This window comes from Saccopteryx leptura, chromosome 2 (genome assembly GCF_036850995.1).
Source record: "Saccopteryx leptura isolate mSacLep1 chromosome 2, mSacLep1_pri_phased_curated, whole genome shotgun sequence".
Taxonomy (NCBI): Eukaryota; Metazoa; Chordata; class Mammalia; order Chiroptera; family Emballonuridae; genus Saccopteryx; species Saccopteryx leptura.
The window spans coordinates 124,744,065-124,888,243 of record NC_089504.1 but is presented as its reverse complement, the minus strand read 5'-3'; the positions used below and the strand labels follow the sequence as shown (position 1 = coordinate 124,888,243).

The following is a 144,179-nucleotide window of genomic DNA, read 5'->3' as shown; positions in this document are numbered from 1 at the left end:
CCTTAGAAACCAAATCATGAATTTTGTCTTAGAATTTTGAAGGGATAATTCTGACACAATTAATACTGCCTCACAGGAAGAAAGAAGTTGCAAATGATATGGGGGAAACTATGCTAAAGGGAAAGAGGTAACGGTAAGCCCAAGATTTTTCGATAGAAAGGTCTTACTACAGATTAATTAAATTCAATCTCTGGTAGTGGGCCCTGGGTACCCATAGTTTTTAAACAGATACTGAGTGATTTATTTTATGTTCCATGTTGAGAAACATTGTCTAGAAAAAAAATAATAAAGCGCATAATCAATTACCACAGCATGTAGGCAACAGCATCACTGGGCTATTGGGAAGTTTCCAAAAAGATGAGTCTGAGTAAGCTCTTCTCTCTCTTGCTTATAAAACAAAGCTGATAAATGGATCCAGAAGTATCTCCGTGCTCTGGTTAGGGACAAGTGGGTGCTGAGAGGGCTAAAAGGTAAGGCAAGGTTTGGGGTAAGGTCTAAAAGAACTCTTTTGGGGGAGGGGAAGTTGTAAGTGAGAAAAATGACCAGGACCATAAACAATAGCAACAGGTGCTGGAAAATCTCTCTGAAAAGCTGAAGAGGACAAGTCTCCTCCCAAATTCCCCAGTCCAGGCCCAAGAGTGAGCGAGCAAGTTGACAACAAATATCTAGAACACCAACTGCCTCTAAAATACAGCACAATCTTGAAAGTAACAAAGAATCTTTTTATTCTCCCTGCACTTTTCCATTTTTCCCCTCCCATTCAAGCAGTTAGCAGTTTCTCTGCTTCCTTGACTGTGGATAGGTTTGTGAGGGGAAAGAAAGCATAGTCACCAACAAAACATCTATTTCTCAGCTATTATATCCTGAAGTCTAAACCCACTGAGGAAATTTTACAAAGTGCCTCTAAGGAAACAGTAAAGAGAGAGAAACTCCTTTGAAAGAAACGGCAAGAGAAAGAGAATTTATCTAATAGATGGAGGGAAGTCCAATGTCCTGGCTGGGAAAGAGAGTGGACTGTGAATCCAGAGTCAAGGAAAAGGGAGAAAAAAATGAGAAACATGCATGGAGAGATGAGCTAGTAAACAGTAGTCTTTATTGCAGAATAAGCTGCTGTTCTGGATTGCATCAGAAAAGAGTTCATCTCCTAGTGCACCTACATAAGCATACTCCTGTTCTATCCACATAAATATGTGTTACCCCTAAAATATCTGTGTTTAATTCAAGTCATTGACAGGATATTAGGCTCCCAACTTTAAAATATTTTGAGCAAATACAGGGACTTATACAAAATACTAAATGTTTATACCTTTTAGAACAATTTTTGAAATAAACACTTTCTTTTGCCTAAAATTTAATTGTCCATAAAATCTAATTAATATGGTTATTCAAAACATTTTTTTTCCTCCAATTCAGGTCTTACAACATCCCGTTATTTTACCTGATAGAAAATAGTAGCATCCCATATTTGTCTTCAAACTTTGGAATCTGACATATCTAATTGCCTAGAGAATTTTGGAGTTAATGAACACTTGGTTTAAAAACAGTTATATAGAGGTCCGTTCTTTAGTTTATCTTGCTCAGTCCTATCTAAAGATGTTACTGCTATTAAGAAGACTGCCTCATTACTTAAAAAGAAATTGATTTACTGAGTAATTAAAGCAAACTAAATCTTCACCAACTCAGTGCAAATTATAAGTGAATTTTAACTTTAAACTTTGCACTTGTTTTCAAATGTAAAATACTGTTGCCATTTATATGTTTAATACAGTTGGGTCTTAGTAATACTTTTTTTCCTTTCTTTTTTAAATTAAGTTTATTGGGATGACATTCATGAATAACATTATGTAAGTTTCAGGCGTACAAGTCTATACTACAACATCTGTATATTTCATTGTATGTCCACCACCCAGAGTCTAATTTCATTCTGTCACCATATATGTGATGTTCTTTACCCTCTTCATCCCCTCCCCAATTTCTCCTCTGGTAACCACCACACTGTTGTCTGTGTTTATGAGTTTAAGGTTTGTTTGTTTGTTTTTTCTATTTGCTTATTTCTTGCTTTCTGTTTTATATCCCACATATGGATGAGATTATATGGTGTTTGTCCATTGCCATCTGATTTATTTTGTTTGGCATGATATTCTTAAGGTTCATCCATGTTTTCACAGATGGCAATATTTTCTATTTAGTTTTAATTTTTTAAAATTTTAATTTAATTTTATTTATTTATTTATTTATTTGTATTTTTCTGAAGCTGGAAAAGGGGAGGTAGTCAGACAGACTCCCGCATGCTCCTGACTGGGATCCACCCAGCATGCCCACCAGGGGGCGATGCTATGCCCATCTGCGGCATTGCTCTGTTGCAACAGAGCCATTCTAGCGCCTGAGGTAGAGGCCATAGAGCTATCCTAAGTGCCCGGGCCATCTTTGCTCCAATGGAGCCTTGGCTGCGGGAAGGGAAGAGAGAGAGACAGAGAGGAAGGAGAAGGGGAAGGGTGGAGAAGCAGATGGGAGATTCTCCTGTGTGCCCTGGCTGGAAATCGAACCCGGGACTCCTGCACGCCAGGCTGATGCTCTACGACTGAGCCAACTGGCCAGGGCTTAGTTTTAATTTTACGTTTGTTTTCTCAGAGAAAGTAAAAGATACTAATAATGGGCATTGTTATTGAAATTAGCCATAGTGACAGAAGAAAGCTTGAAAGATCATAAAACTATGAATAAAATAATAGTTTAAAATCACATACAGACATATTTACTATCAGATCATAGGTTCTGTGTAAATTTTTAAGTACCTGGCAATGAAGATATGCAACAGTGATCTAATAGTAAATTTGTTTTGATATGGCACATAAATATATTCTCATACTTTTATTAATTCCTTTTATATATTCATTAAATTATGAACAGTGTAAGTAATCATTGAATCCCCTTTCACCTGCTGTGATCTGCAGCTCTTAGATGGTGTCATTTTTTAAACATATTAAGTTAAATTGAAAAGCAGAACATGAATATAGTTAAATGTTGCAAGAAAATAAAATCTCTTCCAGCCTGACCAGGCAGTGGTGTAGTGGATAGAGCATCAGACCGGGATGCAGAGGACCGAGGTTCGAAACCCTGAGGTCTCTGGCTTGAGCCCAAGGTCACTGGTTTCAGCAAGGGGTCCCTCCATCTACTGTAACCCTCTGGCCAAGGCACATATAAGGAAGCAATCAATGAACAAGTAAGGAGCCGCAAGGAAGAATTGATACGTCTCATCTCTCTCCCTTCCTGTCTGTCCCTATCCCTCTCTCTGTCTCTCTTTGTCTCTGTCACACACAAAAAAAACCCTCTTTCATAGATCACTATGAAATTAAAAACATAAAAAATTAAATTAATGAGCCAAGAATTTGAGAAAGTAAGAGATGCATAAATGTTTGTGTTCATATGTTCATATATTGTACATAAAACACCCCAAAATTCAAAAATATTAAAGGACAGATATATATTTATACATATAAATAACTATAGTAATTATTCCATTATAGTGGTATAACAAAGTAAATATATTTGCAACCACAATAAATATTTATTTGGAAAGTATTATAATTTTGTGAAAACACAGTATGCACAAATATCAAAACACTTAACTGTTTATGTTGAGTGTGATAGGTCTGAATGCTCTTTTTGACATTTTATATAGAAATTGACACTTTAAATATGCTCTGAAAAGTTTATACAAAGTAGGAATAATTTTATGTATTCATTTATATCAGAAATTTCAATAAAATTAAGTTTAAAAAATATTTTACACAATGTTTATTTTCGTGAGAACTTAAAGTGATTAGTTTTTTCCCACAACTTGCTTCATTGTTCAGTATAATTTACTTTCTAAAAATAGAAATTTGATTCACTTTTAATATTTAGTAAGCATTTAATATCTAAAATACATTACTATAATACTGACAATTTTGATTTAAAATACTACTTGTTTAATAATGGCTAATGTTAAGAATATATTCTATTTTTTTAATTTACAGAATCATTCTAATTATAGTAGAGAGAGTTCTTATATACCCCACAACTAGTTTCAGCTACTATTTAACATTAGTAAGGTCTATCTGAGCACAATTCATAAACTAATATTGATATATAGTCATTGATTAAAATCCAGACTTAATTCAAATTTCCTCAATTGTTATTTATCTGTTTCTTAGAAAGTCACACCAAAGAAATTCATATTCATAGTTAAAAGAGTTCTCTTAAATGTGTGCTTACAAGACTCCCCTGAGGTAACTCTGAAGTGGTCTTTCTTTATTCTAACATCTAATAAATTAAACTGAGTAATTTAAGGCAAAAAAAAAAACAAAAAAACCTGAGCACTAAAATAAAAAAGAATATGTTTAGTTTGATGTGATAAAATGTAGCTTCATATTTATAAAGCTTTGTTACAGTTGAAGTTATGCTTTGGTGATAGAGAAGCATACACCATTGTGAAAATTTTAAATAGTCATTAGAATTGACCCATTCCTCCCAATGCTGCTGAAAACCTTGGCTTCAAGAATATACATGACCTATGGAACCAAATTCATAAAATCTTCCCTAAGACCAAGTTTCCTCAATTTAGCACCTATGTTTCCTTCTATGTGATTTATTGTTTCAGGTCTTATATTTAAGTCATTGATTTGTTCTGAGTTAATTTTTGTATATGGGGACAAAAAGTCTAGTTTCAGTCTTTTGTATCTGGCTTTCCAGTTCTCCAAGGACCGTTTCTTAAAGAGGCTTTCTTTTCTCCATTGATGTTTTTGGCTTTTTTGTCAAAATTTATTTTTAAGGGAAGTAGAGGCAAAATAAATGAATGGTAGTTTAACAAACTAAAATATTTCTGCATAGCAGAAGAAACCAACAACAAAACTAAAAGGTAACCAACTGAATGGAACAAGATATTTGCAAACAACAGCTTTGACAAGGGCTTAACATGCAAAATATATAAAGGACTCATACAACTCAAAATCAAAAAAACAATCCAAATAAAAAATGGGCAAACAGGCCCTGGCCGGTTGGCTCAGTGGTAGAGTGTCGGCCTGGCATGTAGAAGTCCCGGGTTCAATTCCTGGCCAGGGCACACAGGAGAAGTGCCCATTTGCTTTTCCACCCCTCCCCCTCTCCTTCCTCTCTGTCTCTCTCTTCCCCTCCTGCAGCCGAGGCTTCATTGGAGCAAAAATGGCCCGGGCGCTGGGGATGGCTCCTTGGCCTCTGCCCCAGGTACTAGAGTGGCTCTGGTCGTGGCAGAGCGACTCCCCGGAGGGGCAGAGCATCGCCCCCTGGTGGGCGTGCCGGGTGGATCCCGGTCGGGCGCATGCGGGAGTCTGTCTGACTGTCTCTCCCGGTTTCTAGCTTCGGAAAGATACAAAAAAAAAAAAAAATGGGCAAACAAACTGAACAGACCCTTCTGCCAAGAAGACATAGAAATGGCCAACAGATGTATGCAAGTATGCTCAACTTCACTACTTACAGTGGTACCTTGAGATACAAATTTAATTTTTTCTGTAACCGAGCTCGTAAGTCAGTCAACTCGTATATCAAACTGCCAATACTGGACCCGTGAGCCAATGTGCCAACTAGCGGCAGCTTCCAGAATCACGACTCGTATCTCAGAATTTCACTCGGATCTCGAACAAATATACGGACCGAGTTGCAGCTCGTATCTTAAAAAAATTCGGCCCTGGCCGGTTGGCTCCATGGTAGAGCGTCGGCCTGGCGTGCAGGAGAAGTGCCCGTCTGCTTCTCCACCCTTCCCCCTCTCCTTCCTCTCTGTCTCTCTCTTCCCCTCCCGCAGCGAGGCTCCATTGGAGCAAAGATGGCCTGGGCGCTGGGGATGGCTCTGTGGCCTCTGCCTCAGGCACTAGGATGGCTCTGGATGCAACAGAGTGATGCCCCAGATGGGCAGAGCATTGCCCCCTGGTGTGCATGTCGGGTAGATCCCAGTCAGGCACATGCGGGAGTCTGTCTGACTGCCTCCCTGTTTCCAGCTTCGGAAAAATGCAAAAAAAAAAAAAATTTGTATGTTGGTCTGTCTGTATTTCAAGGTACCACTGTGTTAGCAAAATGCAAATCAAAAATACAGTGATATATCACCTCCTCATACCTGTTAGAATGGCTGTTATCAACTTGACAAGAAATAAAAAGTGTTGGAGGGGTTGAGAAGAAAAAGGAACCCTCATTTACTATTAGTGGAAATACAAACTGGTACAGCCACTATGAAAACAGTATGGAGGTTCTTCAAAAAATTAAAATACAGTTATCATGTGACTCAGCAACTCCTCTTCTAGGTATCTACCCCCAAAATTGAAAACATTTATCTGCCAAGATATATGCACCTCTGTGTTCATTACAGCAATATACACAGTGGCCAAGACATTATAGCTACTGAAGTGTCCTTTGATAGATGACTGGATAAAAAAGTTGTTGTACATGTATACAATGGAATACTACTCAATCACAAAAAAAAAAAAAATGAAATGCTGCAATTTGGGATAACATGCTTGGATCTTGAGAATATCATGGTAAGTCAAATAAGTCAGACAGAAAATGTCAGGAACCACATTATTTCACTGCCAGAGGAAAGAGTGCTGTAGGAATGTATGGCCAGTATCCATAGCCACCATCACAGACACCTGGCCTGTGCAAGTTCCCATTTAATTCAGAAAGATCATAATCAAACAACGGAGCCAAGAACTGGTGGGCCATTACCTTTTATTCTAGACTCATACCGGCCAACAAGTAAAAAACAAATACACAGGGCACCAAAATGCACTCACATGTTCTTCCAGTTCCACAACAGGGGAATCTTTCTGGTTCTCCTAGAATCAAAGGCCCTACCAGCCTTATTCACCTTTGTTCCCCATCTCCTTCTCTCTGCAGGCCTCCATCTTGGCTGCCTGCCTCCTCTGCTACTACATGGTCTCTCTACCCTGCAACAACTTGGTCTCCAATCCCTTCTCTGCAACAATGTGTCTCTTTTCTCAAAATGGCCTCCTAGCTCTACCTTTTAAAACCTTTTGGCACAAAAGCTCCTCCTCAAGCACACATTAGAATAACTAAGCCCTTTCCCAAGCGTGAAGGTAATCAGCACTACCACAAAACAGCAGCAGCACATGAACAGCAGCCATTTTTAACAAACTGAGCATAAAAATCACAATTTACAGACTTATTTGCCCAACAAGGAGTTAGTAAAAAGTAAAGGTGATTAAATACATGGAGAAAAAAATTTGACTGTGAGTTGTGGGCACAAAATGTAATATAAATATACATGCATTATCATGTTTCTTAGAAATGTGCATTTTGAAACCTATATAATCTTATTAAACAATGTCACCAAGTTAAATTGAATTTAAAAATTTACTCAGCTTAATGTTATTGATTCCAGAGGAATAATAAAAAAATATTTAAAGTAAATCTGTTATAAGTAGGATGCTCAATTTAAAAACTTGTTTATAACTATAATTTTTGAAAATATATAAACAACTTTATTTTGTAATGTGTGTCTCCACCATTATTAGGAAATTGTTTTCTATCAGAAATGCCACATTAATTAATTTCTAATTATTATTGTATTGTTCTGATTCCTACAATTATGAGAACAGTAAATTAGGTCTGTGCCATAATTGAGAAAAGATGAATGAGAAATAAACTGCATGCCACTGAACAGTTAAACTTTTACTATAGTTAAATTTATGAAATTCAGATATCATAGTATCCAATCCAGTTCTTCCTCCACACAATAGCTCTAGTAATATATACACTATTAGATATATTGTAAGAAAACTTCTTTCATGTATGCTTTAGCATTGTGCTAATTCCCACAACTGATGTCAGATTTATTAAGTCAACTTTATTTTTTTAAATCTGTAGACCTATGCTTAAATACAGCAATGAGTCAATGGATCTAGGAATTCAGGATGTGAGAGATAGATAGGGATGGAAGTAGAGAGAGAGAGAGAATAAATATAATGAAGGCATCCCTGATTATTTTCAATTATTGTTTGATATAAGCTGACTTCTCTCCCTCATATCCCGGCAAGCTTTCCCCAGAAATTTCTGGATTTGCCTATAAAAAAATTAGTGCCACTAGTTCTTAATCTTTTGGCCATACAGAATGGTACAAGGTGTTCTTGGTTTAGCAAATTTTAAATCCCACCATCTGTTCGAAATTTTTATATGAAGCCTCCCTAGCATCTCAAAATCAGGATAGTGAGCAGAGTTATATAATGCCATATGGAAAATATAAAAAGATCTAAAAAGAATCATGGCAGCATGGCAGACCTTGTGATTTTTAAAAGCACTGAAAAATACAAAAAATACATTTTTATGTGAACTTCTTTAAAAATTTACAGGCTGGCTCAGGTATTTTTTGCTTACCTTGATCATTGAAAATAAAAGTAAACGTGCAAGTTGAATTATATGGTCATGAGTACAATTATTCTGATATAGCAAAATAGCCTCAGCTACCTAACCTGACCTTTAAGAAGCTTGCATAACTTGCATTTTCTCCATTTCTGCAGTCTCACATTTGGTGCACTAACAGCCACACTAAATTACTGCTGCACCTGCTAGTAACTCTGCCATCCTGTGCTTTAACTATCTTCTCCTTTCTTTTCCCTTTCTTTGCTAAGGCTTATTGAGCACCGACTAAGTGTCAGACCTGGTGTTCAGGAGAATGAAAAATGGACATGCGACAGGCTCTCATCATGATTTTAGAAGCAGGAGTCATGGCCTAACCATAAAGAATATGGTAAAGAAATGATAGGGTCCTGCGGTTCTGGGCAGGTTTTTGACCAATAAAGTGAATGTAAACTCTAGTCGTGAATCTGTATCATTACCTGGTTTTCCTCTCCTGTGAAGGGAATAATGTGCAGTTTGGGAAAATCCTTGCTTTTGAAATTCTCGCTTCCCTTTCTTCACCATTCATCTAATTTCTGCTCTGCCTTTATCTACTCTCCTCTGTGTATTTTGTTCCTTCTGACCTATTAGTTTCACCTCCATAGGACCTGAGCATTCTCAAGTACCCCCCCACCAATAATGAGAAAAACAAAATACAAATGAAAAGCCATCTCTGTGATCCTACAACCACTACATCTATTAATTACACAATCTTTTCTTCTATTATTCTCATAAATTTTTTGTTTCTTACTATTGCCACTTACGTATGCCCAACTCACTTCTCATTTTACTACCTATGGCTCCAATACTAACCACATAATTCATGTGTACACATATGAAAGTCAACAATTGCCAACTGTGACAGATCATTTTTCAGTTGAATTTATTAAATAACCCAGATGCATTTGCTATGTTTTCTACAATCTTTTGTAACCCACTGCACCTACCGATACTATCGGCTCTCATCACTTTCTATTCTATCTGCTTATATTTGAACATTTGTTATCTTTAATTTATATAGCATGCAAATATGTCCTATAATTTTATTTTAACTTTTCATAATTAAAACTGTTCTAGATTTCAACTTTAAAACAAGACTTTAATGTATCTTTAAGTAACATAAAATATTTTGTTGACAAAATGTTCAAAACTGATGACTTTGTTCCTTATAAAATCCTTCTCTAACATTCTTTACTGTAGTTACTGACACCAAGTCATCCAAGCTAACCTCTTGGGGAACCAAGATGCCCCCTCTGTTGAAGACTTTCTTTCTTCACTTTTACAACTTACTGGTTGCTAAGCTGCCATACATTTATTTTCTATATTCTCTTAAATATATTTCCTTATGTTTGTTACCATGTTATTTATTTATATTCTATTTATCATCTGACCATCTATTTATCATCTTTCTATACATAACTATATATAAATATTTTTCCAATTACTGCCGAGTATAAATAACATCACATCTGCCCTAGTCCATTTGGGCTGCTATAATAAAATACGATAGACTAGGTGGCTTGCAAACAACATAAATTTATTTCTTTGATTTCTGGAGGCTGGAAGTTTGACATCAGGATGGGTGCCAGCATGGTCAGGTGACAGCACTCTTTTTATATTAGACGTTTCTATATATCTTAACATAACGGAAAGGGCAAAGGATCTCTGTGGGGTCTCACTTGTAACAACACTGATTGTACTCTCATCACTTAGGATCCTCTCAACAGCTCTTCTCAATCCTTATACACTTATATTGGGTATAAGAATTTCAACATATGAATTTTGAGAAATATAAACATTCAGATCATAATGATTTTTTTTCCTTATATAACAACAAATTAGTGCTTCCTATAGCTGTCAGAATAACTCACTAGATAGAGCCTTTCCATGACATTAACAACATGCTCCTGAATCTGTCTTACCAATATATTATGAACAATACACAAAAGTGCTTGTATTAATCCTAATTCACACATTATGCTAAATCTTTTTAATTCTTATCCATAACCCTTAGTGTACTCCATCTCTTCCTTATTTTGTATTGTTTTCTCTGCCAGGATTTTCCTTCCCATGTTTCTTGATGAGCATAATTCTTACTTAATACTTTTGATTCATATCTGGTTAGATGTCATTGCCTGAGGAACCATTCCATGCCTCAACCCTCCCCCGACCCCGACACAATAAGACTGAATAAACCTAGATACTGCTCAGGCTTAATTATAAACACTTCTCTTTTTTTATTCACTTCTAAATTTTATAACAATTTTATATGTTACTCTGTACAATTTTATATAGTATACTCTGAATTCCTTTGGGAATTGTGATTTAATATTACTTATTATTTTTTTCTCTGTATAGCAATTTACAGGTGCTCAATACATACATAGATCTTAAATTTAAGCAATATGTGTATGAGAATTTTTTTAAATAAATGAAACATGGTATTGTAATAAAGGTAGAGTGGTGGGAGCTTAGGACCCTGGTTATTGGGATTTAAAAACTGTAGAGGTGTTACTGGGGTTATGACACAGTTCCATTCAAATGACAGTGATGTTAACACAAATTTTGGTGTAAGTCAAAACACACCCTAGTCTAAGCCACTTACTTATCTGAACACATCTGTAAAATCATAATCTAGGACATAAAGACACAACTAAACCACAGAGAAAGAAAAAAATACATAAATATACTGTACTGTACACTGTATTATATTAACAGAAAAAAATGAGTATAAAAATATCCCTTACCTTTATTCCTGTGGTTGGCTTGCACACTGGAAGATGGGAGAGAATGACCTATTGGGAAGAGGAAGCTGGAGAGGCAGGAGAACCTGCAGAAGGTGCTGGAGATACTGGGTCAGGTGAATCAGGATTCCTAAGGAACATGCAGGAGATGCTGAAGTTGATTCTACCTGTGTTACAGGTGTTTCATCTCAAGAAGCAGCTGATGTAGAGAGTACAGGATCCGTGTAGGCCTCTCTACCTCCATACAGAATTATTCTAGGCTAGTCTGGAAGGTTAATGACTTCTTCTATTCCAATATCTGCCTATAGCATTGCAAGGCATCCATAACAGCTCTGTAGACCTTACTGACTCTGTCATCACTGGGGTCCTCAGCCTGAGATTTTGCCACCCCATCCTCTACCATATAAAAAGCTCTGTCAAACCCTTGGTAGTACATCTCTTGGGTTCTGGGGTTTCTATCTATTCCTTTAATCAAGTGCTTCTCCAGCTGAATGAGCTCCTCAGCAGACAGCTACTCTCCCTGTGATGTCAGTAACTCTGTGACATCCATTATGATGGCTTTCCTCTTTTTCAAAGCATTACCATCTGAAGACTCTGACTTTCATTTAGGAGCCATGATAAAGGCCAAAAAGTCAAAAAACAAAGCAACGCAAACTGAACACTTGCACGTTTAATAGTCCAAAAATGGCATAGGTAAATGTATTGAGGGTCACCAACTCCCTCGTTCTTATGCCACATTACTGCATATTCCTCCACTGCACACAACCAAACTATTGTATTTCTCCATGTATAAGACACACCTTAATTTTGGGGCTTGAAATTTGAAAAAAAAAATGTATTACATAAAGTTATTGAACTCAAGTTTTTTTTATCATAAATTTACACAACTCCTCATCACTGTCAAAACTCTCATCCATTAACTTGTTGTCATCTGTGTCTGATGACGAATCACTGTCTTCATAAACTGCTTTGTCCTCAGTGCCATCTATGGCACTTGAAATGCCACAACCACTGTATAAGATGTTTTTTGAAACAGAGTATGTCTTATACATGGAGAAATACAGTAGTTTGCCCACATAGTCTGTAAGTACAACACTAATGGCATGAGCTGAAACACTCATGTCTCAATTTTTTTAGGTTTTTATGGGATTAAGCATGGCAAACTCAAAATGTCATATGTTGAGACTGATATAACCCAAGGACACCCTGTATTCATTATTTCTACTTCAACTAGTCATCAGGTTATTACACATTAACAGTCTTGAAAAAATAGCAAAGTGATTTAAATAAATTATTTTGTAAAAGACAAGTTATTTTATTAACTTAACTATAGCAATGTTTTATTTTTTTATGTATATAAACCAAGTGATCTAACCATTTTTTTTTTCTGAAGTTGGAAATGGGGAGGCAGTCAGACAGACTCTCTCATGCGCCTGACCAGGATCCACCAGGCATGCCCAGCAAGGGGCGATGCTCTGCCCATTTGGGGCTTTGCTCTGTTGCAACCAGAGCCATTCTAGCGCCTGAGGCAGAGGCCACAGAGCCATCCTCAGCGCCCGGGCCAACTTTGCTCCACTGGAGCCTTGGCTGCGGGAGGGAAGAGAGAGACAGAGAGGAAGGAGAGGGGGAGGGGTGGAGAAGCAGATGGGCGCTTCTCCTGTGTGCCCTGGCCGGGAATCGAACCCAGGACTTCTACATGCGAGGCCAATGCTCTACCACTGAGCCAAGTGGCCAGGGCTATGATTGATTGCTACAGATTAAAAACAAATTTCATTCAGGATTAGCACAGGCTATACTAAACCAGAGTCACTTTTATTAGAGAATTTTGCAGCAGAATTTGCCCACCAATAAAAGAAGCAGTGACAAACTAATTAACAAAGTCAGAAGTATATTAAAAAGAAGTTCAGAATATAAAATAAATAAGGACAGAATGATTTAATTTGGTTTTCATAAATGTAGCTTAGATATTTGGGATAAGTATTTATCACAAGGATACCTCCTTATCTTCTTTTGTCCTCACAAGAATACAAGAATAACCACTCTTGTTTTTTTACATATTCTTCTGGAGATTTCTGCTTGTTATAATCTGCATATAATCATCACATCATGTAAATTATCTAACTTCAATTTATAAATTATATTAGCAATGATTTGGGAAATATCTGTTACATTGTTTGAGAGCAACTATGTAAAAGATTGCTTTGTTCAGGCTCTGTGTAATGAGATTATTTAAGGTAAAAGAGATCATGCTGATAATTCAATTTAAATATAGTTATTTTGATTATATCCTTAACACATGTGCTCGCATTATGGGCAAACATAAAAAGCCATAGGAAAGACCCCTTAGTACAAAATATGGTACATGCTTCACACTTATGTAGATTTGTTTTGTTTCTGCACCTGAGCTGAGCTACTCCTGAAATTATAAAAGTTATACCTGCCCCCACAAATGATAGTTTAAAAGGCCACTGACAGAATGAGAGCTTAAAGGATAGTTTTGAGGTGACATTTTTAGCTAAAATTTCTGAAGTATCTAATAGAAAATTAATTTCAAGAAATAGTCTTTCTAAGATTGAAGTTTGTAAAGTACTACTTAAAAATAAAGAACTTTTTTTACTACTTACTGTTTAAAACATTTTTTAAAATGAGAACCTGGAAAAACGAGTGTCCCCACCTGCGTATTTCCTGAATTAATTACTAAATTTTATTGTACTTCATTTACACTTGGTTTACACTGAAACATTTCATTGGAAGTAAATATGTACCATAAGGGTTCCATTTCACTTTTTCTTTCTCTTGGATTATTATATTTAAATTATCAGCATGATGCTTTTCATTTTAGATTACCTCATTTTTGAGGAGAGTCAACAAAGAAATCTTCAAAACATTGTATCAAACTGCTGCTTTGATATTCAAATTTTGATTCAGATAACTTCATAATGAAAGAAATATATGCAGATTATTACTATTCTTTCTGTAGTATACAAAGAGAGAGAATTCAAACAGTCAATATGAGGAGGAGGAATAGAAAATGGACCATGTACTTACTCAATGAATGGTCACTGAACGTATATGGTAATATCTTTCACTGTTTCAGACTCAATGTGTATTCCTTTGTTTTACTTAAGCATGTGTGTTATATAGTACATGATCCACCCTGTTACATATATATATACACACACACACACACACACAGGCATATATGTGTGTGTGTGTGTGAGTATATACACATACACACACACACACACATATATGGGCAAGATCCTTTATTCTTTGGAAGGAAAGTGGTGTGTGTATAAGCTATTAGAGAAAAACTTCAGCTTTAGCTCTGGGGAACCTACCACACAAGGTGATAAGCTCAGCACAGGCAATGAAGATAATTTTTCTCTTGGTAAGAAAGTAATCCTGGCCCTAGGCTCTTACTCTTATATGGTCAAGAGAGGGTGAAAAGACTGTATATACAATACTATCTTCCCCAAAATTATATATAGAATCTTGCTGATGTAGAGTTAGAAGGTATAGCCTAATAAGTGGATGTTGCAATATCTATTTCAGCTGTAGTCCCATCCTTTCCTAACATGACTCACAAAAATTTAGATAGAGAACCTGCATGAACTATACAACATGGACTTGTCTTTAGACTCATCTGATTATACCTGCAGTGCTGAATCTGCAAACAGTAGAGGTCAATGGAGAGCGCCCACTGAGGCAGCATTCACCAGGACCAAGAACCATCCTTTCATAAGCCAGCAGGTTGAGACCTTTTTGTGGTTTTTGTTTGTTTGTTTGTTTTGTTGTTGTTGTTTTTATTGTCTTGAGATTTTATTTATTGGTTTTAAAGAAAGGAGAAAATGAAAGAGAGAGAGAGAAGGGGTATCGGAGCAGGAAGCATCAACTATAGTAGTTGTTTTTCATTTGTGCCTTGATCAGGCAAGCCCGGGTTTTTGAACCAGTGACCTCAGCACTCCAGGTTGACTCTCCATCCACTGCAGCACCGCAGGTCAGGAGTGGCCCTATGGTTTTGAGGAGGCAGTGGATTGTACTCACCAGAACGGAAGTTTGTTTTGGGTTTGGATTTGCCTTCCTTTCCTGCTACACTTCAGGTAGCCCAACCTTGTCTGAACTTGCAAAATGGCTTATTCACAACATTGTTTCATTAAGAGAGAGCTGGGGAAATGTAGTCACACAAAGGGCATTCACTAAACTTATCACAAACCCCACCCTCCAGAAACAGCTGACCTCATGCACCATGAATGACTTATTCAATCTTCAATTACTGCGCTAGCTGAAAGTCAACTCTCAATTACTTTAGAGTTATTCTATACAAGTTATATAATATGCTGTGATTGATAAACAACATATGAAACTGTTTTTGTTTATATCCAGAAACAATCTCCAAGATCAGGGTGAGGCAAGTGAGATAGGGTTGTTCAAGTGTAGGATTTGATACAGTTTTTTATTAATATATATATATTTTTAATGTTTATTTTATTGAATTTGGATAAGAAGGGAGAGAGAGAGAGAGAGAGAAACATCACTCTTTTCCTGTTGTATGTGCCGTAGCCAGTAACCAAACTTGCAACCTCTGTGCTACAGGATGATGCTCTAACCAACCAAGCTATCCAGCCATGGTAGTTTGATAGTTTTTATTTAAATCTTTGATATTTTTTCCATCATATTTTACTCTGTTACTTTTAAAAATATTTACTTAAAAATTTATGTCTTAATTACTGAGTGTTTCAATTCTTTTTAAATTCTTCACTCCAGCAAAGTGTTTCACTTACATCTTTATTCAAAATTGATTTAATTAAGGTGACACTGGTTAATTAAATATACAGGTTTCAGGTGCCCAATTCTACAGATTTACCCCTTTCTTATCCCAGATCTGACAGAAGCTGAGACGTATAAGGGGACTAGTCTCTCAGTATAACAAAAATCTACTTGCAGAGTTTTTCTTTCTATTCTCACAACCTTGGCCTCTGCTCATCAAGTGATCTTACTTACCAAGGAAAAAATTTCTTACATCAGAAAACTTATCAATTATACTAATAAAGTAGCTTTTTTTGCCATCTCAAAGTGTTGTATATAAGTAACCCTATATAGAGAAGTATATAGTAAGGCAAGCTGAGAACATTGTCACTAATTACTATATGGATATTAAGTAGCTACTACAAAAGGGCTGCATGAAAGATTGTCTGGAGTTCATAGGATTCATCTGAACTCATCCTAGGATGTTCATATTCTACAGCAGAGATTATAGGCAACAATACCAAATCAATGAAGGGAGGATTGGTAAGAATTGATAACTTTTAAAAAACAGTGTAGGCAATCAACCAGAAAAAAAAATATAACCAAAATAACAAGTGAAGGCATGTATAATATGTAATGAATCTTGAAAAGGGAAATGCTCTAGAAATGTAGTATGTATGTGTATATATGTGTATATGCTTTTACCTTTTATTTTTTATTTGGGTTATTTACTGTTTATTTATATAATTTGGATCAAAGGTTATCTGACTATGAAGAACCAAGTTCTGGATCTAATGGGGAGGACATGATTCTTTAGTCCAATGCCCATTTGCTTTCAGGTATAGATATTGCCACCCACCCACTCCTACTATTTTTTGCAGGATAGTTGACCTTAGAGGATGTGTTTCATAGACTCCCATGTCAAATGACTTATAGCTAGCTATATTCAACCAATTAGAAACTGATAGAAAAGAAACCAGGGACACCCTCTTTTTCTTTCTTGATACGTGAAACCAGTTTATCAGATTTCATTTCTGATAGAGCGAGTTTGCATCTATGGCTCCAGCCCTCACTATACAGACCTGCCATGATGCAGCTTCCATAGGCTGATTCTTGCTACTGATCTCTAGTAACATATCCTTTTTCAATTTTCCCTTCAGCGGGATAGTATCTCCTTCTTTTGGTTATCTCTTGCTTGTTTAATGATATCACGGCTGGATTTATCCATCACTTTACAACCAATGTCATGCATTAAATTGCATATGATATAAATACCCAAAGTATACTCTGTTGAATTCTCATAAATAAAGGAAGAAACAAGAAGATACTAGGATGAATGAATGTAGGTCTTAGTGGTGCAGAAGAATTATTGGAATCATATCAGAGGGTGTAATCCAGAAGAGAGGAAGATGACAGTGAAATGTTTAAAACTGAGATTAGGGAAATTTTTAAATTATTGATAATATCTATCAAGTTTAAGAATGGAAATTAGTGTCAGAGATACCTGGAAGAAAGTGTTATTTGTGGGAAAAGAGGAATTGGAACTGAATGTCAGAATACTTTGGATGGATAGTGAAATCACTGAGAACTTGAACAGGACTAGTGTTGTTGAAATTGCATAAGAATAAGATCCTCAAGGACTGATAGTACCTACTGAGGACATGGAGACCTCAACCTAAATGTGTAAGTAGTATGAAGGCACTGGATTTAAAGCTAGGGGTGGGGTTGTTTGGGGAAAGAGAAGAATGTTCTAAAAGCAGCAATAAAGCGTATTGAAGATAGATCTTCACTTTTAAACTCCTAAGTTACAAAAATATGAGAAAAAAATAGCACTTTAGAAATCTGCAAGGAAAGAAGTATCTTTAGGGGAGACCAAGGTTTAATTAGAATAAGACGTTGAGAAGAATATCAGAGAGCATGTTGAGAATATGTGAGAATTCACTGATGTATTGGCGACAAATAGCAAAAAAACTCAGTGGAAGGATTTCAGAATTAAGAGAGTGGAAATGTGGGTCAGTAAAGCAGATGTATAGACACTTATAGAAAAAAAATAGTAGTCCAAGGAATAAGAGATGACCTGACATTTTTTGTGTCTTAAAAAAAAATTAATTAGATGGGGTAAAAGGGTTTTTATTTATTGGTCACAAAGCAGATGGTAGAGTTGTGGCTGTGAGTACTGATGGTGGATAGGGTGAGAGGGAATAGAGATGAGTAGTTGATATAGAGAACAGAAGTTCCCTCTTCAGTTCTCCTCATGAAAGTATGGAATCTGGGAGACAGATGATTCTAATCAGAGTGTCTGATTAGTTCTAATAGAACTCCTGGCCCTGGCCAGTGACTCAGTAAATAGACATTGGCCCAGCATATGTACATACAGGGTTTGATTCCAGTCAGGGAACACAGAAGCAACCATCTGCTTATCTGCCTTCCCTCCCCCTTCTTTCCTTCTTCTCCTCCAGCAGCCAATGGATCAATTGGTTTCAGCATGGACCAGATACCTCTGTTGAAGGCGTCAGCCCCAGGCTCTAAAAATAGCTTGGTACTAGAGCATCATCCCTAGGTGGGGTTGCTAGGTGGATCCCAGTTGGGGTACATGCAGGAGTCGGCCTCACTATCTCCCTTCCTTTCACCTAAAAAAAAAAAAAGGTCTTGGCCAGTGTGCTCAGTGGTAGAGCATCAGGCCCAACAAGTAGAAGTTCCAGGTTTGATTCCTAGTCAGGGCACACAGGAGAAAAGACCAACTGTTTCTCCATCCCTTCCCCTCCCCCTTCTATCTCTTTTTCTTTTCTCTTTCCCTTTTGCAGCCATGACTCGATTGATTCAGCGAGTTGGCCCTGAGCAATGAGGATGGCTCTGTGGAGCCCTAGCCTCAGGTGCTAAAAAAAAATAGTACAGTTGCTGAGCATCATCCCAGGTAGGGGGCTTGCCAGGTGGATCTCAGTCAGGGCACATGTAGGAGTTTGTCTCTGTCTCCCCTAGTCACATTTTTTTTTTTAAAAAAGAAGAGTGTATAAAACTCCTTTACTCTGCCATTACTCCTGTTTGTGGCATTGCAGTGAGTCACTTCAGTTTCTCCCAATTTCCTGGTATTACCTTTGCTGTGATCTGACATATATTACTTAACTCTTCTCACACATAATCAATTTTTTAGTACTTAAGAGTTATTCATAAAAACTGCAAATATCGGTCATACTTAACCTGATACTTTCAAAAATAAGTAATGCAAAATATTGAAAGAATATTTTTTTTTAAATTTTACCATCTAATAGTGTCTGCTTTTAGTGGTTTACAATTGAAATTGTTAAAAAAAAAAAAAAGATCAGGTCATTATCAAACTGGTTCATTTTTTTTTACCATTTACAAACTTTAATTTTGTTTTCCTGATCTTTTTTTACTATTAGATACTTCCAGCTACACATAGGGATTTGTCATCTAGAAATCCATGTGGCACCAGGGCAATAAGCCATTCATCAAAATATGGTTGACACTTCTGTAAACCTGTAATTAGCCTCATTCCTGCCAAGATGACTTCCCAATATACACTTAGAATTGTTATAAGATTAGGATTTTATAAAATCCCTACTGTAATTTTATAAAATTATATTGTCCAGCCTCTGTCAGTACTTGAATAAGCAGAGTATCTGTATTTGCTATCATGTTATGATTTTGTTTAATTTGTTTTGTTTAATCTGATTATTAATTACATATTGTGCTAAATATATGGGATGCAAAGATAAATTAAAAACTCTCTTGAACATGAGGTATTTTAATAATGGCTTTTAAGATGCTACCCATATTATTAAGCCCATAGACTTCTCTGAAGAAAAGCATTTATTAATTCATTCACTAATATCTTCAAACACCTATGTGTTTAGTAATGTGCCCGGCTATATAAATACACCAGAAATAATAATATGTTATTCTATGTCTTTAAAATCTATTCTTATATTTATAACTTTTATTTGTCTCATTTTATTCTTTTTGGATTGTTCTCATTATATAGTGCTACACTATAATTGAAATGAAATTCGATATGAATGACCAACCAAATATAATACCTTCTATCCAAAAATACATTCTTAATTTATCGGCTTAACACCTAGAATAATACATGAGTGTTTTTATTGAATAGACTGTGTTGCTTTTACCTACACACATTTATTATAATTTCTGGGTCAAGTAGTTAAACAAATGATAAGTTTCTAAATCATGCAAGCTTTCAGAGAAATTTGCACATTCCCCAACAGTTCAGCTGCTTCAAATGTATAAAAAGACATAACTTATTGCATAATTTTAAAGAATAATTTTGTGAATACATTTTCCATTTTAACTTTAAGAAAATTCATGTTTGCAGAACTTTGGTAAGTAATCCAGGAGCTGCCATCCTGGGATTTTTAGATATGATAAAAACTTTAGTCCAGAATTTAATTAGTTGGATGTGAATCAAAATGACTTTTTTAGAAGGGAGATAATCAACCCTTGTGATACATACATTTAAGCACTCTGCAGAGTTGCCAAATGTTCCTGCTCCGTGATTGCTACCAATTATATTATTTTTAGAAATGCATATTTTTTATTTTACTCTATCCATATTAATAATCTTATTGAATATTTTTTTCTAATAGTAAGGTTGGACAACTTTTTCTATGTTTATTAAAAATCCTGATTTCTCCCACTTGAATTATCTCTAAAAATAATTTTGTAAAATTTATTATCCTCAAATTTTCCTATTAGATTTTTGTTCTTTTTCTTACCAATTTATAAGAGTTTTATATATATTCTCTCCACTAATTCTTTGGTAGTTATATGAGTTGCAAATATTATGCCTAGATTATGGAATATACTTTTTTCTTTATATATTCTATATCTAACTGAAAATTTTATTAAGAAACATATAGCTTTAATTAAGTTATAAGAAATAATACAGAGAAGCCCTGTGTACCCTTTTCTTAGTTTCTCACAATGGTAATATTTTGTGAAATAATAGGATAGAACAACCAAAATATTGACATTGATACAATTCACCGGCCTTTTTCAATATTCTCTCATTTTACTTGTACTTACCATGCCTGTGTTTACATAGCTTTCTATAATTTTATCACATGTGCAAATTCTTATATTATTAACATGGTCAATATAGTACAGTGAATGACAGCAATGACCTTTTCTGTTACTGTGAAATCGCCATACCCATCTTCCTCATGCCAGTCTTCCCTCACCTTTTTCCTCCACTCCACTTCCAAACCTAACAACTGGCAAGCACTACGCCTTTCTCCAGTTCTGTAATTTAATAATTTTACAAAGGTTTCAATGGAATTGTACAGTTGGTCATCTTTTGGAGTTGGTTATTTTATACAATAGAGTTCCTTGGAGATTCACTCATGTTGTTTCATGTGTAAATAGTTTGTTCCCTTTTATTCTGAGTGGTATTCCATGATATGTATGTTTCACAGTTTGTTTAAACACTCATTTGTCAGATGTTTTGAAGGCATGTTACCAAAACAGAGACTAAATGAAATTTGCAATGGAGAAAATGTACCACTGCATATTTAGTCTTTATAGAAAATTGCACAAGACAAGAAAAACATTCCACCATGAATTACATTCAAAAGCATGAAAGAAGAGAATCAGAATTCCCAAGACTATTAATCATCAAGACCATAGAATCGTAATCAGAAAATGTGTTTTATGACTAAGCAAATATATAATATTACAAATCAAATAAACAACAACTGCTTAAGTATTATAAGGAAATAAAAATGCAGATTTTAAAAATTAGTAAACAGGTAAAATCACAATTTAGCACAGTTTAATAAGATAGTAAATTAAATAATTATGAAAAAGCATAGGTAGTTTAAAAATGAGAGGGCTTAACAAAATATGTATAAGAGAAAATGGAGTGGGTTAATTTTAATGTAGGTAATAATTGTGGATATGCCAGAATTTATTAAATTCTTATTTTTTCAAGTTCAAGAAACATAACATCTCTGAGTAGAATAAATCTATATTTTGACACGTGATAGAAAAAAAAAAAACTCTGACAAATAAGAAAACCCTTAAAGCTTCTGAAGAGAAAAACAACATACTATACATAAAAAAGGCAAAAATTGAATTTTTAGAAGTCATATCACTAGCTTGAAAACAGATGAAAAAATATCTTAGAGTTTAATGAAGCTAAGACCCAATCTGAAATTTAAAAGCAAAGTTATCATTGAAGAATAAAAGCAAACTATAACTGAGAAAAAATATTAGCAAAACCTATATCTAATAAAAGACTTGAAGTTAGAATATATAATGAAGTTCTACAACATAATTATAAGAGTATAAATTCATTTATTCATTTTTTTTAGAGGGGGGAGAGAGAGAGAGAGAGAGAGAAGGGGGGGAGGAGCAGGAAGCTTCAACTCCCATATGTGCCTTGACTAGGCAAGCCCAGGGTTTTGAACCAGCAACCTCAGCATTCCAGGTCGATGCTTTATCCACTGCGCCACCAAGGAGTATAAATTCAAACAATACCCTTAAAAGTAGACAAAATATTTAAAGAGATACTTTACCAATATAAGTGTATGAATGGGAAATGGAGATATAAATAAATGCTCACTGAGGAAATGCAAATTAACACCACAATTGGACCCCAACCCACACCTACTGGAATGCCTAAAGTTAAAAAGTCACAAATCTCATACATAGCTTGTGCAAATGACAAAAGGTACAAATGTTTTGGAAAATAGCAAACTGAGATTGAAATAATTATCTTTTTTTAATATATGATTAAAATGTATATTTTGTATTTCAGACTCACAAGACAGTGAGACAGGAGATTTACACAGAAGACCTCAAATATTTATTATCTCATATATTAGTATCTTATTACTACCAGAAACTCCTACTAAAAAGAGAAAACAAAGAACTACAGCTAAAATAATTTGCCCAGGAACTCACAGCTGGGTAAGTAGTGCAGACATGATATGAACTACAGTTTCTTTCTAAACTGTAGTGTGGTATACATTGTTATATTCAAGCAAATTCTCAAGAGTTAAAAATATTCTTTTTAGCCTTAAAAGAACTCAAATACATAAACCCGCTATACTACAAATTATATATAATTTGTACTTTTTCTATAAACTTATAATACTAGATGTTTCCAAATTGTCCAGGGGAAAATACTAGCTTCTTAGGCTGTCAATAGGTTGTGTGTGTGTGTAGGGGGGAAATACTATGATCAGAAATATTTGGGAAAAGCCAAGGTAAACAGCATAAAAGATAATTCTTTATTAAATGTTTTTAAAACTTTTCTTGTATCAATTAATGGACATTACTAAACCAACATATATAGGAAGCAATACCTATTGGTATTTTTCCAGAAATACATTTTTTGTGAAGCACCATGGAGGGCTAACTTAGAGTTTATTTAAAGTATTGTATAGATTTTTCTAAAAAATATAATTATAATAAAAATAAGTTAAATTCTCATTTATAAAGTTTAGGATTGAAGAAGTTTTTTAACAAAAATTTTTTAGTTCTCTAATATGGAGAACAGTGTTTAATAACAGTGAGTCTTTAAGAAATATAATAATCAAGTAAAATTCTCTACATTTAAAACACACATACAAACACATACAAAGCATTGTTTGAGCATTTTCTTTGTGTTGTGAAGATTAAAATACACTGAGATAATTTGGCATGTGCTATAAGATCCACTTGAAAGATATTTTTTCATGTGTTCCTTTTCATTTTCTTTTTACAACTTAGAAAAGCAATTAGTAGGGAATAGAAAGAAACTTTTAATCAGAGCTTCATCTAGCAAGATGTTAAATTTAAACTGTAGGTAGAAACTTTGCATTCTTCATGATCTCTTTCTAATTCAATATAAAAATATATATCGCTTCCTTTTCCTACTGCATTATAGCAGGCAAGGTTATCATTCCATAAAAAAAAACCCCATAAAATTTAGCCCCCCGTTTCAAATGTTATTTCTTGCTTTTGCCATATGTCCACTGGAGGTTGGCAGAAGGACCGCATATATGAGACTTCTTTACATCTGATTTCATTGGTCAGAACAAATCTAGTGTCCATGACTGTCTTTAAGTAATAGGAAATTGCAACCTATTTGTCTGGAAGAAGGAGAACCACAAGATATGTGAACATCTCCAACGACCGTGATCAATAGCTCTTTAAATCTATATAATATATTTTAAATATTTCTTTTAAGTTTAGGTTTTCAAAGAATTCAATAATAAAATTATGTATATACTTTTCAAAATTTTGCTACCAATTGGTTCATGAAGACATAATATCTTCAATTTAAAAAGATATATTATCTTAAATTTAATAAGATTTGTTTCTGGTTCGTAAATGTAAGATGTACCTAAAAACATACATAGCATTGAAAATTTCAATTTTAGGTCACAATAGAATACTTTTTTTCTTTTCTTTTTTTTTTTTTTTTTGTATTTTTCCGAAGTTGGAAACGGGGAGAGACAGTCAGACAGACTCCCGCATGCACCCGACCGGGATCCACCCGGCACGCCCACCAGGGAGCGACGCTCTCTGCCCACCAGAGGGCGATGCTCTGGCCCTCCGGGGCGTTGCTCTATTGCGACCAGAGCCACTCGAGCGCCTGGGGCAGAGGCCAAGGAGCCATCCCCAGCGCCCGGGCCATCTTTGCTCCAATGGAGCCTCGCTGCCGGAGGGGAAGAGAGAGACAGAGAGGAAGGAGAGGGGTAGGGGTGGAGAAGCAGATGGGCGCTTCTTCTGTGTGCCCTGGCCGGGAATCGAACCCGGGACCCCTTACACACCAGGGCGACGCTCTACCACTGAGCCAACCGGCCAGGGGGATGGAATTCTTTTGGTGATCACTTTTACTTTCTTTTTTTTTTTTATCACACATGACACACACAGAGAGAAGGACTTACAGGAAGGGAGAGAGATGAGAACCATCAATTCTTTGTTGTGGATACTTATTTATTTATTGATTTCTTTCTCATATGTGCTTTGACTGTGGAACTGCAGTCAAGCCAGTGACCTCTTGCTCAAGCCAGCAACGTTGGACTTAACAGTGGCCTTGGACTTCAAACCAGCGACCTTTGGGCTCAAGCCAGTGACCACAAAGTCATGTCTATTATACTACACTCAAGCCAGTGACCCCACACTCAAGCTGGTGAGCCTGCACTCAAACTGGTGACTTTGATGTTTCAAACCTGGGTCTTCAGCATTCTAGGTTGATGCTCTATCCACCTTGCCACCACCTGGTCAGGCCACTTTTACCACTTTTAAGTAATTATTATAAATTACCCACCAATTTTTATGCATGCCACATTAAATAGAACTCCAACATATTTAGTGCAATGCATAAAAATATTAAACGTATCCAATGCTGGAATATGCTGAAATATGTTAGTTAGAGCATTATATGAGATAAGAAACAAGAATATTTTGAAAATCTTTATTTAGCCAAGTATTCCCTTTGGCAAATTTTAACTAAAATTAAAAATAAATAAGACATTTCAGAAAGATATTACTTTTTAACTTAGTCATAAAAGAATGAGTATGTATGTAATATATGAAGAGGAATTTTGTATGGTAGGAGAAGTTAAAAAAATGTATCATCCCTCAGAGTTTGAAATTTGCCCTTACGCAGTAATGTAGTTTCAGCCAGTATAAAAGTGCCCTGTTAGGCACTTTCTTTTCTTCCTCTTTTTCTTTTTAATTTTTATTTATTGATTTTAGTGAAGAGGAAGGGAGAAAGAGACAGGAACACAGATCTGCTCCTGTATGTGCCCAACTGAGGAACGGACCCACAACCTCTGGGCTTTTAGATGGTGCTCTAACCAACCGAGCTATCTGAGCTATTCAGCCAGGGCTTTTTTTTTTTTTTTAAGATTTTATTTATTGATTTGAGTGGGGATGAGGAGCAAGAAGCATCAAGTTGTAGCAGCTGCCTCTTATATGTGCTTTGAACAGGCACCCTGGGATTTCAAACTGGTGACCTTGGCATTCCAGGTTGACACTTTATCCACTGTGCCACCACAGGTCAGGCAGTCCTATTGATTTTTTTATACCACAGCCCAAATCAAGTAGAATGGAAACAATTTTTATTTTATAAATAAATCAAATAACTAGATGTCCATCTCTTACATCTTGTTTTCTATTTGTAAAATGAGGAAAGTATAGTTTGTATAAACCTAATAAGAAGCCTTTAAGAGTAATAAAATTAGCCTGACCAGGCGGTGGCGCAGTGGATAGAGCGTCGGATGGGATGCGGAGGACCCAGGTTCAAGATCCCGAGGTCATCTGGTTTGAGCAAAGCACACCAGTTTGGACCCAAGGTCGCTGGCTCGAGAAAGGGGTTACTCGGTCTGCTAAAGGCCCACGGTCAAGGCACATATGAGAAAGCAATCAATGAACAACTAAGGTGTTGCAACAAAATACTGATGATTGATGCTTCTCATCTCTCTTCGTTTCTGTCTGTCTGTCCCTATCTATCCCTCTCTTTGACTCTGTCTCTGTAAAAAAAAAAAAAAAGAGTAATAAAATTAGAATCTCTTAGTGTAAGTAAAAGGAATACCCTATTTCAACCTTAGCTTAGTATATATAAATTTTTAGTTATGAATCTTAACTGATAGAAATCATAATGCTTTTAGTATAGCCATATTTTAAATTTATATTTGCCTTGGCCCTGGCTGGTTGGCTCAGCGGTAGAGCGTCGGCCTGGCGTGCAGGGGACCTGGGTTCGATTCCTGGCCAGGGCACATAGGAGAAGCGCCCATTTGCTTCTCCACCCCCCCCCCCACCTTCCTCTCTGTCTCTCTCTTCCCCTCCCGCAGCCAAGGCTCCATTGGAGCAAAGATGGCCCGAGGGCTGGGGATGGCTCCTTGGCCTCTGCCCCAGGCACTAGAGTGGCTCTGGTCGCAGCAGAGCGACACCCTGCAGGGGCAGAGCATTGCCCCCTGGTGGGCAGAGCGTAGCCCCTGGTGGGCGTGCCTGGTGGATCCTGGTCGGGCGCATGCGGGAGTCTGTCTGACTGTCTCTCCCCATTTCCAGCTTCAGAAAAATACAAAAAAAAAAAAATTTATATTTGCCTTAAATGATCTTTGATCAAACTTACCACAAAGTGAATTGCTACACTTTTTAGTCTTAGTTGTTTTAATACTAATGGAATAATTTCTAAAATACTATTGAACTACAATTTACTATGATCTGTTAACTATTAACCTTTGCACAACTGCAAAATAATGTAAAGATGAAAACATAGATATGAATGATATTCATATTCTGAAAATAGATTAAGTAAAAAAATTTCAAGAATGAGAAAATCAAATCATTTATTTGTAACAAAGTATTAGAACTTGACTGTTTAATTCTTTAAATATTTATTGCTTTAGATTATTCTGTCAGGTTAATGCCGGTTCTAGCAGTGTTGGAAATGAAATTCTGTGTTTACAGAATCGTAATTATAATTATTTTTCATATACAAATTAACAGACATGAAAATACTTTCAAAAGGTTTTCTTTATTGAATTGAGCTGCAATAATTAGCAAGGAATTTAAAGGTCATTAAAATACTACTTTAAGTTATTCAAGAAGGGGTTAAATAATACTATAAATGTTTTTTTTAAAGAAATATTATTCTTACTCATTTCAAATAACTCTTTTGGATTTGGGGAAATTAATACAACCTGAACCTTGGAAATACAACAAAACCAGAAGCAGAAAGCAATCAAAGGTAGGTATTTTATTGTTATTCCATTTTATATAAACATGTATTCTGTAATCTGCTTTTTCCCCCAACCATATCATGGAAAGTGTTGCTTTTTAATTAATATAGGCTTATATTATCATTTTTAGTGACTGTATATTCCTCAAGATATGTGAACACTTAGATTGATTCCAAAGTTTTGTTAAAATATAACATTGAAACTATTGGAACTCATATATTTTCATATTTGTGTACCTCCTTAGAATAAAACCTTGGAAGTGGAGTTGATATTTCCAATTAAGCTACTTAAACACAGCCATCATTTACATAAGAAAACTTCCCTGCTTCATTCCTTCATGGACTAAATTATTTGTCCCTCTTATATGTTCCTTTGTGTCTATATCTCTGTACTACTATGTGATGTGTCTGACTACTAATAGACCTCCAGAGGGCAAGGGCTACACACTCTTTTATGTCCTTAATAACTTAGTATTTAATAAATATTTGTTGATTTGAATCACTGATGCTGACAGAATAAAAAAGTAATTAAATGTTAAAATCATTACAAATATGCTTTGATCATGAAATGATTGTGAGATACTATCATATAAGGCTCCAGTGATTCTGTGGAATATACCTTAGGTGAGGCTATCCTATCGTGGGGATATTTTAACTGCCTTATCTACAGACAAGAAGAAATAATAAATAAGTAGTAATGATATGAATGTCAGTAGATTACAATAGGCAGAATTTCTCTTTCTTTAATTTCTAGTATAAATCCTGGCTGGTTGGCTCAATGGTAGAATTTCAGCCTGCCATGTGGAAGTTCTGGGTTCAATTCCTGATCAGGGCACTCAGGAGAACTGATTATCTGCTTTTCCACTCGACTCCTCCAACTCTCTTTATCTTCCCCTCCTGCATCCATGGTTCCAGCAATTTGGCCCTGGATGCTGAGGATGGCTCCATGTCCTTGCCTCAGGTGCTAAAATAGCTCAGTTGCCAAGTAACAGAGCAGCAGCTCCAGATGGGCAGAGCATTGCCTGGTAGGGAAGTTGCCAGTTGGATTCCAGTCAGGGCACATGCGGAAGTCTGGTTTTTTTTTTGCCTCCCTGACTCTCACTTAATGATAATAATAAAATTCTAGTATGGAATTCTTACCCTACTTATAGAAATATAAATACTATTTAATCTCTTGTGATATATTCATAAGAGCTTTTACTATTTTGATTGCCTTTCAGAAATTCTATATCTGGGCCAAAGTACGGACTAAATTTGGTCCCCCAAAATGTATATGTTGAAACCCTAAGCCCAAGTATAATGGTATTGGAAGATGGGGCTTGGGAAGAAATTAGGTTTAAATGAGTCATAAGGATGGTGTCCTCATCATGTGATTTGTCCCTTTATAAAAAGAAACTTTATTAGAGACTCACTCTCTCTTTCTTTCTCTTTCTTTCTCTTCCTCCAGTGTAAGTGCCCAGTGAGAATACAGCCATCACAAGCTAGTGAGGGAGTTTTCACCACAGCTCAGCCATACTGGCATTCTGATCTTAGAATTTCAAGCCACCAAACTGAGAGAAATATGTTTGTTATTTAAGCTTCTTGGTTTACAGTGTTTTGTTTTGGAATCCCAGGCTAAGACACTAAGGAAAATAGAAAATAGATTATTAATATAAACCTTTTCACTGATGGAAGTACCTAAGCCAACACAATGTTTTTGGGTGCCTGTTTAATAATTACAGATAAGAGTAAGTATGCAGGACATGGAATTTCTATTCCAGAAGTAGGTTAGTAATATCTTATTGTCTTGATATTTGAGTTAAAATTTTAATTTCAGCACTGGCCAGTTGGCTTAGAGAGTAGAATGTTGGCCCCAGGTGCTGAGGATGGCTTAGTTGGTCCAGCATGTCAGTCTCAGGTGCTAAAAATAGATCAGTTGATTTAAGCATCAGACCCAGACGGAGGTTGACAGGTGGATCCCAGTTGGGTCACTTGTGGTAGTCTGTCTCTCTATATTCCTTCCCCTCGCTTAAAAAATTAATTTCATAAATATTTATAGAGAACTAATGTTTGCCAGATACAATAGCAGTTACAAAGAAGTATCAATAAAGCACACTTTCTCTAAAATAGATTTAAATATACTGAGTTAAATTTTTCCATTTAACTAACAAAAATGTTTATTGTTTGGGATGTATAATATCCTGGGCAAAATATACTCCCTAGCCATTTATACTTAATAATTTAATAGGAAGATATGCTTAATTACAAAAACAATTCATAATTATAAATTATAAAAAGTGTAATGAAGAAAATATATAACATACTGGGCCTAATGTAAATTGAGAAATTATGGGAGAGCTTCCTGATGAAGAAGATAAGAATAAGATGAATAGCACTGACAAAAATATAATTAAATGACATAAATAGCAAAGAAGAGGCAAAAAAGTATACTATTTTAAAGGAGGAAAATATCAAACTTGGTAAGGTTTTATGCTGTAAAGAAACATTTATGAAAATTTGATGAAAACTGTCATATTTGACAACAATCTTGAAGTATGCATATCATTTTAGTAAATGGAATGAAAGTATTTAACAGACAATGAGTTTGCATAGACAAAACAACTTAATTTGAAAAAGGTGGGATCAGTTTAAAAACAAAATACAGTTGAAATACATTTTGTAGAGGAATAATGAAATCTTAGCTCCAAAGTAGATTGGTTAGAACATGGTACATTATGATACAGTTTTGTAATACAATGTAATAAAAGATCATTTAAAGTTAGTTAATGAATGCAGTCATATTGGCATGAAAATAAAATAAAATTTGTGACAGAGAAGAATCAGACATGACTTATGGGAGAAGTATTGATGACTATCACTTTGAAAGATAGGATCTTTGTAGATATGTGATAAAACCAAACAAAATAAATCGACTAAACCAAAACATTCTAGATGGTCCCAAAAAAGTAAAATATAAAAAGAGCTGGATATTTTAAGTCATAAATGATACATATATAAAATCAAACTAGTAAAAAGTCACAACACTGAATCAAATCATTCTCCATCAGTTATAAGAAGTACTTAACTTCTCTGTCCCTAATTTCTTAATCTGCAAAACAACCATATAAAATTTTACCCACAGTTTTGTTTGAAAATTTATAATTTCATACCCAATAAGCCAAGTGAAATAAGTCAGACAGAAGAAGTTAAATTTCATATGGTTTCATTTATATGTGGATTCTAAAAAAAAACAAAAACAAAAATAAAAACAAAATAAATTAACAAATAAAATAGAAACAGACTCATAGAAGAGACCATATTAGTGGTTACCGAAGGGAAGGCGGTGGGGAATTGGTAGAAAATGGTGAATGGATTAAAAAGTACAGATTAGTAGTTGCAAAACAGTCACAGGGATGTATAGGGAATATAGTCAGTAACATTGAAATAATTATGTGTAGTGTTAGGTGGGTACTGAAAATAATGTTGAACATTTTGTAAAGTATATGACTGTGAAACCACTATGCTATACACCTGAAACTAATCCAAAATAAAATTGGATGTAAACAGTAACTGAAAAATAAAATTTAAATTAAAAAAAAAGAATAAAACAAAACCCTTAATACTCCTAGAAGAGTACCTAGAAAAGAGTAAATGATTCTGGAATGGAATATTTGTTACTTATGACATCCCCCCCAAAAAAAACATTTTCAGCAACAGAAAACATTAAGGAAGAGTTCTGCACTATTTCTTCATTTCAGCATGTATGGCATGCATATATGTCAGACACTGCTGTAGAAATGGAGATTAAACCGTTACAAGAATAAGATTACTGTTCTCATAGAGCTTATATTGAAGTAACAGTGACAGTATGATATTAAAACAAACATTTAATATCACAGTTTCAAATTATATTTTAAAATGCAATAGACTAACAAGGACATATTAAAAATAAAGTTATCTGTGAATAAATCTCTGAGAAAGGGATTTTTAATTAGGGACCTAAAGAAAGCACTGTCTGTGCAAGCATTTTGGGGATAAAGCATTATAGACACAAGAAACAAAATGTACAAATGTCTAGTGGGAAAAGCAAAAAAGTAAGATTGACATAGTTAATTGAGCGTGAGAAGGCCTGCATCACTAGAGTGCTCTGGTGAAGAAAAAGAGAGGTAGAAGGTGAAAGAAGAGAGGAGGCCTGGATCCAGATTATTATATGATATTGTGGGCCACTTTAAGGTCTTTTTAGTTTGCTAATGGTTATCGAAAATTATGATATCACCTGTTTTGAGAAGAAGTGGATCAGGATCTGATTTACAGTTCTAAAATAGGTCTTAGAGAATTTCAGTTTGAATACAAAAGAATTAGGTTGGCATTTTTCTATTTCCCTTATTTTAAATAGAATTTGTTCTAAATTAACAAGAGGGACAATAATTCAAGGAAAAAATTTAATTTTAGTGAGATTAAGCTAAAGCCACAAACTCCAAAACAGTAGGAAGGCTTCCAAAACATAGTGAATATAAAAAAAATCAGTGTATGAAGCAGAAGGCAAAAAGAACACTACAAAACTAGACCTTTTATGAAGAGTCAGTAAAATAATTTCAAACATGAGCACAAATATTGAGGTGTTAAAATTATGTCACATTTACAAAAGCAGAGATTGTGGAGGGGGCACACATATGTCATAGGAATGAGATATTCTGGAACCACATTAATTTTTAGAAATAAAAGAGGTATTTCTAGATAAAAATCACATTAAAAAGTCATAAATACAATGATCAGTTTTATGGCTAGGTGAAAACAAAAGTTTGTTACAAAAGAAATCTTACAGATACCCATCTCTATTAACTGAGGACAAGTAAGGACTAAATATGCTCACACTCAAAATCCTGAGTCATAAGTAAATTTACTCCAAGCATGGGACATGATTTTGGCCATATTCCTACATAACATTTTTTCATATTAATGGTTCAGGGCAGTTAAACTTCTATTAAAAATTCCATTGTAAAAATAAATAAACAATAATCAACACACATACAACCTATAAAAAATTTTAAAAGGGAAACTAAAGAAAAAATGAGAAAATAATGATGAATATACCATCCTGTAAAATTGCTACATCAGAGTAGACAATCATTTTCCATGAATTAAAAAATTCAACAGGTGTCTATAGATCACATATACAAATCAGAATTCCAACATCTCAGAGAAAAGATAGAAGGTGGTGTAATGATATCCTGTAAAGCTTAGAAAAGGAGTAGAATGAAATAATAAATGTATCTAAAAGAATATGTAGAAAAGAAAATGGATAAAAAAATTTTAAAATTTAAAGACAGTTAAAAATAATTATGAATAAATGATAGACATAAATAACAAAGAGAAAAACAAAAGGAATATAAAGAACAGAAAAAGGGAAAAGGGTAAATTTTTTGAAAGCTTAAAAAAGATTGTAGAGAAAGTAGTAAATGAAAAAACAGATATGGAGATCCAATATTTATATAAATGGATTTCCATTGGACATATTAAATATAATGGAATAAAGCCAATACTTTTATAATGAAAAAAAGGGGCTAGAATAATCACACTGAAAAGAAAGTATCATATCCTAGGAAAAAATCATCTCAAACTGTCAACAATGGTGTATCACAGTAAATTTAATCATCATTAACATGAAATTCTGTAAAAAGACAATATAGGCCAGTGATTTTCAACATTTTTAATTTCATGGCTAATTACAAAAATTCTGTAGCACACCAAAAATATATATATTTTTGCCAATCTGACAATAAAATAGGTATAATTCTGATTGACTTACAAAAATATAATAATAGTATTTACCAATCTTTTTTACTCTAAAAATGACTTTTTAAAAAAATCCAGTGAGACCCTGGCCGCTGGCTCAATGGTATAGCATAGGCCTGGCATGTGAAAGTCCTGGGTTTGATTCCTGGCCAGGGTACACAGAGAAGCGCCCATCTGCTTCTCCACCCTTCCTCCTCTCTTTTCTCTCTGTCTCTCTTTCCCTCCCGCAGGCAAGGCTCCAACTTTGTTAGCAAATCTGGCCCACTCACTGAGGATGGCTCCACAGTCTCCACCTCAGTTGCAAGAATGGTTTCAGTTGTAACAGAGCATCGCCCCCCTGGTGGGAATGCTGGGTGAATCCCAGTCAGGCACATGCGGGAGTTTGTCTCTCTGCCTCCTCGCTTCTCATCTCAGAAAAATACAAAAAAATCAGGTACTTATAATTGTATATAAAAATTTCTTGTACCCAGAATTAACCAATTAGACCCATCCTTGTGTGACATGACCAACAAGATGCAAGTTTATTATATGATCTATATATACAAATAGTCCAAGACAGGACCATAATGGCTATTGTTGTGCTAATTGCTGTTATTTTTTTTATATATAACTTATAGGAAAAGAAGTCAGTGTTCCTGACTAAATAGTCAGGTATTGCTTGTTTTAAAAATTCTTGCAACATTCTACTTGAAAATTGCTGTCATAGGCAATCAGGCAGAAAATAAATAATGATATTTCATTTAAATTGAGATTAAAGGGGAAAGAAAGGTTAATTTTTGGAAGACTCTTGCTTGTGACAATAAAATGGAAAAATTAAAATGCTCCAAAGAAGGAATTGTGATTCAAGGAGTTTATACTGTGTCAAACAATCTTTCCAGAATAAAATCCATAAATTATTTAAATTTTCTAAAATATTTTTTGCTGTGAGTACTAAACTATGAACACCAGCTAAACAAAAGACTATTAGAAAAATATCTGGGGAGGAATATTTATAATATTTTATAAATGGAAGCATTTTATACATTTATCTACAGATAAAAGATCAAGATAACTATGAGGCTTTGCGTAAAGAAATAGAAGGTATGTGCTTTATGCTTTAATGTGGAAATGTTTTAAACACCAAAGATAGAGAGAAAAGAGTACAGAAAACAGGAAGTAGGTACTTTCCTCACCTTTTTGATCATAGCTAAAGTAAAAAAAAATAGAATTTATAAACATTTCTCAAATCAGTACATTTATACTGGTTAAACTAAATTTACAAAAGAGATTTTCACATTGAATTTCAAAGTACCCTAACTCTTTGCTATATAAGAGATAAACCTAAAGCCAAGTGATTAATAAAGATTGTTTTTAACTGTGCGGAGTTATAAGTAATTCAAATATAAAGAAGCAGAGTTCACTACATCAATGCCAAACAGATGATTTCAGGTAAAAAGCATTAACAGCAACGAGTCAGTGCTCTTTATAACATTACAATGTACAAATAACACTACAGAAAAACAGTTATGAAAGTCTACCTATAAAATAGGTCTTCAACATATACAAACAAGTCTACGGGAAACATAAGGAGAAAAAGAAGCATATTAGAGGATATTTAATTTCACCTCTCTGAACACTTAACATATCAAGGAGACACAGCATACTTAAAGATATAAAGTGTATGTAATTCTAGTAAATGGTGGAGCAGGGTCTGATACTCATCATCACTGACTCCATGGACAAAGCTCTTTACCAGCTTTCTATATGGTGATACCAGAGAGCCTCATGACTGAGGCATGTGAATATATATATTTATGCCTTTTGAGAGGAAATGAAAAAAATATCTCTTCTGATTAAAACAAAAACAAAAAAGGTAAAATGAGGGTTGGTGGAGGATTAAGAAAAAACGACTATTAATTTTCTGACACAGTATCAGGGGTTAGTATGATAAACAATACGGCTAAAGCCAACTTTAGGTCGATTGGATTGACACAAAGGTACTGGATAGTTTCCGGAATAAAAGATCAGAAGGTGAGTGTAGCCAGGACCCAGTGAATGCAGATGAGAGAGTATCACCTCTCTGCCTCCTTCCTCTGTGACTACAGGTGGCCCATCTCTCCTTCTCTGGGCTTCATTCCACCTCACTACTCTCTGCAGACTTCCTTGCTCTGCCCCATTTCACATAGGACAGAGATGACTGCTGAATTCAGGCTGGACTGTACTACCCAGTTTAGGTACCAACTTAAGACTAACTGGAGTGCCTATCACCGTACTCCAGATTCCAGAAAAAAAAAAAAAAGCCAATTGTTGTAGTTTAGGTCATGAAGTAATAGTTATCCCGTGCTAATCTGGTAGGATGCAAGGCAAGATCAAGTAAAAATAAAAAATTGGCCTCAATTAAAGAAAGCCAAAAATCTACTATAAGTGAGTCCCATTTTATACACATGATAATTTACTTACTCAAGTTCAGTTAAAAAATTATACTCAGAGTTTTCTTGATATGCCCAATGCCTCTAGTGATGTCATCACAATCTTGTTTAAATAACACCTACGAAGGAAAAGCTTAGAGAAAATGTCTATTTTTCACAAACCAGTTCATTGAATTTTTCATCCACAGATATGTAAGAATTACAATGAATAGAAGCTCAAAGAAATAGTGTTTGCAAATGATGGGCATATGTCAGAATGGGATAGTTCATGTGAGAAAGTGTGGGAGTCTCCTTAGGCTGATGTATCATATAGCCCTTTGAGATTGCTTCTGGGGGTCAGCTACTAATTAATTTGAAACACAGGGGTGATGGAGAATGTTTTGTCAAATCTAGTAAATTTTTTTTTTTTTGTATTTCTCTGAAGCTGGAAACGGTGAGAGACAGTCAGACTCCTGCATGTGCCCGACCGGGATCCACCGGGCATGCCCACCAGGGGGCAACGCTCTGCCCCTCCGGGCGTCGCTCTGTCGCAACCAGAGCCACTCTAGCGCCTGGGGCAGAGGCCAAGGAGCCATCCCCAGCCCTCGGGCCATCTTTGCTCCAATGGAGCCTTGGCTGCGGGAGGGGAAGAGAGAGACAGAGAGGAAGGAGAGGGGGAGGGGTGGAGAAGCAGATGGGCGCTTCTCCTGTGTACCCTGGCCAGGAATCAAACCCCGGACTTCTGCACGCCAGGCCAACGCTCTACCACTGAGCCAACCGGCCAGGGCCTCTTTAGTAAGTTTTTAACGTTTTAGTTTTATAATATTAGCTGATGTCTATTTTTTAACATATAAAACCCAATAAAATTACTATTTCAGTTCAATATGAAAAACTTCAAAGCCAAATAAACTTTAGTTTTTTGTTACTAATCCTCTATATCTTTAAGATAATAGAGAGAATATGCTACTTCTTTTTCAGAAAAACATTTCAAGTTTAGAAGATGGCAAAATTAAATGATATTAATTTGAAATTAAAACAAAAACTATTTTGCTGCTATAAATTAAAAGACATTTATTTCTGTTTATTAGAAAACTGCTTCAATAAGAAAATCTCTTCCCAAAATAATTTCTATTGAACCAAGTAAAGATTGGACCATGCTAGCAGCAGAAAGAGACTAGGCTGGTTTTATAGACCTATGAGAATGATGGTGGAAGATAACATTTAATTAGATTCAAATATTTGTTTCTGGTGTAATGAAGGACATTGTCCAAAACATTCTAAAATGAGAAAATACTTGTATTGTCTTAAAAATGTAGCCACCATTTTTTCTTTTATATTTTTACAATACATATCTATAGTGTTTTATTTCTAAACAGAAGTTTTTATTGGATGTTGAATATTAAACTAGAAGGTCAGAATCAAAGGACCTCAGTTGTAGATTAAATAAAGGTGAAGATGCAGTAATGGATAAAACCACCAGGCTAAGTAAATATAGAACAAAACTAGAAAAGAAGGAAAAACAATAATAAAATATAGAGGGATTTATACTTGAGATAAACAAAAAAAAATTGTCTTAAAGATGTGCATTCCCCACACTTAAAATAATAGAAAGATAGAGTTGCAGTAAATCACATATTTGGTTTTCTAACACATAGCTTGTTTCAGGAAAAGAATCCATTTAAGTCAAATAAACTTTGCTTCATGTTCAAGTTACCTATTTTAAAATAAAAATATGTAAAAAGTCACTCATGTCAATTAATCATAAATACATGAAGGAGAAAGATTATCGTGGAATATATATCTTGTAAAAAGCTTTGCAAGCTACCTTGTATCTCCATTATATTAGAGGGGGATAGGAACTATAGAAATAAATGGGCTAATACATAAGTGTCCTCAGTCATCCATACTGTTTAAAAGTTGATAACTGCACTGTTTTCATTAACTTAACAAGCTCTGAAGATCAAAGCTCTCACATAATAATTCATTGTCACAGAAAATTTCTAGATTTTAAGTAGAAAATCTGTTATATACGAAAGGGTTCAATAAAGCAAATTTTTGGTAGATTCTATATTTCTATAATTAATTCAATCAAAAAATATCAAAACTTTTACAAGCACTTTCATATATCTTGAACAGGAATTTGACAATCAAAATAATTAAGAATTTTAATTAGTTTGTATAGTTGTCATTTATATTTCTTTTCTGAAATATATTTTATGTAAAGCAAGTAAATATGATTACTTATATTTAAAACAAGTAACCTAAGCATATCAGGCTATAATACATCATTATTCATCACCTTAATGCTTCCATATACAAACTCTTTTTTGCTTTTAGTTACCTTTGCTTCATTTTTAGCTTTTAAAAAAGGAGTGTTGCAAACTTCAACACAGAATAAATTAAATTGACTATTAAAGTTCCAAACACACATTCATGCTGTGAATTGACTCTAGAAAAATAAACACAATCATCATTCCCTGGGAGTGAACAACTATGAAAAGTAATTTCAAAACAATATGTCTGAACATTAACTGATTAATAGATATACAAAATTTGTTACGTTTAAAGAATGAGACACTATTTGACAATCAAAAACACTATTTGCTACAACACAGAAAATCTAAAAGCAGTAAGCTAAATGAATAAAGCCAGACACAACAGACCACATATTGCATTATTTTATTTATATGAAATGTCCCAAAAAAGGCAAATATTTAGAAACAAAAAGTAAGTAAGTGTCTGCCTTGGGTTGGAGTGAGAAATTACTGACTCTAAATTGACACAGACTTTCTCTTTGGATGGAAATGTTCTAAAACTGGATTGTAGTGGTAGTTTCACAAACAGTAATTGTGCTAAAAGTCACTGAACTGTAAAACTATTGATTGTTAAGATATGTAAATTATACCTCTTAAATAGCTGTTTAAAAAGGGGATTCATCAGATAACCATGTATGCCTTTCAGAGATTAAATTAAAAGGGAAATATTCTTCCTCCCCACCCCGTCAAAAAAAGTAACCTCATAAGAAAACAGATATCTATTCTCAGGTTGTGTTAATTAGTAAAATTATCAGATATGATGCAAAAGACTAGGTTTAAAATAATATGAACAATGGAATACTACTCAGCCAGAAGAAATGATGACATATTGCCATTTATGACAACATGGACGAATCTTGAGAACATTATACTGAGTGAAATAAGTAAATGAGAAAAAGCTAAGAAGTATATGATTTCATACATAGGTCTGATATAAAACTGAGACTCATGGACATAGACAAAAGTGAAATGGTTATTGGGGAGGGAGACGTGAGGGAGGAATGGGGGGAAGAGAGTAAAGAGGGACAAATATATGGTGACAGAAAATGAGTTGACTTTGGTTGATGGGTATACATTCAAATGCTATAGAAATGTTTACCTGAAACCTATGTACCATTTTTGATCAATGTCACCCTGTTAAATTTAAATTTCTAAATACAAATTTTAAAAAATAATAATATGAAAAGATTGTTTTAAACTTTCAAGCTGGTTGATTATGCCTACCTACCATTACAAGTGAAGGATGGTTACAAGTACCAGCAAGATACTACATACAAAGTATTTATCTAATGATAATAACTTAGAGAAATGCAAATCAAAACTACAATGAGATACCACCTCACCCCTGTTAGATTAGCTATTATCAACAAGTTGGGTAATAACAAATGTTGGAGAGGCTGTGGAGAAAAAGGAACCCTCATACACTGTTGGTGGGAATGTAAAGTAGTACAACCACTATGGAGGAAAGTATGGTGGTTCCTCAAAAAACTGCATAGAACTACCTTATGACCCAGCAATCCCCCTACTGGGTATATACCCCAAAACCTCAGAATCATTGATACGTAAAGACACATGTAGCCCCATGTTCATAGCAGCATTGTTCACAGTGGCCAAGACATGGAAACAACCAAAAAGCCCTTCAATAGAAGACTGGATAAAGAAGATGTGGCACATATACACTATGGAATACTACTCAGCCATAAGAAATGATGACATTAGATCATTTATAGCAAAATGGTGGGATCTTGATAACATTATATGGAGTGAAATAAGTAAATCAGAAAAAAACAAGAACTACATGATTCCATACATTGGTGGAACATAAAAACGAGACTAAGAGACATGGACAAGAGTGTGGTGGTTACCAGGGGTGGGGGGAGGGAGGACGCAGGAGGGAGGGAGGGAGAGATTTAGGGGGAGGGGGAGGGGCACAGAGAAAACTAGATAGAGGGTGACGGAGGACAATCTGACTCTGGGCGAGGGGTATGCAACATAATTTAATGACAAGATAACCTAGACATGTTTTTCTTTGAATATATGTACCCTGAATTATTAATGTCATCCCATTAACATTAATAAAAATTTATAAAAAAAAAAAAAAAGACATATTGTAACCACAGGAGAAAAAAAAAAAATAATGATAATAACTGAACATAAGCATTTAATTAAATACAGTGTGTCCATAAAGTTATGGTGCACTTTTGACCAGTCACAGGAAAGCAACAAAAGACAATAGAAATGTGAAATCAGCACCAAATAAAAGGAAAACCCTCCCAGTTTCTGTACGATGATGTGGCACCATGTGCCCATGTGCGTATGCACAGATGATGACGTTAACACCATGTATACAGCGGAGCAGCCCACCTCCATGCCAGTCTAAATGTGGACGGTACAGAGGAAAGTTCAGTGTGTTCTGTGGCTCGCTAAATTCGAATCCGTGACCAAAGTGCAATGTGAATATCGGCACATTTATAATGAAGTGCCACCACATAGGAATAACATTACTTGTTGGGATAAGCAGTTGAAGGAAACCGGCAGTTCGGTGGAGAAACTCCGTTCTGGTAGGCCATCAGTCAGTGACGAGTCTGTAGAGGCTATACGGGATAGCTACCTAAGGAGCCCTAAAAAATCTGTGCATGAGCCTACATCGAACTGCACTGAATAGGTATGAAACTGGGAGAGTTTTCCTTTTATTTGGTGCAGATTTCACATTTCTATAGTCTTTTGTTGCTTTCCTGTGACGGGTCAAAAGTGCACCATGACTTTACAGTCACACTGTAGTCTATTTATCCTTCTAAGCCTCTTTTAAAAAAGCTTGTAAGCTGGTAAATAACTACTAGATTTTGCCATCCTTTAAATATTTTTATTATTTTAAAACATTTTAAAGGACTGTGTAACTAACTCAGATAAATCAACAGTTAAATATGTAATGGTTAAAACTTTCTATCAAATTTTAAGTTTGATATATGTCTTCTAAGCTGTTAAACATACATTCAATCACAAGAGCAATTTATTTCCCTGCTTTTCTCATTTTATTGCATGCACAAAAAAAAAATAGGTTCATTTATAACTCAGAAATTTTTTCAGTGACCCACAGCAAAAGACTAAGGACTGCAATAATTGTTTTGACATTAATAATGTTTTCGAGCCACAAGTGTTTTGTTCTTATGTTTGTTTTATAATTGCTGTTGCTTCTCCTGAAGACAGAAAATTGATCATTTTCTTCTCTGAATTCAGCCTTGTCTATTACATTACAGAGCTTGAAAAGACCTTAAGGTACATTTCAACAACAACCTCACAATAACTTGACTATTTTTATTTATTTCTCTCACCCAAAGGCAAAAGCGCCAGATAAAATTAAAGGGAATGACAAAGCATGTTTACATATATATCCATGGATCTTTTGACTGCATTGATATAATAAAAAATGCATAGATAAATATACCTTACAAGTAATCCTTTAAAAAGTAATAAAAATGGTTCATTACTAAATTTTGCCTCTTGAATGAATTAGCAAACTTCTGGTGCTTAATGCATGTACACAAAGATCTGTGTTTTTATCTGTGCTCACCTGCTGATCCGTGGCTAGATCTGCTTGTCTTTGGTAGAGTAGGTCTGAACCTTATTATTTCTGCATCTGCTTGTCTATACTTATTTGTCTATTCTTCCATATCTCTCTGCGGTATGTTTCTGGCTGGCTGTCAATTTGCCTTTCCATTTCTTTTTATTTTTTTAAGTGAAAGGAAGGGAGATAAACAGACTTCTGCATGCACCCTGACCAGAATCCACCCAGCAAACTCAACTAGGGCAGCTGCTGAATTAACCGAGCTACTTTTAGCACCTTAAGCTGATGCTCAGACCAACTGAGCCACTGGCTGTGGGATGAAAAGAAAGAGAGAAGGGGGAGAGGGAGAGAAATAAATGGTCACTTCTCATGTGCTCTGACCCATGATCAAACCCAGAACATCCATATCCCTGGCTATACTATCCAGTGAGCCAACTGGCAGGGCCCAGTTTTCCTTTCCTTGTACCTTGGACTGACCATTCCTGTCTCATTGTTAGTTGCTACCTGTCAATCTGTCTCCATAGGCGCCTGTCTCTCAACCTGTTTATAGTTGCATAGCTATATAATAGGCTATATGTATTGGTTTGTCAGTGTTTGTCTAGCCATGACTCTGTCTGTGTGTGTATATATGTGCAAGTTAAGGTTTTTCCTTTAGTGTAGACTGTCTATAACACTACCCTCATGGTCTATGTGGTATTTACCAAAGGTTTGAAGATAGTAAGAAGTGGTTACAAAATGAAAACAAATATAAAATTAATGTCAAATACGATTGTTTTCAGAGTCAAAGGAGAATATAAATGATGCTTTAGGAAATTTTTAATGGGAAGTTCTCTATTCCTAGCATTATTCGCAAGATCCAGCTCACTTATACCCCACTGGCCACGGAGCAATAATTATCTTTGCAGTGCTAATCTTTATTCCTTTATGTGGATTCCGCCAAATCTCACAGAGATTTTCTTTTCCTTAGAATATTCCAATTTTGACCCCACAAGGATAATTCAAAGGAGAAAAAGTAATAAAATGGAGAACATATTCTAAAGCTTGAGTTATTTCATCAGAAATAACAATAAGTAAAAGAAGGGTGGGAGAGAGTTCCATAACCCAGGGTGGAATGGAATGCTCCAGTTTCTCTATATATCAGGGTCTACTTGCTAGTGAGATAAGATGTTTCTCAGTATTCTGGCTGTGAACTAAAGGTCTCCCCCTTTATTTTAAGTTTTAGAAAATTAAACTTAATGGGGTGAGTTTGATCAATAAGAGGACATAGGTTCTAGGTAAACTCTACAGCGTTTGAACAATTAAAGTCTCTTTTTCAAACTTCTGTGGGTGATACCTGGAACAAAAACAACCCCACATGACAGTCACAGACATGCACACAAACAATACACATATTCCAGTACATACTTCTTAAAGACAAGTAAAATCTCTCTTTTAGAGAGACTGCACCAATGAAAATAGACAAAGAAATTATATTTTGATTGTACTGTACAATGTCCAGGAACCTACTAGAACCTAAAATAACAAGGCCAATTGCAATACTTTTCTAAAAAATAATAGTGTTTTCTTAATGTTCTACATATATACAAACATATACAGTGTGTCCGTAAAGTCATGTTGCACTTTGACCGGTCACGGGAAAGCAACAAAAGATGATAGAAATGTGAAATCTGCACCAAATAAAAGGAAAACTCTCCCAGTTTCATACCTATTCAGTGCAGTTCGATGTGAACTCATGCACAGATTTTTAGGGCTCCTTAGGTAGCTATCCCGTATAGCCTCTACAGACTCGTCACGGACTGATGGCCTACCAGAATGGAGTTTCTCCACCAAACTGCTGGTTTCCTTCAACCCCTTATCCCACCAAGTAATATTATTCCTCTGTGGTGGCGCTTCGTTATAAATGTGCCGATATTCACATTGCACTTTGGTCACGGATTCGAATTTAGCGAGCCACAGAACACACTAAACTTTCCTCTGTACCGTCCACATCTCGACTGGCATGGCGGTGGGCTGCTCCACTGTATACATGGTGTTACATCATCATCTGTTCAGGTGCACATGCTGCCACATTATCGTACAGAAACTGGGAGGGTTTTCTTTTTATTTGGTGCTAATTTCACATTTCTATTATCTTTTGTTGCTTTCCTGTGACCGGTCAAAAGTGCACCATCACTTTACAGACACACTGTATTTTTCATGACTACAAATCATAACTAAAAGTTGAAACTATTAAAACTGGTTATTTATATGGTTTAATTTTCGCACTGACTGACAACCTTCCACTTCATGATTATTTTTCTTATAAATGGACATCTGACAATATCACAGGATTCAATTTTGCAAATGAGGTAAAAGAAGAATAATTTATGAAGGAGGTCAATGGTAGTAGTATCAAATGAGACTGCTGGCCTATTTTTCTTTCCAAAGATACGTTCCACCAAATTCAAATTTGACTAGAAAGTATGATCACTATGATAATACTGAAGGCATATCAGATGTATTGATAAAATAAAAAGGACAGCCTAGGAATTCACACAATTCACAATTCTGCTTAAATTCTATTTAAATTGCCACCTGGCAAAGTTTAATTCAAACAGGTCCTTCTACAAACACATTCAAATCTTCTACTTGTTGATCCTGTTAAGATGACTAGGAATACCAGAGTATTTGGACCCAGTTGCTAGTTGGGTTATTTATTTTTTCCTCCATATAACCTGAATTATTAAATTAAGCATGAATTTACATACAAAATTATGAAACCCTGTGAGCTTCAAATTTATACTATTTTGTTCTTTAGGTTTTCTAGGATAATTCTATCTTTTTAATTCAAACTCATTTCCTAAATATTTTGAAGAGATAAGTGGTTCTGAAAGGATAAATGATGTCCTCTGTAAGACAAATTGAAATGACATAATTAACTAGAAAATTATCATACATTCACATAAAAATGTGGGATTACAATAAGCATAAGGTCATTTTTCTCTCTTGTACCCTATTTGATATTGTTATGTATTTTTCAACACTTTCACAACTGTCCTTACAATAAACTTAAAACTCCACCATGATGTGAGAGCAATAATATAGTGGTTAAATGCCAGACTGTGGGCCAAAGATTCTCTATCCAAACCTTGGTGAATCACCTAAGCTATTTATGCTAAATGAGCATGGGCAGCCTGACCAGGTGGTGACGCAGTGGATAGAGCGTCAGATTGGGATGCGGACGACCCTGTTTCAAAACCCCAAGGTTGCCATCTTAAGTGTGGGTCATCTGGTTTGAGCAAGGCTCACCAGATTGAGCCCAAGGTTGCTGGCTAAAGCTAGGGGTCACTCAGTCTGCTGTAGCCCCCAGGTCAAGGCACATATGAGAAAACAATCAACAAACAACTAAGGTGAGCAATGAAAAATTGATACTTCTCATCTCTCTCCCTTCCTGTCTGTCTCTCCATATCTGTGCCTCTTTCTGTCTCTGTCACACACACACACACACATACACACACACACACACACACACACACACACACACAGCATGGGCAGTTGTTCCCTCTGTGCCTGGACTTCCATATCAGTAAAATAATTATAATCTTCTTAAAAGCTAACTTGCAAAGCTGTTGAGAGTATAAAATAGGAAAATGAATGTTAAGTGTTTAGTATCGTCTTCAGCCCACAGAATGCATTCAATATCTGCAAACTGCTATTATATATTTTTCAAGATGTCACTCTAAGATGAGAACTTTAAAGTATCCATTAAGAGTGAATATAGGCCCTGGCCAGTGGGCTCAGTAGTAGAGCTTCAGCCTGGCATGTGGATGTCTCAGGTTCAATTTCTTGTCAGGGCACACAGGAGAGGCAACCATCTGCTTCTCCACCCTTTCACTCTCCCTTCTCTCTTTTTCTCTCTATCTTTACCTCCTTCACTCCTGGCTCAGTTGGAACAAATTGGCCCCTGAAGCTGTGAATGGCTCCATGGCCTTGCCTCAGGTACTAAAATAGCTGGGTTGTAGAGCAACAGAGCAATGGCCCCAGATGGACAGATCATTGCTGGTAGGGGGCTTGCCGGGTGGATTCCAATTGGGTCGCATGCAGGAGTCTGTCTCTGCCTCCCTGCTTCTCACTTAAGAAAAAAAAAAGAGTGAAGATAAAATAATAAATATCCACATTAAACTGAGCTATTTATCAGAAAAAAAATGGGTCAAATTACAGTTTTAGGCTAAAAATTAGTGGTGTCATTTGCAATATAGACTATCTGATACAGGAAGATGGAAGTTTAGGACTATCTTTTGTCCTAACTTTGGAAGGCTTAGAATATTGTTTATGTTCTTATACAAGAGTTGTTACACTATGTTTGTGGCCAAATATGAGCCCCAAAACATTTGTTTTCTTGCGTGTTTGTATGTTTCTTCATTTTTGGTTTTACCTTTTTAATGGGTGAATATGGAGAAGGGGAGGAAGAAGAGGTGGAGGAGGAAGAACACATGACCTTCAGAGAAATAGTTCCAACCTCTTTTCTAGAAGCCTGAAGTTATAAGTCAGACAAGTGAACCAGCATTTTCTTTGTGCATCTTTTTCTCCTTTACTATCATTTGTTAGTATACATAAATTGAGACATCAGGAGAGAATCACTAAGTTTGGAGATATCTGCTTTCCTATTAAGAGTTCACCGAGGGAAAAACACCTCAGGGCATTGGTAGCTGAAGTCTTTAAGATTTGGTCAAAGGAACCGGGATTACTAAATGGAAATATGTACCTGGAGGAAGCCATAGACAAAAGAAGATTGTAGGTGAGCACAAATCTGCCTTTCCCTCACCCCAAAGGAGATCTGATAGCCAAACAGAGTAACAGACAAAGCAGTCTCAGGGCTGGGTCAGGAGATGGCAATGTCTTCATAGAAGCAATACTCATCACCATTTTTTAATACTACAGTCGTCTCTTCATTCATTGTGGGGGTTAGGTTCTAGAACCCCCCCTCCTGCAATAGGCAGAAATCTGCAAAGTTGTGACCTTATATTTATTTTATTATTTATATATATTTTAAGGCTTTATAAAACCTCCCCACACTCATAAACTTTTCCCACACTGTTATTAACCTTTCCCATACTTGCTTATTTTACCACAAAAATAATTAAAATAATAAATATATAAAAATACCTATATACTGCAAAATCCAACCATATAGCAAAAAATCTGTGATACAAAATTAGCTCTATTATATACAATTTAAAAATCCGCAATACAGTGAGACCGCAAAAAGTGAACCATGATACTGCGAGGGACGACTGTGTTAGGAAAAATCTCTTGTAATGATATTTACATTTTTTCATTTATTCTACACGCTCTTATAAATATTATTATTAATCCCTTCACACACACACACATGCACACACACATGCATGCACACACACACACACACACACACACACATGCTCACCCTTTTACAAATAGAAAACTGAATTGGAATTAAAGCATAAATTCTAATCTTCTTAAGAACTGTGTCAAAATCCAAAGTTGGAAATTAAAAAATCAATAAAATAAGAACTTTAAGGATATTTTAGAAATGAATTTAGGTGCCTAAACCTTCTTACTAGTGAGTAGGTAGTTTCATAAATTTAGATAAGATTGACACTAACAAGAGACACTAGTTCACACACACACACACACACACACACACACACAAAATAGAATGGCTTTTCTGCAGATACTTGCTTTTGTGTCCAATTTTTGAATTAGAATATGCTAGATACTTTTTCTGTAGCACACTTTCAAAATAATTATTTGGTGGTTCTCTTTTATAGAGGGCTTTTGTATATCTCCTTCCAAATTTCAATACATAAAACATAAAACAGATTTGTGCTATGCTTTATCTCCCCACATAACTCAGAATATTAAGATACTTTTCTGTATATGTTTACTCAATATGAGATGTATCTGAAACATTCAGACTTAGAATTTTTCAGGAGTTTTATGACCTAAAGAAAGCAGTTTCTAGCTTGGATTTGCATACTATTTTTGTAAAGATTCAAACTCACAGTTAAGGTGAACATCTGGCTGGATTTAACATTCATGTTTGACAGTTTCAGTCTCATTACAAAATGTTTAGAATTTTTAACAAAGCAAAAGCTATCTTTTAGTTTAAAAAATATTTTTATATATTTGCTTTGTCCCTTTAGGGTTGGATTTATATGCTTGAACTACTCTGTGCAGTGGGAATTTGAGGAAATCTCACTAGACAAGCCACTGTGGCAAAATAAAATGCAAATGCAAAGGTCAAAGAACATAGTTAAATGAGCAAAAAGGTTTACTATTTCATCTTTTATTCCTATGTCATTTGGGAGAGGGAAAAAGTGAGAAAATGAAATATAGTTCTATCTGCTTTCCCACTTAGATTATGACCGATAATTTAGCTATTTGAAAGCAATGGAGAACATGTCAACTAATTTTCACACTAATATTAATTTCCAATTTTATTATTACAAAAATAATGCTATTTCTATAGATTATTTTGGTGCCAAACAATAACTACATGTTTGAAACATTATTCATATTACTAAAACTATTAAATAAGTATGAAAGTGATAATACATTCACACACATGAAGAAATCAAGGTAGTTTCAATTAAAACATTCTTTATATAAAATTATGTAAAATGCATATTAAAATAGGTAGTGTTTATTGAGCATATGTTGTGCACAAACTATATGTTTGTTATTCAATGTACCAAAGCAGGTAACATTATCATCATTTATGTATCTGATAGAATAGAGGCATGTAGATCAAATTAACTTACACAAACTTGCTTAACAGATTTAAACCTAGTTTGTCTTACCCCAATCCAATATTCTATCTACAATGACACTTTGACATGGCAAACAGAGTTAAGGAAGAATTTAAGAACCACTGGATAATTAGTCTGGGATGCTTAGTAAAGTTAAATGCAAATCATTGGTTGAATATAGGACATTTCATGCCTTACTTGCATAAATAGCTACTAAAGAATCAGCATTAATTGCCTTCCTCTGTGGGCACCAATTAGAAGTCCTGAAATATTAATAAACTAGGTGATTTAAGAAAAAATACTATTATGTTGTTTTCTTCCTGCATATTACTTTGAAGCACCAAACATATCAGAGCACTCAATAAATATTAAATATTTAACAGTAACTAATAAAATAAAATTATGATAATATATTTTGCCATGAAGTCACCACAAGATGAAGTAAAACAAGTTTTAGTACTAGGCTTGGATGCTGAGCAGAGGTAGAGAGCTGGATAAGTGAATAAACACTAACAGTTGTCAAAAAGGTTAATTGGAGATCAAACTGATAAAAATTTTTATTGCAATTTGGCAACTGAAACTTCCCCTCCTAATTTACATATTTGTTCTATTCCTCTAACTTCCTAAATGCAAATTAAAAGATATATAACTAAGCTGCTGTGATATATTCTCCATGTCCAAACATGAAGCTACTATATTTCAACATCTATTGGGATTATCTTTTTCGGAAAGAACATCAAATTATGTTCCTTGAAGTTATCCTCTTTTTCCCCCTACTTTTGAACATTGAGATTTTTGGAAGAGCTAGTTAAAATAATAATTTTTTAAAAATGGATATTAAATTTCTTTATCCTTCGGCATTTGTAAGTCATTGAATTGTTGGACTCAGGGACACTCAGGAGTGTATGCCATCTCAGAGAGCAGACTTCTGTAGATTTAAATTAGAGCTGCAAGTTATTGGGGGAGAACCCAGGCTGGGAGCAAGCTCAGTGTTTCTTCCCTTAAGTAAGTAAAGTAAAATGTTTTATAAAGGAGAGCAAAAGCTTGCCAAATGAAGTAATCCATAGGGAAACCTTAATTTAAGCTTCCGTCCCTCAATTCGTGTAAGATTCATGAAAAAAGAGCTACTTCAAAGTACTCTTAGAAAACTCTGTTCTCCCTCCCCTTTTCTATTTTTTGCCGTTAGCATCCCTCTGAGGATAAGAGAGAATGCACTTAAAGTTACTATTTGGGTGACTCAATCCTTCTTTTTCCTCTCCTTTTTTCTTCTAATGGTCTCTCAAATGCTCCAAAGAAATAACACATTTAACAAGTGCTCTCCTGAAAGCTCAGCCACCATTTCCTCGCCCATGCTTGTGATTAACCCACTGATGGATCTACAAACTCTATGATCCAGTTAAAATACGGCAGCAGTACACCTTGCTCCAGGTCAAACAAACCTCTTATTCTACCCATTCCAATCATCATTTTTACATGAAAAAAAAATATCAACACCATGGTTGGTTTCACTGAACCTATTTACACAACCATAAAACACTTAAAAGCCTCAAAAGTCCTAATATATTTCAAAGTACTTCTTTAGTTTTCATACACTCATTGCACTCTGTTTTCTATCCTATACCCTCACACACTCTGACACAGAACAGCACTCTTCACGCACACATTTAATTTGTAGGAAGCAGGCACAGAAGTCACCCTTCCTGTTCTAATATACTGTAGGTATAATAAGTTAACTTTTACCTTAGGATAAGGCTGTCTCCACTTTTATTGGCTTAGGTAATACTCAGAAGTTTTCAGTTTTTAACATTTGACTTTGCTAAACAGTTTGTGTACTTCTATAGCTGTATTAAGGCTTTTGCTTCACAGAACAAATTTGAAGAATAAATTATTAAAGTCAGTATATTTAACTAAATCATCAGAAATTTTAGTAAAGCTCCTTCTGAATTCAAAAATAAAAATCTGTATAGCCAAAAAAGTACAGAGACATAATATTCTCAAGACGACTCTGACTGGAGTTTCTTTATATTAAATGCATTTATCATTCATACATTTATCTCTCATAAATATCAATGACACCAAAATTAATAAAGCATTAAGACAAAGTTTGGATTTGAGACTATCTGCAGAAAAAATATCACGGTTTATGTAAAAAAAAATTAAAACGAGACATAGGATGAAGTGAGTTCTAAAAGTAGGCATTTCTCTTCATTATCCATTGCAGCTACAAAAGAAAATCCCCCAGAGAATTAATATGAACTTATGTTAATGCAGCCTGCAGCACGGTTTTGTTTGGGTCTTGTCTGACTTTGCTGACAATGCAATTCAAACTCTACCCTACTAATTTTTAGTAAAGGGATCAAATAATTCATCTATAAACATGCAGCAATCAAGTGTCGTTCTTTCGGCAATACCGACTACTTAACATCCTTCTCTTTTTTACAGGTTTGCATCCCCAGCTCATTAGATCATTACCTGATAAATAGGAGAGGGTAATGAATTGAGAAAATAACTACGTACCTTCAGAGAAAACCTGCCCGACAACAATAATCCATTAGAAAACTGGCATTATCCTCTGATCTATTGCCCGCAAAGCTATGACTTGATGAAGAGTTTCATTCCCTGGGCTCAGTTCTCCAGAAGAAAATCAGCACAATTTAAATATTTCTTGGAATGTGACAGCCCTCTAGGTCCCCGGCTGCATTCTGTTCCCCAGGGATGGCAATCGGGTGTTCCTGTGTGCACAGAGCAGTGAAGATGAATTGAAAATGCTTGAGATAAATTAGGAATGGCTAAGTTAAAATTGTCTCTGCTCCAGACTCTCTCATCTGCAGTCTGTAAGCCTGTTTTTCTGTGAAAAAGCTAGATGGCAGGCTGCCTCAGTAAGTTCTTCTTAAGCGACACAGAGCATTTTCAATGAAGAAAAATTCTCCCATTATCTAAGCTAATGTGACTGCTGCTAAATCTAGTTTTTAAAGTAGCTACTGGCATGAAATTTATTTTCACGATTGGTTTCTTTCAAACTGAAGTCTAGAATACATACTATCTATGCTATATACATTTTTATCTGTGAGAAATATTTAAAGTTTTCAGCTAACATTAAAGATCCTCCTTTTTGCAGTTTTAACAATTGGTTGTGTATAAAAAAATTTCTACTTAGGTCCTAAAGCCATTACATTGCTTTTTATAATATTTAGAAGTTTTGTTTTAATTACAGTACATTGATATGAAGAACTATATTTTGTTAACAATCATTTATTTTAATGAAGTTTCACAAAGAAATGCCCCATTTTTAAATATCAGTTAAAATGCAGAAGTTATATAAAAATAAAAAGAGATGTAGAGACCCACTATGTGACCACAAAAGTAAATATTGACTCTGAATATCCTCCTAAAGAAAATTAGATGTTCCAAATAAAACCAAGTTTCATAAATTATTCCTTATCTAAATAACAAGCTATTTTTTAATTCTGTTTATTTCAATTGAATGATACATTGTGATTATGAGAGCTGTTACTGCTAAATTAGAAAATTATTTTAGAATACACTCTATTTGGTATATTGGCCACACATGACGCTCAGAAAGTGTTATTAAATTTTTTAGTTCCATTTCTTTACTTGGATTTTTTTTGTGAAACCATTTTTACATTATTAGAAAGTACACTTAAAAGCATCATAATCCATAAATATATGTATATACTTTTTAAAATGCTGGTTAAAAAAAATAATAAAACAAGTTTTCTCTTCTTTAACTTTTCAAATGACATTCTGCTCTATGTCTGTCTATTTGATATGCAAACAAACTGTTGCTTCCATGACAAAAACTGGGTGCATACACTGAGAAAGAAGCAAAGACAATATAATCACCTGGGAACCAACAGAAAAAGTAAATCAATTTTTCTGTTTTCTCCATCTCTCCTGCAGCTGATCACTGGCAGGTTTGCTCAGTGGTAGAGCATCGGCCTGGCGTGCAGAAGTCCCGGCTTCGATTCCCAGCCAGGGCACACAGGAGAAGCGCCCATCTGCTTCTCCATCCCTCCCCCTCTCCTTCCTCTCTGTCTCTCTCTTCCCCTTCTGCAGCTGAGGCTCCATTGGAGCAAAGATGGCCCGGGAGCTGGGGATGGCTCCTTGGCCTCTGCCTCAGGCGCTGGGGTGGCTCTGGTCGCAACAGAGCAACACCCCGGAGGGGCAGAGCATCGCCCCCTGGTGGGCGTGCCCGGTGGATCCCGGTCAGGCTCATGCGGGAGTCTGTCTGACTGTCTCTCCCTGTTTCCAGCTTCAGAAGAAAAAAAAAAAGTGAGAGCAGAAGAAATAGCAAAGACAAAATGAAACATCAGAGCAAATGCCTGCAACTCCTCTCCGTCCTCAGAACGTGGCAATGTTGTAGTTATTGCTAGGGAAGAAACACAATGGAACTGGAAAGAAGTGAATTCAGTATCTCAGTTGGCAACTGTAGCTAACTTAGCAAAATTTCAAAGACCTCAAAGGAAAAAGAAAAAAAGAAAAGAGGTAAGGGAAGAGGCTTTTTATCTATCTCAATTGCCATTTTTTATTTTACACTAACCATGGTATTTAGCATTGAAGATGCATGAAGCAAATGAAAACAGATAAAAGTTAACAGATCTAATTAATAACTGACGATTGGCTATCCAGTGGCATTGCAAAAATCTGCAGAGTACCCCAGCTAATTTAACAGGTAATTATAGTAGTGAACAAGGTAGTACATACTTCCTTTAAAGATCTCTGATGTCTCTCTCTACTTTGAAACTGCCAACTTTACTAACACCAGATTGCAATGGTAAATCCAGGGCCCATGCCATTACATGCAAGCGATACCTAAACAATTCTGGGAGAACCTAGAAATTGTTTCTTGTAGGATGTAACATTTAAGAAAAGGCCAAGTAAGCCTTGGTTAAAACCTTGTAGTATACTTTAAGCAGTGGGATCAAAGCCCCATGGGAAATCTGCACATTTCATTTGGGTAAGTGAAAGTAGTTCAGTACCGCTGGAGTAGAGAATGAGGGATGCAGGGCATGAATGAGTCTAAAGAGATAATGAGTCATTTACACTAAATAAAGGGATCTGGCTTTACCTTTGAATGGGGAATCATTGTAGACTTATGTAGAGAAGACAATCAGATTTGCATTTTAGAAAGATCACTCCTCATGTCATGCTAGTCAGGTAAAAAGTATCACCACATACCTTGTTGAGTAAGCAGACACTTAGTCATACTACTTAGGAATTGTTCCTTTACTTCTAGTAACCAGTTTATTTATTGGTCCCACCTTCTTTTGATATCTTCCATTATTTCTAGCTTTCACCGCGTTATTTCTAGCCTCGTCATCCCCTGCCCGTATGGAAGCAAAAATCTTTATTTAATATCCCTGTTTCAAGGTAATTTTCTCCATCAATACATATTACATAGCTGACAGAACTCTTTCTAAAGTATACATAATCATATCACTCTCCCGCATAGAATAATTTATTTATGATTACCTGAAGATAAATGCCCCAAATTTAAAAAATGATCTGCAATTGTTAGTTTCAGGAGCTTTTGGTTGAAATCTGAAACTGGTCCCATACTCAGAGGACAAGGAGAGACTAAAGAAAGAGGCAGGCCACTCCATACAGGCAGGTGGCAGGTGCAATAAGCAAGGGAACTTCCACACGAGGCTTGTCTCTGGCTCACTCGCCTGCCAGAATCTTAAAAGTTTAGATGGAGGCTTTAACGGAAGATGTACACATACACTGTCACATTATTCTCACTGCTGTGTTCTTGAAAATGACTCTGGCTGTGGGAATGAAGAACAGAACATACATTCCAAGGACAAAGGAGGGTATAGGGAATCCGATTGCCCGGGTCTAGCTCTCGGTTCAACCAGCAGTTATGTCCTCTCAGGGACCTCTTCTCACAGCAAGATGTGACTGCATAGCTTTCTCAGTTGACACCTATCCTGCCCAAACTGTGTTGTCAAGAAAACAAGACGAATCAAGCACATTTTTTGGATAAACTGCTAAAACCTCTGCACACACTCCCCCTTCTACCTGAAATTCTTCCCTTAAACTATGTGACTAGATAATTTCTTTATCCCATGGAATATTTTTGTCAAATATTGTTTTCTCTTTGAACCCATCTCTTTTCCTCAAATAGAGTCAATGTTATCCTCTGTACTAATGCTCGTTTCTTGTGTGATGGTTTGGTTCTCAAGTAAGACATAGATTTCCCTTTGGCATCTGCCCCCACACCATCTCCCTTTCCACTCCTCTCTCATCTCCTTACTCCCCCTTTTCACTCTCTCCATTCCTTAATAATTTACTCCAGGTTTTAATTTTCCATATATATGGATACCCATGTCACTGGTTTATTTTGGATATTGTATGACTTAATTCTTTTCTTGTCATCTATTTTTTGTCTAATAGTTTCATTTATACCATTCTACTTTCCTTTTTTATTGCTTATTCTTCTATTTCTTCTTTTCTTTCTCATTTATTCTTCTGTTTGTTTATTTATCCTGCTTCATTTTGTTCTCCAGCCTTGATCCATCTCTTCTTCTCCTCTATTCTCCTTCTTTCTAGTCCCTCCTTATAAAAAAAATAAAAAAATAAAAAAGAACCCTTAAGACTATATTGCCAACTTTTGAAGAAAATTCCAAAAATTTCTGCAGTCAATGGACATTCTCATTTTCATATTCTCATCAATTAATATGATGCAAAAACATGGAAAGGGACTACATGTGGTTGGTATTGCATAGTTGCAATATAGGTTTACACAGAAAGTGGCTTTTAAACTTTTTGTTAAAATCACAGTTCTCTGTAAGCTTTATAATAAAATACTGTTTTTTAAATTTATAATTATAAGGAAAATATTAAAGAGGCTAAATGTACAGCAAAATTAATTTCATTACTTAAAATGTACTTTAATAGCAATAATCAAAATGGAATTTTACTTTTTTGGCCACTAAATATTTTGAATTACTTATTTTCTTTTAGTTTGATTTTATACTAGCTCTAACAGTACAAGAATGTGGCATAATTCATAACAAAATAAGCTGAGCAATTATAATTATTTTTATTTTAATAACTTATTTATTCTTTAGAAGTTATGATTATGGTGACTGACTTTATGAAACTGACAGTCCTTATAACTGATTAAATTTAGCTTTAAATCCTAGTTCTATAAATCATCTTTCTAACTCTGTGTGTCTGTCTGTCTCTACATATACACACATATATACATAACCCTCAGAAACCTAGCTTTTCCCCTAGATAACCCAAGGCAAAAGAAGACAGTAGCCTGGAATCTAATGTTCACAAGGTCTGTACCTCTAGTAAGTTAAAAATAACACCTTGACTTAAGTTATGTTTCAGTGTTTGAGCCCTAAGAAAGAACAATCCCCCCTGGCTATTCTCTCATGAGACCAGACACAGGGATTCTGAAAAACACCTCAGAACTGACCTCAAGACCTGAAGGAAAGATTCAACATCTTTACCTCACCTCTGGCAAATAATCTCCCAGCAAGACCCAAACACTTAATCCATAGTGCCTTGTAATTTTACCTCATAAGATCTGTAACCTACACCCCATCAGGGAGTTTAAGCTTTTGACCATTAGCTTCCTATTCTTCTGGATGGCACCATTCATAATAAAATAGCCAATATTATTCTACTGCAGTCCTCGGTATTTTGTGTTTGTCTCTGCTAGTGTTGGTGGACAATATTTATGTTCTGTAACAATTTCAAGATGATGAATGGTTGTAACATAATAAAATTAAGAAATAATACATTAAAGACATATCATTTTTCTTATAAACAGAAAAGATATAAGCCTAGTAGATAGAAATATTTACTAGACATTTAATAAAAGCAGTTTTTTAATATTTTATATATGTGTTTTATTTATTTGGTCACATAACTATTGAGTGTGTAGTATCTGTCAGGTACCCTACGAGGGGCTGGGCATAAAATGGAAAGCAAAGTGCAGAGCCTGTGCATGCTGTCATGTGGCTGAGTCGGGACCAGCACTATCTAATAGAACTTTCTGTGATCATAGAAATGTTCATACTTGTGCTGTCTAATATAACAGTCACCAGCCACATGTGACTACTGAGCACTTGAAATATGGCTAGTGTCAGGAGGTGACAAATAAAGTGAAATTAATTTTAATGGATTTAAATTTAAATAGCCCTACCTTACAAGGACTACTCTATTAAGGCAGGTCTAGAAGATACATGTGAAAATGTTTAGCAATGTCCTGACATAAAATAGCACATTTTTTTTCCTTCCCCCACAGTGTGGCACCTGGTACTTTGTACGTAGCTTCTCTGCTGCTGTCACTCTTCTCTGAAATGAGTGAGATCATCCAAATAGATTCTAGAAAGACAGGCACTAGTTCGAATTACTTTATGCGTGTATGCCTCAGAGGATTTTGCACTTTTAGGTGCTTTTCAAATGCCTATTAAGTTAAAGAGACAATGTGATATAGGGAAGGGAAACTACTTTGGAACCAAGCAAAACTGAATTTAAAATCTTGGTTTGATCACTTACCAGTTATAAGATTGGAACAAGTTACTTAATCTCTCTGGTCTCAGCTTTCTCTTCTATGAACTGGGGTGATTGTAGCTACTTCATGGGGTGGTTGTAAAGACAGATGAGATCATGCAGGAAAGAAACCCAGCACAGGTCATACACAGATCATCAGAAATTCAACAGAAAGCCAGATATAGTTAACCCATGACAATGCTTTTTCTCTATACATTTGCCTCACAGACCTGCTCCTAGTGGTGTGACCCTGTATTTTGGCCTTGGTAACCTGGGATTGAACACCTAATTCCATATAGCCAATCATGTCCTTACCTGGGTTTTAAAAAATACTAGATGTCAGAGAGCTGATGGTTTATCTCTTCTCTGATGATAGGCCTGCGAGAAGTGAGATCGTGAAGCCATCAGCAGAATCCACCTCCTGTGTAAGAAACTGGTGTGCAGCAGGAATACATCAAGGAAAAACATGAAAAAAAAAATAATGAAATAAAATGTGGAGAAAAGAGGATGAATGTATTTATAAGATACTTTCTGTAGAAGATGTTTCAAAAATCACTGCAAAAATATGTGAGAATATATTTACAAATGAGTCAATGATAAACCTTGAAATTCATATTAATATTACAAATTAAAATCTATTTTAAAGAGGTCTTAGCCAGGTGGCTCAGTGGATTCAGGCCACGGGTTCTATCCCTAGTCAGGGCTCATATAGAAGCAACCAATGAATGTACAACTAAATGAAACAATAAGTTGTACAATGAGTTGATGCCTCTATCTCTCTATTTCTGCCTCCGCATCTTTTCCTTCTTCTCATATCAATGGAAAAAAAATTTTTTTAAAAGATCTATTTGAAAGAAATTACATTCAGTTACAGCCTAAAAGTATTTTTATTTTGTTAACTTGTAAATTAAAAGTAATTTTACCGAGTAAAAAATAGTTACTTTTTTTGTTTGTTTGTTTGTTTGATTGGTTTTACTCAAGGTGAAATATTCAGGATAATGATGCAGAAAACGGAAAATGTGTAATGTATCATGTTATACATTGTAACCTGACTAAAAAACACACAGACAAATATCTGATGAATTAAAAAATCTGAACTATTGGCCCTGGCCGGTTGGCTCAGCGGTAGAGCGTCGGCCTGGCGTGCGGGGGACCCGGGTTCGATTCCCGGCCAGGGCACATAGGAGAAGCACCCATTTGCTTCTCCACCCCCCCCCCTTCCTCTCTGTCTCTCTCTTCCCCTCCTGCAGCCAAGGCTCCATTGGAGCAAAGATGGCCCGGGCGCTGGGGATGGCTCCTTGGCCTCTGCCCCAGGCGCTAGAGTGGCTCTGGTCACGGCAGAGCGATGCCCCGTAGGGGCAGAGCATCGCCCCCTGGTGGGCAGAGCGTCGCCCCTGGTGGGCGTGCCGGGTGGATCCTGGTTGGGCGCATGCAGAAGTCTGTCTGACTGTCTCTCCCTGTTTCCTGCTTCAGAAAAATACAAAAAAAAAAAAAAAATACAAAAAAAAAAATCTGAACTATTAATATGTCCAATACTTTAAAGGTGTTTTGCTTGCTTTTCTTTCTCTCTTTCTTTCTTTCTTTCTTTCTTTCCTTCTCTCTTTCTTTCCTTCCTTCCTTTTTTTTTTTTTTTGGAGAGAGGCAAAGAGAGAGAGAAGAGAGAGTGAAAGAGAGAAACAGAAACTTTGAGCTGTTCCTGTATGTGCCCTGACCAGGTAATAGTAATGTTTATTTTATTTTTTACGTTTCTTTAAACATCTTTAACCTTGAAGAAAACGTTTATAAGAATCATCAAACTATATTTTACTCTTACAAAATAAAGGTTTCTTATTTATGCCTAGTATTAATATTCTAAAAATAAGAGCTCCAGCCCAGGTATTGATTACTGCTTTCCATAAAAATAAAGTACATACTTAAAAATTGCTTGAAAAGAAATTAATACTAATGCTTTAGAATTAATATATTTGATTTAATATAGTTTGATTTTGTTATAAACAACTAACTTTTATCTGGAAATATTATTTTAAAAATACTTAAATTGGTAAAAGGCAATTGTTAAGAATTATATGAGGTAGGTAAACATAACCCTAAGAGATCACTTAAACTCCACTGCAGGTATAATACTATTGCATATGCATGACCTACTAAAGCAATACATAAAAATAAATGAGGTACTGCCTTAATTAAAATAAATAAATATGGTCCTGGCTGGTTGGCTCAGTGGATAGAGTGTGGACTTGACGTATGGATATTCCAGGTTTGATTTCCATTCAGGGCACACAAAAGAAGCAACCATCTGCTTCTGTCTGAGGATAGCTTTGTCAGTCCCAGCATCAGCCTCAAGCACAAAAAGTAGCTCAGTTGATTCAAGCATTGGCCCCAGATAGGGTTGCTGAGGGGATCTTGTTTGGGGTGCATGTGGATGTCTGTTTCACTATCTCCCTGCCTCTCACTTAAAAATAAATCAATAATAAATAAATAATTGTGACAACAAATTTTCAATCCAAAGTTTCAGTCCAAATGTTCTGAGTTGCTCCTGGTTTTTAGAATTGCTATCTACTAGATATATAATATGTGAACATTTTAATACCTTACTAGGTACAAAAAGCTGGTTTCAAGTTTATGTATAGTAAGACTTATGGTAAATGTAAACATTTAAGTCAGTTATAAAAGATATTAAAGTAAACAATATTTTTTAACTTTACAGTGACAATTATAGCAAATACAGGATGAGACAAAAGCAGGTTTATAGTTGTTCATTTGGAAAATTTAGAAAATTAAAAATTTTTAATTATATAAATTTAAATTTATTAAAGAACTTTAGAGATCATGTACTGCAATCTTCTTTATTTCCTTATTTGTTGTCTTTCCCAACATCAGTAATAGAAGATCTAGAACCAACATTTTTACATTAGTACAGATTTAATCGTATCATACTATGCTTTCATCTATGGAAAAAGCCTTCAAAATACCTCTATCTTTACATAGTACTAACTAGCCACTCAAATATTTTAATAATTACATTAAATCACAGTGTGAGTCACTCCAGGTGATAAACTAATAAAAATATAGTAAAATCCCTATAAAGTCTTAGAAGCAATTCTGTAAGAAATCTTAAAAATCAATTGAGAAAATAATTGTACACATGTCAAAACATGATTTGACATAGAGTTATAAACAGAGTACAATTAAGAATTTAAAGCATGGATTTGGTAGTCACTAAATCTATTGTGGAGTAGCAAATTTCATAAGACAATAAATTACTTCATAATAACAGCTAGCTGTATCCTGCTTAGGAGAGCCAGGTTAAACCTAGTCTTCAGCAGCAGTGCGGTGAAGAAGCATTGTATGTTAGAAAAAGTCAAATTCAATTTCTTGAAAATAGTCATGAAAAACACATGAGGGACACAGAAACTTTAAAAATGCTTCTAGTTCTCTAGTTTATTCCAGATTTCCATCATATATAATCAACATATATCCAACATATATCTGCTAAACATATAAGATGCAAAAAAGCATGGTCATTTAAGGAAATAAGATGGAAATATCAGATATGCACATTTTCCATCAGAGATGCCTTGAAATAGCCATATTTTGAAAGCTTGAAACCAAGAATTGTCAACAGCAAAATATAATGAAATAATAGATTTGCACTAAATAAAACAAAATTCAAAATGACCAAAATGAAAAGATTGGATTAAAGTGGAGAGAGGAGTTTCTTTCCAGGAGAAGATGGGCTAGCCTGCAGCAATTTTTTCTTATCCTCCTTCTTGCCACCTTCAGCTTCAACGCATGTAAGTTTAAAGGACTTAAAAAGGAGTAAACAGTAACTAATCCTCACTCATTTTCCACACTCATTCTGAAGCAGCTGCATAATAATCTTTAAATCCTTGACATTACTTGATTATGCAGTTTAATTAGCACAACACTCATGGCTGAATATTAGAGGTTTTTCATTTCATATTTTATACCACTTTTCAAATCTCATTTCTGAATGTCCTATTTTAATAACAATCTACTAAGCATAATGTTCATAATTTGCATCAAAAATATTATCTATGCATCAATCTAAGAAAATAACTCTGAAGACTGTGTATGTGTACACATTCATTCTCATGCTCAATAATTTTTACAATAAAGTGACAACATCATATCCAGAAGGATTTCTTAGCACTTATAGAATAATTTTATTGGTAAAACATCTAATATTCTGAAAATTGTTTTGCTACCCATTTCACAACATTCACTCACAAAGCCCAGATCACTTCTTTCATTAAAATCAATATGAAATATATTTTTGGGGATGTTCATATGGCCATTTCCTCTAACAATGAAAATCTAGCCAATTTATCCTGCCACCAATTTTAGTAATGTCCTTGCAATGCACGTCAGATTTCTACTCCTTATTCAATTCATTTTTATAGAGCACTTTTAGCTAAACTTACATAATTCAAACTATATCACTAAAGAAAATCAAGTTTACAGCTATCACAAACAAATATATGCTGACATTTACATTTAACAGGTTCACTGGGTTGGACACTTTGGAGTGGAATCCCCAGGTTTTAAAGTGTACCTAGTTTTTCAAAGTAGTTTTTACCAACTAACACTACACCTGCACCGATTAAGAGTGTTTACAACTCCACGTCTAGTCATAACCAACCTCTCTTTTCTACATAAAAGAAGCTCACTTCATGTGTAGAAAATATAGCCCACTTTTAGTCAGGTGTCACTCTATATTACCCTGATTATTTTTAATTAATTTTAATGGGGTGACATTGATAAATCAGGGTACACAGGTTCAGAGAAAACATCTCCAGGTTATTTTGACATTTGATTATGTTGCATACCCATCACTCAAAGTCAAATTGTCTTTTGTCACCTTCTATCTGGTTTTCTTTGTACCTCTCCCTGCTCCCTCCTCCCCGCACCCCGTAACCACCGCACTCTTGTCCATGTCGCTGAGTCTCATTTTTATGTCCCACCTATGTATAGAATCATATAGTTCTTAATTTTTTCTGATTTACTTATTTCACTCAGTATAATGTTATCAAGGTCCATCCATTTTGTTGTAAATGATCCAGTGTCATCATTTTTTATGGCTGAGTAGTATTCCATAGTGTATATGTGCCACATCTTCTTTATCCAGTGATCTATTGAAGGGCTTTTTGGTTGTTTCCATGTCTTGGCCACTGTGAACAATGTTGCAATGAACATGGGCTGCATGTGTCTTCACGTACCAGTGTTTTGAGTTTTGTGGATTTATACCCAGTAGAGGGATTGCTGAGTTATATGGTAGTTCTATATTTAATTTTTTGAGGAACTACCATACTTTTTTCCATAATGGTTGTATTACTTTACATTCCCAACAGTGGATGAGGGTTCCTTTTTCTCCACAGCCTCTCCAACATTTGCTATTACCTGTCTTGTTGATAATAGCTAGTCTAACAGGTGTGAGGTGGTATCTTATTGTAGTTTTGATTTGCATTTCTCTAATAGCTAATGAAGATGAGCATCTTTTCATATATCTGTTGGCCATTTGTGAAGGGCCTAATATCCAAAATATACAAGGAACTCATAAAATTCAACAACAAACAAGCAAGCAATCCAATAAAAAATGAGAAGAGAACATGAACAGACACTTCTACCCTGATTATTGATGTATGTATCTTGATACCTCTGTCTATCTATCAACCTATCTACCTATCAAAATTTATAGATAATTTGTGCTTTTTTCCTTTGAAATTTTTCTTTTTTCTTTTTATAGTGTTTCTTCTTTCCATTTTGATTAAATATTATTTTTATATTCAGTAATAAATCTTTCACAGTTAAATGTCTTCCACGACAGTTTATGATGTTTCTTATATCTCTTTACATAATTTTTTAATATATAGAAGTTTCTGATGTTAATGTTGGATAACTTATGAATACTTTCCTCTGTTTATTTTTTCTCTGGTCTAAAATGTCCTATAATCATCCTGAATATGTTTTCTTCTATTTTATTTTAAACATTTAGTATACTATATATTTACACATGTTTTTTGAAATTTTAACTGTATATTGTATGAAGTAAGGATTCAATTCTTTTTTGCTCCTGCAATTATCAGATAATTACATCAACAACAATAACAGAGCAATGCGATACTTTATCTGCCAGTTGCATCTATGTCTTGTCAAGTACCCATCAAGGCAATATTTTAAGTGTCACTTGGCTATCGTTCGACATTTGCATTTGTATTAAAATTTTAGAAATGCTATATCAAATACTATAAAATACATTTGTGATTTTAATATAATTGCTTTCAATCTATACATCAATTTGAGGATAATTAAGATCCTCTATAATGTTAAACTTTTAACTTAACTAAATGGTATGTATCTATATTTAAGAATATCCTCTTTAAAATATATATATATATAAAGTCTCAACCCCAGCCCAGTAGCTCAGTTGGTTAGGCGTGTCCCGAAATGCCAAGGTTCTAGTTCTATCCCCGGTCAGGGCACATACAGGGATCAGCCAATGAATGAATGAAGAAGTGAAACAACAAGTCACTGTTTCTCTCTCTCTCTCTTCCTCTCTCTATAAAAAGCAATAAATAAAAATTTAAAAATATATATATTTATAAAGTCTTAAAATTTTATCCATAAAGGTTTTGCACCTTCTTATTTTTTTCCCCTTTTCTCTACATGTTACTATAATATTGTATCATATGAGGGAAAGAGAATTTGTGCTTGAAAATGAGTATGTCTCCTGTTGGGAGAAAATTACTAAGATGAATTTGGGTTTCACTATTGGTTTAGGTTATTTAGTGCACCACCGACTTCACATTCTTTTACAACTGGCTAAGTTTTTAGTGCTTTACGTTGGACTGGATTGGTAGAAAAATGTTTTCAGTGTTTCTGCTCTATTTTCAGCAGTCCCTGTATGAAGGGGTCCATCCCCATTATTTTACTACTGTTGCAGATAGACAGGAATTCTCAATGCTCCTGTTCTAACTTCAGTTGTGGTAGGCTCTGTACACAGGGACTTCGACAGATTAACATGGTTGTGATGATATTTAATCTTGTATTCTTAACAAGAACAGTAGGCTGTTCATAACAGAAAGTCAGTAATTTCTCACTAAAAATATAAAACTATTTAGACCAGTTTTATAAAGTTAGTATAAAGTAAAATGTTCCAGGGAAAAAATATTTTTGGAACAATTATGATATAAAACTGCTATTATTTCTTTCTTATTTTGAATGAAGAAATATTAAAATATAATAAAAGATTCCAAACTTCAATTTATATATGAGCTTAATGTTTTCAAGTCATTTAATCTAATATCATCTTTGTGAGTACAGAAAATAGAGGTATAGAACTTTCGACAAAGAAGAGAATGGCACCCTTAAACACATTTTTTGGATATAAAATTATATATTCCCATTTCAAGACAGCAGTCTCAAGTACAGAAAACATCAACTGCAGAGGACATAACATTTAGATGGGAAAAAGTGCTATGTCTAATTTATTTATAAATGACTATTCTACATATAATAAAATTTGATTTGAATACTTAGGAAATAGAATCAAATATTCATATTCTGTATTCATATAAGCTTTTGAAGGGTAATTATCTGCACTATTGTCTAATTAGAAATTTAAAGATATTCCACTTTCATAATATAGTTGAATGTAGTACAGTCAAATAAACCCTCATTAAATTCAAGAGTGATCAAAGTATTTTAAGTTCTGAACATAGTTATGTGAATTTTGAATTAATTATTTCTTTAAAATCCCAAAGGATCTATAAAACACTCTAAATGTCTTCTCTTTCTCTATTATCTAATTGAAACTTGAAAAGTGTTTCACATTTAGTCATATAGACTCAAGTTATAAGCTACTCTCTGAAGTTCAATGATATAAACAATTGTATTTGAGAGGATTTAATTAATTAAATGTGATTGATTAATAAATTACCTATAGAACTAAGATATACGACTTTCTAAAGTTCCAAAGAAGGTCATTTTGAAGTCTACAGTGTTTTGTTCTTTAAAAATTTTAATAGTTACAGCAACAACAAAATAAACACCAACAGGTAAGGCTAAACTAATTGACTCCTCTATGACATTGTTTAAACTCTATACATATTTGTTAAACATATCACATCGTGCTTTTATATATTACAATATGAGTCATGCGGTAATTTGTCCAAGGTTACAAAGTGTGTTATTGGTAAAGCAGCATTTAAAATCAGACAGCTTGATTCTTGACTCTTATGTATTAACCATTATATTCTCTAGGATCCGAACTAATTCTGTGCTTTTGAAACAGGAACACGTACATACTATATCCTAAATGTTTTTAAAAAAATGTTTTTTTATGGAGGTCAGGGAACTTCCAATTAATAAGGTCCATTATTATGGCAATAGAAGTGATTCACCAACCATAACCATCCACTGCATGTCTATTCCCATATAAGAAGAAAATAGTTTCTGAGGACCTTTTTTATGGGTATTTAACAGAGAAATTGCTTTTTCATTTTTATAGCCTTGAAGTGTAACACCCTTTACGCTTCACTATAATCTTGATTATTACATTTCCTTTATCACACTACTGTGAAAATCAATATATACTATGACTTGTCCAAACTCATAAAGCTAATAAGTAAGAAATCTGGAACAAAAAATAATGATATACAACCATGAATCCCATGGTTTCTCTATCCCTCCACACTGCATCCTGCATGTGTGCAAATTTGTGACAGTATTTTTATCTTATATTCATTATCAACATTAGTCACAATCATAGTTCATTCAGTCCAAAAACATTTAAGTCACCAAGTAAAAAGAAAAGGTGGGGAAAGATCACAAAAAATAATGTGTAATTAATAGTATCATAGAACTAACTTAAGAAATATTCATATCGAAAAGAGACTGAGGAAGAAGGCATGATGTAAAATGACTTCAAAGCATTATCTTGGACTATAGTGACATTGTGATAATGATAAGGAACTAGAGCAGAAAATTCAGTTTGGTGAGTCTAACTACATCTTCCTAAATAGTCAAACATAACAGGCAAAACAGTCTCACTGAGTTAGACCACATTTGAGCGGGTAGTATGTTTGTGTGTTCTTGTGTGTATATGCAATTAGAATCCATTTATTCTACATTAAAGAAAGTATCCAATTGTAAAGATATCATATGGTGCAAAATTTCTTTCAAAAACAAATAAGAATTATAAACTACTCTACATTTTATTATATCTAGAAATTTAACTCACAACTGTTTAATTTTTCATAATTACAAAGGCCTTCTGAGTCAAATTTCAAAATGTTATATGAGTAGTTTTTTTGTATATTATATGAGTAGTTTTTCATATATTATATTTAGTAGTATTTTTGTACATGATATGAGTAGTTTTTGGTATATTACATTAAATGAGTAGTTTTTTGGTATATTAAACTGACATAAACTCAGAGAGTATAGCAAAAATTATATGTCTGCCTTTAGTAATAAGAGGGTATTATCATAGGGTATTAAAAGATTTAAATAATAAGAGAACATCAGAATTCAAATAATTTTAAATCCAAAGTTATGTTTGTTTGGGTACCATACTCTTTCAAATATAAAGAAAACCGATACATGCAGAATTAGATATAGTTGACCCTTGAACGACATGAATTTGAAATGCATGAGTCCACTTATATGTAGTTTCTAAATAAATGTGCAAACATATTTTCTCTTTCTTGTGATTTTTAAATAACACTTTCTTTTCTCAAATTTATTGTAAGAATATAGTATGTAATATATTTTATATATAACACACAAAATATGTGTTAATTGACTTTTATGTTACTGATAAGGCTTCTTCTAGTCAACAGTAGGCTACTAGTAGTTTAGGTTTTGGGGAGACAAAAGTCTCAGATCTTCAACTGTGCAAGAGTTGGCACGTTTAAGCACCTCAGCATTCAAAGGTTTAACTATAGCTTTTCCCAATTTTCCTTTCTGATAATTGCTATAACTACAAAATTAATAAGAGCCATAAATTCTTTCTTTCCTTTTTACCTTGTGATTCTCAATTTCACTTCCACTCTTGTATCCGTTATGAAATAGCTCTTATTAAAAATTTTAACTGCTACAAATAATCATTCACTTGATATGTTTTCCAATTTAGAAAAAAGCAAAGTAGTGCTTATTAATATTTAAATATACCTAATATAAAGTAAATGTTAACAAATATGAATTTATATAATATTTCTATTCATCTGTCAAAGATTATATAGGAAGGTAGTAAAGTGTAGCAGATGGTCAGGCCTTGAAAGAGTTTGTGATACTTTAAAAAAATGTGAGTGGGAAAAGCAACCAAACAACTAGCAGAAACCTCAGATTGCCTTTACTATAGACAGGACAACACCATGATAGTTAAGCATTTTTTCCATACTAATATAGGTAACCATTATTCCCTGTGTTAATGGGAACATGGTTAAAATATACAGGAAGAATGTCAGACAGATAGCTTAAGTCTCCTGATGTCCTAGTGAAAACTAATTAGGTCTTGGAAACAAAAACTCAACTAATACTATTAGTTTCTTCCAATGATTAAAGTCAATTTTAAAAACAGATGACTGATGAACTGACTTTTAGCGATATTAACCTTAAGAAAAACTATAATTACTTTAATCCAGAATAGTACAGTTTTTATTATTAAAACTAAATTTCTTTAAAACAATTAATTGAGACTTCCAGTCAAGATGGCAGAGTATGGAAACACGGTGCTCACCTCCCACCATGACCATATCAACATTACAACTAAATTATAGAAAAATCACTTTTGAGAACCACCTGAAAACTAGCTAAACAAAAGTTCTATAACTAAGATCTAAAGCAGAAGCTACATCAAGACTGGTAGAAGGGGTAGAGAAATGAAATAGGTTAGTCTCACACACATGTGTGGCAGTTAAGAATTGGGAGGCATATTTCAGTTGTGGACGTTCCTCTCAGTAGCAAGGGATCACAGCCTCAAACTGTGCCAGGAAGAGGAGTCTTACAACATCTGGCTGTGAAAATCAGGGGGGATTCTGTGACAGGAGCCACTGTTCCCTTGTTGACCTCTCCCTCCACAGAGCCCACAAGTGGATATGATTATTTATTTATTCACCTCTCTCTCCACCACCCTGTAGGAGAAGCTTGGGGTCGTACCTCGGATTCCATCAAGATAGCTAACAGTTCTCACTCCACCCTTGTGATTCCGAGACCCTGCCCTATAAAACAGTGCAGCAGCCTGAACCTCATTCAGCAGTTATTCCTCACAAACTTCTGGACTCATACTGTTGGGGACCGAATAAATAAACAGGGTATTTTTGCAATCTGGACAGAGGTGCTGGGCCCAAACCCCACCTCATTTGCCTAGTTAACAAAGAGCTACACCTAATTCTTATATGTCTCACCCATGTTCTCCAGAGGAGGCTGGAAGCTAATTTCTTATTAGTGTAAAGTAGTTTTGGATGGTATGGTGGGGGTCGTCTTTGAGTTGCCTTGGAAACTTAATTGAATTGCTGATGGGCCACATATTTTCTATGAATAAAAGTGGATATGTTTCTGGGAGCAGGCACATTATGGCTAAGGAACAGTAAAGACTGTTTGCCATGGTGTCCTCCTGAACCCATCTGTGTGTGCGTGTGTGTGTGTGTGTGTGTGTGTGTGTGTATTTAAGTCTCTGTCTATCATTTATTTCAATTCCATACCTTTTCCCTTTTGAAGACCTCATAATAGACTTATCGTGGCTGGACCACAACATCATACCATGCTGAGAACTTTCCGAAAATCTCTCAAAATTCCACAAACCCTAAACAAGCAGCAGTTGGCTTCTGTATGCTTTGTACTTATTGCTATGTGGCCTACAGCACTAGTGGCAAACAGCCTCAATTTTCAGCATACCATTTCCTGGTGCTTCCAAGCCCACCTAGCACAAACAGTTACCAACTTCAGATCACTTTATAGATCCTACCAGGTGGCCCTGGGTTGGGCACAGTCAGTGACTGACTTGAACCTACACTGGAACCCCTCCTAAAAGGCCCGAGAACCAACATACCTAGTGGTGAGTTTCAGACCACACCAGGACACTAATCAATTAGCTCTACATATGATAACCCCAAAGTGTGGATTCCACAGGCACCATGAGCCTTGCTAAAGTGAATCCTGCACTGTGAGATCAGCCCTAACTCAACAGCTCATTCATAGTCATGGGCAGTTCTCATAGCCAGTCAACCTGAGGGTAAATCCCACTCACTGACTTGCCAACAAAAAACAAGGATCAACTATAAAAGGAGGGCACATAAACCCATATAAGATAAGGCCTGGAGGCCCTGGCCGGTTGGCTCAGTGGTTGAGCGTCAGCCTGGCATGCAGAAGTCCCGGGTTTGATTCCTGGCCAGGACACACAGGAGAAGCGCCCATCTGCTTCTCCACCTCTCCCCCTCTCCTTCCTCTCTGTCTCTCTCTTCCCCTCCCACAGCCAAGGCTCCATTGGAGCAAAGATGGCCTGGGTGCTGGGGATGGCTCCTCGGCCTCTGCCCCAGGTGCTAGAGTGGCTCTGGTCGCAACAGAGCAATGCCCCTGAGGGGCAGAGCGCCGCCCCCTGGTGGGCGTGCTGGGTGGATCCCGGTTGGGTGGATGCAGGAGTCTGTCTGACTGTCTCTCCCTGTTTCCAGCTTCAGAAAAATACAGGAAAAAAAAAAAAAAGATAAGCCCTGGAGAACTTGACTCAGAAGACCTGGGAGTCTGTATCACTGAGCCCAACACCTACTACACAAAGTCACCCTGTCAATATGGAGAAACCTTTTAAGTCTACCAATACATAGAACAAACAGAGGGAGTCAGAAAAAATAAAAATAATAGGACAAACCTCCAGAAAAAGAAATTTAAAAAATGGAGGCAATCAACCAGATACAGAATTCAAAACACTGATTATAAAGCTGCTTCATAAACTTTGGAAAAGTGTAAATACACACAGTGAAAACTTCAATAAAGTGACTGGAAACATAAAAAAGAGATAGAAAACATAAAGAACCAGTCATAAATGGAGAATACAATAACTAAAATGAAGAATACATGAGATGGAATCAATGGCAGATTAAATGAAGCAGAGAATCAAATCAACAATTTGGAAGACAAGGTAGCAGGAAACACCTAACTAGAACAGCAAAAAGAAAAATAATTTAAAAAGGGGATAGTTTGTGGGACCTCTCAGACAATATCAGGTATAACACCATTTACTTCATAAGGGGACCAGAAATAAAAGAGAGGGCAAGGGATTGAGAATCTATTTGAATAAATAATGACTAAAAACTTCCCTACCCGCCTGACCTGTGGTGGCTCAGTGGATAAAGTGTCGACCTGGAACACTGAGGTCACCAGTTCAAAACCTGGGCTTGCCTCGTCAAGGTACATATAGGAGCTGATGCTTCCTCCTCCTTCCCCTTCTCTCTCTCTCTCTCTTTCTCTTTCTCTCTCTGCCTTCTCCAAAATGGATAAAAATAAAATCTTAAAACAAACAAACAAAAAACTTCCCTACCCTGGTGAAGAAAATGAACATACAAGTCCAGGAAGTGCAGGGAGTCTCACATAAGATGAATCTAAAGAGGCTCACAACAAGGCATATATATGATAATAATTAAAATGCCAAATGTTAGAAACATTTAATTATGTTCAAGTGAGCTGCCATATGACTATCAGCTGATTTCTTAACAAAAATTTTGCAGGCCAGGAGGGCTTAGCTCAAAATATTCCAAATGATTAAAAGCAAGGACCTATAAGAAAGATTACTCTAGCCAGAAAGGCTATTATTTAGAATCAAAGAACTGAGAAAGAGCTTCCTAGCCAAGAAAAAGATAAAGAGTTTATCACCATAAAAACCAGTGTTATCTCAATGTTAAAGGGACTTCTTAATGAAGAATGGGAAAAAAAGATAAAAAACATGAATAATAAAATGGCAATAATTACATATCTTCAATAATTACTTTAAGTATAAATGGATTGAATGCTCCAATCAAAAAGCACAAGGTGGCTGAGTAGATAAGAAAACAAGACCCATACATATGCTGCCCACAAAAGATCCACTTCAAATTACAAGACACACACAGGCTGAAAGTGAAGGGGTGGAAAAGATAGTTCATGGAAATGGAAATTTTAAAAATAGGGGTAACAATACTTATATCAGACAAAGTAGACTTTAAAACAAAAACCAATAAGATATTACTTCACACCTGCCTAAATGGCTTTCATCAACAAGTCAACAAACAACAAGTACTGGGGAGACTGTGAAGAAGGGAACCCCTGTGCACTGTTGGTGAGAATGCAGACTGGTGCAGCTATTGTGGAAACCAGTTTGGAGCATTCTCAAAAATTTTAAAATGAAACTTCCTTTTGAACCAGGAATCCCACTCCTGAGAATATATTTTAAGAAAATAAAATACTAATTCAAAATCATATAAGCACATTTATGTTCATTGCAGCATTATTTACAATAGCTAAGATCTGGAAACTACCCAAGTAACCATCAGTACATGAGTGGATAAAAAGTTGTAGCACAGTTAACAATGGAATACTACACAGTCATTAAAAGAAGGGAATCTCACCTTTTGTAAGAGCATAGATGGACTTGTAAATCATCATGCCAAGCAAAATAAGCCAATCAGAGAAAGGCAAATACAATATTATCTCTCTGATAGGTGGAATTTAATGAACAAAATAAACTGATAAATAAAATAGAAATGGAGACATGGATATATGGAACAGATTGACATTTGTTGGTGGGAGGAGGGTTTAGCCAAAATACATATATACAACACATATATACCCAGACAACAATGTGGTGATAGAGAAAAAGGGGCTTGGCAGCTAGGTGGAGGTGGGTAGAGGAGGCATGGGTGGGAAGGCATCAGATTTTATTTGGTGTGATTGGCACATGATGCAGTGTGCAGATGAGGTTTTATTGAGCTGTACACTTGAAATCTGTATGGCTTTGTGAACCAATGTCACCTCAATAAATTTAATTTTTTTTAATAATTTTATTTTTTTAATGGGGAGACATCAATAAATCAGGATACATATATTCAAAGATAACAAGTCCAGGTTATCTTGTCGTTCAATTATGTTGCATACCCATCACCCAAAGTCAGATTGTCCTCTGTCACCTTCTATCTAGTTTTCTTTGTGCCCCTCCCCCTCCCCCTTTCCCTCTCCCTCTCCCCCCTCCCCCCCCTAACCACCACACTCTTATCAATGTCTCTTAGTTTCACTTTTATGTCCCACCTACATATGGAATAATGCAGTTCCTGGTTTTTTCTGATTTACTTATTTCACTTCGTATAATGTTATCAAGATCCCACCATTTTGCTGTAAACTGGATAAAGAAGATGTGGCACATATACACTATGGAATACTACTCAGCCATAATAAATTTAATTTTTAAAAAAGGTATGACAAGAGACAAAGACAGACATTTCATGTATAACAGCGAATATAAGGGAGCAAACTAAGTGTTCACTGATAGCTCATTAAATAAAAAAAGGTGTGGTACATATATAACATGCAACAACATGGATGGACCTACAGAGTATTTTTTTTTTTTTTCTGAAACTGGAAACGGGGAGAGACAGTCAGGCAGACTCCCGCATGCGCCCAACCGGGATCCACCCGGCACGCCCACCAGGGGCGATGCTCTGCCCACCAGGGGGCGATGCTCTGCCCTTCTGGGGTGTCGCTCTGCCATGACCAGAGCCACTCCAGCACCTGGGGCAGAGGACAAGGAGCCATCCCCAGCGCCCGGGCCATCTTAGCTCCAATGGAGCCTCGGCTGCAGGAGGGGAAGAGAGAGACAGAGAGGAAGGAGGGTGGGGGTGGAGAAGCAAATGGGCGCTTCTCCTATGCGCCATGGCCGGGAATCGAACCCGGGTCCCCCACACGCCAGGCCAACGCTCTACCGCTGAGCCAACCGGCCAGGGCTACAGAGTATTATGTTAAGTGAAATGTCAGAATAAGACAGAAAATACCATATGATTTTACTTATATGTAGAATCTAAAGAACAAAATAAATGAATAAATAAAATTAAGAGACTCATAATTACAAAGAACAGACTAATGGTCACCAGAGAGGTGAGGGGTAGGGGAACTCGATGAAAAGGTTAAGGGATTAATAACTACCAATTGGTAGTTATGAAATAGTCATGGGGATATAAAGTACAGTATAGGGAATATAGTCAATAATATTGCAATAACTATGTACAGTATTAGACTTATCAAGGGGACCACTGTGTAAGTTATTTAAATGTCAAACCATTATGCTGTATAACAGAAACTAATATTTATATAATATTGAACATCAACTCCTACTAAAAATTAAAATAAAATTAAAAAAAATAATTTAATGATTATTAAATTATTAATAATTCAATAATTCAATGGTTAATGATTCAAAAAATGTAATCACCATTAAAGTTAATTTAAATAAAATATTTTAGTGACTTGAAAATATATGGTGTGTAATTAGCAGTCCATTTATTCTGTGATTATTACCTGTCTCAGTCTATTTTTTCAAACAAGAAAAGAACAGAACTAGGTATATAAATACTAAAAACAAAATTTTTCATGAATTCTGCAAAGTTGTGCCCATGCCTTTTTTTTTTTATTAAGTGACTGGTGGGGAGGCAAAGAGACAGACTCCTGCATGTGCCCCTGCCGAGGTCCACCCAGGAAGCTTCCTTAACAGGAAAGCAATGCTCTGCCTATCTGAGGCTGATACTCCATTGCTTGGCAACCAAGCTATTTTAGCACCTGAGGCAAAGCCATGGAGGAGCCATTCTCAGCAACCAGGAGCAACTTGCTCAAACCATTTGAGCCATGGTTGCAGGAGGAAAAGACAGAGAGAAAGAGAAGGGGTGGAGAAGCAAATGGTCATTTCTCCTGTGTGCCCTGACTCAGAATTGAACCCTGGATTTCTACACACTGGGCTGACGTTTTATTCCTGAGCCAAGTGGCCAAGTACCCATGCCTTTTTTTACAACAGTTGCAGAAAAAAAGTTGAGATGAGCCTAATATTGGACCCTTTGTAAATAACATCTGTTTTCTGCCTAGATACTCTTACCAAATTTTCTGTATTTTTAAATAAAAGGAAAAAATAACTATGTACAAATATTAATTATTTTCATTATTTTTTTCTGTAAAATGAAACAGAGTTATAGTAGTTAAATGATCGTAACTTAGGTATATAAGCAAATGACTTGTAACAATGTGCGCCATGTACAAAACATATTTCAACTAAAGGATAATAAGGTGAAAACTATTTGATTCTCTTTAAGGTTGTGATTCCTCCTGAAATTACTATCTTTAAATAGTATATTAAGTCACTAGCTTTTAAGAAGAGTATTTATGAAATTCTTCTACATATTTTCTTTGCAGTGAAGAATGCAGGAGCAGAAAATAAGAAATACCTTTAGTGACCTCTTTCTCCAGATCTGTATTGTTTTCTATTTCCTCTTTCTGAAAGAAGTTAGAGATTTAAAGGAACACATTAGCTTAATTGTTATTAGCTTTCTTCATTTAGAGGAATGCTGTTATTTCTCTACTTCTCTCATATCTGCACTGTCCATCTACTACAGAAATGAGTTATCTTAATCTGAAAATTTCTGGAAGTATAATCAGCAAGTGAGATTTAAATGGGTCCTTAAAATCTAGGTGTTTTTCCTGTTGCAATGCAAGCCATGTAGCATTGCTATTTTTCTATTTTAATATACCACAAAGGAATACCTTTGTAATTTGCTGACAAACTTTTCATTGAAGTCCAACATCACTTATAAAATTCATTAAGGCTTAATTTAAGAGAGAATAAATGCTCTGGCCATAGCATACAAATAAAGATATTGATTTATTTATAGCACCATATATATCTTCTCAGCTATAAAAGTCAAGCTGTTGTGATTCATTATTCATTGGTAGAGATCTTGCTCTTTAGAGATGTAAATGAGAACAAATGAGTTACAATTCTGGAGCAAGTTTTATGTACCTGAATTACTAAAGTCAGTAAAAATGAACATAGATGTGAACCCCAAAGTGGATTTTAAAGAAACAATTTAATAAATCACTCTCTTTTGCTTTTGGTTTACTATAACTTACATAATCAGAGGATCATGAATAATTAAGGCAGTACTATATACTGTGGTAGAGTTAGAATTAGACTAAAAATGAGAAAACTTATTTTCTTATGGCTTCATTTACACTATTATTAGTTTTATGAGCTTTGTCTCCTTCCATATCCTACCTGTACACCATGCATGAGGCCCTTGTCATCACATTCAACATGTTCACGCTCTTGTTATTTATTTATTAAAATGCTTTTTCAATGATATTGACACAATACCATCATATGCTGTTCTTGTCAGTATAGGAAAAAATGTGCAGAGGTAAGGAGAAAATGCCCTAGGCTTTATAGTGCTTATAAGTTCTCAAAAGTGAAATAAACAATTAAAACACACACACACACACACATACATTGAAGAAATATAGAAATCTGCAGGGTAAAATAAAAGCACACACAAAAATAGTAGGCAGTAATGTAAGAGGTTTGGAAACTTTCAAGAAGAAGTTATTTTTAATGTACGAGGGGTCCTCAGGTTATGACACTGTTCCATTCCTACAACAGTGACATAACCCGAATTTTGATGTAAGTCAAAACACATCATAGCCTAAGACAAACAAAATATTTGTGCTTTTAACAGTCCAAAATGGTGTAGGTAAGCATACTGAAGGATGCCAACTCCCTCACTCATATGTCGCGTTACTGCTTATTCTTCCGCTGCACTCAACCAAATTAGTTTGCCCATGTAGTCCCTAAGTATGACTCTAAAGGCGTAAGCCAAAAGACTCACCTCTCATTTTTTAAAAGTATTTATGGAGTGAGTGTCGTAAACTCAAAACTTCATATGTTGAGACTGTCATAACTCAAGGACCCCCTGTACTTTAAAACCAAGAATGGGGAAGAAGGGTCTAGAGAAGGGAAGAGACCACAAATTCAGAACTCCAATTGAAAAAGAGAATGGTTCATACGTTGAATTAAAATAAGTGTTATTAAGTCTACAGTATAGAAATCTTCAACTGTGAACTTAACTAAAACTTTAACTTTTCCCTTATAAACTCAGGCTACTAGAGATACTAAAATACTCTTGGGTTCACATAGTTCAGAAGTATGCTGTTTTATACTATAATTGAAGTTTATCATGGACAATTTTACATGTTTTTATTTTCTTAAGACTCAAAGCTCTGGCCAGTTGGCTCAGTGCAAGAGCGTTGGCTGACATGTGGCTGTCCTGAGTTTGATTCCCAGTCAGGGCACACAGGAGAAGCACCCATCTGCCTCTCTACCCCTCCCCCTCTCACTTCTTTCTCTCTGTCTCTCTCTTTCCCTCCAGCAGCCATGGTTCTATTGGAGCAAGCTGGCCCAGGGTGCTGAGGATGGCTCCATGGCCTCCCCTGTAGGCACTAAGAAGAGCTTAGTTGCTGAGCAACAAAGCAAGGACTCAGATGAGCAGAGCATTGCCCCCTAGTGAGTTAGGAGTGAATCCTGCTCTGAGGGCATGCCAGAGTTGGTCTCTGTTTCCCCTCCTTTCCTTGAATAAAAAAAGAAAAATAAATAAAATTCAAAGGCAAATTCTAAAAAGAACAGAAGAGAAAAAAATGTATTAAATGGAAGAAGCTTTGGGCTTATTAACACAATATTATTGCCAATATTTGTAAAATAATAGGGATTCACTTTTTCCTCTGAACACTTTTTTCTCTAAATACCATCTATTTGGAAGCAATAATCTTGTAGCAGGTTATAAAATATACTATTACACAGTATTTCTTCTCAGCAATGGCTCTTTGAAATGTTTCTCTTGATGCAAGATAAACAAAATTATTTATGCAAAATTAGAAAATGACAACTGTCACCATGACATTTTACCATGGCGTTGCTTATGTTTCCTGTATACTAGACTGGATAATGATTACCTAAAATTATATTCATAATGAGTATCTCTGCCCTATCATCACAAAGCATTGTTTCTTTCATTGATTTTTGAAATTTCTAGGGGAACTACAACATATATTGGTTCTGTTATTACTGCAATGAAAAAAACTACTCCCAAGTGTTTCCTTTCTTTCTTTACCTCCTCCTGATTTTATGAGAATATTGGCTCATTTCACAACACTTAAAATGCTTCTTAAATTAGTTTACTTAAATTGCTAATGTTAGATGAAACTCAATACTATCTGTCCTTTCTTGTTCTCATTACCTCCTAACCCAGACAATTTTCTTTTTTTACTTTCTCTAAAATCAGTCTTCTAGGCTTCCTATAGTGAAAGATAATAAGTCCATGAGTACTAGGTTTTCCAAAGCATTGATTATTTAAGAAAACAATACTCAAGGTCACTTCCCATATACCATATTATGGGCAGTGCACAGGCTGCATTTTACCTTAGAGCAGACACTAAGGCACTAAGGGAGTCTGTGCCTTACTGTACCAAATTTAACTATAAAATAACAAAATAATATTGAAATAAAAGCTGTTATATATATATATATATAGTTTTATTACCACCATGGTCCAGCGATTTTAAACAATGTAAATAAATACTCTTCCCTGAGAAAATCTTTTGTTAGTTTAAGTTGACAAATTTTTGTAGATACCTGACCATGCAGTGGCATGATGGTTAGAGCATTGAACTGGGACCCAAAAGACCCAGGTTCAAATTCCCAAGGTCTCCGGCTTGAGCATGGGCTTACCTGTTTGAATGAGGGGTCGCTGGCTTGAGCATGAGATCATAGACACGACCCCATGGTCACTGGTTTAAGCCCAAAGGTTGTTGGCTTGAAGTCTGAGGTCGCTGGCTTGAGTTCAAGGTTGCTGGCTTGAGCAAGGGGTCACTTGCTCTGCTATACCCCCCCCCCCCGTCAAGGCACATATGAGAAAGCAATCAATGAACAACTAAGGAGTCGCAATGAAGAATTGATGTTTCTCATCTCTCTCCCTGCCTGTCTGTATGTCCCTAACTGTCCTCTCTGTCTCTCTGTCTTTGTCACAAAAAAAAATGTTATAGATAATATGTGCTTCCAATTGATATATTTTATTATATGTCCTTTATTAAATATTATATAATACATGGCACTTAGTTCAGAGGACTCCCAGCTATAGAGTAAGCTCTCAATACAATTAAACTCAGATATAGTCATTGTTTTCCAAATAAAGTTTCTAATGATTTATATAATCATTTGAATTTCTTTTGATACAGTATATTTTTCCAACAAATGTAGCACTACTATATTCAAAGTTTCATGTAAATAAACACTAATAGCACAATAAATGTATCAATGAAAAATAAAATTATTTCAATTCTGTCTTTCTACATAACTGCTGAAATATTTGAATTTTATATTTGAACTTACAGAGTAAAATGATAAGTGAACTCAGAAGGGTACATTTTTATGTTTGATAAATTTAAATTAGTTCATATATATTTCATTGATTTTAATAATATGTTTAAAATTGGGTTTTATTTTTCTAACTGTTAAGTTTATTTTGTTTTAAAACAGAACACAAATTATAAAAATTAAATGTCACATTAAAGGAGCAATTCTGTATTCACCTAAATTAAACATTTTATGTTTTGGTTTTAGTAAAATATACTTATTAACTTATGATAACTTAAATAAATTATTGTATAATACAGTAACCAAAGGGTCAAAATTTATAATGATCACTTAATATTAAACAGTTGATTACATTTGATCTTCTCAATCTTTTTTTCTGAAGAAATTTGAAAGAACATGAAGTCATTTGCTAATTTTCTATGGTACTGCATAGCCAATAACTGGTTCATAATTAGTCCAAGTTTTATAATAAATTTTAAGGGCGGTACTCTTATCAACATAAAGCAATTCCATTATAGAGTACAACAACAACAAAAAGGAATACAGAAAGTAATTAAAGCATTTTTGAAAAGTATAATACATGACATATTGTATATAGTTTATGAAAATATGTAGAAAATTCAGGCTTGCATTTCCAAAGTACCCATATGGTAAACAAGATAATTTTTAAATGATACAGGTAAAAGATGACTTTAATAATGTTAAAGAAAAAAGAAGTGCTATTAAATGTCAACCTAATAATGATAACAATAATAATAATAAAGAGATGCTTGCAAAAATCAAGACTTAAACTTTCACTGACCAGTGATAGTGCACTGAATCAAGAATTAACCTGGGATACTGAGGTCCCAGGTTCCAAACTCCAAGGTCACTGGCTTGAGCTTCAACTCATCCTGCTTGAGCACAGGTTCATCTGGCTAGAGCACGAGGTCGCAGGCATGAGTGTGGATCATTAGTATAATCCCAAGGTTCCTGTCTTGAGCCCAAGGTTAATAGCTTAAGCAAGGGGGTCACTGGCTAGGCTTTAGTACCCCCTTTCTTCATCAAGGAATGTACCGACACATCAATGAACAACTAAAATGACACAACTATGAGTTAGTGCTTCTCATCTCTTTTCCTTCTTGTCTCTCTCTCTCTCAAGAAAAAAAAAAAGACTCAAGCTTCAATGAGGAGAAATGATAAATAAAATTTTAGTGTATTACAATATCACCATTTGATGAATAATGGTTTAAGGTGATTGAGAGATAACTTGGTTAAAAAAGGAACCACATAACCTGACCAGGCGGTGGCGCAGGGGATAGAGCATCAAACTGGGATATGAAGGACCCAGGTTCGAGACCCCGAGATCGCCAGCTTGAGTGTGAGCTCATCTGGTTTGAGCAAGGCTCACCAGCTTAAGCCCAAGGTCATTGGCTTGAGCAAGGGGTCACCTGATCTGCCCCCCTCCATCAACGCACATATGAGAAATCATTCAAAAAACAACTAAGGAACTGCAACAGAGGAATTGATGTTTCTCATCTCTCTCCCTTCCTGTCTGTCTGTCCGTATCTGTCCCTCTCTCTGACTCTCTCTGTTTCTCCCACACACAAAAAAAGGAACCATATCATAATAAACATTGTTGTGCAGTTGTGTGAAAATTAGAAAAGTAAAAAGAGAAATCAACTCTTACCAAATTCATGTTGTTGTTTTTTAAAGTTTATTTTATTTTAGTGAGAGGAGGGAGGTAGACATGTCCAAGGGAGTGGAAAAGAGAGAGTAAGACGAAGAAAGAGAGAGACAGAGAGAAGGGAGGGGTGGAGAAGCAGATAGTTGCTTCTCCTCTGTGCCCTGACTGGGAATCGAACCTGGGACATCCACACGCCAGGCCAACATTCTACCACTGAGCCAACTGGTCAGGGCTCCGACATTGTGTTTTTTAAATGGAAGAAATTGAGAGTTTCTGTAAATTATTTGAAATAAAAAAATAAAAAATATTCTCTTATTTGTTTGTTGGTAATGAGACAAAAGATGAAATGTCCAGCATAATAAATCAGTTCAAATTTGATGAAAAGTATACTCCCAAATTGCTGATCTTGAGATATCTAAACAATATGTATCTTATAAAAGAAAAGATTTAGCAATAGAAGTAAAAATCAATGTATAGTTATATACAAATGATAGACACTTTTTAGATCTTATTGAGATTTAATTATATTTTCAGCCAAACCAAATATTTCTTCTTCTGATCACAAAATTATTTGTCATCAGCAAATAAAGGACAATGTGTTGAAAGGAAAGGAATTACTCTCAAATTATGACCCAAAGTTGAAAGAACATTTTGTAAGATTACTATGTTATTCTCTTCTGAAGAGAGACTGATTCAAATAATTGAATTTATCTTCTGGGAAATACATCATAAAACACATAGTTACAGATATTAAAAATGAAAAGCTACTTGAAATTCTTGACAGCATCCCCAAAGCTTTACACTTTGATCATTTATTCAAATTGATCAGACACATCAATCTTGAAGTCAGTAAAGATGAAATATACAAATTTTGAGCTTCTGTTCTGCTTCCCAGAAAATTGCCAAGAACAATTGCACAATTCACTTTTATAAAAAGATTTCCTCAGTGTGATGTATTTTTGGAATTTTTAAGAAATAAATACATCCTTTTTGGTTTCATCTCATCAATGGAAAGATAGAACAGAACAATATGTAATTGCCAAAGACTTTCTTAAAAGGTGAAGTACTCATTTGAAGCTATATGTACAGAAAAGACAAAATTTAAACGTTAATTCAAGCTATCAAGTCCTGGGTGATCCACAGAAAAATGTGAGCACATGTAGATAGGTTCTGATGTTATTTTATGCTATATGTATATTTTCTGTGTTATCTTTCATTTGAAGGTTAAATTTGAGATAATAAAATGTCACAAATATTGCAAACAACTATAATGAAACTTGAAATACTGACAGGTAAACACCAAGTTTTGAAATTAATCTTTGAAGATTGCCTCACAGAAGAAAGTGAAGACTACTAACTTCACAACAATAAAATGTAATATATATATATATATATATTATATTTGTAGTAAAAAAAAACAATTACCATATTTCCCGATGTATAAGATGCACCCCTTTTTTCAAAAAATTTGGGATCTAAAAACTGGCTGCATCTTTTACAGTGGTTGTAGTTTTTTTACTTGCATTTCCCACTTTTTGGTGCTTGTCTTTGCGCTCATTGTTTCATGCTTGTTACTGGTATACTGCAGTAAGTTACATTGTGCCATGTTCTGCCCAGAAATGGCTCAGAAAAGATTTTGGTACAGTGCTGAATTCAAGTTAAAAGTGATCCAGTTTGCAAAAGTGAATAGAAATCCTGCTGCTGTACGTAAATTGGGTCCTCCTCCAATTTAGAAATCAATCCAAGACTGACTACGGGAAGAAGAAGCCCTACTGAAAACACCACAGCAGAAAAAGGCCATAAGAGGCAAGTCAGTAAAATGGCCTGATTTAGAAAGGGAATTGAAGATATGGATTGAACAGCAAAGGGTAATTAGAATTCCAGTGTCCACAAAGATGGTTCAGCATGAGGTAAGAATTACTAATGAAAAAGAAGTTACTGATTTCAAAGGAGGGCACAATTGGTGCTTCAGGTTCATGACACAAAATGGACTAAGCATGCATACATGTACCAGACTTGCCTAAAAGATGCCTGAAAGCTATGAACAGAAGGTCTTTGAATTTCATCGTTTTGTCATTCAATGTCAGAAGACACATCAGTTTGATTTGGGACAAATTGCAAATATGGATGAAGTACCCCTTCCATTTGATGACCAAGTAACAGAATTGTCAATAAGAAGGAGGTGAAAACTGTTAACTGTGATGACAAGTGGACATGAAAAGAGCCATTATACACTTGTTCTAGCAGAACCAAGCTGCCTCTTATGCTGATTTTCAAATGCAAAACAATGCCAGAAGAAGATACTCTTTTTTTTTTTTGTATTTTTCTGAAGTTGGAAACGAGGAGGCAGTCAGACAGACTCCCACATGCGCCCAACTGGGATCCACCCGGCATGCCCACCAGGGGGTGATGCTCTGCCCATCTGGGGCATTGCTCTGTTGCAACCAGGGCCATTCTAGCGCCTGAGGCAGAGGCCATGGAGCCATCCTCAGCACCCGGATCAACTTTGTTCCAATGGAGCCTTGGCTGCGGGAGGGGAAGAGAGAGACAGAGAGGAGGGAGAGGGGGAGGGGTGGAGAAGCAGATGGGCGTTTCTCCTGTGTGCCCTGGCCAGGAATTGAACCTGGCACTCCTGTATGCCAGGCCGACGCTCTACCACTGAGCCAACTGGCCAGGGCTAGAAGAAGACATTCTTGAGGAGTCATTGTCCACATTTATAACAAGGGTTGGATGGATCAGGATGGGATGAAGATCTGGTTTGAGAATGTTTGGAGAAGGAGACCCAGTGAACTCTTCTACAAACCTCCCCTATTGGTGCTTGATCAGTTCGGGGCACACATAACAGAAAACACAAAGAAGATTGCTGCAAAGCAAAAAACAAAACTTGCTGTCATACCTGGAAGCTTGACATAACAGTCCCAACCACCTGATGTCGGCATTAACAAAACTTTCAAAGCTGCCATCTGAGACGAATGGAACCAATGGATGAAGTCTTCTGGGGACAATTTGACCCTAGCAGGAAGAGTGAAGAAACCAACTATAGGAGAAGTTTGTAACTGGGTTTAAAGATCCTGGGATAACATTAAGATTGAAATCATTGTCCAGTCATTTAAGAAGTGTTATTTCAAATGCCATTGATGGAACTGAGGATGAGGCAATATATGAAGACAGTGATTTATTATCAGACACAAATGAGGACAAGCTAAGGAATGGGAGTTTTGACAGTGATGAGGAGTTGTATGACTTTATTATGAATAAAACTTGAGTTCAATAACTTTATGTAATACATTTTTTTTTCAAATTTCAGGCCCCAAGATTAAGGTGTATCCTATACATGGGAGCATCTTATATATGGGGAAATACGGGACATCTAGATGAAAAATGACACCCCAAATGATAAAGTATAGTGGTATTACATCATTAGAAAATATCAAATAGACTGTCTGAATACCTCAGTTGTTTGTTAACAACTGGATAATTTTTCTACATCACTGGATCAAATAAAGTCAATATAGACTAAAATTTAGTCATTTTTCTCAGAAGAAAAAAACCTCAAACATATTTTTATCAAATGTAACAGTGATGACTTATCTAGTGAAGATAGTTTTGGACTAACAAAACTATCTGGAATATTGGACATATACTAAAATCAACCCTGAAGAAATGAAGACATAAATATAATGAGAATGTAGATTTTATTTAAAATTTTTATTTTATTAATCTTTTCCAAACTCATTATTATACTTAAAATTTTTTCTTTTGAATAATTGTCACATCAACTTAAATCTTTTGAAAATATAAAAAAAGTTATAAAAAGTTATATACTTAAAAACCTTATGGTTTTTTTCTCCAATGTAATTCCAATTAATTCAAATTTTAAAAAAAGAAAGTAAATATTATAAAATTATTTTTATTAATAAAAATTGAATAATTTGTGTTATGCTATTTATTAAATAACATATAAAGAATGAAGATTTTAACAAAGCTATTAAAGTTTTTAAAACTTAAAGCTCAAAAATTAAATGTGCTTGACCAGGTGGTGACACAATGGATAGAGTATTTGTTGTACTGGGACTCGGAGAACCCAGTTTCAAAACTCCAATGTCACAAACTTCAGCGCAGGCTCATCTGGCAAGTCTCATCAGCTTGAGCCCAAGATCGCTGGCTTGAGCAAGGGGTCACTCAGTCTGCTGTAGATCCTCGGTCAAGGCACATATGAAAAAGCAATCAATGAACAACTAAGGTGCCACAACGATAAATCGATGTTTCTCATCTTTCCCTTCCTGTCTGTCTGTCCCTATCTACATCTTTCTCTGTGTCTCTTTGTTTCTGTCACACACACACACACACACACATACACACACACAAATTTAATGTAATGCTATTATTTATTACTATGATAGAATAATACATAAATATAGAATTGTGGCTCCTTTATCTTTTATAAAACATTTTTAGAAGACCATTGTTTTTATTTTTAAAACATTTTAACTGAATTTATTGAGGTAACAGTGGTTAATAAAATTATGCAGGTCTCAAGTGCACAATTCTACATTACATCATCTGTATATTTCATTGTGTGTTCACCACCGCAAGTCAAGTTTCTCTCCATCACCATCTACCCCCTCTACCCCTCTGCCCTCCTTTAGCTCCCACACCACTATTTCCATCCCTCAATCTCCACACTGTAGTCTGTGTGTACAATATTTTCCTTTGTTCTTCACCTTATTCACCCAGTATCCCAAACTCCATACCCTCTGACAGCTGTTATTCTGTTCTCCTTATTTATGATATTGTTTCTATTTTGCTTGTCAGTTTGTTTTGTTCTCGATTCTACAAATAAGTGAAATCATATAATACTTGCCTTTCTCTGACTGACTTGTTTCACTTAGCATAATAAGGTCCGTCTATGCTGTCACAAAAGTAAGATTTCCTTCTATGTTTTACGTTTTTTTTTTTGTATTGTGATATTTAAATACTGTACTGGTGTTATAACTACAGAACTCAATGAAAGAATACATTCACTGTGTGTTTTCTTTTTTTTTTTATAATTATTACTTATTTAATTTTATGATTATTCCTAAAAATAATTTCATCACATAAAGACAAGGAGTAATGAAAGTATATATATTAATTCTGGGAGTCAAATACACCAGTATGCCACTGTCTTTTGAAGCAATAAAATCATTAAATCTCCCCCACCTATTGTCTTCTACTAGACATCTAACCCCAACCTAGACTCAATATACTAGTATTGTTCCCACTAGCTATCTTTTGCTGGATACAAACTGTACACTATTTTATAGTCCTCTGGTTGTAATGGCAGATCCATTCAAACCTCAAGAAGCTTTTACAGATGCAAGCTCACAGAGACTTGTCTTAAACTGAGGATCTTGCTATATGACTCCTTTCCTGGAGCTTTTCTCAGACCCATGAGGAAGAGGGGTGTTTAGGGGATATCAAGTAGTCCTACTGCCTTGGTAACCTAGAAGTACAAGTAATTAATGTCAAGAGGGCCACCCTGGAACAATGAGAACAAAGAGTGTTGGATATTTCCCTGTTTTGTGTCTGGAAGAGCAATTAATTCCATGGTCAATTTTATAAGGCTTTTTAGAAAGTCCCAGTATGAAAAGTTAATACTTGCTGGAAAAACTTTAACTCAAGAATACATCCTTCTATTGGCTTTTTCTCTCCCTGCTCTGCATTCCACTTTTTACCTAGGATCACATTCTAAAATAAACTAGCCTCACACAAACATTGACACAGTTTATGTTATCAGGTTGGACCTTTTAGCTAAGGAATATTTAATGTGTCATGTTAGTGTGTCTTCCCAGAGAGCTTAAATTGCATTAATTTATCAAGCATTTTTCATGAGGAAACAGGAAGTATCTGTTTCTTTATATTAAGAGTTCACCTTGAAACTCACATCATAATTTTAAAGTTTTACATTGATTTGTGCAGTCATCTGCACAGACTCTGAAGTCTGTCCAGAATCTCTGTGACAACTCAATACAGATGTCACAAATTTTAATGGTTAGTCTTCAATTGCTACTGTCACTGGCTTTCAACCTCATGCTCTTAGAGGTCCCATCTCAAATTTCCACTGGATCACATCTTTCTCTGAAGGAGTCACTCCAGTTTGCTCTGTCATCTCTATATTCTTTCTTAGATGTTGCTGCACTTTTTTTTACCATGTCCAAATTTAGAAACTAATTTGATATAAGCCAAAGAGTGAGAATGGTGGATATAAAATATATCTTTATTACAGATATGGGTGATTTAGGAGGATGCTGATTTGGTGTGTTTTAATAATGTGTTTTCCAGTAATACACCCAGTGCAAATCTTCAATAAGAAACTGAAATAGCCTGAATAGCCAGTGGTGCAGTGGACAGAGCATCAGACTGAGATGCAGAGGACCCAGGTTCAAAACCTCAGGTCACCAGCCAGAGTACTGGCTATTCCGGCTTGAGTGTGGCATCGCTGGCTTGAGCGTGGGATCATAGATGTGACTCCATGGTTGCTGGCTTGAGCCCAAAAGTCACTGGCTTGAAGCTCAAGTTCTCTAACTTGAGCCCAAGGTCTCTGGCTTGAGCAAGGGATCACTCACTTTGCTATAGCCCCCTGGTCAAGGCACATATGAAAAAGCAGTCAGTGAACAGCTAAGGTGCTGCAACAAAGAATTGATGCTTCTCATCTCTCTCCCTTCCTGTCTATCTGTCCCTATCTGTTCCTCTCTCTGACTCTCTCTCTGTCTCTGTCAAAAAAAAAAACAACACAACACAACTAAAATAAATTTAAAAAGAAATTATTAAATTAAATTAATAATTAAAAAATTAAATTATTGAATTAAAAAAGAAAGAAGAAGCTCACCAAACTGTATAAACAGATGCCAATTTTCTGCAAAAATCTAAGAGTAAATGTTTTCAATTTACACCTATTTTTGCTGCCTTTTCTCATATTTTTTATAAACATCCTTGGAAAGCCATTGATTATAGAGTTCTAGTTATATCTGATTCAAGAAAAAAAATACTGTTCAAACACGAAATTTTATTTTTAGGAAAATAATTTAATTTTCTAGACAGACATTCTCCTTTAGAGAATGATAGGCTTAGGGAATTCTTATGGAAACCTAAATGACTATGTTTTCTCAAGTGGTTTTTCTTTTATTCCTTCTCTTGAACTTTATCTTAATCTTGAAGAATATATTTTCTTATTAATCACACTTATTTACAAGGGTTTTTGCAACTATTGATGTTGGAAAAATCAGATCTATACACTAAGATAAAATAGGGAAGACAAATAGAATACCTAGAGAGACGTGAGTTAACTCAGCTAGCTGCACACAGTGGATCACTGTGATTATCTTCTTAAAACACTGCTCAAGTATTGTCTAGTTAATATTAGATATGAATATGCATTTAGAAGAACAAGTATTATGATGAAATCATTTCTTTTTCATTGCCCTAAATACAAGAAATTTCTTTTTTATATTAGGGCAACTGCATTCTAATAGTCATCCTTATAGCAGATTCCTATGTTTTGCTAGCATTTAATATTTCTTCCCTATTTATTTCTCTATATATTTATTTCTTTATCTTAAATCAGTTATTTCCCAACACCATAGTCAATTTATTTTCCAGTCTTGTATATTACATGTTTTTCCCCCTTTCCCTACTATTGTTTTAAGATATAAAACTAATTTACAAAAAAGGAGAAGACACCTTGCTGCCACCAGTGTAGTCTGATATATAAGATACAATATGGCAGGCTTTGGCTGAAGGTCACTGGATTTGGAGAATTCAAATCACTTGTACCCACATAGCTTAATCTCTATATTATAACTTCACTAATCTTACACTTCCCTTACTGTTCCAGAAAATGGTACTTAGAAAGATAAAAGAGCCTGACCAGGTGGTGGTGCAGTGGATAGAGCGTTGGAATGGGATGTGGAAGGACCCAGGTTTGAGACCCCGAGGTCACTAGCTTGAGCGCAGGCTCATCTGGCTTAAGCAAAAAGCTCACTAGCTTGGACCCAAGGTTGCTGGCTCAAGCAAGGGGTTACTCAGTCTGCTGAAGGCCCACGGTCAAAGCACATATCAGAAAGCAATCAATGAACAACTAAGGTGTCTCAATGAAAAACTGATGATTGATGCTTCTCATTTCTCTCGGTTCCTGTCTGTCTATCCCTCTTTCTGACTTTCTCTATGTCCCTGTAAAAAAATAAAAAATAAAAAAATAGAAAGATAAAAGATGTAAATAATGTTATTGTTTCCTTCAAGATCTTCTGGAAATCTCTTTAAGATGAGTATCAGACTGTCAACTTTTAATAAGTACCACAGACTTCAAGATCTTTTACTTAAAAGATCTTTTACTTAGCTTTGTTATGTCCACTACTTTTTTTTTTGTGACAGAGACAGAGAGAGACAGAGATATGGACAGATAGGGACAGACAGGAAGAGAGAGAAATGAGAAGCATCAATTATTCGTTGTGGCACCTTAGTTGTTCATTGATTGCTTTCTCCTATGTGCTTTGACCCGGGGCTACAGTAGAATGAGTTACTCCTTGCTCCAGTGACCTTAGGCTCAAGCTGGTGATCCTTGCTCAAACCAGATGAGCCTGTGTTCAAGCCAGTGAGCTAGGGGCTTCAAACTTGGGTCCTTCACATCACAGTACGGCCCTCTTATCTACTGTGCTACCACCTGGTTTGGCTGTCCACTAAATTTTTAACTATTGTATCATGTACCTCTAATCAAGCCCTCACTCTGAAATATATGCTTTACTATACCACCCCAAAACACCTCATAAACATCCCAATTTTTCTGTTTCCTCTCTGAAACAATATTAAGACATTTATAAGTAATTGAATCTCCTTACCATGCTTGTGGACACATTGTTCTGGTAGAATTCAGCACTTTGAACAATCTAAACAACTGTGAATTAGACTCATTTATAAAATTTACATGATTTTTATACTAGAAGAGACAAAGTTGCCATGATTTCTATTGTTGGGAGACAATTCTCCATGAATGCCTCTCTCTCTGTCTTCTGAGAAGAGGCATTAATGATTTTTGTACCCTATTATCTTTCACAGTTGCTTATAAATAAATAGCCTTAGATGTTAAAAAGTGTCTTTCAGAACACAGGACATACTGATTTGCTGTTTAAGTTAATAATAATAAAATGTCTCTCTCCAGGGCAAACATTGTTGTGCAGGTTTGCTAGCAGCCTCTTTATAAAATACTGAAACAGTTGTTTACCTCTGACACCACAAACTGTGTGTGTAGGCGTCACATGGAACTTGTCATGTGGGAATTATGGCTTGGGGTACTAATGCAAATGATGTAATGTTGACCACTGCTGTTGCAGTGAGTCATAAAATGACCTTTGTGTCCTATGCAGGAGTCTTGTGTCTGCCAGCAAACATGAACTTTTGGCAGAGGAATTTGTCAGCTTACACACAGAGTAAAATCTCAGACCTTTCACAGATCTTGACATATGTATGAAAGATGGTAGATTTTAAATTAAATTCTTTGCACTAATGAGCTTAAAAGTGAACTCTATCTTAGAAGCTATATTTAATATCAGTAATGAATCACTCTATCCTACCATGTATAAGATTACTTTGATAAATTGATCTCAACCACAATTTAATAACCATTGCCTATAGGTTAGGAACTCTAAAATGCACTTTAGATGTATGAATTGATTTTATTTTCACAACGAAGTGGTTAGGTATGTTTAGTTAACCCAAATATACTGTTATATAAATTATAAAGATATTAAATATTATAGGACCTGTCCAAGCTCATGCAGGTGGTGACTAATAGAGTCAGATTAGTACCTAGATTTAACACTGAAAACAGTGTTGAAATTGAACACTGATTGGCTGAAAGTGTCAGACAAGCTTATTCTTTCCTATATGAATAACGTGCTGCACTTGCTATTTTCCAATGAAAGGAGTGATTAAATTCCAACTTAATAAATAGTTGGAAAAAAAAATCCTGTAATAGAGATCAGACAAGGAACAAATACAATTCCTCTGCTACTCATAAATTTTCTTCTTTTTTGTTAAAAATGGTCTCATCTGTCTAATCAGCACCCTGGAAGGAACGTAGGACATATGACCAGTTTTTTTAAAGTGATTTCAAATTTATAAATAGTAAAAAATATACCACTAATTACAGCAAACCTACTATAGCAAATAATACAGTGGTTTTTAATTTTCCACAAAGCAATCTCAACATGTCCATAAGTAAATTAACAGATTAAGATATAATAAAAGGAGTCATGTCTAAATCACTAATACTCCATTATTAGGTTTAGAATAAGCAGTGTCATATATATATATATATATATATATATATATATATATATATATATATACACATACATATATATATGTGTGTGTGTGTGTTTGTGTGTGCTTATTCTACATATATATATGTGTGTGTGTGTGTGCTTATAATATTTAAGAGAATGTGGTATTTTGATACTTTATTTTTAGCCAAAATGTCTAATGATTTGGTTTTCTTTCAAAAGTATTAAAGTATTTATCAATTGATAAGTTAGAATTTGTAAAAATTCTTTTAGGGAAATATTTTCTTATTAGAGCTGTTAGTTTATTCTATTTTATGAGATGCCTAAAGAAAATTAAATATATCTAATTTGTAAATGCAGATAACAAAGTTTAAAAACTTAGTTAGTAATAATTATAAGTAAAACTGTCTAAGGTATTGTATTCTGTTCAGTTATAGTTAATTTACATTATTCAGAGGCCTTGCTGGAAGTATTGATTAGTTACATGTGAAAACTATAAAACAAACTTTATAAGTAAAACTTAACAATTCATATAATACAATATTTATAAATTAACAACCTAAATAAATTTAAAATAAAAAGTTCTTAATAATTTTTCACTAATATTCAAATGATATAAATTTATAAAAAATGCTTATATACAAAGTTTTATACATTTTTCTTGCATTAAAATATTTAAATATACAAGTGATGCCCATGTTATTGAGTGCATACAATTTTAATATTAGAATATCTTTCTAGATATTCTTTTTAACAAGCAGTGCTAGTTTTATCCCTGATAATCCTGTACTTAAAAATCTTTTTGACAGTCTAAAAAACATAATTTAAACCTTTAAACAATATCTTTAACTGTTACCTTTAGTGTTTTATATTTATTAATTAATTATTTATTTCTATTAACTTTTTTTATTTATCTTGCTATTTTTGTACTTTTTTTTTAATTTGCTTCTGATGACTTAAGGTCTCTGGTTACCTTTATTTTTATCTTGCTTATTTGTTTCACAGTTGTGATTTGGATCTATTCCACTATTTCATTATTGTCCTTTACATTTATAAAGGAATACTTAAGATAAAATCTAAAACAAATCAAGACTTATAGTTGTATCATAAAAAAATACTAAGAAATTAGAATCCTAAAACTGTAATGGACCTCTCTGTCTGTGGGTTTAGGCCTCTTAAGTCTCACATATTGTTTCTATCATGCATACTTAATGTTTTTGTCTTATACATTCAACTTCTGCTTACACATATACATTGACTTGTTTCTATACATACAATTGTTTAACATTTTTTATTTTTTCATTGAATTTATTGTGGTGACAAGGTTAATATAACTATACAGGTTTCAGGTACACAGTACATCTTCTGTATGCCATCTTGTGTGTTCACCATCCCCAAGTCAAGTCTCTGTCCACCACCATTTATCCCCATTATATCATCTTCCACCTCAACCCTGCAATCACCATGCATTTGTCCATGTGCATGAGGTTTTTCTCTTTTTGTTTGTCCTTTTTGACTCAATCTCTCCAACCCACTCACTCAGCCCCTCCCCCAAAAGCTGTCAGCCTGCTCACTATCTATGAGTCTGTCTCTTTTTTGTTAGTTCATTGTATTCATTAGATTCCAGATATGAGTGAAATCACACAGTACTTGTATTTCTCTGACTGTCTTATTTTACTTAGCATAATGCCCTCCATGTCCACCCATGCTATGGCAAAGATTTTCTTTTTTTTTTAATGGCAAGTAGTATTTCATTATATATATGTACCACAGCTTTTTAATCCATTTGTCTACTGATGGGCACTTGGGCTGTTTCCAATCTTGGCAATTGTAAATAATGCATATCTGCTTTCAAATTAGTGTTTGGGTTTCTTCAGATAAATTTCCAGAAGTGGAAATGTTGGGTCATAAGGCAATTAGGTTTTTAATTTTTTTTTGAGGTAATACCATACTGCTTTCCACAGTATCTGCACCAATCTTCATTCCCACCAACAATTCATAAGGGTTCCTTTTTCTCAACACCCTTGACAACATTTGTTGTCTGTTGATGTGTTGATGATAGCCATTCTGACATGTGTTAAGTGGTATCTTATTGTGGTTTTAATCTGCACTTATCTGGTGATTATTAGTAACATTGAACAACCGGGAAACTAAGAAAACAATCCCATTTATAATTGTTTCAAAAATACTGAGGGGTAAGTTTAACCAAGAATATGTAGACCCATACTCGGAATATTATTATAAAACACTGAAGAATAAAATCTGAGGAAGATACAAATGAGTAGAAATATATACTGTTTTTATGACTAGGAAGAATTAACATTATTAGAATGTCTATACTACCCAAAGCAATCTATAGATTTATTACAACTTCTATCAAGATACCAATGGTATATTTCACAGAACTAGAACAAATATTTCAAAAGTTTGTATGGAATCACAAAAGACCCTGAGTAGCTATAGCAATCTTGAGAAAGAAGCACGAAGTTGGAGAAATTATGCTACTTACTATTAAACTATACTAGATATAAAGCCATATTAATTAAAATAGCATGGTTTTAGCATAAAAACTGATGTATAGATCAATGGAACAGAATAGAGAGCCCAGAACTAAAGCCACACTTTTATAGTCAATTAATATTACACAAAGGAGACAAAAAATACAAAGGGGTAAAAACAGTCCAGTCAATAAATGGTGTTGGGAAAATTGGACAGACATGCAAAAAGAAAAATGAATATAGACTGCAACTTTATGCCATATCCAGAATTAACTCAAAATAATTTAAATACTTAAATATTAGACTCAAGACCATAAATATCCTAGAAGACAATATAAGCAGTAAAATCTTGAACCTTTCTTGTAGCATTATTTTTTCCCAATATATTTCTTTGGGCAAGGGAAACAAAAGAAAAAATAGACAAATAGAACTACATACTTTTTCATGTGCAAATAAAAAAGTGTTTGCACAACCAAGGAAACCATTAACAAAATGGAAGGACAGCCACTGAATAGAAGAACATATTCACTAATACATCTGCTATGGGGTTAACATCCAAAATTTATAAAGAAATTGTAAAACTCAATAGAATAAAAACAAATAATGCAATTAAAAAATTGTCAAAGAACTTGAAAAGATATCTCTCCAAAGAGGACATACAGATGGCTAATAGATACAGAACTTCTTAATATTTCACTATTTTTAAAAAATATTTTTTTGTTTTCTAAAATGTTTATTATTATTATTACTACTACTATGATTTTTTAAAGACTTTATTTATTCATTTTAGAGAGAGAGAGAGAGAGAGAGGGAGATGTAGTTCTCCAGCCCACTGAAAACTACCACTGTCATGTGGAAAAACTGTTCAAGACTGATGTCAAGAGAAAGAGGGAGAGGCAGTCAAGAGAGACTGAAACTCCAAGTCTCCTTCTCCCAGAGCTTTTATTGATCCAGAGCAGAACCAACGTTATAGGATTGCAAGAAAATGAGATCAAGTGATAAGGGGAAAGAATGACTAATGTTAGTTTTGGTTGGTACTTTTTTTTTTCTTTTGCTAATTAACAAGCACAATCTATAAACCTCTAGGCTAATTTTCTAAAGCTCATGCACAAAGGTCACTGATTCACCCACAGTTTCTTGGTGTTTGCATCTAAGAAACCAATTTCCCTGTGATTGCAGGAGGGGATTACTTTCACAACACCATTCACACTCAGGGCTTTTTAACTAAAGTTCCTTAATTCGAGTTATAGAGGGTGCAAGATCAGATAGGTGATTCCCTTCAGAAAGAGAGAGGGGGGGGGAGAGAGAGAGAGACAGAGAGACAGAGAAAGACAGAGAGACAGAGAAAGAGAGAGAGACAGAGAGAGAGAAGAGGGGACAGAGCTGGAAGCATCAACTCTTGTATGTGCCTTGACCAGGCAAGTCCAGGGTTTCGAACCAGTTACCTCAGCATTCCAGGTCAACATTTTATCCACTGTGTCACCGCAGGTCAGGCATTATGATTACTACTAGTATTTTACTTCCAGCAGTTACTGTTTGGAAATGTAATTATTTCATTTTTGAGTAAGCGTAAGTAGGAATATATTTTAGGTTGACTTTTGTTTTCTCTCAGTTTTTAAAAATATATTATAATCTCACTGTTCCTGTTAAGAAACCAATGGTAAAATTAATAGTTTTTCTTTCTATCTAAAGAATTTTACAACATTCAAAATTGAATTTATTCTTCTTTAAATTATTTTGTGTCTAAATGTAACTGGAAAACACAGCCAGATTTGGGGTTACTCACCACCCTTAATGTCAATAAAGGGAGACAAGGACTGAGTAGGTATAAGGGGTGTCATCAAATTGTAGCAACTTGAGAAGGCAGGTTGACTCCTGTCCAAAAGAACTGCAATCACATTCTCCTGATCCTGGTGGTTTTTATAGGGTTCAGAAGCAAAAGAAAAAAGGGAAAAGTCTATGCAGTTAGTCATATAACAACATGTAAGAAGTAGGAGGTCTGCTGCAGAACCATTTTTTTCTGCAAGTTCTTTTGATGTAATACAGGCCCAATTGGCATGGTCCTATCTGGTGTCCTTGGTAAATCTTCAAGACAGCCAGGATCAGGTGTCTCCCAGGAATAGCCAGAATCTGTTGGCTCTGAGACCATCTGACTCTGGGAATTATCTGTGAAAATACTCTCTGTTTCTTAGGATGAAAGGTAAAGATTTAAAATTGGTGAACTAAGTTTCTAATTAATTTACAGGCTTTCATAGTAAATGCTGTGACTTGGCTTTTATAAATAGCTATTGTGATTTAAACTCCCCTAATTGTCAGGTTCCTCTCCAATGTAAGTTTTTCCTGACATTCTTGCAAAGGTAAACTTTTTGTTACATTTAAAAGTAAAGGTCAGGGAGCCATTAAGAGAGAATAGCAAGCAGATTAACTATGTACTAACCCTTACATATCTCCTATTTATTACAACTGAAAAATACTATTACTGAAGCAAAAGTGTTAACTTTTGGGCTCCCCTTTCATAGGTATAGAGTTATAACCAACCTCACCACTACTTGCCATTAACAGTCATATCATTCCATATTTTTTTAGGTGAGTAGTGATATCTTATTATGGCTTTATTTGTAATTCCCTGATAACTAATGAAATTTATCATTCTTTCATATTTTTATAATGATTATTTAATTATTCTCTATTATGAAGTTGTCTATTCTTACTACTTTGTCTATTTTATTATTGAGTCGTCCTTATTTCTTTCCAAATGAATACCTTTTAGTTAACTCAGGAAAATATATTAAGAAGATTATTCTGCACTTTACCTTTGTCATGTCTAGCAAAAATATAATAATGAGCCTGTTTCCAGATTATTTTCATTCCAGTTCTTCGAAATTGTTGTTATCAGACCAACTGGCCCTCTTCCCTTAGTATTATTTTATTTTTATTTTTATTTTTTTACAGAGACAGAGAGAGAGTCAGAGAGAGGGATAGACAGGGACAGACAGACAGGAATGGAGAGAGATGAGAAGCATCAATCATTAGTTTTTCGTTGCGACACCTTAGTTGTTCATTGATTGCTTTCTCATATGTGCCTTGACTGCGAGCCTTCAGCAGACAGAGTAACCCCTTGCTTGAGCCAGGGGCCTTGGGTCCAAGCTGGTGAGCTTTTGCTCAAACCAGATGAGCCCGTGCTCAAGCTGGTGACCTCAGGGTCTCGAGCCTGGGTCTTCTGCATCCCAGTCGGACACTCTATCCACTGCACCACCGCCTGGTCAGGCCTTCCCTCAGTATTATTGAATCATCTTATAGGAAATTCTGATGTACAATAAAATTTGGAAGTGCCTGTTATGTTCTTTTACATTGCTCTACTATACTAATCTTCAATAAATACCAAATGCATTAATTATTATAAATCCATATCAATGTTTCATTTTTCATTTGACACACATCTGTTGGGACATAGAACTGCTTTAATGTTTTCCAATATTTTGCTGGTTTCTATTAGAGATAAAGTACATCATTTGTTCATATCTATATCTATCTCTATCTATCTATGTATATATATATATTTGAAATAGTATTGTTCAAATCATTTCAATTTGTTTGTTGTTGGCTTAAAGAAAAACAACTGAATTTTGTATTTGATCATATATACTATGATCTCTGATTTTCTTAGTAATTTTAACTGTTTAAAAGTGAACTCTAGGTGGTATTTCATTACAGTTTTTTCACACATTGTGGTTTTAATTTCCATTTCCCTAATAGCTAGTAAAGTTGAGTCTCTTCACATATCTGTGCATCATTTGTATATCTGTTTTGGAGAAGTGTCTGTTTCAGTTCTCTGAATATTTATAAATTGGATTGGTTGGTTTTATTTGGTGTTGAGTTGTATAAGGGTTTTGTTTGTTTGCTTGCTTTTGAGTTTTGTTTTGTTTTTTTCTGAAATGAGAAGCAGGGAGGCAGAGAGACAGACTCCTGTATGCACTTCACTGGGACTCACTTGGAAAGTCCACTAGAGGGCGAGCTCTTCCTCATCTGGGGCATTGCTCCATTGCAACCAGAGCCATTCCAGCACCTGAGGCAGAGGCCATGGAGCCATCCTCAGCACCTGGGCCAACTTTGCTCCAATGAAGCCTTGGCTGCAGGAGGGGAAGAGAGAGATAGAGAGGAAGGAGAGGGGGAAGGTTGGAGAAGCAGATGAGCTCTTCTCCTGTGTGCCCTGGCCAAGAACAGAACTCGGGACTTTCACACTTGGGCCAATGCTCTATCACTGAACCATCTGGCCAAGGCCATGTATGAGTTCCTTATATACTATATTTTTTATATGAATACATTGTTGACATTGTTGTTTGTAAATTTCTTCTTCCAGTTGGTTAATTTCCTTTTTGTTAGTGGTTTCTTTTGCTATGCAGAATCTCTTTTGTTTGATATAGTCCCATTCATTTATTTTTGCTTTTACTTTCTGGGTATTTTGGGTCAAATTCATAAAATCCCCTACAAGGTCCATATGTTTAGTATCTTTGTTTTTGTGTAAAAATTTATTGTTTCATTTCATGTCTTATATTTTGGTCTTAATGTATTCTAAATTAATTTTTGTATACAAGAAAAATTAGTATTTTAGTTTTATTCTTTTGCATGTGGCTTTGCAATTTTCCCAGCCAGCACCATTTATTGAAGAGGCTTTCTTTTGTCTATTGTATGTTTTGGCTTTTTTGCTGCAAATAAATTCATGTATATATCTGATATATACATGTGAATTTATTTGTAGGCTATCAATTCTCTTCCATTATTCTGTGTGTCTGTTTTTCTGCCAACTCCATACTGTTTTGATTAGGAGGTGCTATCTCATACCTGTTAAAATGTTTACTATCAAGACAAGTAAGTGTTGGAGAGGTTGTGAACAAAAAAGGAATCTTCAATCATAGCTGGTAAGAATGTAAACTAGCACAGCCACTATGGAAGACAGTATGAAGGCTCCTCAAATATTTAACAATAAAGTTACCATATGACCCAATAACCCTTTTTTGGAGTATCTACTTGAAAAATTTGAAAACATATATTTGCAAAGATATATGTACCCTTATATTCATTGCAGCATTATTCACAGTGCCCAAGACATGGAAACAACTGATGTGTTTATTCTTTTTTTGTTTTTGGTTTTTTTAATGTGTCTTTTGATAGATGATTGGATAAAGACAATGTAGTACATTTACATATATGATAGAATACTACTCAGCCATAAGAAAAGGTAAAATACTACCATTGTGACAACATGCTAAGAATATCATGCTAAGCAAAATAAGTCAGACAGAAAAAGTTTAGAATCATAAGATTCGACCCATGATTCTTGAAAACAGCAAACGAACAGAGAAAATAAACCTCACAGGTACAGGCAAAAGTATGATGGTTACCAGAGGAAAGGGAAATACGGGTTACTAAAAGATAAAGAGAATCAAATATACAGTGACAGAAGAAAATTTGACTTTGGGTGGTGGGCACACATTGCAATATATATAGAACTGTTCACTTGAAACCTATATAATATTATTAACCAATGTCACCCCAATAAATTTAATTTAAAATAATTAATTAATTAAATAAATACATAAATATAGAAATGACATCAAAATGACAAGTAAACTGCAGAACAACTGAGAATTGCCTTAAGACTAGTTGAACAAAAGTCCCATTACAAAGGATACAAAGAAGAAGTCACGTGGAAGCTGGTAGGAAGAGTGGGGACATGGGACTGGCTGATCCCACACACATGCACATGTATGACAGTTAAGAAACAGGAGGGATACCTCAACTGCTTCGGTCCCCTTGAAGCATGAGAGATTGCAACCTCCCACCAGGGTTCCAGTGTTAGAGGAAAAGTTTCTATAACTTCTCGCTTTTAAAACTAGTGGGAATCACAGCTGAGTGAGATGGAGTATGGCTGCTGAAGGGCTCCCACACCCTAAACAAGTGGTATCTTTTCTCTGTGTGGTTCATACCCCTTGGTAAGTGACTCTAAACCAGGCACTAGTGGAAGCTGGCCTCAGCTCCTAGCTTTGCCTCTCGCAGGCACTTCAAAGCTGAGCACAAGTGGCAATCATCTTCAGATCACATTGTAGCTCCTACCAGGTGGCAATGGTTCAGGCACAGGCAGTGGCTGACCTTGGTCTGCACAAAGCCACTCCTAAGAGGCCCTAAAACCAACATACCTGGAAGACAACTTCAGACTGGACCAGAGTACCACTCAACCCCCTCCACAATGACACACACAAAGGGCAGACTTATGAGGCAAGAGAGCCCAGCTAAAGCAAACCCTATTTTATGGGATTAGTGCCTCACTGATAGTCACAGCCAGTCCTCACAGCCAATCAGTCTAAGGGAAAATATTCCCTATTGATATCCTAATGGTAATCAAGGCTCAACTAAAATATGAAGGTACACGCAACACATGCAAGAAGCATACCTGAAGTACCTAGTTCAGGTGACCAGGGAGAGTTAGCCACTGGGCACCACAGCACACCTACTACAAATGGCTACTCTACCAAGGCCAGAAGACATGCCAGATCTATTTGTTAAGCACTTCTGACCTTGTATTGCTAAAAGCCCTTACATTTCCATGGGACAAAGTCTGCTACCTCTCCCCATTTTTTAATTGGATTCCTGGTTTGTTGCTGAGTTTTATGAGTTATTTATACATTTTAGATATTAACCTCTTATTTGAGCTGTGTTTGCAAATATCATCTCAAAAAAAACCAACAACCCCAAAACCCAAGAATAGAACTACCATATGATGCAACAATCCTTATACTGGGTATCTACCCCTAAAATTCAAAAACATTGTTATGTCAAGACACATGCACCCCCATGTTTATCACAGTATTATTCACAGTGGCCAAGACATGGAAACAACCGAAGTGTCCCTCAGTTGAGGATTGGATAAAGAAGATGTGGTACATGTATACAATAAAATACTACTCTGCCATAAGAAATGATGACATAGTGACATTTATGACAACATGGATTGACCTTGAGAACTTTATACTGATTGAAATAAGTAAGTCAGGAAAAGCTAAGAACTGTATGCTTTTACACAAAGGTGGAATATAAAGTCTGAGGCTCATTGACATAAATAAAAGTAAAGTGGTTTTGATGGGGAAGATGACATGGGGGATTATGTGGGGGAAATGAAGTAAAGAGGGCAAATATAAGACGACGGAAAATGATTTGACTTTGAGTGATGGGTATACAACATAATCAACAGTTCAAATGCTATAGAAATGTTTACCTGAAACCTACATATGTACTCTTATTGAGCAGTGTCATCCTATTAAATTCAATTTTCTAAATATAAGTTTAAAAAGGCTTTCTCTGTGGTTTTTGAAGCTACTGCTATAGTCAATATAATGAGGACATGTCTTAATGAGAATATAGTTACTGAACATCATGATAATTTTTCTGAGCTTCTCTTCTCTCCCAAATATTGGGCTCTCAAGTTCAGATGCCTTTGAAGATCAGAATACTAAATTCTGTATCCTGAGTCCTGTGAAATTTATATTTATACTGTTTTGCTTCAAGTACACAGATAGAGGATTGGGTCATCTCCATGTTTTATGAGCATGGAGATGACCCCTTCAACCCAGAAAGAAAAAGATTTCACTTCAATAAGTGTTTGTCTCTTCAGGTTTGGGCCCTTAAATCTGGACAGCCATAGCAACTTTTGAATATCCTAAAAGTGTTATAAAATTTTATATTTTTATTTAGATAATCTCATCAAGAGCATTGGTCAACTGTGATCAGATTATTGTAAAATATTTATTTGTATAAACAAAATAAAAGCATTTACTTTTTATTGTTACATTTATCCCCTATGACTTAATGTTATGAACTTTTCAACATGCTTATATGATAGTTTCTATTTGATATTTTTATTATGTAAAATTTTTGAAGGTCAAATACTTCTTTTCTATTTTTTTCTGTATATCTTATTAATGGTCAAATCTTTTAATCATGTGATTTTAATTTTAGATTATGCACATCATTCTCATATTATTTTATCTAGTTGATGTTTAATGAATGAAAGTGTTGGGTACTACTAGATTAAATTATAGATCTAGATTTTCTTTCTACTATTTCCTTTTTTTGGCTGGGCACTCAGTACATCACTGGCTAGGAAATACTGATATTAATATTTCAGCTTGCATTTTCAAGCATTCAAATATTATTCAAGTAACTAAGTCTACTTGACAGTGGGACATTGTAATGACGGGACTCATTTATCTTTTAGACAAAGACCAGGTTAACTTTTGAAAGAGTTTCTGATATCTGCTTGCTTTGGTGAATTTTATTTTTAGTTTACTCTTTCTTTGAGGTTATAGCATTTAGAAGAACCTGGCTCTGTGGAGGGTCCCCTTTCTAATTCTCTCAGAACATGCAGGATCTTTGTCAATGCCCCTTTTATGGTTATATATGGGCAATAAAATACAAATTATATTCTCTTCTATCCCTCCACACACACATCCTTGAGACTTCTGCAGAATTTTTATTTGACAATGTCTTTTTTTTTCATGTATTATTGCTCAATAATTTACTAAAAAGTTACTTTTTAAAAATTTTTCTTAAGTGAGAAGCAGAGAGGCAGAAAGACAGATTCCCGCATGTGACCCAACCAGGATCCACCCAGCAAGCTCCCTACCATGATGCTCTGCCCATCTGTGGCCGTTGCTCTGTTGCTCAGCAACTCAGTTATTTTAGTGCCTGAGAGATGCTCTGGAGCCATCTTCAGTGCCCAGGCCCAACCTGCTCCAACTGAGCCATGGTTGTGTTAGAAAAAGAGAGAGAAAGAGTGGGGAGAGAAGCATATGGTCACTTCACATATGTGCCCTGACAGGAATCAAACCTAGGACTTCTACACACTAGGCTAATGTTCTACCACTGAGCCAACCAGCCGGGTCCTCACTATTTATGTTTTAAGCTATATTTTTGAGACTTTACTATGAATTTAGATGTATTTTAACATATTATTTTTGATATTCTCTCTGACCTTCATTTGAAAAAGGATAGTGTCCATGTGCCTACAAAATACTGCAAATGAATATTCTTTGTGTATGTGCGTGACAAAGAGAGACAGAGAGAGGGACAGATAGAGACAGACAAACAGGAAAGGGGAGAGATAAGAAGCACCAATTTTTTGTTGCAGCATCTTAGTTATTCATTGATTGCTTTCTAATATGTGCCTTGACTAGGGGGCTATAGGAGACTGAGTGACCCCTTGCTCAAGCCAGCGACCCTCGGCTCAACCTGGTGAGCCTTGGTCAAACTGATAAGCCCACACTCAAGCTGACACACCTGGGGTTTCAAACCTGGGTCCTCTGCATCCCAGTTCAACACTGTATTCATTGTGCCATCACATTAAATAAATGGTTGAAACTACAACCAACATATTAATATCTCGTATTGAAAGGAATTGCAAAGATATAGCATGATGCCAGCACATAGACTAAAATAATTACTATAGATTTTGTAGAATTTGAAATGATTAACATACCATAAATCAGATTACCTCCATAGTAACTTGGAAACTCTATGATTTCCAATATTTAAGAAATAGCCCTGGCCGGTTGGCTCAGTGGTAGAGTGTCAGCCTGGCGTGCAGGAGTCCCGGGTTCGATTCCCAGCCAGGGCACACAGGCGAAGCACCCATCTGCTTCTCCACACCTCCCCCTCTCCTTCCTCTCTGTCTCTCTCTTCCCCTCCCACAGCCAAAGCTCCATTGGAGCAAAGTTGGCCCAGGTGCTGAGGATGGCTCTATGGCCTCTGCCTCAGGCGCTAGAATGGCTCTGGTTGCAACAGAGCAATGCCCCAGATGGGCAGAGCATTGCCCCCTGGTGGGCATGCCTGTGGATCCTGGTTGGGCACATGCAGGAGTCTGTCTGACTGCCTCCCTGTTTCCAACTTCAGAAAAATACAAAAAAAAAAAAAAAAAAGAAAAAAGAAATACACACTGGGCCCTGCCCAGTTAGCTCAGTCAGTTAGAGTGTTGTCCCTGAAACAACAAAGTTGCAGGTTCAATCTCTGGTCAGAGCACACATGGAAGCAACCAATACATGCACAACTAAATGAAAAAACAAATGAACGGATTTCTTCCCATTCTCCTCTCTCTCCTTCCTCTCTCTGTCTCTCTAAAAACTTAATCAATCAACTAAAAAAAAACTGAACCCTGGCCAGACAGCATGGTTGCTTGGAGCATTATCCTGAAACACAGAGGTTTCTGGTTCGATCCTTGGTCGGGGCACATACATGAACAGCTCAGTGTTTTTGTGTCTCTGTGTTCTTTCTCCCTTCCTTTCCCTAAAAAGAAAAAAAAAATTAAAGAAGAGAAAGGAAAACTGGGTTATATTGTATATAAACTTCAATTTATGTCTTATGGAATTTACTTTTTGCAGCAGTCAGAAACTTTTTTTGCTGTTCAATTTAAAATTAAATATCTAGTTCATATTAACAAGTAAAATAAGTTAAAATATTAAAGAGAGAAGCATTGGAATTGCAAGTACAATTTCAGAAGAAAGTCAAGCATCAGAAGAGAGAGTTTTCAAATGGAATACTGTAGCAAGAGAGAGTTCTTTCTGCAGCAGAGTAGAGTCAGCAAGGCTGCCCACAACTGCACTTTATCACAAAACACAGACTTGCATGGCTGAAAAAGATAGTGCTTCAATGCCAGAGAGAAACTGCGTGGTGAGCATGGCAGCACAGGGAATCACTTTGAGCAAGAAAGCAGACAGGGAGGGTGGCAGCCCATTCACTTTCATAGGGAATGGATAAATAGCTGGAAGACTAAAAATAGACAATGCCATGTTTTCTATTAATTGAAAATAAAATGATGTCTCTCTTCCCACTTCCTTTGGATGAATATTAATTCCTTCATGTTATCTTAAAAATGGGAGCTGCACCAAAGTATCTATGGTACATTAGAAAGGAAAGTCATAATTTTCTACATTTACAATCTTTAAAATACAAGTTGCAAAACATTTTTATATGTTTTTATATACATTGTGTCATTTAAATCAATTTTTCTAAGTACATAAAAAAATATTTTTCCATGAAATAAATATTTTGTATCTACTTCAGTTGTAAAAATGATTACATACTTTAAAACCTGATATTTTAAAATATAATTTTATGAGAATAATTATTTAGATACATAAGCCACTGAGAAAATTTAAATCATCATGTTCTTTCCCAAATGAGAAATGGATTTTTATGAAAAGCAAAATTTTATTGCAAATACTGTCATTGCTAATTTATACACTTTTCTTAATGAAACAACACTGGAAAAAACACTACTAATATTAGTGACAATATTAAACAGATAAAACTTATTTCAGTGTCTATATTTAAGTTATATGAGGATATATTTTTAAGAAACCTAATAAATTCTAATACAAGTGTTTCAAAAAATTTAGTATGTTTAAGATGTTTATGATTATTTCAATAGTATTTTTATATCTGTAAAACACACAGTAAAAGAGTAGTGACTAAAATAAATTAGGACAGATCATATCATAGTGCTAGACATTTTAAGTACATCATTAAAAGATGATACAAAAGTGAAATGATTATCTTTTCACAGTGCAAGTTTTTCTAATGTATGATCAAAACACTCTAATCGATAAGAACCATAAAACAAAATCCCAAGACAAGGAATAGGAGATTTTTGTCTTATCATTATTGAAAAATGACTACAACATTTAGCTCTATATTTGCCAGTATTAGTTTCCTCTTCAGATACACATGATTATAGGCTGAAAATAAAATCATGGGCTTGGATTATGTAATGTACTGACTGTCCTTGGAGAAAAATTATAAATATCTAGAATTTGATTTATTTAAAAAATAAATAAAAAGAAAAGACATGATAATTAAGGCATAGATTCTGTAATCTGACAGTGCTAGGCTATTTCATTTCAAACCACACTCCTCAGAGGTACTCATTCTACTTGTCTGGCCAGAGACAGCTCGTATTACAATGGTTGTCTCAGAGTCTCTGCAAATAGAATCACTTGGTTTTATTGTGGCTTTGTTGAAGAGAAGCATTGTTTCAATAGTCAGGGGGTTGACAGTCTCTTTTTTTCCATTCCTACTCTGAACTTAACTGACCATGTGACTGAGTTGGAACTTCATGGAATCAAATCATCACCACTTATGAGGGAGAATATAGAGAAACCAAAGAATCAAATCATCATTATACCTGAAAATCAATTTCATTAACATCTAATTTGCCTTTCAGAGCAAAGAGACATTTTCTCCTCCACCACAAAACAATTTATCTAGAGTAGATTTTGAGATGTTATATTACTATGGTAATTTTCACTTATTGATCTGTATTTTTGCATATAGAACTGACACATTGACAATGATGACTGTAATGAATATGTATTTAGAATTGTTTGAGAAGCTAACTGTAAAAGACCAAAGCCAATTACACAAAATATTCACCATTCTGAGTTAAAGCATAGGCTAGCTGAATTATCTTATTGAATTTTTAAATATCATGACCATTATTCCCATATTATAACTGAAGGAACTGAGAATTAGAGCTGTAAGTATATTGGCCAGTGTCATATGATGGTAAATGACAGAGTGACAATTTAACAAAGGGTAGGGTCATGTTTCTCAGAGACTGAAATGTTGGTGATATATGGAAGTAGTGAAATGGACAATGTGTGATGAATAAGGGCTTCCACTAAAGAGGTAGAAAATTATGAAGTAATTAAAACAGGAGCCAATGAACTAAATGAAGTTAGAGAATTTTGGTAGAGCTCTCTGGAAATGAAGAAAAGTTATAAAAAAAATCAATGAATTGGAGACTTTACTGGGGCTGAATAAAAACAAACACAAGTAAAATGCTATCAGATGATGAATAATTACAAGAAAACAGTTCCAAAGAAAGTCTCCATAAACAGAGACCACCATCCTGGGCTACTGGAGGAATTATTTTTTTTAAATAAAGGAAAAGCCAGCTAGCAATCAATAATTTAAAATAAAGTGTTATATTTATAGTCTCTTAAGTTATTTGTGCTCTTTAGTAATGTTCACTGTCTGGTATTAATAAATCCTCAAGTTTTATTTACAGAGTGACAAAATTATCCATCTGTATTTATTTGAGAAAAAGTTAATGGAGAAGCAATTTTATTACCTTATAAATACTACAATTAACCTTTAAATCATAGTGGGTTTTTTGCCAATAGTTCAATTTAATTAACCTTCATTAAATTTTAGCATGTCGCTAATGTAATTACACTACATTTTTCATGGGGTTATTCTTTATAATGCATTAAATGTTATTATTGGTTGAGGGCATTTTATCCTCAGTAAGTACACCGATATTTATTTATGGTTCTTTTATAAGTTAAATTAAACAACTACTAAATCTTTTCTAACATCATTTATTTGAGTGGGTTTAAAAAAATAATTTTATAGTGATATAATGTCTCCAATGGCAGAAACATTATATAAAGAAATCTTTATGTTATTAGATACAATCAAGTTTGTTTCTGAAATAATTGCATCATCTACACACTTGAGAATCCTGTAGCATTCCCAAATCTAATTTAACCTTACAGATATTAGGCTTTCTATTGTTGCTTACCACTACCTCTCCCTAAGGAGTAGGTATGTGTGTATTGTAGGCCAGCAGAGATTAAATAGGTTAAAATTGTTTTAAAATCCCTGAATTCAATTATTTTTGTATTCTTAGAGCAAGCTATATTTCATTTTGCAATTTTACTATACCATTATCAATTTCCTAATAAGTTGAAAATAAGCTCAGTTGTCACTTGTTTACTATCTATATGACATAAAGCATTGTCTCCTTCCAAAGAAAATAAAGAATATTTAAATTTTTAAGATTGGATAGGCACACTTCACAATAAAAGATATAAAGCCCGCAAATAAGCTACTTTCTCCCTTTGTCATTATGTGGTCTTTCTTCTGTATTACTCTGCCTTAATCTCCTCTTGTAAGTACATCTGTAATATTTGATTAGGGCACATATATATGATCATATTTGAACCAAATTACCCTTTTAAAGGTCTTACCCCAATACAATCACATTCTAGGCTTTTAGGGGTTTAAGACTTCAACATATGAATTATGTGAATCGGTGGGTCTGTAATTCAGCCCATAAGAGTAGATAGAACATCAATTTCAGTGGGACAGTGTGGTCAAACCTCTAAAACATGCATGTAGTAGAAGTTATGCAATTGGGTACGATACTCAGAATCCAACTCTATAGCTTAAAAGGGTGAATTTTACTTTATCTATAATGTACCTCTGAAAGTTAAAAATCCACAAATGACAAGTATTGGGAAGGATGTGGAGAAAAAGGAACCCTAGTGCATTGTTGGTGAGAATGCAGATTGGTGCAGCCACTGTGGAAAGCAATATAGAGTTACCTCAAAAAATGTAGAATGCTACTGCCTTATGGCCTAGTGATTCTACTTCTGGGAATATACCTGAAGAAACCTAAAACACTAGTTCAAAAGAATATCTGTACCCCTATATTCATTGCAGCATTATTTACAATAGCCAAGATATATGGAAGCAGCCCAAGTGCCCATCAATATAGATGATTATCTAAAAAGCTGTGCTACATTTATACAATGAACAATTACTTGTGCTTTAAAAGGAATGAAGTCTTACCTTTTGTGAAAGCATGGGTAGACCTAGAAGATATTATGTTCAGTGAAATAAGTCAGTCAGAGAAAGACAAATACCATATGATTTCACTTACATGTGGAATATAAAGAACAAAATACATGAACAGACAAAGTTGCAACAAACTCATAGACATAGAGCAAAAATTGGTGGTTTGTCCAATGGGAGGGTGGTTAGGAAAATGGGTGAAAATGTAAAGAGATTGAGAAGTACAGATTGATAGTCATAGGGATATAAGTGAAGCACAGAAAATACAGTCAATAATATTGTGATAATCATGTATAGCACCAGTTGGGGAGTACTAGAAATATTAAGGGATTAGGGGAACACTACGTAAAGTATATGATTGTCTAACCTTAAATTATACATCTGAAATCAATACAAAATAAAATTGAAAGCTAAAATATTTCTTAAGAATAATACTTAGAGCCTGAGCAGGCAGTGGCGCAGTGGATAGAACATTGGACTAGGACTCAGAGGACCCAGGTTTGAAACCCTGAGGTCACCAGCTTGAGCACGGGTTCACCTGATTTGAGCAAGACTCACCAGCTTGAACCCAAGATCACTGGCTTGAGCAATGGGTCACTTTGTCTTTTGTAGTCCCCCTGTCAAGGCACATATGAAAAAGCAATCAATGAACAACTAGGGTACTGCAACAAAGAATTGATGCTTCCTTTCTGTCTGTTTGTCCCTGTCTGTCCCCCTCTCTCTGTCACATGCACAAAAAAAGAATAATATTATACTTAGATAACAGTGAAGTGGTTAACAGGGGAGGGGATTTTGGGAAAAGGGATAAAGAGGGACAAATATATGGTGATAGAAAATGATTTGACTTTGGGTGATGGGTACAACAACATAATCAACAGTTCAAATGCTATAGAAATGTTCACCTGAAATCTATGTACTCTTGTTGATCAATGTCACCACATTAAATTTAATTTTCTAAATAAAATAAAAAAATAATGCTAATAAATACATGTAAGAAAAGAGTTAATATTTAAAATGCCCATGTACAATATTATATATTTCGTAGTCACTGAAGAGTATGATTAAAATTTTTGTTTTGTGTGTTATTACTTTATTATCTGTGCAACATTCTCTTGCACAGTTTGTGTGTATATCTGTTCTGTGACTTTCATGTAACTCGCCATAGCTTTTAAGAATACTCTTTCAAATAATACATTATCACAAGTTTCTAATATCTAGGTTCTCTCCCTGAAAGTTAAAGAAGTTGCACCCAAATTACCCAGGAGAATAAATTTCTGACTCTACATAATTTCTTTTAAATAATTTCTGTCAAACAAATGTTAAAGATATGTTAACTTCTTATGTATTTGAAAATGTTATTATGTAATATGAAAGTTACCTAGAATATAACACAGAATTAGTTTATTTTCTTCTAATATTGTTTGAGTTAGAATTTTCAGGCCACAAATATCCTTATAATGATTGTAGATTATTGTAATTATAATTTTTGTCCTGTGGGTAACATTGATTTACATTATTTTTTAAATTTTAATTATATTTTTATTATAAATATATTCATTTTAGATTTTGCTATTAGTAAGTATTACTTCATTCAAAGAGTCTAAAATTTTAGATGGTATGACTTTATGTGAGTTTGTTAATAAATAATTTAAATAAATTTTGTTAATCCTAGTAAGACATACTTGGATAATCACCTGGATCCCTTAACATTGTAGCAATGTAGTCTTAAAAGATATGTTTTTATAATTCTTTGACAGCCATTACATAATTATATTTTTAAAATTGTATACTCTATAAAATATTTTCTGTGGGAACAAGACTAATAAAAGTATTACTATACTGAGCAGTTTTAAATATATTTTAGCAAATAGTTGAGAATCTTAAGTCTGGTGGCACCCAGAAACAAAAGTCCTTAGAGATTAAGGATCTACTAGTGTGTGCAGAAATTGTCTCAACATTTCTGTGAGACACTTTGTTGGGGTAATATAATTTATTTCTATATATATTATATATAAATATAATATATTAAATTAGTATATATTATTTTTAAAATATATATTTGTATATATTTTGTATTATATATATAAAATGCTGATATTTTGCAGCCATCAACATTGCTAAAGATGTGTGTTTAGAAATATTATGAGTGTGTGTGTGTGTGTGTGTGTGTGTGTGTGTGTATAGAGTGAGATAGTTAAATTATTCTGATAACCAATATGAACATGTCGGTTATATATTAGTCATAATGTCATTAAATTCTGTATTCAAAATACAAAAAAAAAGTAGGCCATATCTGCAGATTATTTCTAGAAATTAGAACTGATATTAAGAGAACATATGTGGTCTGACCTGTGGTGCTGCAGTGGAGAAAGTGTTGACCTGGAACTCTGAGGTCGCTAGTTTGAAACACCAGCCTTGCCTGGTTAAGGCACATATGGGAGTTGATTCTTCCTGTGTTTTACTCCCCACTCTAAAATGAATAAATAAAATCATTAAAAAAATAATTAAAAGAAAAAGCTTCCTTGCTAAGACACCCTAGATCTCCTGACCGTGTTTATTGTTCTTTGTTATTCAGCATATAATGACAGCTCCTTTGTCCCAAAAGGAAACCAAGTATTTAGAACTTAAAAGAAATCTGTTGCTACTTATTCTGTCTAGATGCAGAGCCATTCCAGAATCCTCAGGTATGTTCAACACTATTATCAACCCTCCTCTCTCTCCACTACACAGATTCTGCTTACTAAGGACCGTAAATACTTTTTGACACCTGCATTGTCTTATCTATATTTCCCTGAAATGACACTATACCAGAGTTTTCTTTTTAGTTTCTTCCTTCTTCTTTAAATTTTATTTAGAAAATTTAATGGGGTGACATTGATCAATAAGAGCATATAGGTTTCAGTTAAACATTTCTATAGCAAATGAACAGCTGATTGTGTTGTGTGTTCATCGTCCAAAGTCAAATCATTTTCTGTCGCTGTATATTTGTCCCTCTTTACTTTGCCTCTTTTACTTAAATTTCCCCAGGGAAGTTTCTGATGGGATTGCAGACCACCATCTAGTATGTCATTTGTACAAGATATCTCATCATGATATAATGATCAGTCAAGAAAAACCTGACTTCATTAAACTTTTGATCCCTGTCTCTAAGAATTGTATTCAAACAATTAGGACCCTTGGGAGAAAATCACAGCAGAAACTTTATTTTTATGCTAGCATATTCTGTAAAACTATTCTGTAGGTACCTCTTCTGCCCCTGGATAAAACTTGAACAAGTCTCATTATTTGCCAGCATCCTCTTAAATGACAGAGAATTCTGAATTACTATTGTCAGCACACACAGTATTCATTTAGAAATATTCTTATATGAAAACTGATTATTAGTCAATACTTCAATATAAATTAAAGCCTTTTGTTTTTCTTCCTTTAGCTATGCATACAGGTTAGAGGCAGGTCCTGGGACTTTTAAGAAGAAGAAATAGTTGGAACCTTAATTTTTTTCTTGCTGTCTTCATTTGCTACTTGTGGCTACAGTTTCTGACTCCTCCAGAGTCAGTGCAAAAAATAATAAAGGTAGGGGATATAGAAAAATTTCTACTTGATTACGGCTCTCATGAAAGAATTGAACATATTATTTATTTAGCAAACGTTAAAGTGTACTCCTCTCATGTATCCATTCTGGGTCGTCAACTAAAACTCCATTGATTTGATATTGTCCTTTATGTTCATTTAGCTGGCAATTAATTTCCAAATTCTGGCTTTCCAGCAATCCACTCCATGTAATTTCTGTGTCTTCCTTGAAGACTCTCTTGGCTTGGGCAAGGCTTAACTTTATCCTAGCTATCTCCCAAATAGACTACATGTAGTCTACAGCAGTGGTTCCCAACCTTTTTTGGACCATGGACAGATTTAATGTCAGAAAATATTTTCACGGACCGACCTTTAGGGTGGGACGGATAAATGCACAAAATTACATTATGCGACCGGCATAAAAACTGTGGTATTTTAAAATATAATTGTCGAACTTACGAGACAAGTGTCAAAAGTGAGTCTTAGACGGATGTAACAGAGGAAATCTGGTCATTTTTAAAAAATAAAACATCGTTGAGACTTAAATATAAATAAAACGGAAATAATGTAAGTTATTTATTCTTTCTCTGCGGACCATTACCAAATGGCCTTTGGACCGGTACCAGTTCGTAGCCCGGGGGTTGGGGACCACTGGTCTACAGGAAACATTAACACAATCTTTGGCCTGATAAAATATGAGAGTAGAGGCTAAATGCAAAATAGAATCAACTTGTTCCTTATTTTAACCATTGGGACATCTCATGAAAAATTCCATCCTCTGACATTTTCTTTGTAAAAGTGTAGGGGTGGAAAACTTTTTTCTGCCTTTCCTTTCAGGTTCTTTGGCTGGTCTAATAATACAATTGACATAAAAGGGATTATCAGGAAAAAAGAAATAAATTTAAACACATGAATGGGGAAACCTAAAAAGACTAAAACTTCAAAGACAGTGGGGCAATTCAGGCTTATAAAACATCTTGTGCTAGCGAGAAGGAGATAGGGGTCTGAGATTTAAAGGTGGAGCAAAACAATTCACAAGAAGATGAGAACAGCCTGACCAGGCGGTGGCACAGTGGATAAAGTGTCAGGCTGAGATGCAGAGGACCGAGATTCAAAACCCTGAGGTCACTGGCTTGAGTGTGGGCTCATCTGGCTTAAGCACAGGCTCACCAGCTTGAGCGAGGGGTCGCTGGCTTGAGCATGGGATCATAAACATGACCTCTTGGTTGCTGGCTTGAGCCCAAGGTCGCTCACTTGAAGCTCAAGGTTACTGGCTTGAGCCTAAGGTCACTGGCTTGAGCAAGGGTTCACTCACTCTGATGTAGCCCCCTGGTCAAGGCACATATGAGAAAGCAATCACTGAACAACTAAGGAGATGCAACGAAGAATTAATGCTTCCCATCTCTCATCTTTCCTGTCTGTCTGTCCCTATCTTTCCCTCTCTCTCTTTGTCTCTGTCAAGAAAAAAAAGATGACAAGAGCAAATGTTTGGTAAACAGATGTTTTCCATGCCATGTAAAAAAGTCTTTCTGATATAAAAAGTTATCTCTGGTAATAGCTTTCTTCCTGGTGCACGTCTGCTCTCTAACTTCTTTCAAGCAGGTATAAGAGCAGTAAAAAGCTTTTCCTGTGTATGCTGGGTCTCAATGGCCTTGAGTTTAAAACAATTCATATGTCCAAGTGGCACTTTTTGGGATGGTGTATTATGTTCTCTGTCAGTCATAACCTTGATTAATAAAAAATCAGCCCGAGGAAACTAATATAGATGTTAATAAAGTACCACAAACTGGGTGACTTAGAACAATATTAATTTATTTTTTCTCTGTTCTGAAGGCTAGAATTCTGAAATCAAGATGTTGGCAGAACCATGTTCCCTCTGAAACTATTAGAAAAAATCCTTTCTAGCCTATTCCTAGCTTCTTTTTTTAATTAATTTTAATGGGGTGACATTGATAAATCAGGGTACATATGTTCAGAGAAAACATTTCTACATTATTTTGACATTTGATTATGCTGCATTCCCATCACCCAAAGTCCAATAGTCTTCCATCACCTTCTAACTGGTTTTCTTTGTGCCCCTCCCCCCCAACCCCCTCCCTCTCCTCCCCCCACCCCGTAACCACCACACTCTTGTCCATGTCTCTGAGTCTCATATTTATGTCCCACCTCTGTATGGAATCATATAGTTCTTGTTTTTTTCTGATTTACTTATTTCGCTCAGTATAATGTTATCAAGGTCCATCCATGTTGTTGTAAATGATCTGATGTCATTATTTCTTATGGCTGAGTAGTATTCCATAGTATATATATACCAAAGGTTTTTAATCCAAGTGCGTCCACTGACGGACACTTGGGCTGTTTCCAGATCTTCGCTATTGTGAACAATGCTGTCATAAACATGGGGGTGCATTTCTTCTTTTCAAACAGTGCTATGGTGTTCTTGGGGTATATTCCTAAAAGTGGTATAGCTGGGTCAAAAGGCAGTTTGATTTTTAATTTCTTGAGAAATCTCCATACTGTTTTCCACAGTGGCTGTACCAGTCTGCATTCCCACCAACAGTGCAGGAGGGTTCCCTTTTCTCCACATCCTCGCCAGCACTTATTCTGTGTTGTTTTCTTGATGAGCACCATTCTGACTGGTGTGAGGTGATATCTCATTGTGGTTTTAATTTGCATTTCTCTAATGATTAGTGATGTTGAGCATTTTTTCATATGCCTATTGGCCATCTGTATGTCCTCTTTGGAGAAGTGTCTATTCATTTCCTTTGCCCATTTTAGATTGGATTGTTTGTCTTCCTGGTATTGAGTTTTACAAGTTCTTTATAAATTTTGGTTATTAATCCCTTATCAGAAGTATTGTCAAATATATTCTCCCATTGTGTAGTTTGTCTTTTTATTCTGTTCTTATTGTCTTTAGCAGTGCAGAAGCTTTTTAGTTTGATATAGTCCCATTTGTTTATCCTGTCTTTTATTATATTTCACTTGCCCGTGGAGATAAATCAGCAAATATATTGTTGCAGGAGATGTCGGAGAGCTTACTGCCTATGTTTTCCTCTAAGATACTATGGTTTCACTGCTTACATTTAAGTATTTTATCCATTTTGAGTTTATTTTTGTGAACGGTGTAAGTTGGTGGTCTAGTTTCATTTTTTTGCAGTTAGCTCTCCAATTTTCCCAACACCATTTATTAAAGAGGCTGTCTTTACTCCATTGTATGCTCTTACCTCCTTTGTCAAGTATCAGTTGTCCATAGAGCTGTGGGTTTATTTCTGGGTTCTCTGTTCTATCCCATTGATATATATGCCTGTTCTTATGCCAGTACCAGAATGTTTTGAGTACAATGGCCTTGTAGTATAACTTGATATCCGGAAGTGTGATACTTCCCACTTTATTCTTCCTTTTCAAGATTGCTGAGGTTATTCGTGTTCTCTTTTGGTTCCATATAAAGTTTTGGAATATGTGTTCTATATCTTTGAAGTAAGTCATTGGTATTTTAATTGGTATTGCATTAAATTTATAAATTGCTTTGGGTAATATAAACATTTTAATGATGTTTATTCTTCCTAACCATGAGCACAGAATATGCCTCCACTTGTTTGTATCTTCCCTGATTTCTTTTATCAATGTTTTATAATTTTCTGAGTACAAGTCTTTAATCTCCCTGGTTAAATTTATTCCTAGGTACTTTATTTTTTTGGTTGCAATGGTAAAGGGGATGGATTGCTTCCTTAATTTCTCTTTCTGACAGTTCATTGTTAGTGTATAAAAATGCCTCTGATTTCTGAGTATTGATTTTATATCCTGCCACCTTGCTGAATTCATTTATCAGGTCTAGTAGTTTTTTGACTGTGACTTTAGGGTTTTCTATATACAATATCATATCATCTGCAAATAATGATAGTTTAACTTCTTCTTTTCCAATTTGGATGCCTTTTATTTCTTTTTCTTGTCTGATTGCTGTGGCTAGGACTTTCTGAACTATGTTGAATAAGAGTGGTAAAAGGGGGCACCCCTGCCTTCTGATGATTTGCCAACAACCCTTTGTGTCCCAGGATTATAACTACAACACTTTAATCTCTCCTTCCGTCATGACATGATACTCTCCCCTTGTGGGACTATATGTCCATTATCATCTAATAAGAATATCGGTCTTATTGAATTAGAACCTACGTTAACGAGTTTGAATCTGCAAAGACCATGTTTAAAATAGGTCACATTTATAAGTACCTGTGGTTAGGACCTCAGCATATCTTTTTGGATGATGCAAATCAGTTTATAATATTTAACTAAGCTCGCCCCCTCAATTTTCATTTAAAGACAAGAACCCTCACTCATTCTCTCAGAGTATAGATCCGGTAGTAGGAGGAGGGTTTACAGTATGAAAAAACTTTCTTTAAATAATCTTCCAAATAAAATTCTCTCTTAGTTGTCATTCTTTAGTTTTTCTATTCCTTTCTGGTGTGAGAAAATTGTGCTTATTAAGAGCTATGAAATTGGTTCTGCTGAAAGTCTTCTTTGAAATTGGTCTTACTCTGTTTGGCAGTTCATATACATTGCATCTTACTGTTGTAGTCAGATGAACTTGTATTAAGTATACATACATTTAATTGTGATAGATTCACATATCTAAGTAACCAGCACAAAACCAACATAAAATAATTTCATTAACCAAATAGTTGATTCCCGTCAACACATTCTAAGACTATTTTCCCCCACACACCTCCACAAATCCCAAGGCTCAGGAAACCAGTGATCTTATTTTTATCACTACAGATTAGTTTTGATAGTTTCAATGAAATCATCTAGTATGGACTGGTTTTCATGAACATATGTTTTTATTTCTTCTGAATAAATATCTAGGAGTATAATTAGCAGGTGTGTACTTAATGTCAAAAACTTCCAAACTGTTTTCCAAAGGATTCTAGTTTCTTCACATGCTCATTAACACTTGATATTACTCAACTCTTTATTTTCTGTTATTCTAATGAGATGATAGTGGCATTTTATTGTAGTTTTAATTTGCATTAATCTCATGACTAATGAGTCTTTCTTTTCAAGTACATACTGGCTATTAGTATACTGTCAAATGCTTATTCAAAATACTTGCCTATGCATATATGATAAAGCATCAGCTAACATCATATTAAATGGCACTAAACTGAAGGCTTTCCCCCTTAAATCAGGAACAAGACAGGGTTGTCCACTCTCTCCACTCTTATTTAATGTGGTACTAGAAGTTCTAGCCAGAGCAATCAGACAAGACAAAGAAATAAAAGGCATCCATATCGGAAAAGAAGAAGTAATGGTATCACTTTTTGCAGATGATATGATCCTATACATCGAAAACCCCAAAGAATCCACAAAAAGACTACTAGAAACAATAAGCCAATACAGTAAGGTCGCAGGATACAAAATTAACATACAGAAGTCAATAGCCTTTCTATATGCCAACAATGAAACAACTGAGAACGAACTCAAAAGAATAATCCCCTTCACAATTGCAACAAAAAAAATAAAATACTTAGGAATAAACATAACAAAGAATGTAAAGGACTTATATAATGAAAACTATAAACCATTGTTAAGGGAAATCGAAAAAGATACAATGAGATGGAAGAATATACCTTGTTCTTGGCTAGGAAGAATAAATATAATCAAGATGGCTATATTACCCAAAGCAATATACAAATTTAATGCAATTCCCATCAAACTTCCAATGACGTTTTTTAAAGAAATAGAGCAAAAAATCATCAGATTTATATGGAACTATAAAAAACCCCGAATAGCCAAAGCAATCCTAAAGAAAAAGAATGAAGCTGGGGGCATTACAATACCTGACTTCAAACTATATTATAGGGCCACGACAATCAAAACAGCATGGTATTGGCAGAAAAATAGACAATCAGACCAATGGAACAGAATAGAAAGTCCAGAAATAAAACCGCATATATATAGTCAAATAATTTTTGATAAAGGGGTCAACAACACACAATGGAGAAAAGAAAGCCTCTTCAATAAATGGTGCTGGGAAAACTGGAAAGCCACATGCAAAAGAATGAAACTGGACTACAGTCTCTTCCCCTGTACAAAAATTAACTCAAAATGGATCAAAGATCTAAACATAAGACCTGAAACAATTAAGTACATAGAAGAAGACATAGGTACTCAACTCAGGGACCTGGGTTTTAAAGAGCATTTTATGAATTTGACTCCAATGGCAAGAGAAGTGAAGGCAAAAATTAATGAATGGGACTACATCAGACTAAGAAGTTTTTGCTCAGCAAGAGAAACTGATAACAAAATAAACAGAAAGCCAACTAAATGGGAAATGATTTTTTCAAACAACAGCTCAGATAAGGGCCTAATATCCAAAATATACAAAGAACTCATAAAACTCAACAACAAACAAACAAACAATCCAATAAAAAAATGGGAAGAGGATATGAACAGACACTTCTCCCAGGAAGAAATACAAATGGCCAACAGATATATGAAAAGATGCTCATCTTCTTTAGCTATTAGAGAAATGCAAATCAAAACGGCAATGAGATACCACCTCACACCTGTTCGATTAGCTGTTATTAGCAAGACAGGTAATAGCAAATGTTGGAGAGGCTGTGGAGAAAAAGGAACCCTCATACACTGTTGGTGGGAATGTAAAGTAGTACAACCATTATGGAAGAAAGTATGGTGGTTCCTCAAAAAACTGAAAATAGAACTACCTTATGACCCAGCAATCCCTCTACTGGGTATATATCCCAAAAACTCAGAAACATTGATACGTAAAGACACATGCAGCCCCATGTTTATTGCAGCATTGTTCACAGTGGCCAGGACATGGAAACAACCAAAAAGCCCATCAATAGATGACTGGATAAAGAAGATGTGGCACATATACACTATGGAATACTACTCAGCCATAAGAAATGATGACATCGGAACATTTACAGCAAAATGGTGGGATCTTGATAACATGATACGAAGTGAGATAAGTAAATCAGAAAAAAACAGGAACTGTATTATCCCATACGTAGGTGGGACATAATAGTGAAACTAAGAGACATTGATAAGAGTGTGGTGGTTACGGGGGGGAGGGGGGAATGGGAGAGGGAAAGGGGGTGGGGAGGGGCACAAAGAAAACAAGATAGAAGGTGACAGAGGACAATCTGACTTTGGGTGGTGGGTATGCAACATAATTGAACGACAAGATAACCTGGACTTGTTATCTTTGAATATATGTATCCTGATTTATTGATGTCACCCCATTAAAAAAATAAAATTATTATAAAAAAAAAATACTTGCCTATGTATAATGATTAGTTGAGTTATTAATTAATTGAAAGTTAAAAATTATTTTGTATAAAATATATATCTAAATTTGCTGTTTCAGTTTTTTAAAAGTGTTTTTCAAAGAGCATATGTTTTACATTTTGATGATTTTATATTAGGTATGTGATCTATTTTCAAGCTAATTTTGATATGTATGGCTCAAGATTTCCTTTGTCCATACAAATATCCATGTTGTTCCAACACAGTTTGTTAAAAGTGTAGCCTTCCTCTCATTTAATTACTTCCAAATATTTTTAAAAATCAAATGACTATGTAAGTATTGTCTATTTCTGAAATGTAATTTTTTTCATCATTCCATGTCAGTCCTTAAACTAATACTGAACTGTCTTGATTACTATATATTTATAGTATGCCAGTGGATTAGTGTTACTTTTCTAAATCTGTCTTTTGCTTTCAAAATTGTGTATACTACAAAGTATATCCTTAGAATTTCCAAATACATTTCAGAATAACCTTGATCTCTACAAGAGTTAGTTAAGATTTTTATTGACATTTCAATGTATCTATAGTTTGATGTGAGAGTAAATTTTATCTTAGCCATACTGAGCTTTACAGTCAAATAATAAGGTATACATATATATATATACACATATCTATCATCTATCTATCTATCATCTATCTATCTATCTATCTATCTATCTCTCTCTCTCTCTCTCTCTCTCTCTCTCTCTATCTATCTATCTATCTCTTGGTTCCTTTTGGTATTTGTTACTTTTTCTCAACAGTATTTTATAGTTTTCAGTTGACAAATTTTGTACATACATAAATTTGTTCCTAAATATTTTATATCATTAAAATTTACTTAAAACTATGTTAACTGGCCCTGGCCAGTGGCTCAGTGGATACAGCATTGGCAAGGCATATGAACATCCCAGGGCACATAGGAGAAATGACCATCTGTTTCTCCCCCGTCCTCTCTTTCTTCTCTCTCTCCCACCTCCAACAGTCAGTGACTCAACTTGTTTGAGCGTGGCCCTGGGCATTGAGAATAGCTTTGTTGATCCAAGCTCATTAGCCTCAGGTGCTAAAAATCGCTGGGTACTGTAGCATGTTCCCCAGAAGGGGTTTGACAGGTGGATCCCAGTCAGAGTGTATATGAAAGTCTGCCTATCTTCCCTCCTCTCACCTAAAACACAAATAAAAAACCAAAAAACTGTTAACCAGTATCACCCCAATAAATCTAAGTTTTCTTAAATCTACTTAAGTGATAGTTTTTTAAAAAACTTTTAATTTATAATTGTTTGTATATACAATTGGTTTATATATTGACCTAGTATTTTATGACCTGCTAAAGTAATACTAGAGTTTATACTATCATATCCTTTGCACATAAAATAAGTTTATTGCTTTGCTCCAATCTTCATGTTGTTTTCTTTTTTCTCTTTCCCATTCTCTTGCCTTCCTTCTCCTATTCTCTCTCTACAACTTTCTCATTTTCCCTTGTTCTCTTGTTCTCTTCTTTCCACGGGTTCCTCTTTTGACATCTCTGGTTTATTGTGTTTTCTCAGACCATAATACAACATTGACTACAAATGATGAAGATATTCATCCTTTCTAAAGTTACCTTTGCAATTACATTGTCTCATTTTGTTTTATCAATAATAAAGAGAAAATTATTAAATCTCTGTGATTGTAGTTTTTATTTATTTTTATTTTGTCCATTTTTACTTTACTTTTAAACACTTTTTCTAAAAATACTACTTAATTAAGGCATTTATATGTATACTATATAATATTACCAATGTATATAAATAGTTTTTAGAGTTTAATACTTATCATTAGGAGATTTTCAGTTAGATATTTGTTAAGAAGAAATAAAAAATAATAATTTCATAATATACTTTCATCAAACATAATGTGTTTATTAAAGTTGTATGGAAATACGAGATAGAGTTTATCATCACGACTCTTTAGAGTATTGTCTATAGTAATAAAGAAGTCATTTAGTAGACAAATGTCACAGATATCCTGGTATGGGAGTAATAGGAAAACAGCATGGATTTTAGCTTAGGTGAAATTGAAATTAATTTTCACAGTATAGTTGCTGGGTGGTCTCAGATGACATGGCTGTTTAATCTGAGCTAGTACGGGTGTGAAAGTCCTAATATAAAAACTGACACATTCAAATAGAAAAAGAGACAATATTATAATTGGGCTTCATACTCATAGTAAAGTGTGAAAGCAAACTCATTTTTACATAATATCTCTGAATTGTAGAAAAACTACAGACCTTTCTGAAGATAAATATGGACATTATATAGCTTTTATTCTTTGTGTTACAGCAAAAACTATTTTTGGCTGATGATTCCCTTGAAGAATTTTTTAAATTCAATTTATTGACATGACACTGGTTAGCAATATTATACAGGTTTTAGGCACCCAATTCTACAACACATTTCTATATACCATATTGTATATTCAATCCCCCCAAGTGAAATCTTCATTCATTATCATTTATTCCTCCTATATTTTCCCCAATGTTTCTTACCACCTCCCACAATCACCATACTGTTGTCTGGGTCCATGAGTTATCTTGAAAAAAATGTATTTTACCAGTTTCTGAGATCAATTTTTACAGTCATTTTAATGATAGAAATATGCCTAATTGCCTTGTACATAATCCTTTTTTCCCAATGGAGAGTGTTGTTTTTTAATTAAAGCATACCCTGTCTCTTCTTACCTAATTATGACACAAATATGAATTGGCTAGCTCACCACAAAACTGGCTGTAGATATAATTCATTAATTACTTTTCATGTGTCTTTAAAAACAAAATTATATTATAATATTTATAATTGACAATATAAAATTTATTTTTCTAATTTGGGAAGGATGAGATAAAGAACAAGGTAGTTTTTTGTTGTTGTTTTTTATAGGGACAGAGAGTCAGAGAGAGGGATAGACAGGGACAGACAGACAGGAACGGAGAGAGATGAGAAGCATCAATCATTAGTTTTTCGTTGCGAGACCTTAGTTGTTTTTTGATTGCTTTCTCATATGTGCCTTGACCTCAGGCCTTCAGCAGACTGAGTAACCCCTTGCTCGAGCCAGTGACCCTGGGTCCACGCTGGTGAGCTTTTGCTCAAACCAGGTGAAACTGCCTTCAAGCTGGCGACGTCAGAGTCTCGAACCTGGGTCCTCTGCATCCCAGTCTGATGTTCTATCCACTGCACCACTGCCTGGTCAGGCATATAATTGACAATATATATTTAGCAATATTACATATATGGCATGTTATATGTGACTGAGGAGATTACACTGCACTTAATAAACATTCATTGACCATTCATTATCTTATGACCTGAACTAGACATACAATTCTATTGTTTTTTTATAAATAAAGTAATATTGTAAGACTAAAAATATATTTTATTCCATTGATTAAAACTACACATACAAAATTACTGTGACTAAAAATCACATTTACACATTTAACTGGAAAAACAAAACAAAACCTGTAATGCAATGGCTGGTACTTCACTGCCATTAACCATTGTTTTCACTTATCTCTGAGTCATTTCTACACATACAATGCATGGAAACCTTACTATTTCTCACAGCAAACACATAATTTTTATAAACTCCTTACGTCAAAACGTAAATAATTTCTTAAGACTCTATCAATAGTATTTTAAACATTAATTACATTTGATTTGCTACTAAAATTTGTCAATGGTAAGCAAATATCATATTTAGGTTAAAAATAACATTCAAATATACAAAAGATTCTAATTCTTTGCTACTAAAGTTTTTTCAAGACTGCATACAATTATTTATTTACTTTATTAAAATTGTGGGAGTAAGAGATAGTTTTGTATTTACTGTTTATTTCATATAATTCTTAAAATGACATCTCCTTTAGTTAAAAGATAAGCAGACCAGCTAACTTAGTCAGTGTTTATCTCTGAGTTATACCTACTGAGAGTTTATATCAGTGTATAAACTGTATGCATAGTACAGTGTATGCATAGATTGTCTATATAACAAATATAGGTAATACTATAGTTACAAAATAAAATGCATTTTGTGTTATGGTATTAAAAATGCATTACATTAACAAAAACTAGTCTTTTTACATTCATTTAGCTTTCCTCTAAATATTATAATATTAAAGTGAAATTTTAATTACATCTCAAACAGGTTAAATGAACTATATACTGTTGCACTGTATATAAACCCTTATGTAAATTAAATGAGGCTATATAAGCTTTAGACACATAATGCTAGCTGTTGCATAAAAAAATCTAAATTCTCAGTGAACTAACACTGAAAATTGATTATTCAACTTTCAGTATTACTCAAAATCCAGTATAGGTACCATTAGGAAGCCACACCTTTTCAGTCTGATTACCTTGTGAAGCTAACACGTAGCTCACGAAGTGTCAGCAGAGGACTGCAGACAGAAAGCAGAGGATTGTAAGAGGAAGAGCTTACAGTCCAAATTTGGTTGTGGTGTACAAAATTTCTTCTGACATCTTATTAAGTAAAATTGGTCGGTCATATACTACCATCTAACATCATAAGAAGAAAAAGTAAATGCTAGAAAATATAATGTTTCTGTGTACCTAGGAGAAAAACAAGATATGTTTTGAGAAAACATTCTTTTACAAAAACTAAAAAAAAAAAAAAAATCAGAAAGTTCAAAATCATATGAATAAAATGTGTATATACTTTTTTCCGGGAATTCCAGGGCAGTGGTGCTGTTGCAAATACTGAATATGTATGGCAAGAACAACAAGAATAATTTAAGTGACAAACCACAATCACTTAGATTTTCCTTACTTCAGGAAATCAAAAGTAGTTTCTCAAAGAGCTTTCTCTTCTACATTTCAAAATGATGTTAAATATTCATTAACACTACAAAGTAATTCATAGTGGAATAATTCCTTTTTATTAAATTTGTTTAATAATTTTTCAACAACAAATTAATAATGCTCATTTATTATGGATAAAAATCTGGGGGAAAAAGGAACATATTTCAATAAAAAGTTAAAATATTGTAATAGAGTATCACTGAACAATTATAGTTACAGATACAGTGTTAAATATTTTCATGTATCTTATTTAATTTACATGAGATATTACTCTAAAATAGAGTTTTATTATTAAAGAAATGAAAAGTTCATTTTTCACTTAACAGAATCACACTTTATGAGTCACACTGAGGCCTGGACCACAAGAATAAAATAATAATTATTCTTCATTGTAAAATTATAATATACTATAAATTAATTTTCCATAATTATCTTTGGTGACATATTATATTCTTGGCTCAGAGTAGTTGGGGCTTGAATTATGGTTATTTGTTTAATAATCACCAGAGAATTCAAAACTATGACAATTTTTTGACATAATTATATTTTCGGCTTTAATTTTATAAAATCTTAAAACTGAAAGATATACTAAAACTTTCTAAATGTACACTGATACTATGTATAGCTACCATCAGAGATACTTATACAAATTTTTATGATATATTTATCTGAATAATAATTATTTTACATTTTCCTAGCACTAAAATAGAAGCATCATCTTCATGAACCAACTAGAAGCTAGAACTCCAAAGAGGATGACAAAGATTTTTGAAATGGACTTTCAAGCTGCTGAAGCCAAGGTGAAAATTTAAAAAAACTTTGATTTTTATAGTTTTGTTCTATAGTCAACATTTGGTTACCTAGGAACTCAATTTCTTTGAAACTTCAATGGGCTTTCTATACTGAATACTCTTCTCACATCTTCATAACCATGATTGCTCACAATAGTAGTACTAATAATGTATTACATGATTATAGCTTATAGATAAGTGAAATGAATGAATACAATTTTAAAGGGAGTGAAAAAAGAGCTGGGAATACTTAATATTTTCACTACTAATCTTTCATGGACAAACCACCTCCCAAAGGCCCACCAACTCAGACCATTACCTTTGGGGTTAAGATTTCATTATATGAGCTTTGGGATGACCCAAACACCCAGACCATAGCAATTACAAAATTTGGAAGTAAGAAATTAAATAAGTTCTAACTAAACAAAGATATATTTTGTTCATGAATATAAAGAGAAAAGTTTTTTAGGATGTCAGTTCTGTCCAATATTTTCTAGAGATTCAAGAAAATGCCAACAAAGATCCCAGCAAAATTTTCTGTGGCTATCTACAAACTTAGTCTAAAGTTTATAGACAGAAGTGAAAGACCCAGAACCAACATGATAAAGAACCAAATCCGAGTACTGAAACTACCTGACTTTGAGACTTTTTATAAGGTTATAATAATGTCGACACTGTGGTATTAGTGGAATAATTGACAAATAGATGAATAAAACAGAATAGACAGCTCAAGAATATATTCATAAAAATTTACTCAAATGAAATTTTATTATAAGAGGGAACAATGCAATGGAAAAAAAAGTTTAAAAGGAAAAATGACATGGAACAACTGGATACAGACAAAGAAAAAAATCTAAACAGGGACCTTACATATTTCACAAAAATTAACTCAAAACGTTTCATAAGTTTAACTTTAAAATACAAAACTATTAAACTTCAAGTATATAGCATATGAGAAATATAAGCAATCTAGAGTTTGGAGATGACTTTTTATGTACACCACCCAAAGCACTATATATGAAAGAAAAAATAGATTAAGTTGGACTTTATTAAATGTGAAAACTTCTCTGCAAATACAGTTAAGAGAATTCATAGACAAGTCAAAAACTTGGAGAAAATATTTGCAAAACATATCTGCTAAAAGGCTGGCATCCAAATATGCAAAGAACTCTTAAAACTCAAGAAAGTAATCAACCAAGTAATAATGGGCAAAAAATGGAACACACATCTCAACAAAGAAGATATAGGGTGTCAAATAAGCATAGTTAAAAGATGTTTAACATCATATATCACTAGGAAATTGCGAATTAAAACAGTAATGAGATACTATTACACACTTTTTAAAATGACTGAAATTCCAGACACTAACAAAATAAATTTCTGGCAGGATGCAGAATGACAAAGTATCTCATGAATTGCTGGTGAGAATTTAAAAAGCTACAGACACTATGGAAGACAGTCTCGCAGTGTCTTACAGAGCTAGTCTTATTATCATCCAGCAATCACACTCCCTGTTACTTATCTGAGTGAATCAAAAATATGTATTCACACAAAAACTTACAAAAGAATGTTTAAAACATCTTTATTCATAATTTCCAATACTTGGAAGCAACCAAAATATCCTTCAAAAGGTGAATGGACAAACTATTGGGCATTAATACAATGGAATATTATTCAACAACAAATTAAACTATCAAGCTATGAGAAAAAAATGCAGAAACTCTCAATGCATATTGCTAATAAAAATAAATCAATCTGAAAAGGCAGAATTCTAACCATATAACCTTCTGAAAAAAGGCAAAATTTTAGAGACTATAAAAAGATCAGTGGTTGTCAGGGGCTTGGACAAATGCAGGAAGATGAACAGGTAGAACAGAGAGGGTTTTCACAGCAGTAAAACTATGCTGTCTGACTATAATGACAGATATATAGTGTTATATATTTGTCAAAACTAAGAACTGTACAAAACAAAATCCAAATCCTAATGTAAACTATAGATTTTAATTACTAATAACATCAATATTAGTTCATCAATTGTAAGGAATATATGATGCTAATAAAAGTTAATAGGAGAAATTCTGGGTGGTTGAGAGGGAAATATGAGAACTTTCTGTATTTTTTTGTTCAATTGTTCTATAAATCTAAAATAAAAGAATAAAGTCTATTAACTTTAAAAATTAGAGATTTTTTTGTTTATTGTTTTAAACAGCATAATTTATTTAGCTCATCTTCTGAAATAGAAATCAATACCTGTGAGCAGAGTGTCTCAAAAATTGAAATCTAATTTGTGTGGAATTGTTTTAGGGTACTTGGGCAATGGGCAGTGAGGAAATAAATATTATCAGAATATGGAACAGCCTCCATAATAACAGTAAAAAGCATTTGGTATAAGATATGCACACAGGAGATTGGAAGACATATAACACAGCTAATTTACCCTAGGGTTGTGGGTGATGAGAGGTTAAAAAAGCTTGTTGTTTGCAGTATTTTTTGCCCTTAGCTGTGTTTGACAAGGCATTATAAGAAACTTGTAACTAAGCAAATAATTGGCTATTTTGCAACCAAGAAAGAAAGGGAATAGAGAAAGTCAGTAAATTCAGGCAGGAGGATAAAAAAGACAATTGAAACTTGGTCAAAAATCAATAATAAAAGTGAGTATTTTTCATTAAAGAAGGTCATAAAATGTAGCTCTTCTATAAGAATTAGAACAAGGTTATAGACATTATGTGATTCAATGTTTAAAATAGAATGGATTAAAATGGTACCTGACAGCTTGTTTTAATTATACTCTAATTGGGCTCTAATAATCTGGCACAATGATTGCATTAAGAAGACATTGCTCAAAAGTATGTACACATTGTAGGTGATGACTCAAATGCTAACTCAAAATTAGCAATATATAAATTATGGTTCAAAAAGACTAAGGATATATTGCTGAACAAAGGGAATGTGCTGCATTTCATCTATGTGCGTAAATACACAGCTGATATCCTCAATATATAATATTTTGTTCACTTTGAAACACAGAAATCATTTGTAACACTAATTCCAGTTTAATCTATATTTGAGTTTAATGCATAAAACTCACAGCTTTATATTAGAATTCTAAACAAAAATAAATTCATCAAATCTGTTTAAATTTTTTCTTCTTTAAGATATTTTTCTTTCTTTCTTTTCATTTAATACTCTTACTTTATGGTATCATAGCCACACATCCTCATTCACTTCAGCAGGGAGCATCACATAAAAGAAATGCTCGAAAGTGTAATGGCATTCACTATATTACTAATTTATTCTTTCAACAGTGATTAGCATTGAAATGAATTTTGGATTTATTGTGACTAAAATGACATTAATTTAGCATTAGTTGTTAGAAACATAACACCTATTTCATGTTAGCATATGTTGACACATGATTAATTTGATAACTTGATGTTGCAACACTTTAAAGCCATTAAAAACATTAGTCCAAAGTAACAAGATAAGAGAAAGTAACTATACAGATCTTTTAATAATTAAGATTGAAGATGGCATTCCTTTTAAAAAAAAAAAAGTTTTTAGACCAGTTCGTTTCAGTGTATGCACCCAAATCTGGAATTCATGTTAATATCTTCTGTATGAAAATATCAAAATTCTCACCCCTAGCCATGTTAATTTTAAAATATTTTTAAACACATTATTTTAAAAGAAATTTTTAAATATTGATAACTTGAGTGCAAATCAGAGATTCTAATTTATTTGATCAGGTATCAGGTCAAGTCATCAGATTCACTTATAAGTGAAGCCAGTGATGAGAACCACTTTCAAACCAACATTCAGATACCCACATTGATATGTGCCTATTAAGCTGAAAACACTCAGGCATGTTACCAAACCTTCTATAAATAGTAAGTATAAATAATAAATATTTTTATTCTTAGTTGTCATGAAGGAATTTATTCAAGTAAAATGTACATTAATATCTATTTCTCTTGTAATATCTATAACAAATAGCACCTTACTTTAATGCCAAAGGTTTCCAACACTTTTCAGTACAATGTTTTTATTTATGTAGGAAGAAAAATTTTTAGAAGATATAACCACAAGGCATGTATACACCCCCCAAAAAACCCCTTGAATTTATGGTATTCAAATAAAATATTCATTGCATTTTATCTATTGCTTTTTTTTACAGCAATTCATTTTTTTCTATTAGAAGTAAAGCATTGAACAGAGATAAACAATCTAGGAATAAAAACAACTTTCTTTAAAAAAAAAACTGGTTTACATATCAGAGGCCATTTTTCTAGGGATGAATCTTATACTCATTTGTTGCATATGATCTAGGTAAGAGTTTAACTCTGCCTCTCTCACTTTTTTAACACATGAGGTTTTCATTAGGTTAATTCTAACATTTTGGGTTTTTATTTTCCCCAAAGGCATTCCTAACACATAAAAATTAAACTCTCTTTAGATCTATAACTGAGCCACATTTATTTTGACTAGCACTGCACAGGTGCTCAAAAATATTTGTAAAACAAATATTTCCCTTACTCTACTGAATATTTTACTTTAAAACCTACATATTTTTTAAAAAAATTAGGTTTTAGCTTTAGCTTATTCTACTATCTAAAGTGCAGCTCTTCAGATTTCTTATTCAAACATCATCCTATATATTACTTTAATAATACCACTGCTAGACAAGTATTTAAAACCATACCACTACTAATAGCAGGGACATAAATTCTGATTTGTTTACACAGCATCTGAAACTTTTAACATGCTTTCACATACATACGCTGCCATCTTCTTACACCATGTTTAAACAGCCTTGTTCTTTAGAATATAGAAAGTGGTTAAATATCTTTGTTTCTTTCTCTCTTTCATCACTGGCTTGTTCTGATAAAAACAAGTTACCATGTTATTAGCTACCTGATGTAGAGGCCACTGGGCACAAAATGAAAGGCAATCTCTGGCCAATAGGCAGCAAATAATTGAGGCCTTTACTGTGACAGCATGTAAAATGAACCCTGCCAACAACCAGGTAACTGATCTTGGAAGGAGGTTTTTTCTTGGCCAAGATTCAAGATGACTGCAGCTTCAGATGACACTGTGATTGAAGCCTATGAGAGACCCTGAGCCACAGGACCTAGCTAAGCATGCCCAAATTCCTAAAAAAGAACAGAAACTGGTATAACACATATAGCTGCTAATGACATTAAGTTTTGGGGCAAGTTAATATGCAGAAACACTTAACTAATGCAAGGAATCTACTGAATATAAACTATTTTTTACATTGTAGCTCTAATTTCTATATATCATTCAGCTGCTTATATGGCTCTCCTCAACTATTATTTTCTTAGAATGTCAATTTTTATTATATATACATGGCACACAATTATCAATGGGCAGATTTAGTGGACAGAAAATAGGAATATCAGTAAGAAACTTTGTTCTCTGTAATGTTAAGGGAATTATCATTATTTCCAACCCTCATATCCCCTTACCCTTGAAAGGAAGAATTATCAAAAGGATAACTCCGAGTCTCTTTTTCTTTGCAGTTTTTTCTTTATACCTTATCTGAGGTGAAAGAGTATTTGATTTAATCAGTGAAAACCTAATATCATTGGATTACATTGTTACCAATGTCATTACATGGCTGTTAATGCTCTACTTCTATGGATTCTGCTATGTAATGGATGGATGGATGGATGGATGGATGGATGGATGGATGGATGGATGGATGGATGGATGAATAGATGGATGGATAGGTGGAGTTAGAAGAAAGTTTGTTTCTGCTCCTTGCTATCAGGTGGTCAGCACTTCTGGGACAGTCCCAGGCCTCAAAACCTACTCTTTTGGTGTAGACATGCTACTCTTTTTCATATACTCTTTTTTGGAAGGTAACTTAAATGGAAAATCAAAACTGAGATGCTACATGAATATATATTGTCTAATGGATCCTAAGACTATATACAGAAGCAAACTTCTCTACACACAGACCTCAATCATCAACTTGAGGACTCTAACAGGAAACTTTCATTTTATCCCAGTTTGAATTTGTGTTCTATATCTTACATTTAATAAGGAGTAAGGAATTTAGGGTTATTGAATTATGATTAATAAAGCTAAAAGATGAAAACAATTTGGTTCTTTGAATATTATTTCTAAATATTATAAACCACCAATAGAGAAAGTTAAATGAGTATAAAAGAAAACCTCCAACAAATTTCAAGTGTATGTGTTGTTAGACAAGCCATAAGTCCAGTATTTTCTCACTTGTAAAATATATTGACACATTTGTATTTAATGTCACAGAGATATTGTGATGACTACATAAGATAATAATATATATTAATTCCTATGCTTAAATTATTCCATGCTTCTCCAAGGAAAAACAATGATAAATATGACTTAACATATAGTATTTTTCCAGCATTTTAAAAGACATAAAACTCACATCTACATAAGGGGAATAAAAAACCATAGTTATATCTGTTTCATTTCAAGTCCCTTTCTGCTTGCTCTTACCTCTCTATATTCAGCCCCACAAGTTTATTTATATAACAAACTACTGCCCTCATACCTATATTCAGGCCTTTATTTCTTGTTCTTACTTCTGCTAAATTGCTCTTCAATCTGATTAAATATAGCTCTTTGCAAAAACATTTACTTTTTGTTAGTTTGGGGCAAGTTCTTCTTTAGAGAGGAATCACCTGACTATTCTTTATAAAAGATTAGCTAGTCTTCATATCCAACATTCTGTGTCTTTATCCTGCCTTACATTGTAATATTGCACTTATCACTATTCTATAATATACTATTGTGCTTTAGTTTGTTGTCTTTACTCTTCCTCACAGAGGAGAGCTTAATCATATAAGGGTAATAATTTGTCATATTTAATGGGAATTTCTGCCAAAAATATAAAGTATAAAACATATACAAAGTTGCTAAAATATACACTGAACAAATGAACAAACTATATTTATTAGAAGGGATGGCTAAATTTTATCTCCAACTTCCAAATTACTCTGAACTTTAAGGTCAAACCAGGAGAAGAATTGGTATAACAATTAGGGGAGATATAGTTATAAACTGGCACCAGAAAACTTAAAATAAGCATTGTAATTCAAGGTCCAAATAAACTAAGTGTTAAATAAAGACAGTAACAAGTTAAGATAGTGTTATTAATCAACACACTAACTAAGGGAAAGAATATAAAGACATTGTAGATTAACATAAGACAGATAATCATTTTAAAACAGCATAATACATGTGTGAGAAAGAGGTACAGAAAGCAAGAGGATCCAAAGGCTCTCTGAAGAAACAAAAGAGACTTCACCAAACAACTGTCAAAGGACAAGGGTCGGGGAGCAAAAGTGGAGGGCAGAAGACAAGGGGAGGGAGGATATTGCTGCCAGGTAAAGTCTACCTTTAGAAGCTACTGAAAAAAGAAGTCCTGTCTTTTAGTAACTCACTACATCGAGTACATTTTGACACCCAGAATAGCAAATGCATTATTTCTGATATTGTTTTATTTTAAACCAGCAACTTTTTTTCCCTATTTGAAGACAAATGGATCAAAGGTACTTTTATCCATTCCTTATCCTTATTTGTTGACACAGTGTCTGTCTGGCATATTGTATACACAAAAAATGTTAACTTGATGATAAATAAGCTCAACTTATTTTCATTTATGATGCTAAAGAAATTTTTCTTTTTCTGAGAAGGTATTTAAGCATTGTTAAAAGACACAGAATAGAGGAATTAACAGGATGAAAATGCACTGAAGCTTAAATTCCTTTTAGAAGAAAGAATTCATGACAGATCATTTGTCAATAAACTGTGCAAAAAGTTTAATACTGTTCAAATAAGTAGCACATTTTACATTATTTAATGTCCTCCTATAATCCAGACATTTCAGAAAATCAATATATGTACAACTTGAAAATAAAATAGACTGAAATGCTACCTTACTTACTATAAAAATGATTATTCTGACAATACTTTTGCCACATTCTAGGTAAAATAATAGCAAGGGTCTATGGTACTGCCATTTTATAAAAAGTAAACTAGTAAAAAATAATGAAAGAATCCCACGGAACAACTTGGGAGACCATAAAAATGGAAAAGCAACAATAAAAATCTCAGGAAGACAAACATATAAGATATGTTTCACTAAAGTCAAAGAAAAATAAAACTGAAGAAAAATCTCTGAGGTATGGCCATGACCTTTAACAGTAGCTATAAAAGAAATAAAATGAAAACAAGTACATACACCATTAAGTATTTGATTCCCATCCTAAAACTGTGAGTACAAATGCAGGTTATCAGAAATTAGCTTCCCAATCACCACTGTATGGTACAATACACAGTATACCAGGTCATTGTCACAGGTGTCCGGCATGTCACCTCTGTTATTAGACATTTCATCATTATAAAAATAAAAGGTTAATGTAGACCACACAGCTACATATACTGTTCTACTAATGAGAGTATGTATTTATTTTCTGATATAGAGGATATACTTTAAGACCAAGATGTCATGCTTTGTATACTGAGTGTCTAGTCTAGTATTAGTTACATAGTTATGGAAATATATAAAAATGTTAATTTAATGGAAAAGAAAAATAAGTTATTTCCCCAACAGCAGTTGTACCGATGTATACCTGAATTGTGTTACAGGGTTTGGCCTAAAGAGCTGTGATCTTGACTATCTTGTGGGTAATTACTTAAAACATGTCAATTAACCACATATTTAAAAAACTGAGGGTTGCCTGATCATACGGTGGCACAGTGTACAGAGCATAGGATTGGGACATGGAGGTCCCAGGTTTGAAATACCAAGGTCACCAGCTTGAGCACGGGGTCTCTGGTTTAAGTGTGGGATCATAGATATGACCCCATGGTTGCTGGTTTGGGCCCAAAGGTCACTGGCTTGAAGCCCAAAGTTGCTAACTTGAGCCCAAAGTTACTGGCTCTATCAAGGGGTTACTTACTATACTGTAGCCCCCTGGGTCAAGACACATATAAGAAAGCAATCAATGAATAACTAAGGTGCCACAACAAAGAATTAATGCTTCTCATCTCCCTCCATTACTGTCTGTTTGTCCTTATCTGTCCTTTTCTTTGTCTCTCTCTGTCTCTGTCACAAATAAATAAATAAATAAATAACTGAGAGGGTTATTCTATAAATTTCAAAGTCTGGACAAAAGAAAGAAAGAAAAAAAAGAAAAGTACAGGGGTGAACCAAAACGGAGCAGAGTAGGCAGATGAACAAACTCCCAGCTCACACCACCAAACTGGATTACAAATTAATTTAGAAACAATCAGAGTGAAAAACCAATTTAGGATTAAATTAACAGGTCTCAAAAACTAAGGAGCAAAGAAGAAGCCACACCAAGCCTGGTAGGGAGCTCCAAGCTGCAGACAGGGGGGCTCCCCTGCTCCCAGGACTGAAGGTGGGGTGAGAGTGAGAAGGCTTAATTACAAGGAGAAGAGCAGAAAATATCGCTCACAGCCACTTGCCTGGGGACCTGAGAAGGAGGTGAGCTGAGAGGGCTGGCTTGTCTTCCAAAAGAAAATTGGGGCGAGAGAAACGGTGATGGGAAGAAGAATGCATGGGATGACCTGAGAAGCTGACTTATCCAGTGCAGAGATGGCCATAGCTGGGGGAGGGGTTAAACCCTCAACAAAGCACAAGCCTAAAGTGTTTTGGGGTGACCCAACTCCAGATAGCTCTCCAGCTCTAATCAGAGCAACAAGGCACAGCTGAAAACAGGAAGTGGGGAGGAGGGGCAGTAACTCAGGTCTCCATGGAGATCTGAGATACACCTCCCTCTACTGAAACGGAGAAAGCACCTTGCCCCTGGAGAGAAGCTGGCAGGTCAGGCCTTCAGAGTCTCAGGTTACACCCACCGCATTCCTGGATACAACTTCAAATAAGCCCCCTGCTGAGATCAATAAACAAGATTCCCGTTGAGTTAAGAAAACTGAGAAAAAATCAAATCAAGACTTCAAAGAGGCTCTACTAGGTAAGGAGATCACAGCTGGAAGAAGCCTACAAGTCACAGAGAATAATGGGTAGGCAGAGAAGCATAAGTCATATGCTTTAATAAGATAAATCCTCTGATAAAATCTTGGATGAATCAATTACTGGATGCAGAGTATAAAATATTGATTTCTAGGATGCTTAAAGGTCTCAAAGCTACAATGGATGGACTTAATGAACACTTCAATAAAGAAATTGAAAGCATCAAAAAGGAAACAGAAATCATAAAGAAGAACCAGACAGAGATGACAAACACAATATCAGAAATGAAGACTACACTGGAAGGAATTAAAAGCAGGCTGGATGAAGCAGAGGATCAAATCAGCAACTTAGAGGACCAGATATGTGAAAGCATGGAAGTGGAGCAGCAAAAAGAAAAGAGACTGAAAAAATCTGAGGAAACTCTAAGAGAGCTTCATGACAACCTAAAGAGAAACAACATCTGCATCATAGGGGTTCCTGAAGAAGAAGAGAAAGAACAAGGGTTAGAGACCTTGTTCAATGAAATCATAGCTGAAAACTTTCCTAAATTGATGCAGGAAAAAGTCACACAAGTTCAAGCAGCACAAAGAATTCAATTAAAGAGAAACCTCCCAAAATCTACACCAAGATACATCATAATTAAAATACCAAAGCTAGGAGATAAAGAGAAAATATTAAAAGCTGATAGAGAATAAAAGGCTATCATCTACAAAGGAGACACCATAAGGATGGCATTCGACTTCTCAACAGAAACACTTGAGGCCAGGAGGGAATGGCAAGAAATATTCAAAGTAATGCAGAACAAGAGCCTACAACCAAGACTACTTTATCCAGCAAGGCTATCATTTAAAATTGAAGGAGAAATAAAAGCTTCCCAGACATAAAAAAGCTCAAGACATTCATTACAACCAAACCAATGCTGCAAAAAATGTTAAGGAGCCTGTTGTAAACAGAACAAAGGGGGAAAAGAATATAGTAAAAGAGGAATATAACTTTAAAGAATAAAATGGCAATAAACAACTACATATCAATAATAATCTTAAATATAAATGAATTAAATGCAATTCTTATTAAAATACCAGGGACATACTTCAAAGATAGAGAACAAATATTCCAAAAATTTATATGGAACCAAAAAGAACACGAATAGCCTCAGCAATCTTGAAAAATAGGAACAAAGTGGGTGGTATCACACTTCGCGATATCAAGTTATACTACAAGGCCATTGTACTCAAAACAGTTTGGTACTGGCATTAGAACAGTCATATAGATCAATGGAACAAAACAGAGAACCAAGAAACAAACCTGCACCTTTATGAACAATTGATAGTTGACAAGGATGGTGATAGCATGTAATGGAGTAAAGACAGCCACTTTAACAAATGGTGTTGAGAAAACTGGTCATCTACCTGCAAAAAAAAAAAAAAAAAAATGAAACTAGACCACCAACTTACACCATTCAAAAAAATAAACTCAAAATGGATAAAATACTTAAATATAAGTCATGAAACCATAAGCATCCTATAGGAAAACATAGGCAATAAGCTCTCCGACATCACTTGCAGCAATATATTTGCTAATTTATCTCCATGCGCAAGGGAAATAAAAGACAGGATAAACAAATGGGACTCTATCAAACTAAAAAGCTTTTGCACAGTTAAAGACAATATGAACAAAATAAAAAGGCAAACCACACAAAAGGAGAACATATTTGACAATATATCTGATAAGGGGTTAATAACCAAAATTTATAAGGAACTTGTAAAACTAAACACCAGGAAGATTAAGAGTCCAATCAAAAAATGGGCAAAAGAGATGAATAGACACTTCTCCAAAGAGGACATACAGATGACCTATAGGCACATGAAAAAATGCTCAACATCACTAATCATTAGAGAAATGCAAATTAAAACCACAATGAGATATCACCTCACACCAGTCACAATGGTTCTCATCAACAGAACAACACAGAGTAAGTGGTGGTGAGGATGTGGAAAAAAGGGAATTCTCCTGCACCACTGGTGGGAATGCAGACTGGTGTAGCCACTGTGGAAAACAGTATGGAGATTCCTCAAAAAATTAAAATTGAACTGCATTTTGACCCAGCCATCCCACTTTTAGGAATATACCCCAAGAATACCATAGCATAGTTTGAAAAGGAGAAATGCACTCCCATGTTTATGGCAGCATTGTTTACAATAACCAAGATCTGGAAACAGCCCAAGTGTTCATCAGTGGACGATTGGATTAAAAAGCAGTTGTACATATATACAATAGAATACTATGAGGCCATGAAAAAGAAAGAAATATTATTGTTTGCAACAACATGAATGGAACTGGAAACTATTATGTTAAGTGAAATAAGCCAGGCAGAGAAAGAAAAATATCATATGACCTCACTCATATGAGTAATCCAATGAACAATATGAACTGAGGAGCAGAATAGAGACAGAGGTGGGATCAAAGGATCCAGAAGGAAAGCGGACAGAGAAAAAGGGGATGATAGGGAGACAGGATGGAACAAGAGCAGAAAAGCAAATCCTGGAGGGAAGGGGGGAGGGTTTTACGGGGATAGAGACAGGATGTACTGGGGAACATTAGAATCTATGTAAACACAATAAATTAATTAAAAAAAGAAAAGTACAATACTCTCTAAAACATATTTTTTAAATGAAAGGGAAAAATTAATAAAATATTTTAAAATTACTGAAACAAATAAATATTAAAAGTTGAATATATATAAATTCTGTGAATGCTGAATATCAGACTGTTAACAAAAATAAATATAATGCAATTAAATAAAATTAAATGTGAAATAAAATCAAGAGCTGGTTGTGAAAAGCAAAGATACTGTTGAATATTGAGATTCAACAAATTGGGAAGTCACTAAACTTTGATGTGGACAAACACACTCCCTTAAGAGCTCTCGTTTGTTCAACTGTTATAATTTTATTAAGTACTTGAGATAATCTTTCCATTTTACTTGAGATTCTGGACATTAAAGATTTAGTAAGTTATTTTTTTTCTTATGGTTGTTTTTGTCAAATATTTTTAAATAAAACTGAATTCATATTTTTTTTTATTAATGCTGGTTTTCAAGTCTGACTGAAGAATTCTCCCTACTCCTAGGTTAAGGAGAAATTTACCAATATTTTTCTCATATATTTATTGTACATTTGGTACATTTACATATTTTGTCTAAAGAGAATAAATTTGGAAATAAACTTGGTGTATAATGAGTAAATTAATCCAATATTATGGGTTTATTTTTCAACATTGCTTATTAAAATACCATTCTGAGGTAGCTCATTTGGTTAGAGCTTCATCCTGACACACCAAGGTTGTAGCTTTGATACCCATCAGGGCACAAACAAGAATCAACCAATGAATGCTAAATGAGTGGAACAACAAATTGAAGTTTTTCTCTTTCCCTTCCTTTCTCAAAAATCAATCAATAATATTTTTACACTCATTATTCTTTTCCGGTTATTTTAGAGATTGAATTTACAGTGAAATATTTCATTAGTCTCTGTGTGCCATTCTCCTTGTTCTTCTTTTCTTGGAGTTTCCTGGCTAATCTTAGTTATTCTCTTCTGAGTAAATTATCTAACCAATCTGTGTAGCTCAGAGTTGGAGACAAAGACTTAACATTTTTATTAAAATTTTAAAACATTTATAAGTTAATTAAGGAGTAACTGAATTTTGGGTTTTGTGTCCTTTTCCTATCCAAGCAGTTTTAAAATTTATTTTTAAGTTTAATTTTGAGACTTTAAAAAATAAGTTTTAGCCATGGCTAAATAGGTCGGTTAGTTAGAACATCAGCCTGATATGTAAGATTTTTGGGTTCATTCCTGGGTCAGGGCACATATAGGAACAGATCGATGTTTCTTTCTGCCTATCTGTCTGTCTTTCTCTGCCTCTTCCTCTCTCTCTAAAAATAAATAAATAAAAATAGGTTGTAAATTTATTTGTATAGCTTCTTCAATATCATTTAAGTTTATGCATAAGTATATTTAATATTGGTATCATAACATATTTCAGCTGTTATTTTTATAATTTTATTTGTTTCTGTATCAGTGGAGATTCTTTGTTTTCAGTATGTTGATTATAAAACCAGACATTTTACAGTATTATTTTAATATCTGTTTTCATTATTGATTTGGGGATAGATTCCAAGATACATATTTATATTTTATGCAAATAAAGATATTATGTTCTCCTTTCCTATTCTAATCATGCCCATTGTTTTGTCTCACCTTATAGCAATAGCTGAAATGCCCAAAACTATACACACAAACTGTTAGAGGTCTGATATTTTACTCTACTTGCAAACTAAAATAAACTGTCACATTTCCAGGGATGCTAACAGAAGACATGAGACTCCTCAGTCAGACACAAAAGATTTATTACTCTCAACAAAAGCAGCAGCATAAATTTCATATATTTATTGGTTCTTTTTGCTCTCCAAGTTCTACAGGGGTGATGTGGAGCAGGCTAAGTAGAGTCCATGGACACAGTGGGTTTGTGTCACAACTGATGAACTCTAACATAGGATACCTTTGCCCACAATAAAAACAGAAAACAAGAAATCCTGTTCAGACTTTGTCCCAGAGGAAGACATATTATCTTTGCTATTTCTGCTTTGTAAACTAATCTGTCCTCTGCTCTTCAGGGAAATATTATGTCTGTACATATTCCAGTGGCTGTCTAATATACAAACATAGTTGAGAATCCTTTCTGGAACAAAAGTTGATATAAGATCTGCAGAATTTTCTGCCAACATAATTTTTAACTTTTGACAAAGTAGAAAAGCTTTTAACATTTCCCTTTTATTAAGAGACTGGCTTCAATGCAGATATGTATTAATACTAACATGTAAAATATATATCAATTGATCCCAAATTACTGCCTCCCTTTTTAACAAGAATGATGTTAATATGTCCTTTGTCAAATGACTTTTGAGAATCTAGAGAAAATCATCTGCTATTTCATTTATTTCTATCAATATATACTGGATAAATCAATGAATCAATGAGCTATTAATGGATTTAAAATATATTCCCATTATTATATATTGTAGGAAGAATTTTAAAATGATCCACAGTGCCTTAAACCCTTGTTCAAATTCCTCAGTTTGAATGTATGCAGGATTTGTAACTTCATTTTAACACACAAATTAGGACAAAGGTGAGGTACTATTACCCTAGTGATTGCATTACAGTATATGAAATTTCAAAGAGGGATTTTGTAGATACAATAAAAGCTACTAATCAATTTATTATAAATTAATAAAGAAAGAGGTTATTCTGAATGGACTTGATCTAATCAGATTAGACTAGAGATGTTCAACCTTTATTATCTCAAGCCATACAAATCAATTAACTAAAATTCTGTTGCAGACCAAAAATGTATATTTTTTGTCATCTGATAAAAAAACAGGTATAATTTTGATTCATTCACACCAGAGAGCTATTGTAGTATTGGCTGCTATATATATATATATATACACACACACACACACAAACATATATAAATAAAAAAATATATATATTTTATTTTTACAATCTAAGGGAAAAGAGATCAGTGCCTCTGCCTAAATAGTCAGGTATTAACATGTTTTAAAATTTCTGTGGCACACTAGTTGAAAATCATTGGATTAGGCATTTAAAAAAAGTCTAGAGGTCAGAGAAAGAAATCTCATATGAGAAGCAGTGGAAATGTTTTCTTTCTGTCCATGAAGAAGCAAACAGCCTTATTATAAACTGCCAATTGAGAGAGGTGGCCTCTTGAAACTATGAGCCTCAGTTTTACCACTGGAGGAAGTGAATGTCAACAGCCATGTGATTTTGAGAGAGAACCCCAGACCTCAAATGAGACAACTTTATTTTTAAGTGTGTGGGGGGGATATGATGGTGAGACTGACACTTGCATGTGCCCTTACCCGGAACCACCCAGCAACCCATCTAGGGCTGATGCTTAAGTACCTAGCTATTTTTAGGGCCTGAGGCTGATGCACTCAGACTAACTGAACTATCCTCAGTGCCCAGGTCTACACTCAAACTAATCAAGCCACTGGCTGCAGGAGAGGAAGAGGGAGAGAAGGGGGAGAGGAAAGGGGAGAGAAAGGAGGAGAGGAAGAGGGATAGTAGCAGATGGTTATTTCTCCTGTGTGCCCTGAGCAGGAATCAAACTCAGGATGTCAATACACTGGCCAACACTCTATCTACTAATCTACCAGCCAGGGCTGGATGAGATACTTTGTTGTAGCCTTGTGATACCCTGAACAGAGGACCAGTTAGTCTGTGCTTGAACTGAGCAGTGAAAACTATAAAATAATAGCTGTACTTTGTGTTAAGATACTACACTTGTGATAATTTGTTGTGCAGGAATATGAGTTAAAACATTACAAAGATGCATTAATGAATTTATTGATAGATATAATGGTATTCTATGAATCCTGCAATAAACCTTTTAAATATTTTTAAGATAATGTTGGCTTTGGTTTGATAACCTTTAAGGCTTTTACATACAGAGTCATAAGAGAATTTGCTTTGCCTAATTGTAAAAGGTAACTAATTTCTTTTTATATATAAGAAAATATAAGATTACATGTTGACTTGAGAAGATATTCTGTTTCTTTAACTTCTCACCCTTACTCTTACTTTTTTGTGGTTACATTTTTATTTGTCTGACTATATTTTATGATAATTCTTTCATCTTAGTCTGTCATTGATAAATCCCTTGAATCTCTCTCTAAATGTTAAAAATACATTTATCTTACCCTGCCACTTGAATGCTTGTTTAGCAAATGGCACTTAGCTGCAAAATAACTGATGACAGAGGGCAGGTAGAAACAGTTTTTCCTTATCTTCATCAACATGTTTCAAGCCGTGATTTAAAAATAATAGTTTCTCCATTAAAGGTGTTGATGAATGAAAAAGTGACTATTTCATCATTGCTGTCTACAAGCATTGTACATGAGTTGGCCGAGGATATTTTTATTATCACGCCTTTAATATCCCTATTGAGCTAGTACATATGTCAGTATCGAGATATGTATTATTTGCTTTATTTTTTTATTACAGTTTGTTTTGGTTTCAGTGCAATTGAGTATTGCTCTGAGAACCAAAGCTCTTATCAACTATCATTCATTTGGATGGTCTAGGTTTTATATCTCAGAGTGTTTGTTCATCCATGTATATATGCTATTTCCGTGTATCAGTCAAACTGTGATTTCTCAATTCCAGAGAAAACCTGCCACCCTATAATATGAATACATTCTACATCTTGAGTTATTTTATTTTATTCTTTAATGATTTTATATAGAGTGAATAAGGGAGGGAGGGATAGAGAGGGCAAAAAAGAGAGAGAAATAAACATCAATTTGTTGTTCCACTTATTTATGCGAACATTGGTGATTTTTGCATGTGCCTTAGCCAGGTATCAAACCTTCAATCTTGATGTATGGAGACAACAATTAACCAACTGAGTTACAAAAACAGGTTGAGTTAATTTTTGAAAATAATTTTTATTTTAGGGACTATCATTTTTGCCCAATAGTTTGTATTGAATTGACTTTCCTGTTGAAAATAATTATAGGTGCAGACAAAATATAAAAGGTATGTTGGAAAACTTTGGAGAATGATCACTTTGAGCATCTACAATTATTAAGAAAAGTGAAGCCTGAGCAGGCAGTGGCGCAGTGGATAGACCATAGGTCTGGGATGCGGAGGACCCAGGTTTGAAACCCCGAGGTTGCCAGCTTGAGCACGGGCTCATCTGGCTTGAGCAAAGCTCGCAGCTTGGACCCAAGGTCACGAGCTCGATCAAGGGGTCACTTGGTCTGCTGTAGCCCCAGGGTCAAGGCACATATGAGAAAGTAATCAATGATAACTTAGGTGTCACAACAAAGTATTGATGCTTCTCATCTCTCTCCTGTCCTGTCTGTCTGTCTCTATCTGTCCCTTTCTCTGTCTCTCTCTGTCTCTGTCACATACACAAAAAAAGAAAGTGAAGAGTGTGAGTAAGCTATACATGTACTTTGTGTTTCTTTAAATTAGGTATTTTTTTTCTAAATTGCTTGGCACAGAAATAGAGTACAAGCGGAGAGCAGCAGTATTACTGACTTGAAGAAACAGACCTGGGAGCTCTCAGTGGCTAAAGCCACTTTGAAGGGAGAAGTTTCATGCCTAAGAAGAGTCACACCCTAAGAGTCAAAACTATACCCTGTAAATGAAAGCAAAACTTAAATAAACCAGACCCAGCAAAGCTTTGAGCATAAAAATGTTACCACAAACTTAAGTAAAGACTGGTTATTCTGTAGTCATGATTGTAAGTAATTTTTAAAACCTGTTGTTTACTACATTAATGGCAACTCAGGGAACACATTTTATAAGCCAACCAATCACTGGTTTTTTTTGTTTTTTTTTTTTAAATTATTTGTTTATTTTACAGAGAAGAAACAGGAACGGGGGGGGGGGGGCAGAGGCAGGGAGCATCTATTCCCATATGTGCATTGATCAGGCAAGCCCAGGGTTGTGAACCCGGCGATCTCAGCATTTCAGATTGAAGCTTTATCCACTGCACCATCACAGGTCAGGCCAACCAATCAGTGTTACTCTTTCACTTAAGGCAGGGGTCCCCAAACTACGGTCCGCAGGCTGCATGCGGCCCCCTGAGGCCATTTATCCGGCCCCCGCCACACTTCCGAAAGGGGCACATCTTTCATTGGTGGTCAGTGAGAGGAGCATAGTTCCGATTGAAATACTGGTCAGTTTGTTGACTTAAATTTACTTGTTCTTTATTTTAAATATTGTATTTGTTTCCATTTTGTTTTTTGTTTTTTTACTTTAAAATAAGATATGTGCAGTGTGCATAGGGATTTGTTCATAGTTTTTTTTATAGTCCGGCCCTCCAACAGTCTGAGGGACAATGAACTGGCCCCCTGTGTAAAAAGTTTGGGGACCCCTGACTTAAGGTATACAGCAAAACAAGAACAGATGATACCCATAAATATGTCTCTTCCTAGTAACTATTAAATAGCCTATGTTTGAGTAATTACGTTTATACATTTGAAGCTAGCCTACTCACGCTGTTGAAAGTTTACCAATCCATATAAATGCCACTCTCTGTTCTATTTGAATAAAATGAGCCTAACAAGCAAACTTCTCCCTCTAGAGTAACTTAATTCAAATATCAAAAGTGGTCACATGAAACTATGACACTCCATAACAAATCAAGAAAGTAACTGCCTGACCTGTGGTGGCACAGTGGATAAAGCATAGACCTGGAAATGCTGAGATCGCTGGTTCGAAACCCTGGGCTTGCCTAGTCAAGGCACATTTGGGAGTTGATGCTTCCAGCTCCTCCCCCCTTCTCTCTCTCTGACTCTCTCTCCTCTCTCTCTCTCTCCTCTCTAAAAATGAATAAATAAAATAAAAATATTTTAAAAAATTAAAAAAAAGAAAGTATCAAAATTATCTACTAATACTCTATTTACTTTGAAGAAGAAAAATTAATCATATATTAATAATTGTGATATCACTTAGAACTTCTAAAATAGCTGGGATACATTGAAAAATCAGAAGCTTGGATCAACATATGGCCAAATGACAAAAAAATAATAAAAAACAGACTATTAAAATAAATTCTCCTGTGATTTATATATCTATATTAAAGTTATCAAACAACTATTTTATTTTACTTATTTATTTTTTTTAGGTGAGAGGAGGAGAGATAGTGAGGCAGACTCCTACATATGCCCTGACTGAGATCTACCCAGAAACCCTGTCTGGGGCCAAGCCTTGAGTACTGAGTTATTTTTAGTGTCTGAAGTAGAGGCACTGAGATCAACCAAACTATCATGAATACTGGGGACCTCACTCAAAACAATTGAGCCACTGGCTGTGGGAGGGAAAGAGAGAGAGAAAGGGGAGAGGGTCCCCTAGAAGCAGATGGTCACTTCTTCTATATGCCCTAACTGGGAATGTATCCTGGAACATCCATACACCAGGCCGATGCTCTATGCATTGAGCTAAAAGTCAGGGCTTCAA

General features: G+C 34.7%; 1 non-coding gene across 1 annotated transcript; it reads right to left on the bottom strand.

Moving 5' to 3' along the window:
* Nucleotides 1-12,824: 12,824 nt before the first annotated feature.
* Nucleotides 12,825-12,900, bottom strand: TRNAA-CGC (transfer RNA alanine (anticodon CGC)). The gene has a single exon. It is a non-coding gene; the product is annotated as a tRNA-Ala (tRNA).
* Nucleotides 12,901-144,179: the final 131,279 nt, after the last annotated feature.